At 44.7% G+C, this 144,179-nt stretch overlaps 2 protein-coding genes across 3 annotated transcripts; one reads left to right on the top strand and one right to left on the bottom strand.

The window, feature by feature from the left end:
• Nucleotides 1-22,800: 22,800 nt before the first annotated feature.
• Nucleotides 22,801-23,751, bottom strand: LOC143774951 (olfactory receptor 8H3-like). The gene has a single exon (XM_077262764.1). It carries the CDS (start codon nucleotides 23,749-23,751, stop codon nucleotides 22,801-22,803), a length of 951 nt encoding a protein of 316 aa, XP_077118879.1.
• A 36,690-nt stretch (nucleotides 23,752-60,441) lies between these two features.
• Nucleotides 60,442-140,568, top strand: SORD (sorbitol dehydrogenase). Of its 2 annotated transcripts, none has more exons than XM_077263946.1 (10): nucleotides 60,442-60,557; nucleotides 77,161-77,370; nucleotides 83,513-83,546; nucleotides 93,099-93,263; nucleotides 124,112-124,271; nucleotides 126,367-126,485; nucleotides 127,996-128,061; nucleotides 135,918-136,093; nucleotides 139,404-139,525; nucleotides 139,926-140,568. In XM_077263946.1, exons 2-10 carry the CDS (start codon nucleotides 77,296-77,298, stop codon nucleotides 140,089-140,091), a joined length of 1,083 nt encoding a protein of 360 aa, XP_077120061.1. In that variant the 5' UTR covers nucleotides 60,442-60,557; nucleotides 77,161-77,295; the 3' UTR covers nucleotides 140,092-140,568. The 2 variants fall into 2 exon arrangements, with proteins under 2 accessions (XP_077120061.1, XP_077120062.1); XM_077263947.1 differs by lacking the exon at nucleotides 60,442-60,557 and adding an exon at nucleotides 67,782-67,802.
• Nucleotides 140,569-144,179: the final 3,611 nt, after the last annotated feature.

Genomic DNA, 144,179 nt, shown 5'->3' with positions numbered 1-144,179 from the left:
CAATCATATATGTTCCAACCCAATTGATAGGGATAAACACCTTGGTCACCTCAGAAAGATCTTTTTGAATCAGGCCTACCATCCAAGAACAATTCAAAACCAAATTACAAGAGCAACTAAAATATCAAGGAATCATCTCCTACATTACAAAGCTAAAGAAGAAAATAACCGAGTGCCTCTAGTAGTCACCTACAATCCAAATCTGGAGGTTCTAAGGGGAGTTGCATGGAAATTACAACCTTTACTACAAAAAGATGCTCACTTACAATCCATTTTTCCAGACCCCCCACTACTGTGTTTTAGTCAGCCCCCAAATCTAAGAAGTATCATTGTCAGAAGCTCCCTGTCCTCTCAAACAGCTGCAGGAACCTTTCCCTGCAACTAGAAAAAATGTAAAACCTGTCCATTTATAATGACCACGGACAAGATAAAGATGCCCAATTCACATCAGGACTACAAGATCCCAGGGATTTTCAGCTGCATCACATTTAATGTGGTGTACCTAATTATTTGTACTAAATGTTCAACTGGGGGTCTGTATGTAGGGGAGACAAGGCAAAAACTGAGAACAAGGATGAACTCTCATCACCACACAATAAGAGAAAAAAGAATAGATCTACCTGTCGCAAAACATTTTTGTCTCTCTGATCACAGCATAATGAGATGACTTGTATTAAACGGTAATTTCAAATCTCAGAGATATAGAAAGGTCTGGGAGTATAAGCTGATGATGACCTTTGACACTCTCAGTGCAGGAATGAATGTGTCACATGGATTTATGTCTTTCTACATCAATTAAGGAATTTGCTCCTCAGACCTTGTGGGGGCATCACAACACAGAACCAGACACCAATCAGAGGACAATAAAACATTCACACACCTTATATATGAACTGTTCCAATATTTATGGACACAACTGTTTATCACTCACCCATAATGATAGCTCTGCTTCACCTCACTTATCTTATCCATTGCATTATCTTTCTGCTGTGTTGTGTATAAATATGTGATTCTTCAGAATTTGTATTAGTCTATGCCTGATGAAGAGGCCTGAGTAGTCTCGAAAACTTGCAATTTGTTACCATCTTTTCAGTTAGCCATTAAAAGGTATCAACCACTAAGGACACTCAATTCTAAATATTTTTCTATTTTATCAATGTAATTTCCGATGCTGAGACTGCTGGATCTGTATGTAGATGCTCTGTGTAAACATGTATCTGTATGTAGGTGCTCCATGAATGTATGTGTCTGTATGTAGGTGCTTTGTGCATGCATGTGTCTTTATGTAGGTGCTCAGTGCATGCATGTATCTTTAGGAAGGTGCTTATTTATGCACTCATCTGCATGTAGGCGCTCTGTGTATGCATTTGCTTGTATGTAGGTGCTCCATGTATGCATGTGTCTCTATATAGGTCCTCTGTGTATACATGCGTATGTATGTAGATGCTCTGTGTATATATATGCAGTATAAAAACTCCAAGAATCCAGCACTCAATATGGTGAATTTAATTACAATGTGAATAAAGTATACAAAACATTTCCATTGTTAGTATTACATCAGTTATGCACAAAATGGTACAAATAGTTTCAGAGAGATTCAAACATATAGCATAATGCTATAATGCTTATCTGGCATCACACACAGTCTGGTCATTGCAGCGACATGAATCGCCACCCTGCAGGCTGCCATAAGCTCACTTCATCCTGAGACACAAGCTTATGCTTGAAACAAAAAAAGCCGGATAAGCATTATGCTATATGCTTGAATTGATGCCAGGATTGAGCCAGGTCCTGGGGGATATCAATTTATAATATAAGTACCGTATTTTTCTGATTATAAGACACACTTTTGTTCCCCCAAATTTTTGAGGAAAGTGGGGGGTGCGTCTTATAATCCGAATCTGTGTGATGTGCTGTGCTATAGAGGAGGGGGGTGGCTCTGAAGTGATGTCAGGGGGCTGGAGTGGGCTGGCTGCAGGCTGCTGAGACAGCAGGAGGTCCTGTGCGCCCGCTCATTAGCCTCATGTAATATTCACTGCACCTGCTGTCCATCACCTTGGTGCTGAAGCCACGCCGAGTTGGTTGACAGGGGAGCAGTGCATATTAAATGTGCCTGCACTCCCCCTCCTCCCATCATGAATGTGACCCCCTGCAGGCACACACATAGCCCCCCAGTCATTACATGCCCCCCTGCAGGCACACACATAGCCCCCCAGTCACTACATGCCCCCCTGCTGGCACACACATCATAAAATGAAAAACACTTAACTCACCTTCTGATGATGGCTCCGAGCTCCCAGTTCTCCCGTGGCTTTTCCTGTGTCTGTGCCAACATCCGATCATGTGATCAGCACAGCACAGTGATGTCATCACTGTGTGACCAGGTCACATGATCTGATGCCTGGGAAACTGGAAGTGCAACCGAGGAGCAGGGAGCAGGGAGCCATCATCAGTAGGTGAGTTTGGTGCTTTTTATTTTATCATGTTTGTTCCTGCTGGGAGGCATGTAGTGACTGGGGGGCTAATGTGTGTGCCTGCAGGGGGGCATGTAGTGACTGAGGGGGCTATGTGTGTGCCTGCAGGGGGCATGTAGTGACTGGGGGGCCATGTGCATGCCATATAGAGAGAGGGGGGCCATGTGCGTGCCGGTGGGGGGCATATAGAGAGAGGGGGGCCATGTGTATGCCAGCAGGGGGCTTATCGTGATGGGGGGCCATATCCAGGATGAGATGGGGCAGTGTGCCAGCAGCACAGGGGGACAGAGTGCTAGCAGCACAGGGGGCAGTGTGCCAGCAGCACTGGGGGCAATGTGCCAGAACAGGGGGGCCATGTGCCAAGATGGGGGTTATATAGATACCAGGATGAGAGACATATATATGATTTGTAACACGGACACTGGCATTATAAGACAGACTCTCATTCAACATAAAATTATTTTTTTCTCTTTTTCTTCACCAAATTTGGGGCTGCGTCTCATAATCAGGTGTGTCTTATAAAGCGAAAAATACGGTAAGTACCCTCAATAATAATTTATTTCTTCTGTATATCCACAACATTAGTATTCTATAATGGTGATAAAAACAATCTTGGCAGTAGAAAATAATATATTGTCTACATGGAAGAGGGGACAAATGATATATCAAACATTTATTACCCACTTGACACTTTTATGAAGACAATAACCATAAATACATTGACCATACTGTATTTGAAGCATAGGTTGAAAATTAAACAGATTATGCTTTTTCCATAGCTCTACATGAGGATTATCTTTAATTGTTGTCCACTGTGACTATATACCAGTTGTTTGTCTTACCCAGGACCTAGGTTTTTTAATAGGTTGTTTGTCCTTGTTGTACACATTTAAAATTATTTTATAACATTGTGCATTTATCTAATAAACTTTGATATATTTTTATATTGTAAAGTACTCTAATTATCTTTAGTCTTATACAGCAGTTCTGTGAATGCCTCAGAGGCTTGTTTGAGAACATTAAAGTTCAACCAGCATCATGAAAACCAAGGAACACGCCAAACAGGTCAGGAATGAAGTTGAGTAGAGAAAAGAAGGTTATAAAAACATAGGCCAAGTTCTGGACAGAGCACTGTTGAATCGTTCATTCAAAAATGGAAGGAGTAACTGCAAACCTATCAATACATGTAATATGCAAATTGCCTCTTCAGAGAAAAAGATGACTTGAACTCTATAGCGCCACCTATTGGAAGTAGTGATCCTACAAGTCACAATCAACCCTTTAATGAGTCTTGCAATATGACATGATATCAAGACATGGTCATCCACCTGAACTGACATCCCAAGCAAGGAGTGAACTTATTACAGAAGCAGCTAAGAGGCCCATGATCACTCTGGAGGAGCTGCAGAGATCCACGGCTCAGGTAGAATAATCTGTCTACAAGTCAACTATTAGTCATATGCTCCACAAATCAGCCTTTATGGAACAGTGGCAAGATGAAAGCCATTTTTTACAGCAGTCATAAGAAGTTCCTTTTGCAATAATCAGAAAGCCATGCTGGGGACACAGCTAGTATTTGGAAGAAGGCACTCTGGTCAGATGAGATCAAATTACAATTTTTTAGACTGAACGAAAAATGCTGTGATGCAGAAAACTAACACTGCCCATTACCATGAAAACACCATCCCCACTGTCAAACATGGTGATGGCAGCATCATGCGGTAAGGATGCTATTCATCAACAGTTCAACAGGGACAGGAAAGCAGGTCAGTGTTGATGGGATGATGGATGGTGCTAAATATAGGGCAATCCTGGAGGAAAACCTGTTAGAGGCTGCAAAAGACTTGAGACTGGGGGGTAAGTAAGCATTCCAACAGGACAACAACACTGAACACAATGCCACAGGTGCAATAGAATGGTTTACATCAGTGTTTCCCAAACTCCTGTCCTTGCGGCTACCAACAGATCCTGTTTTCTGGATTTCCTTAGTATTGCACAGGTGAGAGAACCTGTGGCAATTTATGATGTCTTGATAATAATTGAATCATCTATGCAATACAAAGGAAATCCTGAAATCATGATCTGCTGGGTGGGCTATGAAGACTGGAGTTTGTGAAATACTGGTTTAGATCAATGCATATTTATGTGTTTAACTGGCCCAGTAATACAGAGCTAGCTGACACATACCCCAAAACACTTGCTGCAGTAATTAAAGCAAAATGTGATGTAACAAAGGTTTTACTCATTGGCGTGAATACAAATGCATGTCACAATTTTCAGATTTATATTTTTTATATATTTACAAAACCATATATAATTACCTTTACACTTCACATATACCGTATATACTCAAGTATAAGCCGACCCGAGTATAAGCCGACCCCCCTAATTTTGCCACAAAAAACTGGGAAAACTTATTGACTTGAGTATAAGCCTAGGGTGGAAAATGCAGCAGCTACCGATGAATTTCAAAAATAAAAATAGATGCACCATACCGTTCATTATGGCCCCATAGCTGTGCCATATAGTGCTCTGCACCATTCATTATTGCCCCATAGCTGTACAATAGAAAGCTGTGCCATATAGTGCTCTGCACCATTCATTACTGCCCCATAGCTGTGCCATATAGTGCTCTGCACCGTTCATTATTGCCCCATAGCTGTGCCATATAGTGCTCTGCACCATTCATTATTGCCCCATAGCTGTACAATAGAAAGCTGTGCCATATAGTGCTCTGCACCGTTCATTATTGCCCCATAGCTGTGCCATATAGTGCTCTGCACCGTTCATAATTGCCCCATAGCTGTGCCATATAGTGCTCTGCACCGTTCCTTATTGCCCCATAGCTGTGCCATATAGTGCTCTGCACCGCTCCATATTGCCCCATAGCTGTGCCATATAGTGCTCTGCACCGCTCCTTATTGCCCCATAGCTGTGCCATATAGTGCTCTGCACCGCTCCTTATTGCCCCATAGCTGTGCCATAAAGTGCTCTGCACCGCTCCTTATTGCCCCATAGCTGTGCCATATAGTGCTCTGCACCGTTCCTTATTGCCCCATAGCTGTGCCATATAGTGCTCTGCACCGTTCCTTATTGCTCCATAGCTGTGCCATATAGTGCTCTGCACCGCTCCTTATTGCCCCATAGCTGTGCCATATAGTGCTCTGCACCGCTCCTTATTGCCCCATAGCTGTGCCATATAGTGCTCTGCACCGCTCCTTATTGCCCCATAGCTGTGCCATATAGTGCTCTGCACCGCTCCTTATTGCCCCATAGCTGTGCCATATAGTGCTCTGCACCGTTCCTTATTGCCCCATAGCTGTGCCATATAGTGCTCTGCACCGCTCCTTATTGCCCCATAGCTGTACAATAGAAAACTGTGCCATATAGTGCTCTGCACCGTTCATAATTGCCCCATAGGATGTGCCATAGAAAGCTGTGCTGCTGCAATAAAAATAATAAAACACATACTCACCTCTCTTGCTTGCAGCTCCCCAGCGTCCCGTCCCGGCGTCTCTCTGCACTGACTGATCAGGCAGAGGGCGGCACGCACACTATATGCGTCATCGCGCCCTCTGACCTGCACAGTCAGTGCGGAGAGAGAGACGCCGGGAAGACAGAGCGGCGCCCGGCGTTCCACAGGTGAATATGACATACTTACCTGCTCCCGGCGTCCCGCTCCTTCCCCCGGACAGCTGGTCTTCGCCGCAGCCTCTTCTTCTATCAGCGGTCACCGGCACAGCTGATTAGAGAAATGAATAGGCGGCTCCGCCCCTATGGGAGTGGAGTCCATATTCATTTCTCTAATGAGCGGTCCCACGTGACCGCTGAACAGGGGAAGAGCTGCGGCACCCGGAGACCGTGGGACAGGCAGGGGGAGCGCCAGGAGCCCCGGAAGCAGGTAAGTATGCCTCAGTGCCCTCTCCCCCTCACCCGCCGACCGTGACTCGAGTATAAGCCGAGAGGGGCACTTTCAGCCCAAAAATTTGGGCTGAAAATCTCGGCTTATACTCGAGTATATACGGTACTTATTTAGTGTTGGTTTATCACATAAAATCCAAAGTAAATACACTCCCGTTCCAAAGTTTAGGGTCACTTAGAAATTTCCTTATTTTGAAAGAAAAGCAGTTTTTTCCAATGAAGCTAACATTAAATGATTCAGAAATACCCTCTATACATTGTTAATGTGGTAAATGACTGTTCTAGCTGCAAATGTCTGGTTTATAATGCAATGCAATATCTAGGTGGACGTCGGGCTCTTTGCTCAATATCATGAAAATACCTTTTGATGGTTTGTGTAGACACTGCATAATACTTTAGGCTTTGAATGTGATGTACAAATTAATTTACAGCATAGAATAAATCACTGCGTACCATTCTTTGTTTCTGGTGAGACCACTCAGCCAACAGCTTGAAGAGTCCTTCATGAGGGAACATCCAGGGATTATGATGTGGGGTAGCATAACATACGGTAGCTCAGTGCTACATTGATCAATTCGGTAAGAAGACTTGCACTACTGTGCAGTAGCATTAGAAGGATATAGTATAATAATTCAAGTTGATTAGAACCCTTTGGCACTGAAGACCAAAAACTTTAGAGGTTGTTGATCATTAGTGCTTTATTAAGAAACTTTAGAAGTAGTTGAACGTGAGTGCTTTCTTAAACCGACAAGTGAATAACAGATGTGAACTCCAACATTTCGACCATTTTGCGTTTTTCAAGGAAATCTGTGAGTTAGTCTGTAAGTGCCAGTGAAATCGATGTGCATGCCCACGTTATGGGTCATGGCCACGGCCAAATGATTGAAATGCTGGACTTCACGTCTGTTATTCACTTGGTGGTTTTAATAAAGCACTTAAATTCAACTACTTCTAAAGTTTCCTATCTTCCTTGCAGGTGGGTTCTAATTAGTTCAGTGTTACATTGGCTTGGCAGTGAAACAAAACACGTGATACAGCTATTTTTTCACAGTCTACCAAGAGCCATTTTTCAACAGAACAATGCCAAGCTGTATGTGCAGTGCCCCAGAGTCCTGGTCGTTGCAGTACTGTTGCTCTGCCACTAAGGGGAGTGATGGTACGTCTGATTGCACTAAAGGAGTTTACCTGACCAGGTAACACACACCCACAATACACTTCACACTCCGGCCACCAGGGGGGTGGTTCTATCTATTAGACTGTTGTGAATTCCGTTCTTGGGCTCCCTCCTGTGGTTATGAATGGTACTTTTGTGAGTTCTGCCCTTGGGCTCCCTCTGGTGGTTTCGAGTGGAACTGCTGCTCCTTGAGGTTCTGCAGCAGCTGCTTTCACTAATCGGCTCCACTGGCCTTGCTATTTAACTTGGCTCTGGTCTGTAGTCCATGCCAGCTGTCAATGTTCTCTGGGTTGGATTCAGATCTTTACTTAGATTTCTCTGATGGCCTGTCCATTTCAGCATAAGATAAGTTCTTGCTAGTTGCTCAGTTAAGTTATGTTTCTTTTGTCCAGCTTGTCATCATGAAATATTCAGGCTAGCTGGAAGCTCTGGGGAAGCAGATTTGCCCCTCCACACCGTGAGTCGGTGTGGAGATCATTTTTGTAAACTCTGCGTGGATTTTTAGTTTTTAATACTGACCGCACAGTATCCTTTCCTATTTTCTGTCTATCTAGATTAGAATTGTCCTCCTTTGCTAAAATCTGATTTCATTTCTGTGTATGTCATTTCCCTCTCTACTCACAGTCAATACATGTGGGGGGCTATCTTTCCTTTTGGGAATTTCTCTGAGGCAAGATAGTTTTCTGTTTCCATCTTAAGGGGTAGTTAGTTCTTAGGCCGTGACGAGGCGTCTAGGGAGAGTTAGGAACGTCCCACGGCTATTTCAAGTGTTGGTGTTAGGAGTAGGGTTTGCGGTCAGTAAAGTTACCACCTCCTGAGAGTTTGTCCCATGATTCATTTTACCCACCAGGTCATATCAGTGCTTCTCCGTAACCACCAGGTCATAACAGTACAGCTGGCCCACAATGTGTTAAATGCATCTCAAAAGAGGGAAAAGAAAGTTCTGAGCCATTTTTTTTTCCTTTGCAGCTTGTTTTGTCTTTTTTTTCCCCTTAATCTTTGTGTGGTTCCGGATTTTGGTGCTGATATGGAGGTTCAGGGTCTGTTCTCGCGTGTTGATCAGATCGCTGCAAGAGTACAGAGTATCCAAGATTATGTTGTTCAGACTCCGGTTCTAGAGCCTAGAATTCCTATTCCTGATTTGTTTTCTGGGGATAGATCTAAATTTCTGAACTTTAAAAATAACTGCAGATTGTTTTTTGCTTTGAGACCCCGTTCCTCTGGTGACCCCATTCAGCAGGTGAAGATTGTCATTTCTCTGCTGCGTGGAGACCCGCAGGACTGGGCATTCTCCCTAGAGCCAGGGAATCCTGCATTGCTCAATGTAGACGCATTTTTTCAAGCACTTGGACTGCTGTATGACGAACCTAATTCTGTGGATCAGGCAGAAAAAATCTTGCTGGCTCTGTGTCAGGGTCAGGAAGCAGCAGAAGTATACTGCCAGAAATTTAGAAAGTGGTCTTTGCTTACAAAATGGAATGAGGATGCCCTAGCAGCTATTTTCAGAAAGGGTCTTTCTGAAGCCCTTAAAGATGTTATGGTGGGGTTCCCCATACCTGCTGGTTTGAATGAATCAATGTCTCTGGCCATTCAGATTGATCGGCGCCTGCACGAGCGTAAGGTTGTGCACCATATGGCGGTGTCCTCTGGGCTGAGTCCTGAGCCTATGCAATGTGATAGGATTTTGACTAGAGCAGAACGGCAGGAATTCAGACGTCAGAATGGGCTGTGTTTTTACTGTGGTGACTCTACTCATGCTATTTCTGATTGCCCGAAGCGTACTAAGAGGGTCGCTAGGTCTGTTACCATTAGTACTGTACAGCCTAAATTTCTCTTGTCTGTTACCCTGATTTGCTCATTGTCGTCCTTTTCTGTAATGGCATTTGTGGATTCTGGCGCTGCCCTGAACTTAATGGTCTTAGAATTTGCCAAGCGCTGTGGTTTTTCCTTGGAGCCTTTGCAGAGTCCTATTCCCTTGAGGGGGATAGATGCTACACCATTGGCCAAGAATAAACCTCAGTACTGGACACAGTTGACCATGTACATGGCTCCAGCACATCAGGAAAATATTCGTTTTTTGGTGTTGCATAATTTGCATGATGTTGTTGTGCTGGGTTTTCCATGGTTACAGCTACATAATCCGGTGCTGGATCGGAAATCTATGTCTGTGACTAGTTGGGGTTGCCAAGGGATGCATTGTGATATTCCTTTGATGACAATTTCCTCTTCCCCCTCTTCTGAAGTTCCTGAGTTTTTGTCGGATTTCCAGGATATATTTGATGAGCCCAAGTCCAGTTCCCTACCTCTTCATAGGGACTGTGATTGTGCTATTAACTTGATACCTGGCTGTAAGTTCCCTAAGGGTCGACTCTTCAATCTGTCTGTGCCAGAGCATGCCGATATGTGGAGTTATGTAAAGGAGTCCTTAGAGAAGGGGCATATTCACCCGTCTTCATCACCGTTGGGAGCGGGGTTCTTTTTTGTTGCCAAGAAGGATGGCTCCTTGAGGCCCTGTATAGATTATCGCCTTCTCAATAAGATCACGGTCAAATTCCAGTACCCTTTACCTTTGCTTTCTGATTTGTTTGCTCGGATTAAGGGGGCTAGCTGGTTTACCAAGATCGACCTTCGAGGGGCGTATAATCTTGTTCGTATTAAACAGGGCGATGAATGGAAAACAGCATTTAATACGCCCGAAGGCCATTTTGAATATCTTGAGATGCCTTTCGGGCTCTCTAATGCTCCATCTGTGTTTCAGTTCTTTATGCATGATATTTTCCGGGATTATCTGGATAAGTTCATGATTGTATATTTGGATGATATTTTGGTGTTTTCCGATGATTGGGAGTCTCATGTGAAGCAGGTCAGGATGGTATTTCAGATCCTTCGTGCTAATGCATTGTTTGTGAAGGGGTCTAAGTGCCTTTTTAGAGTTCAGAAGGTTTCTTTTTTGGGTTTCATTTTTTCTCCCTCGGCTATTGAAATGGACCCTGTTAAGGTCCAGGCCACTCATGATTGGACTCAACCCACATCTGTGAAGAGCCTTCAGAAATTTTTGGGCTTTGCTAATTTTTATCGACGCTTCATTGCTAATTTTTCTAGTGTGGTTAAACCTCTGACCGATTTAACGAAGAAAGGTGCTGATGTGGTGAATTGGTCCTCTGCGGCTGTGGAGGCCTTTCAGGAGCTTAAACGTCGCTTTACTTCTGCCCCTGTACTCCGTCAGCCAGATGTTTCTCTCCCTTTTCAGGTTGAGGTTGACGCTTCTGAGATTGGCGCAGGGGCCGTTTTGTCTCAGAGAAGTTCTGATGGCTCTTTGATGAAACCGTGTGCTTTCTTCTCCAGAAAGTTTTCGCCTGCTGAGCGTAATTATGATGTCGGCAATCAGGAATTGTTGGCTATGAAGTGGGCATTTGAGGAGTGGCGACATTGGCTTGAGGGAGCTAAGCATCGCGTTGTGGTCTTGACCGACCATAAGAATCTGATTTACCTCGAGTCTGCCAAGCGGTTGAATCCTAGACAAGCTCGATGGTCTCTGTTTTTCTCCCGTTTTGATTTTGTGGTTTCATATCTTCCGGGATCTAAGAATGTGAAGGCTGATACCCTTTCTAGGACTTTTTTGCCTGATTCTCCGGGAGTTCTTGAGCCAGCTGGTATTCTCAAGGAGGGGGTTATTATTTCTGCCATCTCCCCTGATTTGCGGCGGGTGCTTCAGGAGTTTCAGGCTGATAAACCTGACCGCTGCCCAGTGGGGAAACTGTTTGTTCCTGATAGATGGACTAATAAGGTAATTTCTGAGATTCATTGTTCTGTATTGGCTGGTCATCCTGGGATTTTTGGTACCAGAGATTTGGTTGCCAGGTCCTTTTGGTGGCCTTCCTTGTCGCAGGATGTGCGTTCTTTCGTGCAGTCCTGTGGGACCTGTGCCTGGGCCAAGCCCTGCTGTTCCCGTGCTAGTGGGTTGCTTTTGCCTTTGCCGGTCCCTGGGAGGCCTTGGACGCATATTTCCATGGATTTTGTTTCTGATCTTCCTGCTTCTCAGAAGATGTCTGTCATCTGGGTGATTTGTGATCGGTTTTCTAAGATGGTCCATTTGGTACCTTTGCCTAAGTTGCCTTCCTCCTCTGATTTGGTTCCATTGTTCTTTCAGCATGTGGTTCGTTTGCATGGCATTCCGGAGAATATTGTGTCTGACAGAGGTTCCCAGTTCGTTTCTAGGTTTTGGCGGTCCTTTTGTGCTAGAATGGGCATTGATTTGTCTTTTTCGTCAGCATTTCATCCTCAGACAAATGGCCAAACGGAGCGAACCAATCAGACCTTGGAAACCTATTTGAGATGCTTTGTGTCTGCTGATCAGGATGATTGGGTGACCTTCTTGCCGTTGGCCGAGTTTGCCCTTAATAATCGGGCTAGTTCGGCTACCTTGGTTTCGCCTTTTTTTTTGTAACTTTGGTTTTCATCCTCGTTTTTCTTCGGGGCAGGTTGAACCTTCGGACTGTCCTGGTGTGGATTCTGTGGTGGACAGGTTGCAGCGGATTTGGACTCATGTGGTGGACAATTTAACGTTGTCTCAGGAAAAGGCTCAGCGTTTTGCTAACCGTCGTCGGTGCGTTGGTCCCCGGCTTCGTGTTGGGGATTTGGTCTGGTTGTCTTCTCGTCATGTTCCTATGAAGGTTTCTTCCCCTAAGTTCAAGCCTCGCTTTATTGGTCCTTATAAGATTTCTGAAATTATCAATCCTGTGTCTTTTCGTTTGACCCTTCCAGCTTCTTTTTCCATTCATAATGTGTTCCATAGATCTTTGTTGCGGAGATATGTGGTGCCCATGGTCCCCTCCGTTGACCCTCCTGCTCCGGTGTTGGTTGAGGGGGAGTTGGAGTATGTGGTGGGGAAGATTTTGGATTCTCGTCTTTCGAGGCGGAAGCTTCAGTATCTGGTTAAGTGGAAGGGTTATGGCCAGGAGGATAATTCTTGGGTTTTTGCCTCCGATGTCCATGCTGCCGATTTGGTTCGTGCTTTTCATTTGGCTCGTCCTGATCGGCCTGGGGGCTCTGGTGAGGGTTCGGTGACCTTTCCTCAAGGGGGGGGTACTGTTGTGAATTCCGTTCTTGGGCTCCCTCCTGTGGTTATGAATGGTACTTTTGTGAGTTCTGCCCATGGGCTCCCTCTGGTGGTTTCGAGTGGAACTGCTGCTCCTTGAGGTTCTGCAGCAGCTGCTTTCACTAATCGGCTCCACTGGCCTTGATATTTAACTTGGCTCTGGTCTGTAGTCCATGCCAGCTGTCAATGTTCTCTGGGTTGGATTCAGATCTTTACTTGGATTTCTCTGATGGCCTGTCCATTTCAGCATAAGATAAGTTCTTGCTAGTTCTTTGGTTGTCCATTGCTTTGGACCTTACTGCTCAGTTAAGTTATGTTTCTTTTGTCCAGCTTGTCATTATGAAATATTCAGGCTAGCTGGAAGCTCTGGGGAAGCAGATTTGCCCCTCCACACCGTGAGTCGGTGTGGAGATCATTTTTGTAAACTCTGCGTGGATTTTTAGTTTTTAATACTGACCGCACAGTATCCTTTCCTATTTTCTGTCAATACATGTGGGGGGCTATCTTTCCTTTTGGGAATTTCTCTGAGGCAAGATAGCTTTCTGTTTCCATCTTAAGGGGTAGTTAGTTCTTAGGCCGTGACGAGGCGTCTAGGGAGAGTTAGGAACGTCCCACGGCTATTTCTAGTGTTGGTGTTAGGAGTAGGGTTTGCGGTCAGTAAAGTTACCACCTCCTGAGAGCTTGTCCCATGACTCATTTTACCCACCAGGTCATATCAGTTCTTCTCCGTAACCACCAGGTCATAACATTAGACCACTCCTCACACTTGGGTAAAACTGGGGGGTTGGACAGGAAGTGAGGGAGAAAGGAGCTGGGAAGAGCTCGAGAGAGGACCTGTCAGAGGTGGGATCCTGGCAGAGCCCTAGTGAACAGGAAAGAACGTTACGGAGCCGTGCCTGTGCTTACAGCGGCAGTCTCCTAGAAAAGGACAAGAAGAGAGGGGTATTGTGAAGGAGTGAGAAACGGGAATACAGCGCAGAGGTGATAGGACCAGAAGGAGTTGTGCTGTAAGATCGAGGCAACATCCTTCTGAGGCGCAAAGTCGGTGGCCGGAATGCCGAGAAAGTAAGAGACTCTAAGCATTACTTCAAACCATGGCAGGACAGCCAATTATAGGTTGGCTGTCTCACTTGAACACCTAAGCAGACAACAGAGGCAGCTGTGGGAGAGGGGCGACTCTAGGGTCCCGGAAGAACTCCAGGCCTACCCCGTCATACGGGTGCGTCCTAACCATATCATCTGGGGGACGGAGAGAACGAACATCAGAGACAGACACAACAGTTGTGAGGACTATCCCGGGGTGCTCAGCAGGGAAGGACTACAACACACAGGCGCTAAAAGGTAGACACTGAATCCCACCTGCTAAGGGAACTCTGGATGTGCCTTTGGACCGGTCGGTCTCAGCCAGCCCTGTTAACAGTGCTCTGGATTGAGTATCTTGAAACCTTCAGTAAAGAGGTAAAGAGACTGCAACCCTGTGTCCTCATTATTCATCACACCCCGCACCACACATCATCACTCTCAACTTTTACTGGATGCCCCTTAGCAGGGTCCCGGACCAGGTCTAGCCACCGTGATAATCCCAGAACCGAGACAGAGAGGCCCGGTACCGGGTACCCCACGGCCCTGCTCCAACTTGGCGTCACGAACAGGATCTACTTAAGCCTGAAGAATCAGGTCATGTGTGCCTTGGAACTGTGATTTATTGTGCTTGGACTGTGACTTATTGCAAAGACTGTGCATTGCTATTGCTGCCAAGAGTTCCCGCCACAATTCGCCATCGCCGCGCACGGAGGGAGGAGCCTTAGCTTCGTGGATGGAACCGGTCAAAAGGAGCGCGGAACGAGAAAGCGCGGTAAAGCATCAACCCCAGAAGAGGAACCCCGACCTCCAGCAGGTTAGTAGGAAGAAGGGACGGCCATGTCTGAGTCGGGAGGAGCGGAGGCGGCGGTTGCAGCCATGGACACAGAGGCAGCTCCGGTCCCCGCAGCAGATGTAGCCGCGGCCATAATACCACAACCGGTTGCCGCAGATCCCACTGCCTCTATCAGCCAGTTGGAGACTGCTGCCACCACAACGGCCATAATGCCCTTCTCTATGCCGTACCTGCCCGGAGCGGCCTGGCTCCCGCGATACTCCGGGGAGTCGCATACATTAACTGACTTTAAAGGAGTGATCTGCAGCCTGCTCGAGTTCTACCCCTTGACAGAGCCTCAGAAGGTTCATATGATAACAAACCAACTCTTTGGAGCGGCTTTGAGAGAAGTGAAGTGTTGGCCCGCCGCGGATAAGGGAACTGCACAGCAGGTTTTTGCAAAGCTTAAAGCCACCTTCGATACCCGTACTGCTACAGAAATTAAATTGACTTTCTATGGATGCAAACAGAGACCGCAGGATAGCTTACGGGACTATGCCCTTAATCTCCAGGAGGCGCTGTGGGCCATTAAGCAGAGTGACCCCGGCTGCATGCAAGATGAGGATAAACTCCTGAAAGAGCGGTTCATTGAGGGGCTCCTGTGCAGTCACCAAAGGGGCCAATTGCACTTCCTCGCCATGCAAAATCCAGACCTGACTTTTGCGCAATTCAAGGATAAAGCCATCCAGGCGCTGCAGGAGCGACAGTTCAGCCGTGCGGTACCCCCCAGGTGTCAAGCCCTCACGTACCACCAGGAGGTGGCACCAGATGCTCCAGTCACCGCCGAGGCCGATGCCCAGAGCTTAGAGGACGACTCCCCCGCAGGACTCCGCCTCCAGATGCAGGAGCTGACCAAGAGCGTTGCTGCCCTAGCCCGGACTGTGCAGTCCCTACAGGAGGCCCCCAAGGAGAAGATCCAGCTGGCCTCCAGACCAGAGGATGTCCCCTGGATGCGACAGAGGAGGACTCCGCCGACCAGAGGCCGGGACGACGATCGCTTCCATCGGGACGGATGACCTATCTGCAGCCGCTGTCACCAGGTGGGCCACCTTGCAAGGTACTGTCCTTTAAACGAGCAACCCCTGGGGCAAAGGGCCAACCCCCAGGAGTAGGACGATCAGGCCCGCAGCATTGGAGAGCCAAATACGTTGGAGGGCGACCAGTTCTTCCTGTTGTGATCGACGGTATCCCCATGAACGCTCTGCTGGACACCGGTTCTCAGGTGATGACTATGCCTTATGTGCTTTATAAACGGTATTGGGAGGACACCGATATTACTTGTGGCCCCGATGACGATTTCACCATAATAGCCAGTAACGGTCAGCCATTGCCACAAGTGGGGTATAAAGAGGTCACCATCAAGGTGGGGCGGGTGGAATTGAAGGCCCAAGGGATTGTAATTGTTGATATTGACCGCCGTGAATGTAATCCCATGATGACTATCGGTACCAATGTTATAGAAAATTGTCTTGCAGAAGTTATTGTCTTGTTACAACAGGTAGCAGAAACCGCTGACTACAGTGAACAACGCGCCCTGCAAAAAGAAATCAGAGCTCTGATGCAGAGACAGCAGGTAGAGCTGACTGGTGGTGAAATTGGTCGTGTCACTGTGAGTGATTCAAACCCTATCGCGATACCCCCCAGGAGTGAGGTGTTAATATTGTGTCGGGCAGCCATAGGCCTCAGGGGTAAGGACTACCAGGCCCTGGTAGAACCCGTATATTCAGACATTAGGCCTACTCTCCTAACAGCCAGGGGGGTGGTCGACGTCCGCCAGGGGAGGGTGCCAGTACGTGTCCTTAATTGTGGGGAGGAAGAGGTCCATCTCACCAAGTATGCCACGCTTGCCAAACTGTTCGCTGTCAATAATAGTGTGATGCAGACACCTGGACCCTTGGCCCCGTCTAACCTGGCGGAGGACAACGGTTCTGCAGGGCACTCGAAAGATTGATGTCGGGAATTGCATGTGGGCACTGACTCTACCCCATCCCACCAGAAACAGGGGGCCTACAGGGTTGTCCACGAGTACGAGCGGGTATTTAGCAAACACCCCTTCTATTTTGGACAGGTGAAAGGGATCCAACATCATATCCCCACAGGAGATCATCGGCCCATAAAAGAGAGATACCGCCCTGTACCCCCAGCTCATTACCAGTGTGCCAAGGACATTTTGCGAGAAATGAAGGAAGCTGGGGTGGTGAGAGACAGTTGTAGCCCCTGGGCAGCTCCATTAGTCCTTGTTAAAAAGAAAGATGTCACAATGAGGATGTGTGTTGATTACAGGCAGTTGAATCGCATTACACATAAGGATGCATACTCACTGCCCAGGATAGAGGAGTCTCTGGCTGCCTTAAAATCTGCTAACTACTTCTCTACCTTAGATCTCACCAGTGGGTACTGGCAGGTTCCCGTGGCGGAGGCGGACAAAGAGAAGACGCCTTCACGACACCGATGGGTCTCTGCGAATTCAACTACATGACCTTCGGATTGTGCAATGCCCCGGGGACGTTCCAGAGGATGATGGAGTGCTGTCTGGGGCACAAGAACTTTGAAACCGTACTGCTGTATTTGGATGATGTCATTGTCTTCTCTAAGACCTACGAAGACCATCTGAAGCACCTGGCTGAGGTGTTTGTAGCCCTATCCAACTTTGGCTTAAAGGTGAAATCGTCCAAATGCCATCTGCTGAAACCCAAAGTGCAGTACCTGGGCCATGTGGTGAGTGCTGAAGGAGTGGCCCCAGACCCCGACAAGGTCACTGTGATCCAGGACTGGCCGAAGCCCAGCAACCTCCACGAAGTCTGGCAGTTCCTCGGGCTGGTATGCTATTACCGAAGGTTCATTAAGGACTTCACCAAGAAGGCCACGCCCTTGCAAGACCTGTTGGTGGGCCAATCAAAGAAGACCAAGGGGAAGAATGCCCCATTTGATTGGAACGAGGGGCTGGAAGGATCCTTCACTTGCTTGAAGTCGGCACTGATGGGAGAAGAGGTACTGGCCTACCCTGAATACGACCAACCGTTTGTGCTGTATATGGATGCCAGCAATTTAGGATTGGGGGCTGTGCTGTCCCAGGTCCAGAAAGACAAGGAGAGGGTGATCGCTTACGCCAGCAGGAAGCTTCGTCCCACGGAAAGGAACCCTGACAACTACAGTTCCTTTAAGCTGGAGTTCCTTGCCATCGTCTGGGCAGTGACAGAGAGGTTCAAACACTACCTGGCCTCTGCGAAATTCACCGCCTCCATGGATAACAATCCGCTGACGCACTTGGATACAGCCAAACTCGGGGCATTGGAACAGCGGTGGATGGCCCGGCTGTCCAACTATGACTTCACCATCAAGTACCGGGCAGGACGCAAGAATGCGAATGCCGATGCCTTGTCCCGGATGCCCAATTTGCCAGAAACGGGGGAGGACCCGGAGGCACTTGAAGAGGTAGAGCTGCCCGCATTCCATCGCCCCAAAGCCGCTCAGTACTCCCATCATGTAAAGAACAGGCACAAGAACCAACATGATGCCACGCTGAATCTCCTGCCCCATCACGGATGGGCGGAGACCCAGGATGGTGACCCCGCGGTCCGTCGGGTGAAAGAGCTCTTGACGCAGGCAGGGTTGCATCCTGGCCCAGATGATCCACAGGAGACACGACAGCTGTGGAAGGGGAGAAGCAAACTGTTTATTCACGATGGTAAGCTGTGCCGGAGGAGCATCGACCCACGTACTCATGAATTGGTATGGCAGATAGTGGTGCCAAGGTGAGATGCGCCCATGGTTCTGGGAGCCTACCACGATGGAGCCGGACACTTCGGATGGAGGAAGCTGGAGAGGCTACTCCGAGGGAGGTTCTATTGGATTGGCATGAAGAGAGCCATTGAGAAGTGGTGTCGGGAGTGTGGTCCATGTAGCCTACGCAGGAAGGACCGTGACAGCCAACGGGCTCCCTTGCAGCCCATCATCACCAAACGGCCGCTCGAACTGGTCGCGCTGGATCATGTGAACCTGACGCCTAGCCAGCCAGGCTATATCTACGCTCTTACCATCGTAGATCACTACTCCAGATTTTTGGTGGTTGTACCTGTCAAGGATCTAACGGCCAGGACAGCCACCAAGGCCTTCCATCAGTACTTTTGTAGGCCCCATGGGTACCCGGAGAAGGTACTGACCAATCAGGGGCCAACATTCGAAGCAGAGGTGTTCCAAGAGTTCTGCCATCTGTACGGGTGTAAGAAGATCAGAACCACACCGTACCATCCCCAAACCAACGGGATGTGTGAAAAAATGAACCAAGTGGTGATAGACTTACTGAAGACCTTGCCCGTAGAGGAACGGAACCTGTGGCCAACAAAGTTGCCTGACTTGGTGGACATATACAATCACATCCCAGTAAATTCCACCAACTGCACTCCAGCGTACCTGATGCGAGGAAGGTCTAGCCAGTTACCCGTTGATCTGGACATGGGGGTCCTAAACCCCGAAGATACCTCGCCGGATGCAGATTGGGATGCAGAAAGGCAGCGAAGGTACCACAAAGTACAGGAATGCGTGGAAAGAAGTCTCGCCCAGGTTAGACAAAAACAAGAAAGAGACTACAACCAGCACGCTCCTGCGATTCCCTTGTCACACGGTGAGCAAGTACTCAAATGAAAGAGGAGGCTACACAAACTCAACGACCAATGGAAAGCGGAACCGTATACCATCCTGCCATCCGATTTCGACAACACGAAGGTCTGTCTCATCAGCAAAGATGGAGGGGAAACCTCAATGGCAATATCCAGAGATCACCTTAAAGTATGCCCCGATAAGTTGAGAGAGAGGGAAACAGGTCCAGGAACCTCCCCACCTGTAGAAGAGAAGATGATACACACTGTTCTTGGCGATTTTCCCCAGTCCTGGACTCAGATAAATCAGGCCATCGTGGTGCCTGTCCTAACGTTCCGTCAACCGAACCCACCAGAACTAACGGTGGTACCAGATCATCCAGGCCCGCAATCTCAGCAGATCTCGCCTGAAGATGCCATGCCAACCATTGAACCAGCAAGTCCTTCCTCTGCTAGCAGCGAATCTGCCGTACCCACTGTTGGTAGCAGCAGCCCTGAGAGCTCCAGCATGCCAGTGCTACCCAGACTCACTAGAAGCGTAGCTAGAAGACAGTGCACTACACCAGCGGTAGCAAGCATAGTGGGCCCTGTTAGGCCAATAGCAACCCCTGCACTGCGGAGATCGACATGCAGCACCAAGAATCAAACTCCACTCCGCTCCAAACCTTGGAGGTATTAATGAGGGCTGCTATTTAGTTGAAAATGTTTGTGTGCATATCTTTTGTTACAGGTTTAAAAAATGGACAAAGGAGTAATGGACAGTAGTGTTGAGCATTCCGATACCACAAGTATCGGGTATCGGCCGATACTTGCGGTATCGGAATTCCGATACCAAGATCCAATACTTTTGTTGTATCGGGAATCGGTATCGAAACAACATTAATGTGTAAAATAAAGAATTAAAATAAAAAATATTGATATACTCACCTGTCCGGAGGCCCCTGGACATCACCGCTGGTAACCGGCAGCCTTCTTTGCTTAAAATGCGCGCGTTTATGGCCTTCCATGATGTCACGGCTTCTGATTGGTCGCGTGCCGCTCATGTGACCGCCACGCGACCAATCACAAGCCGTGACGTAATTCTCAGGTCCTAAATTCCTAATTCTAGGAATTTAGGACCTGAGAATTACGTCACGGCTTGTGATTGGTCACGTGGCGGTCACATGAGCGGCACGCGACCAATCAGAAGCCGTGACGTCATGGAAGGCCATAAACGCGCGCATTTTAAGCAAAGAAGGCTGCCGGTTACCAGCGGTGATGTCCAGGGGCTTCCGGACAGGTGAGTATATCAATATTTTTTATTTTAATTCTTTATTTTACAAATTAATATGGATCCCAGGGCCTGAAGGAGAGTTTCCTCTCCTTCAGACCCTGGGAACCATCAGGGATACCTTCCAATACTTGAGTCCCCTTGACTTGTATTGGTTAATGGGTATCGGTATCGGATCAGATCCGATACTTTGCCGGTATCGGCCGATACTTTCCGATACCGATACTTTCAAGTATCGGACGGTATCGCTCAACACTAATGGACAGTGAATTGCTCCAAAAACTTCCAAAAGGGGACCCCTTTGTTTACCCGGGGTCCCCGCTGTTTCAACCACTGGACTGGGAGTCATAAACTGTGCATGACCCAAGATTTGCGTAACGTTCAAGTGTCCTCACCTCCCATAAAGGGAAGCATTGTTATATAGTTACTGGTTCATAGCATTTACTTGTTTACAGTGTTTCAAAGTTTTGTGTGTTTCCTGCTAACATGTAATGTTGTTTTTCTTTTCCCAGTCCCGGAGTACTGGATTTAACCGGGGGGGAGTGCAGCGCCCCAGAGTCCTGGTCGTTGCAGTACTGTTGCTCTGCCACTAAGGGGAGTGATGGTACATCTGATTGCACTAAAGGAGTTCACTTGACCAGGTAACACACACCCACAATACACTTCACACTCCGGCCACCAGGGGGGTGGTTCTATCTATTAGACCACTCCTCACACTTGGGTAAAACTGGGGGGTTGGACAGAACGTGAGGGAGAAAGGAGCTGGGAAGAGCTCGAGAGAGGACCTGTCAGAGGTGGGATCCTGGCAGAGCCCTAGTGAACTGGAAAGAACGTTACGGAGCCGTGCCTGTGCTTACAGCGGCAGTCTCCTAGGAAAAGACAAGAAGCGAGGGGTATTGTGAAGGAGTGAGAAACGGGAATACAGCGCAGAGGTGATAGGACCAGAAGGAGTCGTGCTGTAAGATGGAGGCAACATCTTTCTGAGGCGCAAAGTCGGTGGCCGGAACGCCGAGAAAGTAAGAGACTCTAAGCATTACTTCAAACCATGGCAGGACAGCCAATTATAGGTTGGCTGTCTCACTTGAACACCTAAGCAGACAACAGAGGCAGCTGTGGGAGAGAGGCGACTCTAGGGTCCCGGAAGAACTCCAGGCCTACCCCGTCATACGGGTGCGTCCTAACCATATCATCTGGGGGACGGAGAGAACGAACATCAGAGACAGACACAACAGTTGTGAGGACTATCCCGGGGTGCTCAGCAGGGAAGGACTACAACACACAGGCGCTAGAAGGTAGACACTGATTCCCACCTGCTAAGGGAACTCTGGATGTGCCTTTGGACCGGCCGGTCTCAGCCAGCCCTGTTAACAGTGCTCTGGATTGAGTATCTCGAAACCTTCAGTAAAGAGGTAAAGAGACTGCAACCCTGTGTCCTCATTATTCATCACACCCCGCACCACACGTCATCACTCTCAACTTTTACTGGACGCCCCTTAGCAGGGTCACGGACCGGGTCTAGCCACCGTGACAATCCCAGAACCGAGACAGAGAGGCCCGGCACCGGGTACCCCACGGCCCTGCGACGGTGGGGGTGCTCCATATGTTGCTCATGCTACTGTGAGCAGCCTCTGTGTTCTAAGCAGGCTCCAATCAAGTACATCTGGTACATTATTAGTTGGCAATTGTGGTGGAAGATGCCAGAACTTCATGATTTGTGAGCCCAAGTGCATTCAGTGTGACAGAACATACCACAGACAACCATTAATTGAAAGCATATCAAGGCGTGTAAGTGCATGTATTTCTGTGTGTGGAGCTAATATGTGATACTGAATAAATCATTTTTTCACTATTCACATAAAATTTAACGTGTTTATTCACATAAAATGAACATGTCTATCGAACGCATGATTTTCATTCCAGAACTTTTCCTTCTTGATTTTGCAATTTCAATGTTGAGAAATGTATTACTGAATCATATATTTGTAATAAATTGCACTAAAACATGGATTTGTGGCTATCCTAATTTCTTTTTATCAGGGAAAAGTTGAATACTTTAACCATTTTTACCATGTAAGATAGAGAAAAGATAATACCAAGTACTGAATCTGATTTTCTCAACTTATCCATTCACACTTCTATTTCTAATCCATTTTTTATAAAGACATACATGAGAAATCGGTATTAAAACATTTTTTTTTCAGATTTGATTTGCATTTCTTTCAAAACCATCAAAGTTTCTGCCAAACTGAACTTTGGGTTAAAATTATGGGAAAATTTGCATTTGTGTCTCTATATGGATTTTCATTTAGGCATTCAAATATCTTTATTAAGGAAAAGGCCTTTTTAGTAATTATGACCTACAGCAAAATATGCTTTTGAATGATTGTATTATAGCTGATTTAATTTCTTTGTTTCTCAGGCTATAAATCAATGGATTTAACATAGGTAGTACCACCGTGTAAAACACAGTCGCCATATTTACATTATCTCTAAAAGATGGAGATTTTGGACTAAGATACACATACAGAACTGTGCTGTATAATAATGCCACTGCAATTATATGGGAGGCACAAGTAGAATAGGCTTTTTGCCTTCCTTCTGGAGCTCTTAGTTTTAGAATTGTTGTAAAAATGGATCCATATGACCCAAGAATGACCACAATGGAAGGAACAGTGACAAGTGAAGAAAAAATGAATAGAACAAGTTCATTAATTGCCGTGTCTGTACAGGAGATACTTAATAATGGAGGGAAATCACAAACAAAATGATGGAGGACATTAGATGAACAAAAAGAAAGATGGAATGTGCAGCAAGTCTCTATTAGAGAATGAAGAAATCCAGTACCATAAGCTCCAAGCATTAACCCCAGGCAGGTCTTCTGCTGCATTATCAGATTATAGTTTAGTGGGCTACAGATCGCCGCGTAACGGTCATAAGCCATAACAGCAAAAAGGACACATTCAGTACTACCAAGTGCACAGAAAATGAACAGTTGTATGGCACAACCCAGAAAGGAAATATATGTCTTACTGAAGTACAGGCCTACAAGCATCTTTGGAGCAATGTCAGAAGCATACACAAGATCTATCACAGAGAGATTGCTAAAAAAAAAGTACATGGAAGTATGGAACCTAATATTGTTATAGACAACATAAATAAGACCAGTGTTTCCCAAAATGGAAATAATATAAATGTTTAAAAACACAAAAAATAAGCACATATCTGGGTAAGGTCTATCAGAAAAGCCAATAAGAACAAACTCATCTATCAAGGAGCAGTTGTTGTCTTCAGAAATTCCCATTGAGATTTATTTTGAAAGTTTCTGCAAAACACAAATATATGTAATGTGGCATAAATACATTCTTTATATTTAGATTCTCTTTCTCACATTTACAATCCAGGAATTTCAATGTGACTGATAACCTTAGGTATCTTGTGAGAGGAGGAGAAAGTTCTACCCCCCAAAAAAACAAAAATGAATTAGCTGGCAATGGAACTCAAAATTTAAGCTGTAATCTGAAAAACTTTGTCTATCTTAGTTTATCCCTACTTTACATTAATCTTCACAAAACAATACATGCCCATAATTTTAACCCTGGGTCACACGCATCTCTGCCACTCCCGAGTTCATTCCCTACCTATAATATCTAATTATTTAAATTTCTGGGCACTAAATGTAATCAGTAACCTTCATAGAGATGAATGAAAAGAGTACAAAAAATTCAGATGCCAAACAAAAAATGTATTAACCCTAATAGTAATAAAACAAAAAGTACCCAAATTTCACAATTACCCCCAAATAACCTCCAGTTTTGATGACCTAAGTATTACTAAACATTAAAATTAGGAAAAAAACTTAATTTATGTTACCTAGATGCTACTGGAGTCATATTCACTCAGATTCAGATGTAAAAAGTTCAGCAGAAGAAAACATCGGCAGAGATTAAAGTAAGGTTGACAGATCATATTATCATATCAGAGATTATTATTATTACGTGTTCAGAACTGCCTGCTCTCTATGGTGTATTGGCACTTTAAAAGGACTTTGGAAACCCATCAAGTAAATGTCAACCATTTGTTTAACATTCAATTTATCTCTTAATTAGTACAGTGATTCCAAACTTACTTGCTGTTTGCGCTTTTATATCTTCTCAAATCATGGGACTTAATTTAAGCCCAAAAGTCTTTTTTTCTCTACAGCAATAAGCTGCTTCACCTTAAATAAAAAGAACCTTATGAAATTTTCATGATTGCTTTGCTTTAGAATGGCTGAAAAGAATTAACATTTCACTCAACTGTCTCATTGAAACTTGACATCAAAACTCAACCACAACTTCCTTGCAGCTAAAATTTATTTCAACAATCATCCGTTCATTTGTGTTTTTCAACACTTAAAAAAGCCACAAATTTCAATGATTTTTCACTGTTCTTTTGCGACTTTTTATAAAGGTTATATTCTGAAAAAATGTAATCAACTCCAAAAATACCACAAAATTAGTTTCTTCTCACAACAGTAGAACTTTGGGTGAGAAAACTGTTATTCTCTTATTGCCATACATTTTTATAGAAGTGACACTATGCATTCAGTTCAAATATACACCAGAGTAAGCATTTGTGCAGTAGTATGTGTAGACTACAATATCCATCTGCTTTATTATAAATACTGTAACAATGTGAACAACGTGTATAACTTACTGCTACGTGAAAGTCTCATCAATCAAGACAACCTGATGTAAATCATGAAGATCAGCTATTGTTTGTTGATTTATATACTCTTTTGCTTAAAGTGATTTGAGCTTCATATATTCTGCTCTATAGCATTAATTGATCCCCATAGAATCAAAGTATAATGGGAATTAGGCATAAATGAACCTTTAATTATATGATCTTTCTATTTTTACATAGGCTTTATGTATTTTAGAGAAAATATCAAATAGTGCCAGTGAATTTTTAAGAGTGGTGTATTATAAATATACTGCAGATCTTTCTAAACAAGAAGACATGCCACTTTGCTAAGATGATTGACTTTCGCGCCTAGCTCGTAAGATTTCAATCCCAAAGATTCACTATGGACCAATGGTCATGGGGTATTCTAGTTTTTAAAGAGACCAAGAAGACGTATTTACGTAAATAGGACATTTAGAACAGATAGCTATTGGCTAGAGATGAGCTTATTAAGCAAAATTCTAATTCACGTGTTCTCACGGATTTTCCTGGAAAATTCAGTTTGTTCTACGCAAATTTAATGTCCTTTATTATGCTCTGGGGTCTCTCCAGCTGCTCACACTTAAATCCCCACTCATACTGGACCAGATCTTCTGACTCTGATGAGGCCTGAGAAGGTTCATCACAATGTGCACTGTGACCTTGCGTGTAGTGATTGAGCAACGGGCATCAAAAAATCTGAAAAGGACCGGACAGATAACAGTGAGGAGTGTGGTGGTTGGAAAACTGAGTGTGAGATGACTATAAGTATATTTTTAACCTTTTTATCGAACTTTACTGCTCAGAACAAAGGTCAACAGCCACCATTTTGCTGAATCCAAACACAAGAGAATTACAAAAAAATATGCATTTTAGTGAATGCAGATTATTATAAAATTTGAGTAGGATTCAATTTCACTCAAAATCATTTGCTCATTCCTACTGTTGACCAAAAGACATTTTTGGGTATTGTATTCACATCTTTCACAACCCCTTAGCAAAATCTTTTACGTCTTAACTGCGCACTGCATATCATTTAACAGAATCCTTTGACCCTACACATTCCAACTTTAACTTCCAACTTCCAATATATTAACCTTATCAGCCCTTTTCATACCCAACACATGACTGGCTACCCCCAAATAAAGCATAAAGCAATGCGCTCTATTCCTTTGGACCTTGTAGGCCCCCTATGTGCCCTTTCAACTACCACATCAAACAAGGAAAGGAACGGGTCATAAGTCCATGGGTCTGAGGTAGATATAAAATATATATATTGCAAGAAGACTAATGGCCGTGTAGTCAATGGGAGGTATGTGTCGCAGAGGTGGCTGTTCCCTGTGATGCAACCCAGAGTATTTTGCTTTAGTGTACGTGAACACTAAGATGTCATTTGTTGCACTTGGGTCTGAGTTGCGGGTAGCTATGAGAGATGGGTGGGTCTGGCTACCCACATACCTCACTTGTGGGTGTGGTTACAGCCTACATAATGGAGGCTGTTTTTTGGCACATGGTCTGTGTGCAGAGAGGGAGAAACCTTCCTGTGTGTGGGGCTCCATACCGAGCCTGCGTGCTGGACATTGCCCAGCCTGTGTGCCCATAGGCCTGAGGGAGCAGAACCCGGCTAAGGACATGTTGGTATTGTTTTGCCTGCTCTGAAGGATGTTTACCTTTTGTTTTGCTTATGGGGTTATGAAGTAAATAAACCTGCACAGACTTTGTCAAAAAGCACACCTTCTGTTTTCCTCTAGCGCACCTGATGCACCTGATTGAGTACGATCTCTACATTATATATATATATATATATATATATATATATATATATATATATATATATATATATATATATACACACACAGTGGGTGTGGAAAGTATTCCGACCCCTTTAAAATTTTCACTCTTTGTTTCAGTTAAGCCATTTGGTAAATTCAAAAAAAGTTCATTTTTTTCTCATTAATGTACACTCTGCACCCCATCTTGACTGAACAAATCCCAGAAATGTAGAAATTTTTGCAAATTTATTAAAAAAGAAAAACTGAAATATCAATTGGTTATAAGTATTCAGACCCATTGCTCAGTATTAAGTAGAAGCACTCTTTTGAGCTAGTACAGCCATGAATCTTCTTGGGAATGATGCAACCTGAATTTAGGGATCATCTGCCATTTTTCCTTGCAGATCCTCTCAAGTTCCATCAGGTTGGATGGTGAACGTTGGTGGACATTTTCAGGTCTCTCCAGAGATGCTCAATTAGGTTTAGTTCAGGGCTCTGGCTGGGCCAGTCAAGAATGGTCACAGTGTTGATCTAAAGCCACTCCAGCATGTTGCTGCCACCACCATATTTCACTGTTGGTTTTGCATTGGGCAGGTGAAGAGCAGTGTCTGGTTTTCTCATACATACTGTTTAGAATTATCATCAAAAAGATCTATCTTCATCTCATCAGACCAGAGAATCTTATTTCTAATAGTCTGGGAGTCCTTCATGTGTTTTTAGCAAACTCTATGTGGGCTTTCATATGTCTTGCACTGAGGAGAGGCTTCCATCGGGCCACTCTGCCATAAAGGTCCGAGTGGTGGAGGGCTGCAGTGATAGTTTGATAGTTGACTTTGTGGAACTTTCTCCCATCTACCTAATGCATCACTGGAGCTCAGCCACACTGATCTTGGGGTTCTTCTTTACCTCTCTCACCAAGGCTCTTCTCCCATGATTGCTCAGTTTGGCTGGGCAGCTAGGTCTAGAAAGACTTCTGGTGGTCCCAAACTTCTTCCATTTAAGGACTGTGGAGGCCAATGTGCTCTTAGGAACCTTGAGTACTGCAGAAATTCTTTTGTAACCTTGGCCAGATCTGTGCCTTGCCACAATTCTGTCTCTGAGCTCCTTGGCCAGTTCCTTTGACCTCCTGATTTTCATTTGGTCTGACATGCACTGTGAGCTGTGAGGTCTTATATAGACAGGTATGCCCCTTTCCAAATCAAGTCCTATCAGTTTAAATAAACACAGCTGGACTCCAATGAAGGAGCAGAACCATCTCAAGGAGGATCCTGAAAGATGAGAAAAAGAGGATATATAATACTCACCCAGGGGTGTTCCCGCTGTGGTCTGATCCGATGGGTGTCGCGGTCCGGGGCCTCCTAACTTCATATGATGATGTCCTCTTCTTGTCTTCATGCTGCAGCTCTAACAGTGTGGACAGCACCACTATCTCATTACTCAGGAAGCACAGGGCTGCCTGAGCCAGCCATGACTAGTGTTGAGCATTCCGATACCGCAAGTATCGGGTATCGGCCGATACTTGCGGTATCGGAATTCCGATACCGGAATCGGAAGTTCCCAGATTCAAAATGCACAAATTCAGCCAATGAGAATGATTTCAAGTGTGGGCACATCCTGTTCAGCATGGAGGGCATGAAACTACTGGCATGGCTGTGATTGGCTGCTGAAATGATATCATGATGCAGTTTAAAAGTCGCTGGCGCCATTTTGCGATCACTCTGCTGTGAATTCAGTTAGTGACAGGATGCTGTTTGCTGACTGAGGGCCAGTTTAGAGATAGCGATTTGCTTCTTTGTGCTTTCCAAAGGCTAATTTAGCAACCGCTGTGTTCACCTACTACTCACCTTGCTTTTGCCTTGTAGCGCTGTTTTCACAGCGATCTGCAAGGTCTGTGTGTGTGTGTGTGTGAGTGCAGCCCACTCTCTAGTCTGAGTGCAGCCACATAGGCCATCCATTGCTGGTTGTATTCAGTTCAGGGAGGGTGGTTCATTGCCTCATACTGTTCTTTTTTTTTTTTTTTTTCCAAGTAGTGTAGTCTGCTGCTAAGTTTTAACAAAAAATCCTATTAGTGTCTTTCCACCCGTCTCCAGCTAATTTGTGGAAAAACACTACATAGGATAACGTAGAGGAGGGTTTTTGGGCCTTGCAGCGCCGTTTACGGCTGTCTGCACGGTCTCCGTGTGACTGCAGCTCGCCCTGTAGTCTGTGAGCAGCCATAGCCTGGTTGTCTCCAGCTCAGGGTTGTTCACTGCGTCATACCGCAAAATCAATTTTCATTTTGTTTTAAGTAGTGCAGGGCAGGCTGCTGCACATTTTTTCAAAAAATTCCTATTAGTGTCTTTCCACCCGTCTCCAGCTAATTTGTGGAAAAACACTACATAGGATAACGTAGAGGAGGGTTTTTGGGCCTTGCAGCGCCGTTTACGGCTGTCTGCACGGTCTCCGTGTGACTGCAGCACGCCCTGTAGTCTGTGAGCAGCCATAGCCTGGTTGTCTCCAGCTCAGGGTTCTTCACTGCGTCATACCGCAAAATCAATTTTCATTTTGTTTTAAGTAGTGCAGGCTGCTGCACATTTTTTCAAAAAATTCCTATTAGTGTCTTTCCACCCGTCTCCAGCTAACTTGTGGAAAAACACTACATAGGATAACGTAGAGGAGGGTTTTTGGGCCTTGCAGCGCCATTTACGGCTGTCTGCACGGTCTCCATGTGACTGCAGCTCTCTCTGTTGTCAGTTCAGCCCCCAAAAAATAAATAAATAATAAAGTTCACCAAACACACCAGTGACACCACTTTACATTTCTGTAGGCCACATTAGCTCATATTAAAGTCTAGTCCACACTTTAGAAAATTAGTGTTTCTTATACCTGTTAGGAGGAGTTGTTCAGGAATAAGCACACAAAGCCGTTAGTACTTTTCTGCTTATTTTTATCAGTCACCCAAGATGAAGAAGGCAGTGAGTAAGGCACGTGGGCATGGGCGCGGAGCAGGGAGGGGACGCGGGGATTCTGTGCCCGCTGCGGGCACCGGTGACTCATCAGCACCCACTTTCACAAGGGAACAGTCATTCATGCGCAGCTTTGTCGCAGAGCGCCGTACACCGCTGCTGCGTGAAGACCAAATAGAAGCCGTTGTCGGATGGATGGCAGCTAATGCATCAACTTCAATTAGTGCCACATCCTCTCAGACACAGAGCACTGGAGAGCAGCCATCTGTCTCTTCACCACCTGCCAAATTGCCCAGGCAGACAGAGAGCCCAGGACAGGAGCCGTCTCTACTTCTGTTCTCTGAATCTCTTGGCTCGGAAACAGGGGGCCAGCCAAGCAGCATTGGAGAAATGGAAGAAGAGGCAGGGTGCAGTGATGCCCAACAGCTTTTTCTCTCTTCCTCTGAAGAGGCGGGTGGGCCAGTGGCTCCGGTCACCACATCGCAGGCCGCATCCGCTGATGATGACACTCAGGTGCCACTTACTGGTGCGTGCTCTGCTGCTGAGACTACCCAGGAGGAGCAGTTGGGGGCAGAGGGTAGTGTAGATGATGAGGTCCTTGACCCATCTTGGCGTGAGGGACAGGAAGGTGGTGGGAGCAGCTCTGAGGAAGAGATTCCCCGTACGGCCCAAAGAGGGAGAGGGAGGGGGAAGACTGCGGATCCTGCAGCCTCCGCTTTGGCACCCGTTAGGAGCATGTCTCTTCCAAAAGCCAAAAAGGGCGCTCCCAAGACTTGCAGTGCCTGGGCCTTTTTTGACACAGTTGCAGATGACATTTGCTATGTCAAATGCAAGGTGTGTCATCAGAAAGTCAAAAGAGGTCGAAATGTCAGCAGCCTCAATACCTCCAACATGTGGAAACATGTGCGCAACAGGCACGCGGTGTTGTTAGAAAAACACACTGAAGAGCTAGGCCAACCAACAGCGGCAGCTACCACCACTTCAGCTCGTGTTGCCTCTTCCTCCAGCTCACATGCAGCTGGTTCGGCTTCCTCCCAGGATCGCCATGGAAGAACCTCTGGCCCTGTTGTCCAGAGACCCGCTGTAATTCCACCCGCAGCACCACTTTCCCAGTCATCCACACACTCCCAGCCCAGTCTACAGCCATCGGTAGTACAGGCATGGGAGAAAAGGTGGCCTTTCTCGTCAAACCACCCACGAGCACAGGCTCTGACTGCAGGCATTGCCAAACTTCTGTCACTGGAAATGCTGTCATTCAGGCTGGTGGAGACTGACAGCTTCCGTGACTTGATGTCATTGGCAGTCCCACAGTACAATGTGCCCAGCCGCTTTTACTTCAGCAGGCAAGCCGTCCCTGCCCTGCACAAGCATGTGGAGGGACACATAAAACACGCGCTACTGAACGCCGTCAGTAGCAAGGTCCACCTCACCACCGATGCGTGGACCAGTCACCATGGACAGGGGCGATACCTTTCCCTCACTGCCCATTGGGTTAATGTCGTTGAGCCGGATACAGACCGTGCGAGTGGCGCAGGACGTGTCCTGCCCACTCCAAGGATTGCAGGAATCCATTCTGTACGCATTGACTCCTCCTCCTACACCAGTTCCTCAGAATCATCGCTGCAGGAGCCGTCACAGTCCACCTCCACATGGACCCGTGATGAACGTGTACCTGTTACGACCGACATGAGCACAGCCGTGGCCAAACGTCAACAGGCCGTCTTGAAATTAATTTCTTTGGGGAATCGAAGCCACACAGCGCAGGAGCTCTGGAATGCCATCAAGCAGGAGAGCGATGTGTGGTTTGTGCCAGCGAATCTCCAGCCAGGCATGGTAGTGTGTGATAATGGCCGAAATCTGGTGGCAGCTCTGGGCCTCGGCAACCTCACTCACATCCCATGTCTGGCACATGTGCTCAATTTGGTCGTGCAGAGTTTTCTGAGGGACTATCCGGATCTTGATGCACTGCTGCACAAGGTCCGCCTAGAGTGTGCTCACTTGCGGCGTTCCAGCACGGCAAAAGCGCGCATTGCGGCTCTGCAGCGCCGACACCGCCTGCCGGAACATCGCATCATATGTGACCTACCTACCAGGTGGAATTCCACGTTACATATGTTGGAGCGGTTGTGTGAGCAGCAGCAAGCTGTAATGGAGTACCAGCTGCTTCAGGCGCAAAGAAGTCGCACTCAGCGCCGTACAGACTTCACAACCACAGAGTGGGCCACTATGAATGACGTCTGCCAGGTTTTGCGTCCCTTTGGATATTCCACGCGGATGGCGAGTGCAGATGATGCACTAGTCAGCATGACTGTCCCCCTTATCTGCCTGCTTGAAAAATCACTGCAAGCGCTAAGGGATGATGTTGTGGAAGAGGTGGAGGATGAGGATTCAGCATTTCCATCATCTTCTGGACAGTCAGCGCCACGTGGTTCCTCACAAACGCGTAGGCAGGGGACAGTTTGTGAGGAGGATGAGGAGGAGTCAATGGAGGAGGAAGACATCCGTCCAGAGGAGGGAGTTACACAATTGTCCAGTAGTCAGTGTGTACAGCGAGGGTGGGGTGATGACGAGCGGGCAGAGATCACGCCTCCAGCAGGGGACAGCGTTTCTTGGGCAGTTGGCAGTCTGCAGCACATGGTGGATTACATGCTGCAGTGCCTGAGAAACGACCGCCGCATCGCCCACATTCTCAACATGTCTGATTATTGGGTGTTCACCCTCCTCGATCCTCGCTACCGGGACAACATAGAAAGCCTCATCACACCGTTGAACCGGGAGCGAAAAATGCGGGAGTACCAAGACACACTGGTGAATTCCATCATCTTCTCCATTCCAAGTGAGAGAAGTGCTGCTAGTGCATTCCAAAGCAGCTCAGTGCGTCCAGGCAGTGGTGGAGGCTCTGCACAAAGAGGGAGCAGAAGCAGTGCCTCTGCCCAAGGCAAGACCAGTATGGCCCAACTGTGGCACAGTTTTCTGTGCCCGCCACAAAAGTCTACACCATCACAGACGGCTCCAGTCAGCAGGAGGCAACGGTTCCGTCAGATGGTGACAGACTACATGTCTTGCCCTCTTGCTGTACTCCCAGACGGCTCTTCCCCTTTCAAGTTTTGGGTCTCAAATCTGGATACATGGCCAGAGCTAAGCCAGTATGCATTGGAGGTGCTGTCTTGCCCTGCGGGCAGTGTATTATCGGAACGTGTCTTTAGTGCTGCAGGTGGTGTACTAACTGACCGTCGCATGCGACTATCCTCCAATAACGTTGACCGGCTTACTTTCCTGAAAATGAACAAGGCCTGGATCTCGCAGGAATTTGCCACTCCTCTTCCTGATTAAATAATTAGGTGACTGTCTACAGTATCCAGGTCTCCTGTTGTGTTCATCTTTCTACCACCTGAACTTAAATTCCTGGGCTCCAACACCGCCAGTTGAGGCTCAGAAGTGCCGTCTGCACAGTCAAAACATACGACCCAGTGTTATTGGGTTTCAGTAACGTCAGCTGATCCCCAGCTGTCTAGCCGGCAATGTGTCCTGCGACCGCCACGCTGACACAACAACTGAAATGTAAGGGAACCTGTCCCCGCCCAAGGCGTTTGTTACTGAAAGAGCCACCTTGTACAGCAGTAATGCTGCACAAGGAAAAGGTAGCTATTTTTGTTTAGCTCCTTGCACACGCAGTACTTTACACTTATAAAATGTGTCCACTGATACCGTAAAACCGTCCCGGAGGTGGGACTTTCCTTCGTAATATGACGCAGCACAGCCATCATTCCTACCCCCTTGGCGCCGTGCCCCGGCTCCTCAGCGTTGTTTGATTCCGTCCCGGAGCCTGCGCTGTTATGTTATCCCTTGGCCAGGCACACTTAGCGCTGCCCGTCTTCTGACATCATTTGGTGTCAGGATGGCTGCGCCTGTGCGGCCGCGCTGGCCGAGAGCCCGCCTCGCAGTGTCTTCTGATTTCATCCCACTGGGGGCCTGAGATCCATGGACATGCGCAGTGCATATCTGAACCTCCACCTCTCACTCATCTCCCTACGGCTTCTTCAGACTGTGCGGTGTCAGCTGGTCCCTAATAGCATGCCACGGCCGTGACACCGCAGTCTTAAGAAGCCGTAGGGAGGGGAGTGAGAGGCGAGGATATGCACTGCGCATGGCCACGGATCCCAGGCCCGCAGTGGGATTACATTAGACGACACTGCGAGGCGGGCTCTCGGCCAGCGCGGCCGCACAGGCGCAGCCAGCCTGACACCAAATGATGTCAGAAGATGGGCAGCGCTAAGTGTGCCTGGCCAAGGGATAACATAACAGCGCAGGCTCCGGGACGGAATCAAACAACGCTGAGGAGCCGGGGCACGGCGCCAAGGGGGTAGGAATGATGGCTGTGCTGCGTCATATTACGAAGGAAAGTCCCACCTCCGGGACGGTCACACGGTATCAGGGGACACATTTTATAAGTGTTTAGTTCTGTGTTTGCAAGGAGCATCATGAAAAGAGCCACCTTTTCCTTTTGCATCTTTTTTGCTGCACAAGCTGGCTCTTTCAGCTACAAACGCCTTGGGGGGGGGGGGTTAAAGGTTCCCTTTCGACTTTCTCCAATCAGGCTTCGGCCTACATTGTGTTCCTCTGCTTCTCCTCCTGTCCCTGGGCTCCAACACCGCTAGTTGTTGCCTGGTAGTGCTGTACGCACAGTCAACAGTCCCTCCTCTGTTATTGGGGTTCAGTAACGTCAGCTGTTCCCCTGCTGTGTGTGTGGCAATCCCTCCTATCTCCTCCACCTCCTCCTCCTCCACCTGTCCCTGGGCTCCAACACCGCTAGTTGTTGCCTGGTAGTGCTGTACGCGCAGTCCCGACAGTCCCACCTCTGTTATTGGGGTTCAGTAACGTCAGCTGTTCCCCTGCTGTGTGTGTGGCAATCCCTCCTACCTCCTCCACCTCCTCCTCCTCCACCTGTCCCTGGGCTCCAACACCGCTAGTTGTTGCCTGGTAGAGCTGTACGCGCAGTCCCGACAGTCCCTCCTCTGTTATTGGGGTTCAGTAACGTCAGCTGTTCCCCTGCTGTGTGTGTGGCAATCCCTCCTACCTCCTCCACCTCCTCCTCCTCCACCTGTCCCTGGGCTCCAACACCGCTAGTTGTTGCCTGGTAGTGCTGTACGCGCAGTCCCGACAGTCCCTCCTCTGTTATTGGGGTTCAGTAACGTCAGCTGTTCCCCTGCTGTGTGTGTGGCAATCCCTCCTACCTCCTCCACCTCCTCCTCCTCCACCTGTCCCTGGGCTCCAACACCGCTAGTTGTTGCCTGGTAGTGCTGTACGCGCAGTCCTGACAGTCCCTCCTCTGTTATTGGGGTTCAGTAACGTCAGCTGTTCCCCTGCTGTGTGTGTGGCAATCCCTCCTACCTCCTCCACCTCCTCCTCCTCCACCTGTCCCTGGGCTCCAACACCGCTAGTTGTTGCCTGGTAGTGCTGTATGCGCAGTCCCGACAGTCCCTCCTCTGTTATTGGGGTTCAGTAATGTCAGCTGTTCCCCTGCTGTGTGTGTGGCAATCCCTCCTACCTCCTCCACCTCCTCCTCCTCCACCTGTCCCTGGGCTCCAACACCGCTAGTTGTTGCCTGGTAGTGCTGTACGCGCAGTCCCGACAGTCCCTCCTCTGTTATTGGGGTTCAGTAACGTCAGCTGTTCCCCTGCTGTGTGTGTGGCAATCCCTCCTACCTCCTCCACCTCCTCCTCCTCCACCTGTCCCTGGGCTCCAACACCGCTAGTTGTTGCCTGGTAGTGCTGTACGCACAGTCCCGACAGTCCCTCCTCTGTTATTGGGGTTCAGTAATGTCAGCTGTTCCCCTGCTGTGTGTGTGGCAATCCCTCCTACCTCCTCCACCTCCTCCTCCTCCTCCACCTGTCCCTGGGCTCCAACACCGCTAGTTGTTGCCTGGTAGTGCTGTACGCACAGTCCCGACAGTCCCTCCTCTGTTATTGGGGTTCAGTAACGTCAGCTGTTCCCCTGCTGTGTGTGTGGCAATCCCTCCTACCTCCTCCACCTCCTCCTCCTCCACCTGTCCCTGGGCTCCAACACCGCTAGTTGTTGCCTGGTAGTGCTGTACGCGCAGTCCCGACAGTCCCTCCTCTGTTATTGGGGTTCAGTAACGTCAGCTGTTCCCCTGCTGTGTGTGTGGCAATCCCTCCTACCTCCTCCACCTCCTCCTCCTCCACCTGTCCCTGGGCTCCAACACCGCTAGTTGTTGCCTGGTAGTGCTGTACGCGCAGTCCCGACAGTCCCTCCTCTGTTATTGGGGTTCAGTAACGTCAGCTGTTCCCCTGCTGTGTGTGTGGCAATCCCTCCTACCTCCTCCACCTCCTCCTCCTCCACCTGTCCCTGGGCTCCAACACCGCTAGTTGTTGCCTGGTAGTGCTGTACGCGCAGTCCCGACAGTCCCTCCTCTGTTATTGGGGTTCAGTAACGTCAGCTGTTCCCCTGCTGTGTGTGTGGCAATCCCTCCTACCTCCTCCACCTCCTCCTCCTCCACCTGTCCCTGGGCTCCAACACCGCTAGTTGTTGCCTGGTAGTGCTGTATGCGCAGTCCCGACAGTCCCTCCTCTGTTATTGGGGTTCAGTAACGTCAGCTGTTCCCCTGCTGTGTGTGTGGCAATCCCTCCTACCTCCTCCACCTCCTCCTCCTCCACCTGTCCCTGGGCTCCAACACCGCTAGTTGTTGCCTGGTAGTGCTGTACGCGCAGTCCCGACAGTCCCTCCTCTGTTATTGGGGTTCAGTAACGTCAGCTGTTCCCCTGCTGTGTGTGTGGCAATCCCTCCTACCTCCTCCACCTCCTCCTCCTCCACCTGTCCCTGGGCTCCAACACCGCTAGTTGTTGCCTGGTAGTGCTGTACGCACAGTCCCGACAGTCCCTCCTCTGTTATTGGGGTTCAGTAACGTCAGCTGTTCCCCTGCTGTGTGTGTGGCAATCCCTCCTACCTCCTCCACCTCCTCCTCCTCCATCTGTCCCTGGGCTCCAACACCGCTAGTTGTTGCCTGGTAGTGCTGTACGCGCAGTCCCGACAGTCCCTCCTCTGTTATTGGGGTTCAGTAACGTCAGCTGTTCCCCTGCTGTGTGTGTGGCAATCCCTCCTACCTCCTCCACCTCCTCCTCCTCCACCTGTCCCTGGGCTCCAACACCGCTAGTTGCCGTCCAGAAGTGCTGTCCGCACAGAGCCAAACACCTCGCCAATGTGTTAGTGGGGTTCAGTAACGTCAGCTGTTCCCCTGCTGTGTATACGGCAACGTGTACTGCGACCACCACGCAGGCACAACAAGTTAAATTTAAGGGAACCTGTCCCCCCCCCCCAGGCGTTTGTTACTGAAGGAGCCACCTTGTGCAGCAGTAATGATGCAAAGGGAAAAAGTGCCTCTTTTCGTGGTGCTCCTTGCACATGCTGAACCTAACACTTATGAAAAGTGTCCCCTCCTTCCAAGATACCGTCCGGTAGGTGGAACTTTCCTTTGTGATGTGACGCAGCACAGCCGTCATTCTTACCCCCTTGGCGCCGTGCGCCGCCTCCTCAGCGTTGTTTGAATCAGTCCCGGAGCCTGCGCTGTTAGGTTAGCCCTTGGCCATGCACACATTTTGCGCTGCCCGTCTTCTGACATCATTTGGTGTCAGGCTGGCTGCGCCTGTGCGGCCGCGCTGGCCGAGATCCCGCCTCGTACTGTCTTCTGATTTCATCCCACTGGGGGCCTGAGATCCATGGACATGCGCAGTGCATATCTGAACCTCCACCTCTCACTCATCTCCCTACGGCTTCTTCAAACTGTGCGGTGTCAGCTGGTCCCTAATAGCATGCCACGGCCGTGACACCGCACAGTCTGAAGAAGCCGTAGGGAGGGGAGTGAGAGGCGAGGATATGCACTGCGCATGGCCACGGATCTCAGGCCCCCAGTGGGATTAAATCAGAAGACAGTACGAGGCGGGATCTCGGCCAGCGCGGCCGCACAGGCGCACCCAGCCTGACACCAAATGATGTCAGAAGACGGGCAGCGCAAAATGTGTGCATGGCCAAGGGCTAACCTAACAGCGCAGGCTCCGGGACTGATTCAAACAACGCTGAGGAGGCGGCGCACGGCGCCAAGGGGGTAAGAATGACGGCTGTGCTGCGTCACATCACAAAGGAAAGTTCCACCTACCGGACGGTATCACGGTAGGAGGGGACACTTTTCATAAGTGTTAGGTTCAGCATGTGCAAGGACCATAATTAAAAGAGCTAAGTTTACCTTTTCCAGCATTAGTGCTGTACACGATGGCTCTTTCAGCTACAAACGCCTGGGGGGGGGTTAAAGTTTCCCTTTCAACTTGATCCAGTGAAGGCTTCGGCCTACACTCTGCTCCCTCTCCTCCTCCTGCTGACCCTGGGCTCCAACACCGCCAGTTGGGGCCCAGATGTGCTAGCTGCACAGAGAAAAACATCAGCCAATGTGTCAGTGGGGTTCAGCACCGCCAGCTGTTCCCCTGCTGTGCAGCCAGCAACATGTCCTGCAACAGCCACGCAGACACAAGAACTGGAATTGAAGGAAACCTGTCCCCCCTCCCCCAGGTGTTTCTACGTTTTACAGGCACCTTGTACGACCTTAATGCTGCATGTGTGCAAGGTGGCTCAGAAACTTATTCTCCTTGCCCATGTTGAACTGAACACGTCTAAAATGAGTCCACTGAGACCATTAAAACGTCCCTCAGGTGTGATTTTCCTTTGCATTGACACGCAACAAGCTCCTTGGTAGCGCTGCCCGTCTTCTGGCCTCATTGTTTGGCTGGCTGCGCCTCTGCCGCCGCCTTGCCCCACACAACGCCCCTCGGTGTCTTATTTATTGGGACTGCGAGGGTGTGATTGATGGGCTTGATCGGTGCATTTCTTCGCCTGTCCCTCATCTCCTTCCGCCTTCTTCGGACTGTGCGGCTTCATGGCCGTGGCATGCGATAAGGGATCAGCTGACGCCGCATAGTCTGAAGCAGGTGTAAGAACCCAAGCGAGAGGCGAACATATGTACTGCACCAGGCCATGAATCCCAGCCCCGCAGTGTTTTAACAATGTTAAGACACTGCGGGGCTGGGATTCATGGTCATCGCAAACCGCAACGGCCGACATTACATGATGTCAGAGGATGGGCAGTGCTAACAGCGCAAGGCCAAGGGATAACACGACAGCGCAGACTCCTGTGCAGCAAATAAAGATACTCAGGAGGCCGCGCCAAGCACCAAGGTGGCATTTTTGCCAGCTGTACTGCGTCTCTTTACGAAGGGAACTCACGCCTCAAAATCAGTTTGACTGTGTAAGGGCCTAAATGTTATACGTGTTCCTTTCAGCGTGTGCAAGGAGCAAAATTAATAGAGCAACCTTTGACTTGTGCAGCATTACTGCTGCATAAGCTGTGGCTCTTCTACTTTGTAACACCTGAGGGGGGGTTAAAGGTTACCTTTGAAATTGGTTCAATTAGGCTTCGACCTACACTCTGCTCCCCCTGCAGAGCCCGGGCTCCAACACCGCCAGTTGGGGCCCGGTACTGCTAGCTGCACAGAGAAAAACACCAGCCAATGTGTCAGTGGGGTTCAGCACCGCCAGCTGTTCCCCTGCTGTGCAGCCGGCAACGTGTCCTGCAACAGCCACGCAGGCACAACAGACCCAAAGCTGCCGCCAGTGCAGGCTTCGGCCTACACTCTGCTCCATCTCCTCCTCCTGCTGACCCTGGGCTCTAACACCGCCAGTTGGGGCCCGGTACTGCTAGCTGCACAGAGAAAAACACCAGCCAATGTGTCAGTGGGGTCCAGCACCGCCAGCTGTTCCCCTGCTGTGTAGCCGGCAACGTGTCCTGCAAAAGCCACGCAGACACAAGAACTGAAATTGAAGGGAACCTGTCCCCCCTCCCCCAGGCGTTTGTACGTTTTACAGCCACCTCGTACAGCGGTAATGCTGCATGTGTGCAAGGTGGCTCATAAACGTATTCTCCTCGCACATGTGGAACTGAAAACACGTCTAAAATGTGTCCTCTGTGTGACCATTTAACCGTCCCGGTGGTGTGACTTTCCTTTGTAATGACACGCTGCAACCCCCTTGGTAGCGCTGCCCGTCTTCTGGCATCATTGTTTGGCTGCCTGCGCCTCTGCGGCCGCCCTGACCCACACAACGCCCCTCGGTGTCTTATTTATTGGGACTGCAAGGGTGTGATTGATGGGCATGAGCAGTGCATATCTTCGCCTGTTGTAACTCATCTCCTTCCGCCTTCTTCAGACTGTGCGGCTTCATGGCCGTGGCATGCGATAAGGGATCAGCTGACGCCGCACAGTCTGAAGCGGGTGTAAGGACCCGAGTGTGAGAGGCGAACATATGTGCTGCGCCAGGCCATGAATCCCAGACCCGCAGTGTTTTAACAATGTTAAGACACTGCGGGGCTGGGATTCATGGTCATCGCGAACCGCACCGGCCGACATTACATGATGTCAGAAGATGGGCAGCGCTAACAGCGCTAGGCCAGGGGATAACAAGACAGCGCAGACTCCTGTACAGCAAATAACAACGCTCAGGAGGCTGCACCCAGCACCAAGGTGGGATTCTTGACATCTGTGCTGCGTCTCATTACGAAGGGAACTCGCGCCTCCAACACAGTTTGACTGTATAAAGGGCTAAATGTTATACGTGTTTCATTCAGCGTGTGCAAGGAGAAAAATTAAAAGAGCAACCTTTGACTTGTGCGGCACTACTGCTGCATAAGCTGTGGCTCTTCTAGTTTGTAACCCCTGAGGGGGGGTTAAAGGTTTACTTTAAAATTGGTTCAATTAGGCTTCGGCCTACACTCTGCTCCCCCTGCAGAGCCCGGGCTCCAACACCGCCAGTTGGGGCCCGGTACTGCTAGCTGCACAGAGAAAAACACCAGCCAAAGTGTCAGTGGGGTTCAGCACCACCAGCTGTTCCCCTGCTGTGTAGCTGGCAACGTGTCCTGCGACCGCCACGCAGGCACAACAGACCCAAAGCTGCCGCCAGTGCAGGCTTCGGCCTACACTCCCCTCCCCCTGCTCCTCCTCCTGCTGACCCTGGGCTCTAACACCGCCAGTTGGGGCCCAGTACTGCTAGCTGCACAGAGAAAAACACCAGCCAATGTGTCAGTGGGGTCCAGCACCGCCAGCTGTTCCCCTGCTGTGTAGCCGGCAACGTGTCCTGCAAAAGCCACGCAGACACAAGAACTGAAATTGAAGGGAACCTGTCCCCCCTCCCCCAGGCGTTTGTACGTTTTACAGCCACCTCGTACAGCGGTAATGCTGCATGTGTGCAAGGTGGCTCATAAACGTATTCTCCTCGCACATGTGGAACTGAAAACACGTCTAAAATGTGTCCTCTGTGTGACCATTTAACCGTCCCGGTGGTGTGACTTTCCTTTGTAATGACACGCTGCAACCCCCTTGGTAGCGCTGCCCGTCTTCTGGCATCATTGTTTGGCTGCCTGCGCCTCTGCGGCCGCCCTGACCCACACAACGCCCCTCGGTGTCTTATTTATTGGGTCTGCGAGGGTGTGATTGATGGGCATGAGCAGTGCATATCTTCACCTGTTGTCACTCATCTCCTTCCGCCTTCTTCAGACTGTGCGGCTTCATGGCCGTGGCATGCGATAAGGGATCAGCTGACGCCGCACAGTCTGAAGCGGGTGTAAGGACCCGAGTGTGAGAGGCGAACACATGTGCTGCGCCAGGCCATGAATCCCAGACCCGCAGTGTTTTAACAATGTTAAGACACTGCGGGGCTGGGATTCATGGTCATCGCGAACCGCACCGGCCGACATTACATGATGTCAGAAGATGGGCAGCGCTAACAGCGCTAGGCCAGGGGATAACACGACAGCGCAGACTCCTGTACAGCAAATAACAACGCTCAGGAGGCTGCACCCAGCACCAAGGTGGGATTCTTGACATCTGTGCTGCGTCTCATTACGAAGGGAACTCGCGCCTCCAACACAGTTTGACTGTATAAAGGGCTAAATGTTATACGTGTTTCATTCGGCGTGTGCAAGGAGAAAAATTAAAAGAGCAACCTTTGACTTGTGCGGCACTACTGCTGCATAAGCTTTGGCTCTTCTAGTTTGTAACCCCTGAGGGGGGGTTAAAGGTTACCTTTGAAATCGGTTCAATTAGGCTTCGGCCTACACTCTGCTCCACCGGCAGAGCCCGGGCTCCAACAACGCTAGTTGCTGTCCGGAAGTGCTGGCTGCACAGAGCCAAACACCTCGCCAATGTGTCAGTGGGGTTCAGCACCGCCAGCTGTTCCCCTGCTGTGTAGCCGGCATCGTGTCCTGCGACCGCCACGCAGGCACAACAGACCCAAAGCTGCCGCCAGTGCAGGCTTCGGCCTACACTCCCCTCCCCCTGCTCCTCCTTCTGCTGACCCTGGGCTCTAACACCGCCAGTTGGGGCTCTAGGAAGACAAGCTTGAATAGGTCCCCATCCTGGTTCCAGTACCATCAGCTGGTTCCGGGCAGAGCCTTTGGCTTAGGTGCCTCCCTCTGGGTATCCGAGTTCCACCAACGTCAGGTGGTCCTTGGTAGTGCTTTCAGGCACGGGTACCTCCTGCTTAGTTACCGGGTTCCAGTAACGTCAGCTGGTCCTCGGTAGTTCCATTGGATCTTGGACCTTCGGCTACCCATCCGGGTTCCAGTACCGTCAGCTGGTTCTCGGCAGTGTCTTTTGCTCTTGTACCTTCTGCTCCCCATCCTGGTTCCAGTACCGTCAGCTGGTTCCGGGCAGAGCCTTCGGCTTAGGTGCCTCCCTCTGGGTATCCGAGTTCCACCAACGTCAGGTGGTCCTTGGTAGTGCTTTCAGGCACGGGTACCTCCTGCTTAGTAACCGGGTTCCAGTAACGTCAGCTGGTCCACGGTAGTTCCATTGGCTCTTGGACCTTCGGGTAGCCATCCGAGTTCCAGATCCATCAGCTGTTTCTCGGCATTTTCTCAGCCTTCTTGTACCTTCTGCTACATTTCCAAGTTCAAGACCCTAAAGACGATGACCCGGAAGACCACCCCTAAGATGATGACGACACCAGAGACGACAACCACCGAGATGACGACGACCCTGGAGACGATGACCCTGAAGACGACCCCGATGACGACGACCCCGATGACGACGACCCCGGAGACGACGACCCTGGAGACGACGACGACATGGGAGACCGAGAAGCAGAAGAACAAGAGGCTGCAGAACAAAGAGCAGAAGAACATTAAGCATAAGACTAAATATCAGAGCAAAAGATATTATCTAAATTATAAGCAGAAGAAGACTAAGCAGTGTATGGGGGTGAGTCCGTTCCTCCTCGTGGTGCCCCTGGATAAAGCCTGATGCTGCAGGCCAAACTGAACGCGGACAAATGTAACTCTTTTGTGACAGGCAGAACGGAAGGTGTAATCTTCAAACTTTTATAGATAACAACTACGGGAATGCCTGTCACAAATAAGAATATGATGAAGAAGTTGAATATGAAAAAGATAATAGTTAAATAAAAAGAATATGAACAATGTAAAAAAAAAAATTAGAGGTAGAAGAAGATGAATAAGGTGAAGATAGTTGATGTCAAAGAAGCTGATGATGAGGATAATGAAGAAGAAAGTGTGGGAGAAGTAAAAAAGAAGGTGAAGGACGTGGAAGTAGTGAAACATCAATATCTGACAAAATTAAAAAAAAAAATAGTCAAAATCTTTCTAACGCCGACCGTCATAAAAAAAAACAAAAAAACCTGCTATTCTATTTGTTTGGGCTAAACCTCTGTGCCTTTAATGTCTCCGCCACCTCCCCCAATACATCCTACATTATTCTTAGGGTACCGTCACACAGTACCATTTTAATCGCTACGACGGCACGATCCGTGACGTCGCAGCGATCGTATGAATATCGCTCCAGCGTCGTAGACTGCGGTCACATGTTGCAATCACGGCGCTGGAGCGATGCCGAAGTCCCCGGGTAACCAGGGTAAACATCGGGTAACTAAGTGCAGGGCCGCGCTTAGTAACCCGATGTTTACCCTGGTTACCAGCGTTAACGTAAAAAAAACAAACAGTACATACTTACATTCCGGTGTCTGTCCCCGGCGTTCTGCTTCTCTCCACTGTGTAAGCGCCATAGCCGGAAAGCAGAGCGGTGACGTCAGACGTCACCACTGTGCTCGCTTTCCGGCCGGCTGGCGCTCACACAGTGGAGAGAAGCTGAGACGCCGGAGGACTGACACCGGAATGTGAGTATGTACTGTTTGGTTTTTTTACGTTTACGCTTGTAACCAGGGTAAACATCGGGTTACTAAGCGCGGCCCTGCGCTTAGTTACCCGATGTTTACCCTGGTTACAAGCGAACACATCGCTGGATCGCTGTCACACACAACGATCCAGCGATGTCAGCGGGTGATCAAGCGATGAAAGAAAGTTCCAAACGATCTGCTACGACGTACGATTCTCAGCAGGATCCCTGATCGCTGCTGCGTGTCAGACACAGCGATATCGTAACGATATCGCTAGAACGTCACGAATCGTACCGTCGTAGCGATCAAAATGGTACTGTGTGACGGTACCCTTAGTTGTTTTCCTTCATGTAGAATGAACCTACAAGGAAAGAAAGGGTTTATTTTAATTCCGATATTTTCGTCCCATTGACTTGCATTGGGATCGGGTATCGGTATCGGATTAGATCCGATACTTTGACGGTATCGGCCGATACTTTCCGATACCGATACTTTCCGATATCGGAAGGTATCGCTCAACACTAGCCATGACATCAGGGGTGCCTCCCAGGTTACCCTAGTGACCCGCCGTAGACTAGCACAGAGGGAGCCGACCATAAGGTAAGGAAGTTGTGCCCAACAAGGGAGCAGGGACAGGTGAGAAACATTTTTATTGAATATAGAAATAAAGCTTGGAAGTTTCCATCCTTGTGTTGGATCATACTTGACTTTTTCTGTGATGATTGCATCCACCAGTGAGCAATCCATGTTATGAGGCAATTTATAAGCCATGTGGATGATGTTAGGTGGTGTTTACTCTTTACACAAAGGGAGAAACTATTAAGCTCTGCCTAATAAATACAACTCAAGAAGGAAGATATTTTTAGCCAAGACTACATGCAAATTTATAAAAGCATTACCACACCCATTAGTTATACTGAGCTACAGACTGTATAGTCCAGAGCTGCAATCACAGTTTTGCTGATCTCTATTCTATTCTTGTCATCAGACACACCTAAAAATTTAAAAAATATCATCTAATGATTTCCTGCATTGAAGCAAGATACAAAGTTGACAAGTTAACGATCGTCTTTATTTTCCATTTCCTTGTATATGTAATTTGCATAATTTTTAAGATCATTATTTAAATGTATTTAGTTTAAGAACACTGAGGTATATGGAAAAGTGCTTGCATTAATTATTTATGTAGGACTTTTTAAATACTAAGTGCCAAATATGAATATGTTGATAATAATCACTAGTGGCAAATAAGGTCATTTTGCATGCCAAAGAGTCTGAGAAGTGAAGTAAAAGGTGCTTCCCCATGTGCTTCCTCATATAAATCAATGTAAGTTCAACTGCTGAGACCCTAGAGAGACGCCCTAATAGTCAAGTTGATAAACCATTCAAAATTGAAAAAGCCCTTCAAGCATATCAATTAATGATATTAATTTTGATCATTCTCATCTTTAGGCTACGCTCACAGTATTTGGTCAGCATTTTACATCAGTATTTGTAAGCTAAAATCAGGAGTGGAACAATCAAAGGAAAAGAATAATAGAAACCCGTCACCACTTCTGTATTTACGCCCACTCCTGGTTTTGGCTTACAAATACTGATGTAAAATACGGACCAAATACTGATAGGTGAACGTGGCTTTTGCCTGCAACACAGATCACAAGGCCAATAATAATTTTGTACAGCTGCTAAAATTGCAGCATAATGCAGGTGAATGAAATTTTATTGCAACTCCTAGAGCACAGTGACAAGAGAGTTGCAGCAAGATTAATTTTTTGCAACTCGGGGGTTGCAGTGCATACCCATTCACTTGCATTATGCTGCAATGTATTGGCTGGACAGTGAACTCAGATAGCACCTATGTATCAGCCAAAGATGCTGTATAGCACCAACCTTACTTACCTTAAACAAATAAACTGTACAATTTTACCTACACCCCCAACCTTTTCCCCAAAATTTGGTTAGGGTCAAGGCTCACAGTTGGAAGGAGGAATAATATTATTACTTTCTAAGAACTGGACCAAGAATAAAATATTATATAGACACTTGTGATGACTAATGACACAGAAAAGTATATACATAAATGTCCCCAGTTGGGTAGCAGTGTTATATACAATTGCCAGGAGAGCCCAGACTGGCATCCCTATATGACACATTACAAACTGGTAAAGATTTTAGTTTGAAGCACAGCCTTAAATTCAGGGACCTACTATATAGGTTTTTATGTCAATGGGTACAGATATTTCAGTGGCACTATGTATAGAATTATCAATATGAAGTGAGAAGTTCACTGCCATAACATATCAACTATATTGGAGTCCCAACCTGTGATCACACCATGTATCAGTCTGTCCTGAGGTCTTTCTAAGGTGCGCTAGAGTCTCTGCTCAGGCCCATACGTGGTGTGATTATACTGAAATTAAATTGATTTGCTTTGAAGATGCTGAGAACTTTGTCCTTTCATATTGGTAATATATTGTTTTTCTACCTCCATAACTAGGCTGCGAGTGTGTGGCTATTGAGAAACAATTTCTTGGTTTTCTTTGTGTACCAGTACTCACACAAAGATATTTCATCAGACGGCTTGACTCGACTGCTGAGGCAGGTATGAAAACTCCAGAAGAAGGTTTATTTTCAAGCTGAATTTGTTTAGTTGTGCACAATTTCAGTAGGTAAAAAAGACTATTCTGGACTGGAGATGCAAAGACATGAGCTTTTTAGGATGGCTGATGTTCACAGAATGAGGAAGAAGACGTGAGGGGTTACTGACATCAGAGCTAGGGAGTAGAGTTGAGCGAATATGTTCGGATTCGGTCTCCAAATATGAATTTGCCATATTCGTGCCATATAGTTACCCTATTTGTGCTGAATTTATGTTGGCTGATCGGTTCCAAACATATTCATTAATTTCTACTCCCATTGACTCCAATGGTATTCTGCTGTGTTCAGTGAATATTGCAAAAACAATATTAGCCGCCAAACGTAATCGGAACCAAATTTTGAAAAATTTGCTCAACTCTACTAGGGAGGCAGACAGGGAGAGAGGGAGGTCAAACTTCTGAAAGGCAAGCCTTATTACATAGCTACACAATAGCAACAATAAAATACTATACTGTATTATTGCCAAGTCGTAGGACATGATAACTGTCTAGATGTGAACCTGGACAGGTTAAACCCACATCGGGACACAGTGGGCATCTCCTCTGCTACTTTTGTAAACATTTTACTAATATATTTAGCATAGAATATTTGTCACTATAGAGTTACTTATTTCAGGCGGCACATTGTATGTCTGTACTACATTTTCGGAGCACAGCGTGTGCTTTTTAATGCAACTGTGTGTGGAAGGTTTAGGATTATTCTTTTCAGCTATTTTGAGATCTAACTGGAAGAAGTTGTCAGACCCGCCTAAGCCAACTGTGTAAATAAAGGAAATAGAAATACTGAAATCATTGGAAGGAAACAATCACTTGTCAGTCATGGTAAGTAAATGTTTATTTTGTCTATGACTGCATCTCGTCAGTGTCATACTCACTTGTAAGGCCTGCAGCGAGATAATGGATGCTACCATTGCTGCTTGTGAAATTAAAAGCAGCCAGCATTCTTTACCATTACTAATGTAATAACATACTGAGATATGTAGTTTCCGCATTACAAACTTATCTGACAGGAGTTAATCTACTTGGCAGTAGGATCACTTGATTAAAAGGAAGGAATAAAAGTCATGTTTCCTGGGCATCACATCCATTATGTAGAAAGACTTAAAAACTGTCTGATCAGACTTTCAGCAGTTTTTGGTAAACTGGTCAGTTTTTATAACCAGTGCCATCAGTTTTTCTCATATTTTTAAAAATAAAAAAAATCTGACAAAGATTTCTCAAACCTCTCCTAGCAAATATTCAATGGAAATCCAAAAGAACAAGGATGCAACTAGGTATCCGAGTCCTTTCTGAGTTTTTCACAGAGCCATAGACAAGAATGGGTAAGTTTGATCCATGACTTGGATCAAAAATGGACATTTGCTTTTATTTTTATGGTCACTAAGTCCACAAAAAACATGGATGTGTGAATGGCTGATAAACTATAATGAGTATGTATTCTTTCCCTGAAAAGCAGAGAAAGAAAAAGTATGTGAAACATGTACATCTCAATGAATCCCAGGGACAAGACTCATTTTTTAGGTAAATATCTAATAAAATCCACTTGAAAAAGCTCTGATAATGCTCAAAAAATAAACATTTATTTCTATGTAAAAACAACTTGCTGTTCATATGTTCAGACCCAAAAATAATAAAAAAAATAAAAAAAAGCAGAAAAAAAAAAAGCAAGCGCTCAGTAAGTCTAGGTTCACACTAGCATTTCTGTGTGAAGCGTATCATCTGCATGCACAAACGCATGCCAAAATGCACACAAATGCATGTTTACACAGCATTTTTTATCTGCATGATCTTACGCATGACGGAAAAAAAAGTTGCATACGTTTGTGTTGTTTATGCACATGCGTATGGTATTTCCCAATGGGTGTGGCTTATGGGATTTCTGTATATAGACACTGCACAGATGAAATCCTCTTCTTTTGATGCTGTATCCTGCTGCAAGATGGATCTTAGCATGGAAAGCTTCAATCTGAATCTGGATTTATCATTGAAATTGGCTTTTGCTTTTGCTAGTGAGGAAGAAAGGAGAAGAGAAAGAAGGAGAAGCCATCTTCGTCACTATTGGCAACACCCCTTTGTTGAAGTCTGAGAGAGCAGTGGAGCCTACCACTCACTGTACACCGAGCTTCGTGAAAACCCGCAAAAGTTTTTGAATGCATGAGGATGTCATGTGCGAGGATCCATCACCAGGAAGGACAAGCAACTACGTAGAGCAGTTCCTGCTGAGGAACGTCTGTTGGTGACCCTAAGGTACGTAATTTTGAAAAAGAAAAACCTGTCATTAATATTCTTGTACAAAAGCCATGTACTGATTTTTTTCCCATTTTCTTTTCCACAGATTCCTGGCTACCGGAGAGACCTTAAGATCTTTACATTTTCAATTTTGGATTGGACTGTCCACCCTTTCTGGGATTGTTGGAGACACCTGCTGTGCACTGCGTGACGCTCTGCGTGCAGAATTCCTCCCACAAATGAACTCTGGCTGAAAAATGCAGAAAAATTCAAGGAAATTTGTAATTTTCCAAACTGTGGGGGGATATGGACGGCAAACACATTCGGATTCTAAAACCTGCTGGAAGTGGATCCGAGTACTTCAATTATAAAAAATACTTTTCCACTGTTCTCATGGCGATTGTGGATGCTGAATGTCGATTTGTCGCCATTGACGTTGGCTCATTTGGATGAGGAAATTACTCACAGACTTTCAAAAACTCTGACATGGGACGTTTCTATGCTAATAATTTTCCATCGCCTTCGCCAACACTGAAGGTCCACCAATGCTGTTTGCTGAGGTTGGGGATGAGGCATTTCAAATGCATGCCAACCTCATAAAACCATACTCAATTTGGGACTTGAATTACACCAAAAGGAATTTCAACTACAGACTGACAAGGGCAAGAAGGACTTTGGAGTGTGCCTTTGGTTTGCTGGCATCTAAATGGCGCATTTTGGGAACACCAATCAATCTTAAATTAGAGACAACTGATGATGTTCTGAAAGCATGTGTTGTTCTGCATAATTACATCCTGGCAAAAGAGCAACCCCACTTTGAACTTGAGGAACCTGTTAATATCACATTGCCGGATTATCATGCTCGCCCTCTGAGGACTACAGTGGAAGTTGCCCAAATGAAGGATAAATTGGCTGCCTACTTTGTCTCTGATATTGGACGTGTATCATGGCAAGATGAAATGGTTTAAGCAGTAAATGTCAAATGTACCTGTAATGTTACGTACCTGTACTTTTTTCTGACTGTAGTATTGACACCTTGAATGTAACTGTAATAATAAACACCTTAACTGTAAAACCCGTTAATACTTCACTCAACAATATACACGTTTAAAAAAAGAGCTAAAGAAAACACAGTGAGACAGTTATTGTGAGTCAAAATAATTTTTATTAACAAAAATAAAAACAATTTTAAATTAAAAGAAAAAAGAAAATGTGATTTACTTTTTGGTTTTGTGGGAGGGAGTTACATGTTGGACCTGGGGGGTAAGCGACCGGTCACCACACAGAGACTACTGAGCACTCAACGCAATGGCACCTTTCCATGCCTAAATTGTGCATCATGTTCGAATGTGATTAAGTCCAGCACCATAACTCACCCTAGAACTGGCAAAACTTATCCAGTACGCGGCTTCCATACCTGTGATTCAAATTTTGTCGTATACTTAATCAAATGTCCGTGTGGTCTCCTCTATATAGGGGAGACTACCCAACACATAAAAGACAGAATCTCCAGTCACAAATCCACCATCAGGTGTGGCAAGAACTGGTTGCCTCTACCGGATCATTTCACCAAATTTAAACACACTGTGGCACAGCTTAAATTTCAGGTAATTGAAAAAGTCCCCCGCCCTAGGAGAGGGGGTGACCATGTGAAATTGCTCAGAGCACGTGAAACTTTCTGGATCTATAAGCTGGATACCCTGGCCCCCAAAGGATTGAACAGGGAAATTGATTGGTTAATATGAGCCCTTGTTAACAACTTAATAACTACATTTTCTTTTCACAGATTCGCTAAAACATGAGCCCGGGTTATTAACCTAACTACTTTATTCTCTTTCTACAGACCCGTTAAAATATTTCCCCGTAGGACTCAGTATTCTTAGGTGGGTGAGTTGCCCCAGGTCCCCTGATCTGCTCTGCCCCAGGTTTTACTTTTACTTTTTTGGTTCTCTTTTTCTTATTTTCCTATTTTTACATTTATATATTATATTTTATTCAATCCCCCTGGTATCCTGTGAATGTAATTTAATGTACACCATACAACACTTTGACATCAGTGCTCACACCGACTTTTGCGACCCCTGTCCGGTCCCCAGATCACCAGATACCTTACACAGCGCTCTTATCACAGCGCTTGGTTACAAGGTTGCTACAACTAGCCCCTGACATGCGCACTCTGCCCTGGTCCCAGGTTTCCGCCCTGATCTTAGCCACTGACAAGCGCTGAGTTACAAGATTTCCACAATATGCTCCAGACATGCGCATTCAAGCTACACACAGTGGCGCTACGTCACTTCCGGTTTGCGCCGTCCACTTCCGGTACGGCGCTATTAAACCAGCACACATGGTCCCTACAACTCACCTGACACACGCTGACACTGAGCACAGCGCGGGAGCGCCGCTCTCCATCCTGATTCTCAAGGTAAACGCCAGTACTGTGGGTTTCCTCTTCTATTTCTCACAATGGGCATCCATATGAATATGTATTATTTACTTCCCAATAGGTCCATACCCTTTACAAGGGGAACCTCTGTTTACATACCTGTCCATTAGCATACCAGTGTATTACTGAAAGGTAAACATACAACATTATGGGCACTGCTATGATTTTCACTGGCTAACCCTTGTTCACTATTCTCTGTAGAATCTGCTGCACCATTGGGACTTATCCCTCCTCACACACTATCCTCTAGTGGAATAAGGTAAACCCTCTGTGCCATGATCTCTGACAGTAATGTCTCTTCTGTATTATGCTATACTAATGTGACCGATGTCCATGTGTGTTGCCTATTATGTACCTGGATTTATCCTCCTCCCTACCATCTCGACCTATCATGTTATGCTCTGTAATGCCATGTTTTACCAGTACAATGTTATGACTCCACATATACATTGTGTTGCTGTGTTATGTTGCTATGTTTGATCTTACTCACTCTACCGTCCCTACTTACAGGATACATGAGATTCTCTTCACCCTACTCAGATTCTCAATCCTTGATTCCTCACCTTCCTGGACTCCCTCCAATGTCCCGATCGGTGGACCTATTCAGTGTTTTGCTACTCTGCTACTCTCCTATCTTTTACCTAGGATTTTTTTTTTGTTTCCTTATAATCTACCATTGAATGTATGCTATTTATTTAATTTTTGTTTGTTTATGTATTTTCTTCACAGCGATAACGTGATAAAGGCTCAGGTTGAGCCGAAACGTTGTTAATCGCATATGCTGTAATATTCTGTTACGCTCCCATCAGGTTGAATAAACTGTTAAAAAAAATTTTCACATATCCAAAGAGAGTGCGGTGAATTTGATTTATTGGACCTGGGGGGTGTCGGACTGTGATGGCAGGCTTGGAGTTGTTGGGGAAGTAGGAGAAGTGTAAGTGGCAGACAATTGGAGGATTGGGTCAGAAACATTGGTAGAGGACACATTGGGTGAAGAGGACACATTAGGAGTGGAAAACAAGTTGGAAGGGATTGATGCATTGGATGGGAAAGAACCAAGGGAAGGTGTGGACAGACTTGAAAAAAAAAGACACATTCGGAGGTGAGGGTGGCGGGGGTGGTTAATGTTTTTTAGCAGCTTTTCATTTTCTGGACTTTGTTTGCTGCTACCTCGGCCTTTTGCTTCCTGTTTCTACGTGGTGGGAGTAGAAGTCTGGGCTGCTGCACTCGGCTACATGGTTGAAGTGGAAGGCTGGGCTGCTGCACTCAGCTGCGTGTTTGAAGGGGAAGGTGGGCTGCTGCACTTGGCTGCATGGTGTAGCTGGGTACTTTTGGAACAGTCCTAATGTCCAGCGGTGGTTGTGGTGGTGCATAGGTTGGGAAAGGTGCTGGCGGATTCTGCCACTGATGCTGTCCTGGATCTTGTTGCCCTATAGGGAATGAAGTTTGTGCCTGCTGCTGATATCAGCACTGCTGCACGGCCTCGGTGTAAGCAACCTGACAGGCCTTCATCACATAGAGCTGGAGATCAGGACTAAGGTTTTCTGTCACTCCCCATTCTATCGTGGAAAAATAATGTTGTGCCGGTCTATTAAGGTTGGCTTCCAGGCGGTCAAGGAGTCTGTGGACATACTGGAAAAGTGTGTTCACATGACTGAACCCACTGTCCAGCCATTCTACAACCACCTTCATCCCAACCTGGAAGACCGAGCTTAAGTGAATAAACTTGGGCATGACTGACCTCTCCCAGGCCCTCTGCCACTGGCGAGCACACGCAAGTAAAGTAGTGGCAGAGGGCTGGGAGAGGGGAAACAAGATGGACTGGCTTCCTGTTCCCCAGCCTGTGAAGCCTGCCTGGTTGCTCCATCACTGGTGGATGATTGGGATTGGGCCTGTTTGTTGGCTGGTCAATGAGGAGCAGCTCCAACAGAGGATGATCCAGGTTCTGTGGTGCTACACCAGCTTCTGTGTGGAAAATAAATGAAAAACATTAGTAAAAGTGCGGTGGTGGTCCTGCGGTGTGTGGTGGTCCTGTGGTGGTGGTACAGCGGAGAGCGGTGGGCCTGCAGAGGCCGCATGTGGCAGACCCCATTCTTCTTCTGGGGTCTGGCGTCTGGCTTCTCACTCGGCGCAGATGGAGGAAAGCCGAGATCTCCATCAGCTTACTGAGCTCTCAATCTGCGCCTGCGCTACAGCCAGCAGCAGGGTCCAGGCAATGTTCCACTGCAGATGGAGCCCTAAAGCTGAGGAAGCAGAAAAAAGCGATTCTGCTCCTCCTCTGCAGGGAAGAATAGTGATTGGTGGAGGGAACTGTTTCTGAGCTGCCTCCACCAATCACATATCTGTCCCTGCACAATATTTAATGTTGCAACTACGGTACTCACAAGTCTGAGATCTTTTTAGGAAAGGTGAGCAAACAATCTCCATCATCCTTTAGAATATACTGTATCAATTGGTATATTCTGAAGGATGATGGGGTTCTAGCCATATTTAGTGTAAATATACACTGTAATATAGCAGCCAAAGTGTTTATTGAAAATATGACTACCACCTCCCTTATCTTTCAGAATACATCCATGTATACAGTAAGTGGGTGTATTCCTGAGGATGAAGGGTTTGGTAGTCACAATATACGATACTGCAGGCACTTTACTGTAATTCACAGATCCCCCATAACGGAGTGCCATCCACAGATAATATTTTTGTATTTTATTAAAGGTTTTTGAACACTATTTGGCTCAAAATATTTGTTTTCTTTTTTTACTCTCTAAAATCTAGGTGTGTCTTATAATCAGGTGCGTCTTATAAAGAAAAAATACAGTAATGGTGAAATAAATAGAATAGATATATGTCCTGTAGATATGTAATTTCACAAGCCCCTACATATACTAAACTTGAACCCTTTAATGCCTTTCATGTGGCATTAGCTTTTAGCCGTGTTTAACTTAATAAATAAAATCACTTGGTTTCCCTCTATTTTAGGTAAACAGCAACAGCAAAGCAGACAGCTGTGGGCTGATATTATCAGGCTGGAAGGTCCATGGTTTTTGGTCCCTTCCCAGCTTAAAAATACCAGCTCTCAGCCACCCCAGAAGTGGCACATCACTGCACTTCCCAATTTTCCCGGTATGGTGGCAATCGGGGTAATCGAGCAGTGGTATCACCAACTGGCACCAATCGTAGATTCAGGTGTTTGGCCCTCCAAGTCGGGTGCTTAAATAACACCATCATGCTGGTGGTTGTTAAGCTTTTAGTGGTAAGGCCCCTGATGGTCTTGGCATGGCACAGGTTGCAAACTAAGATTTAATTTGTCTCAGAACTCGAAAAAATCCAAGTCTGGGGAACAACTATGTCTTGATCCAGACGGGGTTTTGAGTCTTGTCTTGCCTTTTCTTGGTCTGATCATGTCAGGAGTTAACTTTTCTCAGCCTCAGTCTGGTCTCAGGGTAGCCATTTATCTCCGCTGCATCCTGCAGGTGGTGTCAGTTATAGCTTCTGCCTATGGCGTGAGTAGCTGACTCTGGGTATATCTTGATTTGTCCTGCTGCGATTCCTGACTGTCTGTTCATTCCCCTTCCCTTGTTCCTACTTAGTGTTTCCCTTCATGTTTGGGCTCTCTGGTACTTGAATCAGCTTTGTCTCTGACCTAGCTCTGTCTTTTGCTCCTGGTACTTCTGCTTCCATCTGGTATTGACCCTCTGGAGCCTCTCTGACTCTGAGTTGATTCTGAGTTTCCCCTTTTTACTACGTTACTCTTTTGACATGGCTTGTTAAACTACCCTGTTGCTACCTGATGGTGGCCTCGCTGCAGCACTGCAGGTCTGCTATGGCAAGTGTTGCAGTCTTCCCTCCACTCTACTGCCATCTAGTAGAGCATGCATCTACCTGCATAGCTGCGGCATGACAAACTGGTTCTTTGATGGAGAAATTCATGAGTGTAGGTGCACTGCAGAACAGTTTTCCGCCCTCTTTGTCATTCCACAGCCCCTTCCTGCCTGTTTTACTACCGCCGATACTTCCCCCTCAGTGTTGCTTGCCATGCTCTGCATGCCAGCTTCCCAGGTTGGGTCGGTAACTTCTTCATTCACCACCTCATCTTCCACGGCCACACCCCGGTTCTTTTGACTTGGTGATTCAACAACAACTTGACTTAACTGTAAAGGTACCGTCACACTAAACGATATCGCTAGCGATCCGTGACGTTGCAGCGTCCTCGCTAAGCGATATCGTTTAGTTTGACACGCAGCAGCGATCAGGATCCTGCTGTGATGTCGCTGGTCGCTGAATAAAGTCCAGAACTTTATTTGGTCGTCCGATCGCCGTGTATCGTTGTGTTTGACACCAAAAGCAACGATACCAGCGATGTTTTACACTGGTAACCAGGGTAAACATCGGGTTACCAAGCGCAGGGCCGCACTTAGTAACCCGATGTTTACCCTGGTTACCAGCGTAAAAGTAAAAAAAACAAACAGTACATACTCACCCAGCGTCATACCTCCCCCAGCGTCTGCTTCCTGACACTGACTGAGCACCGGCCCTAAAGTGAAAGTGAAAGCCGCTGTGCTGTTAGGGCCGGAGCTCAGTCTGTCAGGAAGCAGACGCTGGGGGACGCTGGGTGAGTATGTACTGTTTGTTTTTTTTACTTTTACGCTGGTAACCAGGGTAAACATCGGGTTACTAAGCGCGGCCCTGCGCTTAGCAACCCGATGTTTACCCTGGTTACCCGGGGACCTCGGCATCGTTGGTCGCTGGAGAGCGGTCTGTGTGACAGCTCTCCAGCGATCAAACAGCGACGCTGCAGCGATCGGCATCGTTGTCGCTATCGCTGCAGCGTCGCTTAATGTGACGGTACCTTAACTGTGTCTCATCATCAGCTACCTCCTTAGACAAAGTCCCCACCATCATCTTCTTGTGACGGTAGCTGCTCTAAGTTTTGTGCGTCACTGCACAGCATCTCCTCCTTTCTCTCTTGGAACATGAAGGGTGAGAGGCTACAATCAAGAAATGATGGATAACAACTTATATGACTGATCACCATGATAACTCATAATATGACAGAAATCTGTACCATAGGTGAAAAAGGACCAACAAGACCTATCATCACGATAAGCACTGAACACAAAAAGAGGAAAGCGATGAAAAATGGTCACACACAATAAATAGAAATACTATAAACTTTATTGATAAAGTACAACAATATTAAGAACAGGTGAAAGGAGGGAAGGTAGTAACAGCACAGAAATCACTGTTAAAGAGTTAGCAGGAAAGGCGCCACCAGAAATAACAGTCCTACAGGCTTATATATTATCAGAGTAGAAAAAATAGGCAAAAATAGGAAAATCAAATAGCAAAAAACTAAATAAACCACAAAGTAATAACTAGATCCTACTGCGGGCAGGAAAACCGAGCCAATAGCCAGTACACATATAAGATAGGTGAATACCAGAGCCAGGGGGCCCCCTGATGAAGGTGTGATCGCCGAAACGCGCGTTGGGGTGGAAGCGCGCCTCCAGCACTACAGTCCTCCATGCGGTGGGTACCTTGCTTTAATAATATTATTATGTTTGTTTGATAGGTTATGGTACCTTAATTAGGATAGCAACATAGTGGCTCTGGTATTCACCTATCTTATATGTGTACTGGCTATTGGCTCGGTTTTCCTGCCCGCAGTAGGATCTAGTTATTACTTTGTGGTTTATTTAGTTTTTTGCTATTTGATTTTCCTATTTTTGCCTATTTTTTCTACTCTGATAATATATAAGCCTGTAGGACTGTTATTTCTGGTGGCGCCTTTCCTGCTAACTCTTTAACAGTGATTTCTGTGCTGTTACTACCTTCCCTCCTTTCACCTGTTCTTAATATTGTTGTACTTTATCAATAAAGTTTATAGTATTTCTATTTATTGTGTGTGACCATTTTTCATCGCTTTCCTCTTTTTGTGTTCAATCAAGAAATGATGTTGTAAAGAGCTCCTCAGAGTGTTCTAGTGTGTTATCACTGGTCTACTGGGACTCATGGTCTACTGGGACTCAACTTGGTGGGAGTAAGGAGAATTATGGTGAGGATTAAGTGATCCAGACTGTTTAAGTGATTAAGTGACAAGTTTCCTTAATTAATTGAAACTCCATTTTTTAATGAACCAAAATATCTGGCAAACTGTAGCAGGCCAAGCAAGTTTAACTGTATGGATGACTAATTGAATTCAGAAAAAAAATGTGATTTTTTATTTCTAGTTTTATATACCACCGTAATAAAACAGTCACAGATAAATCCACCAAATGCCTTCTCCATTAATAACCAACAACAACCTCTAGCCATGCAACAACAGCTATGTTTAACAATGAGTGCTAAACAGAGCCTAGTTTATATAAGAGATGGAAATGGCTAACAGTGCACAGCTGAGAGCTTTAAACTTCCAGGAGATCTTAACTGAGCAGAATAACCCGTGCACTGCTAAAATAAACTTACACCATTTAATATCAAGGTGAAGTGCTTCTAATCTGTGCTGAAGTAGGAGAAATCAGAAGCTGCAGTCTTCTGGCTCCTCTTAAACTGTATGGATGACAATATAATCAACTTTTTCATCCCCCCCAAAAAAAAGAATGTGGTCACGTACAGCAGCTGTAAATTTAGCAATGGACTTCAAAGCCCTAAGCCCTGCCTAGAGGCTGCACTCTGCCACTTTCCCTTCTAAGAACTGTTCTAAGTCTAAATGCAGAATGTATCTGATACAAACAGCAAAGCACAGGATTAGCCCTTAGGTATGTGCACACGTTCTGGATTTTTCACGTTTTTTTCGCGTTTTCAGTGTTTTTCCACAGCAAAAACGCATAAAAAACGCATACATTAAGCATCCCATCATTTTGAATGCATTCTGCAATTTTTGTGCACATGCTGCTTATTTTTCTGTGATAAAAACACCTTGCAGAAAAATACGCAGCATGTTCATTAATTTTGCGAAAAATCCGCACAAAAACCGCAACAAAACCGCGAGTAAAATGCGAGAAAAATGCGTGCGGATTTTATGCAGAAAATCTCCGGTTTTGATCAGGAAATTTCTGCATAAAATCCTGACGTGTGCACATACCCTTAGAAGGACTGTAAGGCCGGAGTCACACTACCATATAACATGGCCTAGTGCTATGCGATAAAACATTGTACAGCATTCGGCCCAGTGTTATTCTATGGAACGGCTCAGATCTGCGGTTATTTTCTCATTCCGATTCAGCATGAGAGAACAATCGCAGCATGCTGTGATTGGCAGCGAGATTCTGCTCACTCGCACCCATAGAAGTCTATGGGTGCGAGTGAAACATCACACAGCACTTGGATATAACCCAAGAGCAGTGTGATATACGGTGACAGTAGAGGAGATGGAGAAATTACTTTCTCCGTCTCCTCCGCAACTGTTCTCCAATCTTGTCATGTGAGAGGATCAGAGCACAGTAGCATGACACTCGGCTGTTGCCCGCACGCTTATTCACTGTGTAACAGGCACCAAACATGCGGGGAGGGAATTTGAGTATCAAATGTGAGCACCAGCCAATGCTTGTTGAGTGCCAAGCCTATCCAAGCACCCAGATACTTGAGTGATATCCGAGTATCACAGATCACGTTCGCTCATCCCTTCTCAATACTCCCTCACTTGTGAATGCAGCATAAAGCCAGCGCCTGCCTAATATGGCGCTGGCTCAGCCACTGATCCCGCTCTATACTCTTAATAAGGTACTGTATGCTTAGATAACCCCTTCAACTTTTTCATGTACATCTTATGCTGTGTCCCTGCCTTTGATGCAGGTTCACACGCCAAACCCACATCTTTATTCAGGCATCATGTGTTTTTAAGAGCGGAGCTCTGCCATGGCTGTTGTCCTGTTTAATACTGCTGTTGACTGACATCGGCATTTAATAAGAGTTGGCAGGGGTGGTGTAGTTCTACACTCACATTAGCCCATGAAGTGTTTGCTGTGCACCGATGCGTTGCCATGACGAGGGTCTGCTAAAAACCTCCGTGCTTGTATGACGATTCTCCTATGAAAGCCAGGCTGAAGTTACCTTTCATAGGAAATCGTGATTTTAGCGATACAAAGGAGTGTTGATATGCTGTCTTGTATAACACAAGCGATCAGATGATCGCAGCATCGAATTCCCTAAGGTGACGATTAAATACAGTAAAAAGCGTTAAAAAAAAAGGTTTTAAAAAATAAGAAAAAAATAAACAAATCACAAATCATTCCACTTTTGCCACATTAAAAATATAAAAACCAGAAAAAATTAAAAGAACATAAATTTGGTATCGCCGCGTTCGTAAAAGTCTGCTCTATCAAAACATAAAGTAAATTAATCCGATCAGTAAACAGCGTAAAGTAATGAGAAAAAAAAATCAAAACACCAGAATAAATACGTCATCACAAAGCACAATATCCCAAAAATTGAAAGCATTGTGGGTTTTGGAACAAGCACTTTTTTTCTTTTTTACAAATGTTTGATCTTCTTTTTACCAATCAAATAATAATAAAAAAAACTATACATGTTTGTGTGATTGTACTGACCTGGAGAATCATATTGCCAGGTTAGTTTTACTGTATATGAACATGATACCTAAAACCCGCTCAAAAAATGATGACATTTTACTTATTTTTCAATTTCAATGCACTTGGAATATTTTTCCCACTTTTCAGTGCATTACATGATAAAATAAATGATATCATTCAATTTGTCACACAAAAAACAAGCCCTCATATGGTTATGTGGACAGAAACATAAAAAAGTTATGGCTCTTGATAAAGGGGAGAAACAAACAAACAAACAAAAAATCTCCTGAGTGTGAAGGGATTATTGAAGTATGTGCGAAGTTGCACTGTAAGTACAGATTCTCGCTATGTAGTCATAAATGTTGGAAGATATTTGCATATCAAATGTGACATCTTCCAGTGTCGGACATTACAGCCTTATTTCCTCATGTCTGATGTCTGACTTGTAGTTATGTGCAGACAATGGTGATGTAACTGCAGTGACAAAGCTGCTGAGTAAAGTTCATTGAAAAAAAAAGGCTGTGGGAGAAAGCAGACCATGGTAGAAGGAAGTGAGTGAGCTGCTGGCTGACACATGAGGTGTGTAACGTGGGTTGTTGCTGTGCTGGGACTGCAGCTGCTCTCCCTTATGTGGGCGATAGAAATATGCTTCTATGTATGGGGCGGCTGCACTATAATCCTGAGGGCTCTGCCCAACTTACACCTAAAATGTATTCATAGAATGGCAAACATCTTCTATGAGGCTGATCAGTAAAATGTAGCTCTACTATTTAGGTTACTGTCTGCTGCATACAAAGCGCTGCCGGCTTTTGAACTCAGGTGATTCCACATGTGTTAATTGAATCATGCATAATCACCGCATCCTATACATTGGACTGGTGATATTTATCTTGCAGAGACTGAGTGTCTCCACAAGATAAATAGATATGCTGCGGTCTAAAAAGACGCGCCGCATGTCCGTCTCCACAGGTAAGCCGCGGGCATCGGTGCACGCATAGTGGGCATGGGAGTTCTTGAAATCCCATCCACTATCCTGTAATATCTCGCCACTGTGTGTTGGACGCTGTTTATGTACACTGTGTCCAATGCTCAGCATTTACTGACCGTGGGAACATACCCTAAGAGTAGGGGGTCTCTAATCTGTAAGTCACCAGTTGTTGCAGAGCTACAACTCCCAGCATGCCCTGACAGTCACAGACTGCAAGCTGTAGTTTTGCAAAGGCAGGAGAGGCGCAGAAATATAACCATGGCTTTAGAGCATGTTCACATGCACCAGAAAATCCACTCTATGCCAGGCACAGGCATTGGTTGGTATCTTCAAGGGAAGAGGATAGTTCTGTCAATTCCTGGCATAACTGATAGAGCGTAACAAATTTAGTATGTGGACTCGCCTGTTCGACTAAGCTCTCTGCAGTGTTTCAGAAGAGTGCCGTGAGTGTCATCTAAAAGGAAATAAAATGCAAATTGTGGTATAAATATCACATGCACCAGAATTTGTGCCTGAAAACTGTTCTAGGGACAGTTATAAAGTCCACTGATCGGGTGACTTTCACGTCTCTTTATTTTACTTTAGTATTAGGTTAGAGCTTCAATTCAGGTTTTTTTTCTGATGATTTGTTAGGGATTATGTATGAGAGTGTAATGCGTGTAGTCACACACTCACTGGTCGGCTTCTTCATCCATTTTCAGCTCTGGCCCAAATAACGTTTTTTTGCAAGCCGACCAAATCACAGTCGAAGTCACTTTTCTGAATAGAAATCTATGAGACTCAGATCAAGGCTACAGAATCTCGTATTCAATTCCCATAGACTTGTATTGAGAAGACATTATAACATGACCTCTGCTTCATACAGTCACCATTGTGTGATTTCGCAGGTCCCTACTGTAGTCACATGGTGCTGGAGTAGGGCTGAAAATGACTACCAATGTATGTTACTCCATGCATTACATTCACATACATGAGCCCTAAATGGATAAAAAAACAAACAAACATTGGAGTGACACTTAAGGCCCCGTCTCACATAGCGAGATCGCTAGCGAGATCGCTGCTGAGTCACAAGTTTTGTGACGCAACAGCGACCTCAGTAGCGATCTCGCTATGTGTGACACGTACCAGCGATCAGGCCCCTGCTGCGAGATCTCTGGTCGTGTCGGAATGGCCTGGACCGTTTTTTGGTCGTTGAGGTCCCGCTGACATCGCTGAATCGGTGTGTGTGACACCGATCCAGCGATGTCTTCACTGGTAACCCGTGTAAACATCGGGTTACTAAGCGCAGGGCCGCGCTTAGTAACCCGATGTTTACACTGGTTACCAGCGTAAATGTAAAAAAAAACAAACAGTACATACTCACCATCTGATGTCCGTCAGGTCCCTTGCCGTCTGCTTCCTGCTCTGACTGACTGCCGCCGTACAGTGAGAGCACAGCACAGCAGTGACGTCACCGCTGCGCTCTGCTCTCACTGTACGGCGGCACTCAGTCAGAGCAGGAAGTAGATGGCAAGGGACCTGACGGACACCGAAAGGCGAGTATGTACTGTTTGTTTTTTTTGGTAACCAGGGTAAACATCGGGTTACTAAGCGCGGCCCTGCGCTTAGTAACCCGATGTTTACCCTGGTTACCCGGGTGCTGCATTGGGACTTCGGCATCGTTGAAGACAGTTTCAACGATGCCGAAGTCGTTCCCCTGATCGTTGGTCGCTGGAGAGAGCTGTCTGTGTGACAGCTCCCCAGCGACCACACAGCGACTTACCAACGATCACGGCCAGGTCGTATCGCTGGTCGTGATCGTTGGTAAATCGCTATGTGAGACGGGGCCTTAATAATAATTAATAAATAACATTTCCCATATGTCTACTTTACATCTGCATCATTTTTCAAACATCAGTTTATTTTGTTCAGATGTTAAAGGGGTTAAAAGTTTAGCAGCAATTTCTTCTTTTTTCAAACAATTTACAAAACCTGTTTCTTTAGGGTCCTACTCAGATTTAAATGGACTTTGAGAGGTCTACATGTTGGAAACTCCCCAAAAGTGATAGCATTTTAAAAACTTCACCCCTTAAATATGGTACTTCCAAACTGTTGCCAGGAATTATTTTTTAAGTCTTCAAGTGCTTCAAAGGAATTACCATATTTTGTGGATTATAAAATGCATCGGATTATAAGATCTGCAATTTTGAGGAGAAAAATAGGAAAAAAAAAAACTTTTTTTAATAAAATGGTGGTGCTTCTTATATTCCATGCGTCTTATTGCTTACCGGGGGTGGTGGCTGCAGTGGAGCAGGGTCCCAGGGTCACAGCTGGAGGAGGCAGGAGTGAAGTGTTGCTGCAGGCCACAGGCAGGGATGAGGGGATGTTCGGATGTGCGGTGCGGTGCGGCGCACCGCTGCGGGTGTTCGGTGCTGCGGGTGACAGCAAGATCTCAGGAAATGAGATCTCAGCGCTGAAATCTCATCTCCTGAGATCTTGGTGCCGAGATCTCCATCTGTGCATGTGCCACCCCCGGCTGGCAGCCATTTTCCCGGAGTCCATTCTACCGCATAGGAAACCATGTCACTGCGGGGGCTCTGGGCTTTCACAAGATGTCGGCAGAGCTACCGTAGCACCGTACACCTGCAGCAGCAAGCCGCACCGCACATCCGAACACCCCCTTATCCCAGCCTGCGGCCGGTAAGGTATAGCCACATTATAAGACACACCCCATTTTCCCCCAAAATTTTGGGGAAAAAAGTTCATCTTATAATTCAAAAAAATATCAAAATACAAAGTGGAATTGCTTTAGCCCCAATTTTCTCACTATTGCAAGAGGTAGCACCAAAAAGTGAACCTAATAATTTGTTACTCACTTTCTTTTGAGACCAGCGATGTTCCACATTTAGTCAAAAAGTTCTGTTTTTGGCAGGGCTCAGAATGGAATGAGCAATATTTGAATTTTGGAACACAAATTTGGCCAAAAGAGATTGTGGGCACCATGTCGCAATTGCAGGACCCCTATTGTGCCTAAACAGCAGAAACTCCCCAAAAGTGACTCCATTTTGGAAACGACACCCCTCAATGATTTTATTGTTGGGTATAATGAGGATTAGAGCAGAATTTGATAACATTAGGTAGTCATATTTGAAATGTTAATTTTTTCACAGAAATGTTGTTTTAGCCCCAAATTCTCACTTTTGCAAGAGGTAACACGAAAATCTGGACCCCACAGTTTGTTGCCCAATTGCTTTCGAGCACGGTGATAGCCCACATGTAGTCAAAAAGGTCTGTTTAGATAAACGACAGAGCTCGGAGCGGAAGAAGCAATATTTGAATTTTGGAACACAAATTTGCTAAAAGAGATTGCAGGCACCTTGTCGCATCTGCAGGGCCTCTATGGTACCTGAACAGCAGAAACTCCCCACAACTGTCCCCATTTTGGTAGTTAGACCCATCAAGGAATTTATCCAGGGCGGGTGTTGAGCTTGTTGAACCCATTAGGGCATCACAGAACTTTTTAAAATGTGGATATGAAAATTAATTTTTTTTTTCTAAATTGTTGTTAAGCCCAAAATTTGTAATTTTCACAATGGATAATAGGAAGAAACAGACCCCATAGTTTATTATGCAATTTCTCCTGAACATGATGATACCCCATATGTGGTTGAAAACAGCTGTTTAGGCACATCGCAGGACTTGGAAAGGAAAGAGAGCTATTTGATTTTTGGAATACGGTAGATTGAATGCCCTGTTACATTTGCAGAGACCCTGACATGCCAAAACAGCAGAATCCCCCCACAAGTGACCCCATTTGAAAACTAGACCCCTCAAGCAATTCACAAGTGATTTATGAAACCTTATAACATTTTAGATGTGAAAACAAAAAAATAATTTTTTTCCACTAAAATACTGTTTTAGCAACAAATTTTAAATGTTCACAAGGGGTAATAGGAGAAAATGGACTTAATAATTTGTTATGCAATTTTTACCAAATATGGAAGTTCCCCACATGTGGTTGCACTGTACTGTTTGAGCACACGGCAGGGATCGAATGGGAAGGAGCGCTATTTGGCTTTTGGAACGCAGATTCTGTTTGATTAAATTGAAGGCTCAATTAGCTGAGTCACTGAAGTACCAGATCAGCAGAAACCCCCAAGGTGATCCCATATTGGAAACTTCACTGCTTAACAATTTCATCTTGGGGTGTAGTGAGTATTTTGAATGCATTGGTGCCTCACATAATTTTATAACATAGTACGTGCAAATACAAGTGCTTCTCACTAAATTAGAATATCATAAAAAAGTTAATTTATTTTGGTTCTTCAGTACAAAAAGTGAAACTTATAGATTATATAGAGTCATTACAAACAGAGTGATCCATTTCAAGTGCTTATTTCTGTTAATATTGATGATTATGGCTTCCAGCCAATGAAAACCCAAAAGTCATTATCTCAGTAAATTATTATACTTTATAGAACCAGCTTGAAAAATGATTTTAAAATCCGAAATGTTGGCCTACTGAAATGTATGTTCAGTAAATGCACTCAATACTTGGTCGGGGCTCCTTTTGCATCAATTACTGCATCAGTGCGACGTGGCATGGAGGCGATCAGGCTGTGGCATTGCTGAGGTGTTATGGAAGCCCAGGTTGCTTTGATAGCAGCCTCCAGCTCGTCTGCATTGTTGGGTTTGGTGTCTCTCATCTTCCTCGTGACAATACCCCATAATTATCATAGAAGTGAAATAAATTAACTTTTTGGTGATATTCTAATTTAGTGAGAACACTTGTATAATATTTTAGTGGGAAAAATGAAATGTTTGTATTTGCTGCAAATTTGTCAGTTAAACAAGGGTTAATAGGTGAAGCTGGTCCCCACAATTTATTGTGCAATTTCTCCCAAACATGGTTACATAGTTACATAGTTATTAGGGTCGAAGGAAGACTTTAAGTCCATCTAGTTCAACCCATAAGTGGTCAGAAATGACTGTGTGGCCACACATCATGGCTGAGGCAGAAGGAGCGCTATTTGGCTTTTGGAGCACATATTTTGCTAGAATAGTTTGCGGGCAACATTTTCGAAGTCCACAAGGTGCCAGAATAGCAGAAAAACACCAAAATTGGCCCCATTGTAGAAATAGCACCTTTCAATTGATTCATCTACGGCTGTAGCAACTATTTTGTGACATCCATTTTGTGCTTTATTATGGAGAATTGCAAATATACCAGTTTAGTGCCCAAACATTGTGCCCCTATATATTGCAGTGTCCCCATACTACAGTAAGCCAAACATGTGTCCACTTACTGCGATTTAGGCAGAGCAGGTGTCAGAAAGAGAGGGGCATTTAGATTTGGGAGCGCACATTTCACTGATATGTTTTTTGAGGGTATGTTGCAAAGTTGTCATTTTTCCAGTGTCTTTTCGACCAGTAAAGTGGGAACCTTTATATTACTAGAGACAGATGGCAGAGCTGAATGGGGGCTATATTCGTGCAGGATAAATTAGGGGTTTTATTGGTAACATTTTGGAGAACAAAATGCGATTCGACCGAAACCCCCAATAAAACTACCCACTATAATGATGCAGATGGAAAAACTTTGGATCCCATTTGGTGTCAGCTGCAGTGGTCTCTGTCTTTTTAGGCGTTCACAGATCTGTGGTTGTCCACAGATCTGTGGTTGTCCACAGATCTGTGGTTGTCCACAGATCTGTGGTTGTCCACAGATCTGTGGTTGTCCACAGATCTGTGGTTGTCCACACTTGTGAGCTAAAATGTTGCCAACATTGATGGAACACTGTCGGGACAGAGACTAGACCGAGTCCAAAGTGACTCCATATGCCTCATAAATGAGTGGTTACATCAGGGTTTTAGTCTGCATCGTGGTTTTGGTTCTTTATACAGAAATCCTAAAGTAAGGGATCAGCGGAGAGTGCAGCATAAATGTGAGCCAAGCCTTGTTCTGATTTTTTTGGGGGGATGGAATCACTGTATAGCCAGCAGTACAAGAATAGTTCTTTTTTATTTTTGCACGGTTCACTGTGCGATAAACAGTGGAGAAAATACTTACTGTTTTTTTCAAGTTTTCCCATTTACAAGGAATGGAGAGGTCTATAATTTTTATCGTATATACACTTCAACTGAGAGAGATTGAATAGGAAAAAAGACTGAAAAAAAAGGAACTTAAAGGGCACCTGTCACCCCGTTTTTTCGGTATGAGATAAAAATACTGTTAAATAGGGCCTGAGCTGTGCATTGCAATAGTGTAGTTTGTGGACCCCAATTCCCCACCTATGCTGCCGAAATACGTTACCAAAGTAGTCGTTTTCGCCTGTCAATCAGGCTGGTCTGGTCAAAAGGGCGTGGTGTCTTCCCCCAGATTTTGCGTAGTTTTCCGTTGGTGGTGTAGTGGTGTGCGCATGCCCAAGGTCCAGAATCCTCTGCCAGGGGATTGAAAAGAGCGCGCTGTTCGTTATTTCATTGGTGATCGGTGGGCGCGGCCATCTTCCTTTGGCCGTGCGTGCACAGAAGCAGCGCTCTGGTGGCCGCGGCTTCAGGAAAATGGCCGCCGCGATATCCATCTGCGCACGCGCGGCATCCCGCGGCCATTTTCCTGAAGCCGCGGCCAGCAGAGCGCCGCTTCTGCGCACGCGCGGCCAAAGGAAGATGGCCGCGCCCACCGATCACCAATGAAATAACGAACAGCGCGCTCTTTTCAATCCCCTGGCAGAGGATTCTGGACCTTGGGCATGCGCACACCACTACACCACCAACGGAAAACTACGCAAAATCTGGGGGAAGACACCACGCCCTTTTGACCAGACCAGCCTGATTGACAGGCGAAAACGACTACTTTGGTAACGTATTTCGGCAGCATAGGTGGGGAATCGGGGTCCACAAAATACACTATTGTAATGCACAGCTCAGGCCCTATTTAACAGTATTTTTATCTCATACCGAAAAAACGGGGTGACAGGTTCCCTTTAATATTTGGTACCAAAACCTTTGTTTGCAATTACAGGGGTCAGACCTTTCCTGTAGTTCTTGTCCAAGTGTGCACACACTGCAGCAGGGATTTTGGTCCACTACTCCAAACCAATCTTCTCCAGATTTCAGGTTTGGGGCTGGGCAACATTGAGTTTTAGCTCCCTCCAATGATTTTCTATTGTGTTCAGGTCTGGAGACTGGCTAGGCCACTCCAGCATTTTGAACTGCTTCTTACACAGTCACTCCTTAGGAGCCCTGGCTGTGTGTTTCGGGTCATTGTCATGCTGGAAGCTCCAGCCATGACTCATCTACAATGCTCTTACTGAGGGAAGGAGGTTGTAGGCTAAAATTTCACGATACATGACCCCATCCATCCTCCTTTCAATATGTTGCAGTCATCCTGCCCCATTGCAGAAAAGCACCCCCTAAGTATGATGTTTCCCCACCATGCTTGTGTGGAGCAGTGTTCTTGGGGTTGTACTCATTCTTCTTCTTCCTCCTCCAGACATGGCGAGTGTAGTTGATACCAAAAAGTTCAGTTTTGGTCTCTTCTCATCTCATGACTTTCTCCCATGCCTCCTCAGGATCATCCAGATGGTCATTGGTGAACTTCAAATGGGTCTGGACATATGCTGGCATGAGCAGGGGGACTTTGTGTTCCCTGCAGGATTTTAATCCATGGAGGTGTGTTACTAATGGTAATGTTTTTAGACTGTGCTCCCAGCTTGCTTCAGGTCATTGACCAGGTCATCCTGTGTAGTTCTTGGCTGATTCCTGACCTTTCTCAGAATCAACCTTACCCACGAGGCGAGATCTTGCATGGAGCCCCATACCAAGGAAGGCTGACAGTCAGCTTGTGTTTCTTCCATTTTCTAATAATTGTGCCAACAGTTGTTGCCTTCTCACCAAGGTGCTTGCCTATTTTTCTGTAGCCCATCCCAGTTTATGCAGGTCTACAATTTTGTATGATTGATTGAGTGTGTGGACAGGTGTCTTTTATGCAGGTAACGAGTTCAAACAGGTGCATTTACTACAGGTAATGAGAGAAGAGTAGGAGGGATTCTTAAGCCCCGAGGGTGGTTTGCACGTTAATGACCGGGCCAATTTTTACAATTCTGACCACTGTCCCTTTATGAGGTTATAACTCTGGAACGCTTCAATAGATCTTAGCGATTCTGACATTTTTTTCTTGTGACATATTGTACTTCATGATAGTCATAAAATTTCTTCAATATAACTTGCGTTTATTTGTGAAAAAAATGGAAATTTGGCAAAAATTTTGAAAATTTCGCAATTTTCCAACTTTGAATTTTTATGCCCTTAAATCACAGAGATATGTCACGCAAAATACTTAATAAGTAACATTTCCCACATGTCTACTTTACATCAGCACAATTTTGGAACCAAATTTTTTTTTTGTTAGGGAGTTATAAGGGTTAGAATTTGACCAGAAATTTCTCATTTTTACAACACCATTTTTTTTTTAGGGACCACATCTCATTTGAAGTCATTTTGAGGGGTCTATATGATAGAAAATACCCAAGTGTGACACCATTCTAAAAACTGCACCCCTCAAGGTGCTCAAAACCACGTTCAAGAAGTTTATTAACCCTTCAGGTGTTTCACAGGAATTTTTGGAATGTTTAAATAAAAATGAACATTTAACTTTTTTTCACACAAAATTTATTTCAGCTCCAATTTGTTTTATTTTACCAAGGGTAACAGGAGTAAATGGACCACAAAAGTTGTTGTACAATTTGTCCTGAGTACCCTGATACACCATATGTGGGGGTAAACCACTGTTTGGGCGCATGGCAGAGCTCGGAAGGAAAGGAGCGCCATTTTACTTTTCAATGCAAAATTGACTGGAATTGAGATGGGACGCCATGTTGCGTTTGGAGAGCCCCTGATGTGCGTAAACATTGAAACCCCCCACAAGTGACACCATTTTGGAAAGTAGACCCCCTAAGGAACTTATCTAGATGTGTGGTTAGCACTTTGACCCATTAAGTGATTCACAGAAGTTTATAATGCAGAGCCGTAAAAATAAAAAATCATATTTTTTCACAAAAATGATCTTTTCGCCCCCAATTTTTTATTTCCCAAGGGTAAGAGAAGAAACTGGACCCTAAAAGTTGTTGAGCAATTTATCCTGAGTACGCTGATACCCCATATGTGGGGGTAAACGACTGGGTGCATGGCAAAGCTCGGAAGGGAAGGAGCGCCGATTGACTTTTCAATGTACAGTAAAATTGACTGGAATTGAGATGGGACACCATGTCGCGTTTGGAGAGCCCCGATGTGCCTAAACATTAAAACCCCCCACAAGTGACACCATTTTGGAAAGTAGACCCCCTAAGGAACTTATCTAGATGTGTTTTGAGAGCTTCTAACCCCCAAGTGTTTCACTACAGTTTATAACGCAGAGCCGTGAAAATATATATATTTTTTTTTCACAAAAATGATTTTTTAGCCCCCAGTTTTGTATTTTTACAAGGATAACAGGATAATTTGGAACCCATAAGTTGTTGTCCAATTTGTCCCGAGTATGCTGATACCCCATATGTGGGGGGAACCACTGTTTGGGCGCGTGGCAGAGCTCGGAAGGGAAGGAGTGCCATTTGGAATGCAGACTTAGATGGATTGGCCTGCAGGCGTCACGTTGCATTTGCAGAGCCCCTGATGTACCCAAACAGTAGAAACCCCCAACAAGTGACCCCATGTTGGAAACTAGACCTCCCAAGGAACTTATCTAGATGTGTTGTGAGAGCTTTGAACCCCCAAGTGTTTCACTACAGTTTACAATGCAGAGCCGTGAAAATAAAAAATCTTTTTTTTCCCACAAAAATGATTTTTAGCCCCCCAAATTTTTATTTTCCCAAGGATAACAAGAGAACTTGGAACCCAAAAGTTGTTGTCCAATTTGTCCCGAGTATGCTGATACCCCATATGCTGGGGTAAACCCCTGTTTGGGTGCACGGGAGAGCTCAGAAGGGAAGCATTTTGATCGGATGCCATGTCGCGTTTGGAGAGCCCCTGATGTGCCTGCAGCAGTGGAAACTCCCCAATTCTACCTGAAACCCTAATCCAAACACACCCCTAACCATAATCCCAACGGTAACTCTAACCACACCCCTAACCCTGACACACCCCTTTAATCCAAACCCTAATCCCAACCATAAATGTAATCCAAACCCTAACTTTAGCCCCAACCCTAACCCTAACTTTAGCTCCAACCCTAGCCCCAACCCTAACCCTAGCCCTAAACCTAGCCCTAACCCTAGCCCTAATGGGAAAATGGAAATAAATACATTTTTTTAATTTTTCGCTAACTAAGGGGTTGATGAAGGGGGGGTTGGATTTACTTTTATAGCGGGTTTTTTAGCGGATTTTTGATTGGCAGCCGTCACACACTGAAAGACGCTTTTTATTGCAAAAAATATTTTTTGTGTTACCACATTTTGAGAGCTATAATTTTTCCATATTTTGATCCACAGAGTCATGTGAGGTCTTGTTTTTTGCGGGACGAGTTGACGTTTTTATTTGTAACATTTTCAGGCACGTGACATTTTTTGATCGCTTTTTATTCCGATTTTTGTGAGGCAGAATGACCAAAAACCAGCTATTCATTAATTTCTTTTAGGGGAGGCATTTATACCGTTCCGCGTTTGGTAAAATGGATAAAGCAATTTTATTCTTCGGGTCATTACGATTACAGTGATACCTCATTTATATAATTTTTTTATGTTTTGGTGCTTTTATACGATAAAAACTATTTTATAGAAAAAATAATTATTTTTGCATCGCTTTATTCTGAGGATTATAACTTTTTTATTTTTTCTTTGATGATGCTGTATGGCAGCTCATTTTTTGCGGGACAAGATGACGTTTTCAGTGGTACGATGGATATTTATATCTGTCTTTTTGATTGTGTGCTATTCCACTTTTTATTTGGCGGTATGATAATAAAGCGTTGTTTTTTGCCTCTTTTTTTTTTTTTACGGTGTTCACTGAAGGGGTTAACTAGTGGGACAGTTTTATAGGTCGGGTGGCTACGGACACGGTGATACTAAATATGTGTACTTTTATTGTCTTTTTTTTATTTAGATAAAGAAATGTATTTATAGGAACAATATTTTTTTTTTGCATTTTTTTGGGAATTTTTTTTTTTTTTTTTTTTTTTTACACATGTGAAAATTTTTTTTTTACACTATAACATTGCCCCAATGTTATAACATGATGTTATAGTGTAAGATCGCCAATCTGACACTTTGCTGTGCACTGTGTCAGATCGGCGATCTGACGTGCACTGCTCCTGGAGGCTTCCCGGCGCCTGCTCTGAGCAGGCGCAGTGAAGCCACCTCCCTGCAGGACCCGGATGCCGCGGCCATCTTGGATCCAGGCCTGCTGCAGGAAGGAGGAGGTAAGAGACCCTCAGAGCAACACGATTACATCGCGTTGCTCCGGGGGTCTCAGGGAAGCCCGCAGGGAGCCCCCTCCCTGCGCTATGCTTCCCTATACCGCCGGAACGCTGCGATCATGTTTGATCGCAGTGTGCCGGGGGTTAATGTGCCGTGGGCGGTCCGTGTCCGCTCCTGGGACATAGTGGCGGATGTCAGCTGCGATAGTCAGCTGACACCCGGACGCGATCGGCCGCGCTCCCCCCGTAAGCGAGGCTGATCACTATGACGTACTATCCCGTCATTGGGAATTAAGGCCCACCCCACCTCGACGGGATAGTACGTCATATGGGATTAAGGGGTTAAAGAAAAACTAACAACTTACAGAATTCATCCTGGTTGGTAGGTAATCAAATACTTATTTCATGCAATAAAATGTAATAGTTTAATTATGTAAAAATCATACAATGTGATGTTCTGCTTTTTATTTTTTAGATTTTGTCTTTAACAGTTGAAGTGCACCTATGATAACAATTACAGACCACTCCATTGTTTGTAGGTTGGAAAACATGCAAAATCGGCAGTGTGTCGAATACTCATTTTTTGCACTGTTGTTACATATTTACATAGGTTGATAAAATAGATAGGTCCATCAAGTTCAACTTTTCTCCACCATTATGCATTATTTCACTGAATTAACTATAACCCCTAATGTTGTGTATTGAGGAAATCATCCAGCCATTATTAAAAACTGTTATAGTGTCTGCCATTACCATTTCTTGCTATAGGGCATTCCACATTCTGACTGCTCTAACTGGAAAGAACCCTTTCCTATTTAGCTGCCTGGATCGCCTATCATCCACCCACAATGAGTGCCCCCCTTGTCCTAAGTATTGTCTTTGGAAGGAGTAAGTCATGTGCCAGTCCTTTGTACTTACCACACATATAAGTGACTAGCTGTACTACCCGGCTTCGCCCGGGGTAATAACTGCTGCTAGCAAAATAGAATGTGTTAACAAAAATTTATTCTGCACAAAAAAACCCACAAAACAAATAGATAGAAATGTAATTATTAAAAGGCAAAAACTAAGCTAATAGAAGCATTTTACAACATATATTTCAACACCAGAGATATTCCACACAGATTTAACTAAATTGGCCAAGTAATGTGAAGTAATCTTCTACTACTTATTCGAGAGCCTTTTGATAAATGACATTCTTAGTTTTTCCTTCAGGTACAAACAGATTTTTGGCTGTTCCAACTCTTGAACAGGCCACATAAAGTTGACCATGAGAAAAGCATGGAGATTGTAAATCTAAGCTAGCTGAAGAGCCCGGCGTTGCCTCGGCATAGTAAATATCTGTGGTTAGTTATAGCACCTCACTTCTCTTATTTTCCCATCACGCCTCTCATTTTCCCCATCACATCTTTCATTTTCCCCCTCACATCTCTCATTTTCTCCCTCACACCTCTCATTTTCCCCCTCACTCCTCTTATTTTCCCCCTCACTCTTCTCATTCCCACCTAACACTTGTCATTTCGACCTCACATCTGTCATTTTCCGATCACTCCACTATTTTCCCTCACTCCTCTCATTTTGCACTCACACCTTTTCATTTTCACCTCACACCTCTCATTTTCACCTTAGTATATACATGTTTGTCATCTCCCTTATATATAGTATACACCTGTATGTCATCTCCTGTATATAGTATATACCTGTATGTCATCTCCCCTGTATATAGTATATACCTGCTGTGTGTCATCTCCCCTGTATAGAGTATATACCTGTATGTCATCTCCTCCTATATATAGTATATACCTGTATGTAATCTCCTCCTGTATATAGTATATACCTGTGTGTCATCTCACCTATATATAGTATATATCTGTGTGTTATCTCCTCCTGTATATAGTATATACCTGTATGTCATCTCCTCCTATACATAGCATATACCTGTATGTCATCTCCTCCTGTATATACTATATACCTGTAGGTAATCTGCTCCTGTATATAGTATATACCTGTGTGTCATCTCCTTCTGTATATAGTATATACCTGTATGCCATCTCCTGCTGTATGTAGTATGTACCTGTATGTCATCTCCTCCTCTATATAGTATATACCTGTGTGTCATCTCTCCTGTATATAGTATATATCTGTGTGTCATCTCCTCCTGCATATAGTATATACCTGTGTGTCATCTCCCCTGTAAATAGTATATACCTGTGTCATCTCCTCCTGTATATAGTATATATCTGTATGTCATCTCCTCCTGTATTAGACCTCGTTCACACGTAATTTGGTCAGTATTTTTACCTCAGTATTTGTAAGCTAAATTGGCAGCCTGATAAATCCCCAGCCAACAGTAAGCCCACCCCCTGGCAGTATATATTAGCTCACACATACACATAATAGACTGGTCATGTGACTGACAGCTGCCGGATTCCTATATGGTACATTTGTTGCTCTTGTAGTTTGTCAGCTTATTAATCAGATTTTTATTTTTGAAGGATAACACCAGACTTGTGTTTGTTTTAGGGCGAGTTTCGTGTGTCAAGTTGTGTGTGTTGAGTTTTGTGTGGCGACATGCGTGTAGCAACTTTTTGTGTGTCGAGTTGCATGTGACAGGTTAGTGTAGCAAGTTGTGTGCAGCAAGTTTTGCGCATGGCGAGTTTTGCGCGTGGCGAGTTTTATGTGTGGTGCCTTTTGAGTATGTGCAAGTTTTGTGTGAGGCAACTTTTGCATGTGTTGCAACTTTTGTGCATGTGGCAATTTTTCCGCGTGTGCAAGTTTTGCGTGTGGCGAGTTTTCCATGAGGTGAGTTTTGCACGTGTGGCGAGTTTTGCATGTGGAGAGTTTTGCGCGTGGCGAGTTTTGAGCGGTGACTTTTGTGTTTCAACTTTTATGTGGCAAGGTTGGTGTATGTGTGGTGAAATGTGCGCTGAGGGTGGTATATGTGTTCGAGCACGTGGTAGTGTGTGGCGCATTTTGTGTGTGTGTTCATATCCCCGTGGTGGTGTGGTGATTATCCCATGTCGGGGCCCCACCTTAGCAACTGTACAGTATATACTCTTTGGCGCCATCGCTCTCATTCTTTAATTCCCTTTTGTTCACATCTGGCAGCTGTTAATTTGCCTCCAACACTTTTCCTTTCATTTTTTCCCCATTATGTAGATAGGGGCAAAATTGTTTGGTGAATTGGAAAGCGCGGGGTTAAAATTTCACCTCACAACGTAGCCTATGACGCTCTCGGGGTCCAGACGTGTGACTGTGCAAAATTTTGTGGCTGTAGCTGGGACGGTTCAGATGCCAATCCCGGACATACATACACACATACATACACACATTCAGCTTTATATATTAGATTAGTTACTTTATTCTTGGTGTCGGTGCAACTACAGGGATATCAGACAGATATTGTTTTTTCTTTTTGTTTTGCTACCATCACAGAGAAAAAATGCTATTTTATAATTCAGATTTTTCAGACACAGAATGAACAAAAAACAGCAATTCAGTAATTGTTTTTATCTACTTTTTTATGCACTGTGCACTGTGTAGTAAAAGTGATAAGACTGATTTGTTTGTTGTATCAGTGTGATTACAGTGATACCAGAGTTACATAGTTCTTTTAAAACTTTGCTGCTTTCACAGATTAAAAACAATATTTTACAAAAATGAATTAGGGCTTGTTTGTTGTGGGACGATTTTGCATTTATATTTATACCATTTTTTTTTTCAATATGACAATGATCGCTTTTTATTCAATTTTTGGTGTGTCAATATGATGAAAAAGGGACATTTTTATTTTGATTTTTATTTATTAATTTTTAGGCATTTGCCGTGCTAAGTAAATAACTTGCCAGTTTTATAGATCATGTTGTTCCAGATGCGGCAATTCCAATTATGTACTTAGTATTTCTCCATTTTTCCATTATTCGAGTCTGCAGAAATCAGACTGCACTCGGATGTCATCTGGGTGCAGTCTTTTGATTTCCATGCAACTATAGACTCGAACGAGAGAGTGCGATCTGATTTGCGAAGTGTGGTGCGATTTGTTTTTTTTCTCATGCCTCATCGGCATTATAACAAAATTCTGATCAGCACTGCCCCATAGAATAACATTGGTTCCGATAAAACATCACATAGCACTAGATATATACCCTTGTGTGAGCGAGTCCTATGGGTATGTTACCATGGGGCATTTCTGTTGCAGATCTCTTCTTATTCTTTAGTATTCTCATGGATCCACTTTAGGCCGGTGTCACACTTGCGATTGTTATGCGAGAAACTCGTTCATCAATTTCCGGCACTCGGGACCGGAGTATGCGGCTGCATGTATTTCTATGCAGCTGAACGCTCCGGTCCGAACCACCGGCCACAGTGCTGGGTATTGATGCAGGAGATTCCTGTGAGTTTCTCGCATTGCACTCGCAAGTGTGACCCCCGGCGTGACCCCCGGCCTTAGGCTTCGGGTCATAAAACTTCCTTACAAGGCTGGCTTTGTTCTTCTAAGTCTAAGTAAAATTTATCGCATCACACTAATAACTACACTAATAAACTATATTGCACTAGTTGTTACAGTATCGGACATAAACTGATAGCATCAGAGCAAACCACCTAAAATATTACAGCTGAATGTTGGCGGTTATTGAAAGGCATTTTATCTAATGTGGACTCCTTACTGGGGGTGTTGCAGTCATTTTACTTTAAATGTTCACCAGCGTTCTGGCAGAGAGAGCAATTTCTCTATAAATATTAATACAAAGGTTTTATAGGTGATAATTTTCTCCTACTAAGCAGAAACTTACATTCCTCTCTTTTAGCACCAGGGTCAAAAGCTAAAATCTGACAAACAGGAGGCTCAGATCAAACTTTAACCGACTCTTTGATGTTGAGCTGAAACAGGCGCTGCTGATAAAGCAAGGACACATTGTCTGGGAGACCATCAGGAGAGGACTATGGCTGCAGCAAAGCGGGGCCAAGCTGTAGAGAACCTGTCTGTCGTGGTCCATGGAGTTGGAGATCTACGGCTGGTAAGGTGTTAGTTGCCTCCATAAGAAGTCAGTAAGATTTATAGTTGTATTTATGATATTTAAATATGTTCCATCTTCAGTATTTGCATGCACTGCTACTATGGTATAAGGAATATGTTGTTGTATTTTTGTCACTTTTCGGTGATAAGAGACTGTGAGCTGCAGGGAGACCAAAGCAGATGATGACTCAACTCTGGAGTAGCATCTGCAAAAAGATCGTAACCAAGACATGGCTGGAACAAGACACCCAAGTCTCACCAAGGAGGATTGTCCACTATTATTGATGAGCTATTCTCAAAATAGATGGGGGTCTGACCCACGGCCTTCCCACTAATCAGCTGTCATCATTTCCGTTGGCAACCGGATGTAAACAGTGTATGGAGTGAAGCAGCACAGATCTGCACACTGTGGTAGCCAATGCTTGGAGCTGTGGATCAGCTTCTATAGATGAGAATAAGAGCTGATCTGCAGCAGCCACCACACAGTGTGCAGAGTGCTGCTGTTCTGTTCTATGCACTACTCTCATCTGCCACCACCAGAGCTGGTAACAGATGATTGATGGGGCTGAGATCTGTTAGACCCCCCACAATCTTATATTGATCAACATCAGAGGATAGATCTTCAATATAAAAGTAGTTGGCAATTTAAATGCGTGTATATGCATAACATTTTCCCAAATAAAAAAAATCTGTTGTGTATTACAAAAGCAGTATTGTGGCTGTATGTGTGTTACATAGTCCGGATCACTAGCTGTAGAGAAAATCTGCAGCATAAAATGTTTGACACCGCTCATTTAAAAAGAATGACACCCAAGATTGGGCATCGAGTGTCACCTTTTGCAGTCACGCTGTCTGTTATTGCAGCCCAGCTGATTTAAAGGGATTTCCCCTTTTGGAAAACTATAGACTATGAAAGTGATAAAACAAATTTAGTTTTATTGACCCTTGTGGGATCCAGCACCACCTCTCCTCCACTACCCTGGTCTTTGTTGTTTGTCTGCCCTGATGTCATCAATAGTGAGCTCAGCAGTTCATGCAATCCACACAGGCAAAGCTGCTGAGCTCCGTAATTGCCTGCATTTAACATGTATGAAGGTCTCCAGAAACAGGGCAAGACTGCATCTATTTCTGGACAATGTATTTGGCCCGACTCATTGTAAGATTTTGCACCTTTTATTTATTTTCACCTGTCTTTCATTAACACCTAATTCTTCTTTTAAAGCATTACTCCAGTATTTTTTTTTCTTTTAACACTGGAGTGGAGTCACTAATCTATATTCCCTGCCCCTAGTATTCTATTTACCAGCCGCTTCTTTATCCATTATCACCACTGCTCCAGTCGGTCTTCTGCAGGTTAGATCTGACGGATCTCTCCCATGTTTGCTGTGGGTCATTGTCTTGTTGGAAGGTGAACCTCCATCCTAGTCTCAAAGCACTGATAGATTGAAACAGGTTATGCTCAAGAATATCCCTGTATTTCGCACCATCCATCTTCCCCTCAAATTGGTCCATTCTCCCTGTCCTGGCTACCAAAAAGCATCCCCACAGCATTATGCTGCCACCACCATGTTTCACTGTGGGGATGGTGTTCTTGGGGTGATACGTTGTGTTGGTTTTGCGCCAGATGTGCGTTTACCTTGGTGGCCGAAAAGTTCAATTTTGGTCTTATCTGACCACAGCACCTTCCTCCATACATTTTTTTTATTCTCCCACATGTCTTTTGGCAAACTCAAAATGAGCCTTACAATTTTTGTGTGTATATAAAGTCTTTTTTTCTTCTCACTTTTTTATAAATGCCACCTCTATGGATTGTACGGCTTATTGTGATTGTATGGACAGATACTCTAATCTCTGCTTGGGAACTCTGCAGCTCCTTCAGTGTTACCTTTTGTCTCTGTGCTGCCCCTCTGCTTAAAGCCCTCTTTGTCTGGGCTGAGAATTTTGGTGGGCGGCCCTCTCTTGGCAGGTTTGTTGTGGTACCATGTTTTTTTCCATTTGAAGATAATGAATTTGATGGTGCTCCCGGCGATCATCAAAGATTGAGATTTTTTTTTTAACCCGACCCTGACTTGTACTTCTCAACATCTCTGTCCCTGACTTGTTTGGAGATCTCCTTGGTCTTCATGGTGTTGTTTAGTTATTGGTGCCTCTTGCTTAATGGTGTTGCAGCTTCTGTTGCCTTTTAGAAAATGTGTGCACATACTAACAGACCATGTGGACTTTCTTTCACTAAGCATGTGACTTATGAAGGTAATTGATTGCACCAGACATTTGTAGGCACTTCATAGCAAAAGATGTGAATACATATGCACATGCCAAGTTTTAGTTATTTGATCCCACAAATGTATTTTCTGCCTACAGTACAGACCAAAAGTTTGGACACACCTTCTCATTTAAATATTTTTCTTCATTTTCATGACTATGAAAATTGCACATTCACACTGAAAGCATCAAAACTATGAATTAACACATGTGGAATTATATACTTAACAAAAACGTGAGAAACAACTGAAATTATGTCTTATATTCTAGGTTCTTCAAAGTAGCCACCTTTTGCTTTGATGACTGCTTTGCACACTCTTGGCATTTAGTTTTCGACATGGCAGCTGAATGATTTACAGCTATTAGCCAGGCTGAGTACATATGGGGGTTGCCTGGTTGCTAGGGAATCCCCACATGTAATCAAGCTGGCTAATAGCTGTAAATCATGCTGCTGAGGTGATGAAAACGAAATCTCTGAGCAGTCATAAATACTTGGAGGTCACCCGAGCGTGCACTGGAAAACCTGAGCAACGAGTACTCGCTCATCACTAGTTGCAGGGCAATTTTCCAACTTTTAACATTCACAAGTCAATCCTGAGCAATAAGATAAAATGAATCACGTTACATTCTGATACTCATGTTTTCTGAAGGTAAACACTTTGCACATAACGGAAATGGAATATGACGCTGCTTTATGAGCAACAGGAAATAAATAGAATATATTAACTACATGGAGATTTGCACCAAAGCTGAGTTTTGGGAAGTAATGGCTCCTTAGTCACCCACCCGATTGCTTATATCAATGCTTCTGCCTTATGGACTTTCCCAATGTTGATCATGGCAGCAGAAAATAGGGCAGGGAGTGACTGCTGATTTGCTGCTTTAGTGTATTTCTATTATGCTCCATGTCCCCTGATGAACCCCCAGGATTCCAACGGGGGGGGGGGGGGGGGAAACGCGTCGGGCAGTATAGGGAAGATATCCCGGCAGGAGACCAGCGGAGCTGTATGATTGTATGACCACCCACAACGCCTCTGGGATGCAGATGAGTAGAAGCGTGTACTATAGTATTGAACTATGGGGTGTTGTCTGTTTGGTTGTTTAACCTGCTCTGGTGGTCCCCTGTTTGTTGTGGGGATGTCTCTGTGTTTATTTGGGCCGCAGTCCTATTGAGGACACTGTATATCTGGGAGTCATCTGACCACTTGAAAATTTTGGATACACATGACTATACGTTTACTTAAATAGGAATGTGGGATGGAGTGGCCCGCTGATATATTTTTTTGATAAACGAGACACTGATATTTTCACCCAATAGTTGTGATTTTTCTATTACTCCCTATTAGGGACCTTTTTGTCTGGTACTAAATAACAATTTAGTTTTTTCTGCTGAGTTCATTTTTTTGCTTTTTTCTATTCTAATTTTTGCATTTTTTTGATTTTTTTATATTTGTTTCATTTTTTCCTGGGTATTGGTAATTAGTAGGTCTCCTTTAGGGAATATAGGGTGTATTTAGGGCTATTAGGGCCAGTCGTTGAGGAGCGGGGGCACCTACCACAGAAACTTAGGGTGTCAACCTCCGCTGTCAGGTAGGGACCAGTAATAGGACACCTGACAGCGTAAACTAGTTTATATTTTGATCTTTGAGCTGTTTGTATTTTTCTTAATATCATTGTCTCTTATACTGGAGCAAACTGTTTTAGCTTTGATAATTATTAAAAGTTATATTTTAGGGATCCTTGTTGTTTTTGGTTTTTGGGTGTATTTCTATTAGGCCAGGTTCACATTGCGTTAAAGCAGCCCATTCAACACATGCGTTAAACGGGCTGCGTTAACGCAATGCCGACATGTCATATCGCTAGCGCAGATAAAGCTAGCAGATGCTCTATCTGCGCTAGCGGTGATGGACTCGCATCCCAGGGTCTGTCACTTAATGACGGCACAATGCTAGCGCATTGCTGGCGCCCCCGGAAGAAGCTGGCTGCGAAACGTGCGTTGGGGTGAGGTGGGAAGCTGTGTCTGCTGGAAGGTAGCTATTATCATTTTTTTGGTCGTATATATATATATATATATATATATATATATATATATATATATATATATATATATATATATATATATTTATTTGGTATATCTTATGCATGCTGAGGTAGCTTGTGCTGTACCAGACAGTGTTATAAGAATGGTTACCACTTGCAGCATATCTTACTGTTGATAGACACTTGTATATTACATAATACTATTCAGCTTCCCATCCTTTGTTAGGGCGCCTGTGCACTATATTGCACTATTTGTCATTTTAATTACTTCTTAATAAAGTTTTGTTGATTTTACTTCTTTCTGGATCTCTTTGTTTCTGTTGTCCTTAAGGGTAAGACCGAATATGGTAACAATGTATTATAAAGTGCCAGCTATATGGTTTGGACATTGGTGAAAACTTTTAAAACGTAATGTGAACCCAGCCTTACTAATTCATAGGACCCAAAAGTAGAAAAATGTGTTGTATCAGTTTATAGCAGTCGTTGGTTTTAGAAAAGGGAATAATTTTTTTTAACTCCTTTTAATCAAAAAATTATAGCTCCGATGCTGAGATATTGTCTAAAGCATTTACACATGAAAGAGGATGTCTGGGACACAGTTTTCATCTTTTCTCAGCCCTCTCTCCCTATAGGTTATATATTAGTAGTTAGTCACTGATTATTGACATTTCTTTGTAATAATTGACTTTGGTCAAATGTTAACTACGATAGTAAATAAATTCAAGAGAATTTTAGTCACTATATTTTGGGTACTTTAATGATTTCTGTAGAATTTCTGGTGTCAGAAATATGTGCATTTTGAGTCAAGTATTTCCTCCTAGGTAAGAGTCTAAAATTCAGATCAGTTTTCAGCTTATTTTTTGAGTAAAATATGGCAGGAGCACTTATGGCATATGTATATGTTTGGTTGTCATTTTTAGTTTCTGTCTAGTTTGTGGAAATGTTTTGATTTTTTTAAAAACCCCGGTGGAACATACTGTATATTGAAAGAGCCATTGTTTCTCAGATAAAAACCTGTCAGGCAAGTTACGCCGGGTGAGAACAGATGGACTTTGTAGTTTCAAGGGAACTTGTCATCTCCAGAAGCGCAGATTACCTGCAGACATAGAGGTGATCTGCAGATGAATAGCATTTAAATCCTGTGTAGCTGCTTACTAGAAGAACGGCTATAGGGAGAAAATGAAGATATGTTCTCCCTGCAGCCGCTGGCTTCCAGCCATCAGGGTGGTTCAGGGAGCTGTTATAGTCACCACTCTTTACACACTAAGCGCGCTGAATTCCTCCTTGGTACATTGATTGATTGACAGCCTGCTTGGCACACACTCTGCACGCATGCTGCAGAGCAGGCTGACAATATAAAATGCAGAAGAGTTATTACAGAGCGCTCACAGTATAGTGAAGAGGATACAATAAATTAACAAAATATTTATCCTCGCATCCACCATCGCTCCAGAGCTTCTGGTGGTCTTCCCACTCTTTAGTACCTGTCCTCCTATTCCATGATGATTGCTGTGATTTGCTATGGTGGAACAATCAGCATGTGACTGCTGAGGCCAGTGATCGGCTGTAGTGACCATCTGAGGGTAGTTGGTATATAATCACTGTAGGGCAGCCAACAAAGACTAGCAGGGCCACCAATTCTGGCTAGGGAAGGAGCAGCTGATGATTCAGCAGGTGAGTGTAAATTACTTTGTTACATTCACACGTTTCCAACTTTCTGGTCAATTTTCAAAAATTGCAGATTATCAATTCAAAGCTGCCTGTAACAATAAGATTATATAAAGTCACCATTGTAACATCTAAATTTGATTTTCTTTCTTTTAATAACTTTTGGATACTAGGAAAATCGTCCAGTTCCTGAACCAGGCCCAAATGGTGAGTGTCTAATCCTATGAACTTAATAGTATGGTGGTAGATAATTCTTACGATGGCTGTATAATTGATGCTCACACAACATAATAACAGGGTGATTGATGTTCCATTGAAGGGGTTGTCCAAGATCAGAAAAACATGGCTGCTTTTTTGAGAAACTTTGTCCTGAAAGTTCTCCTTAGCACTGTGGATTAGAACTAGATCATATTTCATAGCCCAAATATCCTTGATCCAGGTACAAAGACCAGACCTAGATGGTGGCCCATTTTAATTCCAGAGTAGAAATATAAAAAAAAATGTGGGCCGGCAGTATCTGGAGAAGCAGCCTGGTGTCGAATTTGCCGGGGGTTTTAGGAGGAATATTCATTAAAGACGTTCCTGATCTTACCATCCATTACTTTTCATATGAGTAAATTGAAAAAAGGTCAAAAATACTTTTTTTCCCAGAAATTAAAGTAAAAAAAAGAAGGTAGCCAAACCCTGTTAAGATTTGCATGCATTCATTTGTCAGTGGCCACCCCTCTTTCTCCACTTCTGATAGACATTTCCTTTATCAGCTGATGTCTTTCCCAAGAGATTTCAATCAGGAATATAGGGGGAATTGGGTTAAATTGCCACCAGTAGAAGAACCAGGCATATCAAATTATTATGCCTAATCCTTTTGTCTCCTCAGAAAATAAGTTGCTGTCAGAGGTTTCTGCCAGCAGCTTAATCCACTGTCCCTACTGAAAAGAAAGAAAGTGATATCAGAAAATGATCTATTGTTTAAATAAGTTTTTTGTGTTAAATGTATTTTTCTTAAATATTTGGCAATATTTTTCCCATAAAGCAATTTGCACATTTACACTATAAGAAATAGACTCTATATTTTATGTAGAGGCATCTAATGAGTGTGTGCAAAGATTATTGTGATGGATGAGGAAGCAGGGGAGCTGTGAAATTATTTGTTATGGGTGAATTCTTTGGTATCGTATATACCCGAGTATAAGCCGACCCGAGTATAAGCCGACCCGAGTATAAGCCGACCCCCCTAATTTTACCACAAAAAACTGAGAAAACTTAATGACTCGAGTATAAGCCTAGGGTGTGAAATGAAGCAGCTACCGGTAAATGTCAAAAGTAAAAATAGATACCAATAAAAGTAAAATTAATTGAGACATGAGTAGGTTAAGTGTTTTTGAATATCCATATTGAATCAGGAGCCCCATATGTTCGGAGTCGAGTTCCCGCCGCTGCACAGGGGGAATCTCGAACCATGTCTGCTGCGGTCTCCCATTCTTCTCCAGCCGCAGTGGAGTCTGCTCAGCGGAGACCTCGGTCCCAGTGTCTTGCTCAGTCTCACTCTGTGCATAGGGTTACTGCTGCTTTTCCAGCTTCTGCCATTGAAGCCAGTGCTGGGCAGCGGCGAGCAGACGCTTTTGGGACTAAGTTCTGCTTTTCCCCTTCTGAGCATGCCCAGGGCAAGATCTCCCATTGGAGATCGAGGGTCACATGCTCAGATACTGCAGCAGATCCCATTGGTCCTCCATGAAGGTCCTGAAGGTACTCAACTTCTGTGGCAGCCTCCCATTGGTCCTTATGGGAAGGTCCTGTACATGCTGCAGCTATAAAATGTTCGCATGACCGCATGGCCATGCGCTAGTGTAAACTTGTAAATGTGTGTGTGTTGATGTGTGAAAGTCGTTCATTAATTATCCCCTCCCTTGTGTATGACTGCTCACGTAAGGTGGATGATTGCTATCTAGCGCCCAACTTAGCCATCAGCACGTAACACACAAAACAGCGTCTAATTGCTGTGACCGCCAGTGCAGCGCCGTGCGCTTTCACAGCGCTTTCCTGACCCAAGCCTGGGTGGTTAGTGGCGTCCGCCAGTGCGGCACCGCACACACTCTCGTGCATCTTTATTATTATTTCTTTCACTCTGACACCCCGGTTGCGGTGTCGAGCGCAAGAGGTCTATGTGAACTCAAATCCTATGTCTTGGGATTGAGTTCTGAGACTCCTTGCTTGCGCTCTTGGTGCGGTACCGTGGCCCTGTGACACAACAGGGTTCGCTTCCTTCACACAGGGTGAAATTAACCCGTGTGTGTGTATCCACATTGTACCGCCATATAGTCTGTCATTACTTGGCAGCAGGTTCCATCTCTGCACGGTGGACCCCGGGCTGCGAACGCACCTTACTCTATCTTTCTTATTATTTGGTGTGTTCCGCTTGCCCTAACATTACACTAGTGCCAGGGTCTGGCTAGTAATGATGGACAAACAGCAATCCTTGCGGTACATCCAGCAGCTGGAGGGTAGGTTGGCAGCTCTCGAGCGCACAACCTCAGCTGTGGATGTAACCGCAGTTGCTGTTCAGGCTGCTAGCGTGGCTGCAGCCACCTTGTCCACTGCCACCCCTGTACCGACTTTATCTCGCCTCCCGCTACCAGAAAAATTTTCTGGTGATAGTAAGTCTTGTAGGGGTTTCGTGAGTCAGTGCTCTATACATCTCGAGCTTCTGGCCTCTCGTTTCCCTACAGAGCGGGCAAAGGTGGGGTTTATTGTGTCTCTCCTGTCGGACAGGGCGTTGGAGTGGGCTACGCCGCTGTGGGAGCATGGCGATCATGTGGTGCAGAGTGCATCGTTGTTCCTGAGCACTCTGAAACAGGTCTTTTTAGGACCTCGTGTCACCCATGATACGGCGCTCCAACTGTTGGCATTGACTCAGGGCTCGTCCTTGGTCAGCCATTTTGCCGTCCACTTCTGCACCCTAGCATCTGAGCTGGAGTGGTCGGATAAAGCACTTATTCCGATATTTTGGAGGGGGCTGGCTGACCACGTGAAGGACGCCCTGGCCACTAGGGAGATTCCCGCCACACTGGAGGAGGTAATAGCAGTGTCCACTCGTATTGACCTCCGTTTTCACGAGCGGAGGTTAGAGCGAGCCCAGTGTAGGCAGAGGTTTCGGCTGGCTCCCACCTTTGCCAAACCTTTGGAATCTCCAGTCCAGGCTCCTGAGTCACATGAGGCCATGGAAGTATCACGAGCGGGATTTAAGTCCCAGTCCGCTCGTGCACTCCAGGTTTGTCATGTTTGCCAGCAGTCAGGACATCTTGCCACCAGATGTCCCCAGAGGTCGAGGAAACATCAGCGTCTAGTGGTAGTAGGTGGAGGTACACTAGACACGGCGATGTTTACCTCCAAATTGTCCTTTAAGGGGACAATTACAATAGGCTCATTCACTCACTTGGTAGAGCTCTGCATGGATTCTGGGGCGGAGGGCAATTTTATGTCTTCTGCCTTTGCCCAATGTCACGCAATACCCCTGGTAATGCTAGCTCAACCAGTAACTGTACGAGTGGTGAATGGGTCAACACTGCCCTCACAGATAACACACCAGACCATCCCTTTCACTCTGTCCTTGTCGCCATCTCATCAGGAGATTATATCTCTGCTCGTCATTCCTGAGGGAACTGATGAGATCCTGTTAGGGATGCCTTGGCTACGGTATCACTCTCCTCATATTGAGTGGTCCACAGGCAGAATTTTAGGATGGGGTGAATCTTGTGGAGGTAGATGTCAGAGGGAGAGCGTTCAGGTTGCTACTACTGAGGTACCCGCAGATTTATCCTCTCTTCCCAAGCAATATTGGTCTTATGCGGACGTGTTCTCCAAAAGGGCTGCGGAGACCCTTCTGCCTCACCGCCCCTATGACTGTCCTATTGACCTCTTGCCTGGTGCTGAGCCTCCCCGGGGTCGAGTCTATCCTTTGTCTCTCCCAGAGACGGAGGCAATGTCACAGTATATCTGAGAGAATCTGGCAAGAGGATTCATTAGGAAGTCAGTGTCACCTGCAGGGGCTGGGTTCTTCTTTGTACAGAAGAAGAGTGGAGAACTGCGTCCATGCATAGACTACAGAGGTCTTAACGCCATCACCGTTAAAAATAAGTACCCACTACCCCTGATATCTGAGCTTTTTGATAAGCTACGGGGAGCAAGGGTATTTACTAAATTAGATCTGCGGGGTGCTTACAACCTGATTCGCATCCGTGAGGGGGACGAATGTAAGACTGCTTTTAACACCAGGGATGGGCACTATGAATATCTGGTGATGCCCTTCGGGCTCTGTAATGCCCCAGCTGTTTTCCAAGACTTTGCAAATGACATCTTCCGGGATATGCTTTCCACCTCGGACGTAGGTTATCTGGATGATATTCTCATCTACTCTCCAGATATAGACTCCCACCGGAGAGATGTTTGCAAGGTCTTCGACCTCCTACGGGCTAACTCCCTCTATGCCAAGTTGGAGAAGGGTGTGTTTGAGCAGGAGTCCTTGCCTTTCCTTGGCTATATCATCTCTGCCCAGGGATTGGCTATGGATCCTGTCAAGCTACAGGCTGTGATGGACTGGCAGGAACCCTATTCTTTTAAAGTGGTGCAGCGCTTTATGGGGTTCATTAATTACTATCGCCAGTTCATTCCCCACTTCTCAACTTTGGTAGCTCCCTTGGTTGCCCTCACCAAGAAGGGAGCAAATCCCAAGTTGTGGTCAGAAGAGGTCTCCAAGGCCTTTCTCTTGATTAAGTCACACTTCACTAGCGCTCCCATACTACATCGCCCCGATGTAGATAAGCCATTTATTATGGAGGTGGATGCCTCATCCGTTGGTGCTGGAGCAGTCCTCTTCCAAAAGGATGCTCAAGGTCGGAAGCATCCTTGCTTCTTCTCTAAGACGTTTTCACCAGCAGAGAGGAATTATTCCATCGGGGACAGGGAGTTGCTAGCCATGAATTTGGCTTTCTCAGAGTGGAGACACCTCTTGGAGGGAGCTCGCTTTCCCTTCCAAGTGTTCACAGACCACAAGAACTTGGTGCACTTACAGACAGCCCAGCGGCTGAATTCTCACCAGGCTAGATGGTCCCTGTTCTTCTCCCGGTTCCATTTTACTCTCCATTTTCTCTCCGGGGAGAAGAACATTCGTGCTGACGCTCTCTCTCGCTGCTCTGTAGTGTCATCTGAGGAGGAGGAGCCTCGGCTTATTGTCCCTTCTGAGAGCCTGAGAACTGTGGCTCCGGTTTTGCTAGAGTCTGTGCCCCCAGCCAAGTCTTTCATTCCATCTAATTTGCGACCGGAGGTTCTCTCTTGGGCTCACTCGTCCAGGGTGGGTGGACATTTTGGGACCAAGAGGACATCTAAGCTTTTGGCGAGGACATACTGGTGGCCGCATATGGCCCATGACATCAGGGACTATATTCGGGCGTGTGTCTCCTGCGCCAAGAATCTGTCTCCTCGGCAACGGCCTGCTGGGCAACTTTACCCCCTGCCGGTGGCAGACAGGCCCTGGGAGATGGTCAGGATGGACTTCGTGGTGGGTTTACCCAAGTCTCGTAACTGCACCGTTATCTGGGTTGTCACTCATCATTTCTCTAAGATGGTGCACTTGGTGCCGCTTCCACGGTTACCTTCTGCACGGGCCTTGGCGGCATTGTTCATTAAACATATTTTCCGTTTACATGGCATGCCTGATAAAATTGTCAGTGACCGGGGTCCCCAGTTTGCGTCTCGGTTTTGGAGAGAGCTCTGTCGTTTACTCAGCATAGAACTAAATCTCTGCTCTGCTTATCATCCCGAGACGAATGGGTTGGTAGAGAGGGCCAACCAGACTCTGGTGACATATTTGCGACATTTTGTCTCTGCTAGGCAGGATGACTGGGCATCTTTGCTACCTTGGGCAGAATTTGCTCTGAACAACGCCGTAGCCGATTCCACTGGGCAGACTCCTTTTCTTCTTAATTACGGCCAGCATCCACGTGTCCCTGTGCCCATGCCCGTGTCATACACTGATTCCAGGGTGGCAGACTGGGCAGTGGATGCACGTGACATTTGGGACCGCACACAGGATGCCATTCGGGCTTCCAAGGAGAGAATGAGGGTTTCTGCCGATGCTCACCGGTGCCCCGCTCCGACCTTCGCTCCTGGCGACTTAGTGTGGCTCTCCGCCCGTAACATCAGGCTGTGAGTTGAGTCCACTAAGTTTGCGCCTCGCTACATTGGTCCTTTCAAGGTTCTGGAACAGGTTAACCCTGTAGTCTACCATTTGGCTATTCCTCCGCGCCTTGGTATCACTGACACCTTCCACGTTTCCCTCTTAAAGCCCGTCTATATGTCCCGGTTTTCTGAGTCATCTGCCGGGACATCGGGTTCATCCACGGATGAGTACGAGGTGAATGCTATCGTGGGGTGCAAGGTAGTACGTGGCAAAATATACTATCTGGTGGACTGGAAGGGCCACGGCCCTGAGGACAGAACCTGGGAACCTGTAGAGCACATTCAGGCTCCGCTGCTCATTGCAGCCTTTGAGCGTAGCGAGACCCAGGGATGGGGGGGCCCTAGGAGGGGGGTAATGTTAGGAGTCAAGTTCCCGCCGCTGCACAGGGGGAATCTCGAACCCTGTCTGCTGCGGTCTCCCATTCTTCTCCAGCTGCAGTGGAGTCTGCTCAGCGGAGACCTCGGTCCCAGCGTCTTGCTCAGTCTCACTCTGTGCATAGGGTTACTGCTGCTTTTCCAGCTTCTGCCATTAAAGCCAGTGCTGGGCAGCGGCAAGCAGACGCTTTTGGGACTAAGTTCTGCTTTTCCCCTTCTGAGCATGCCCAGGGCAAGATCTCCCATTGGAGATCGTGGGTCACATGCTCAGATACTGCAGCAGATCCCATTGGTCCTCCAGGAAGGTCCTGAAGGTGCTCAACTCTGTGGCAGCCTCCCATTGGTCCTTCTGGGAAGGTCCTGTACATGCTGCAGCTATAAAATGTTCACATGACCGCACGGCCATGCGCTAGTGTAAACGTGTGTGTGTTGATGTGTGAAAGTCGTTCATTAATTATCCCCTCCCTTGTGTATGACTGCTCGCGTAAGGTGGATGATTGCTATCTAGCGCCCGACTTAGACATCAGCACGTAACACACAAAACAGCATCTAATTGCTGTGACCGCCAGTGCGGCGCCGTGCACTTTCACAGCGCTTTCCTGACCCAAGCCTGGGTGGTTAGTGGCGTCCGCCAGTGCGGCACCGCATGCACTCTCGTGCATCTTTATTATTATTTCTTTCACTCTGACACCCCAGTTGTGGTGTCGAGCGCAATAGGTCTATATGAACTCAAATCCTGTGTCTTGGGATTGAGTTCTGAGACTCCTTGCTTGCGCTCTTGGTGCGGTACCGCGGCCCTGTGACACAACAGGGTTCGCTTCCTTCACACAGGGTGAAGTTAACCCGTGTGTGTATCCACATTGTACCACCATATAGTCTGTCATTACTTGGCAGCAGGTTCCATCTCTGCACGGTGGATCCCGGGCTGCGAACGCACCTTACTCTATCTTTCTTATTATTTGGTGCGTTCCGCTAGCCCTAACACCATATAATGCTCCATAAAGTTTATGATGGCCCCATAAAATGCTCCATATTAAAATATGCCCCATATAATGCTGCATAAAGGTTAATAATGGCCCCATAAGATGCTCCATAGACACATTTGCCCAATATAATGCTGCACAAATATTGATTATGGCCCCATAAGATGCTCCATAAAGACACTTGCCCCATATAGTGCTACACAAACATTATGGCCCCATAAGATGCCCCATATAGACAATTGCTCCCTATAGTGCTGCACAAATGTTGATTATGGCCCCATACAGACACTTGCCCCATATAATGCTCCACAAACAATAATTATGGCCCCATACGATGCTCCATAAAGATATTTGCCCCATATAGTGCTGCACAAATGTTGATTATGGCCCCATAAGATGCGCCATATAGACATTTGCCCCATATAATGCTGCACAAACATTATGGCCCCATATAGACACTTGCCCCATATAGTGCTCCATACAGACATTTGCTGTTGCTGCGAATAAGAAAAAAAATCACATACTCACCTCTCCGTCGCTCAGGCCCCCGGCACTTTCAATATTCACTTGACTTCGTTCTGGCGCCGCTCCATCTTCAGGCAGAGGGCGCGCACTATCCATGTCACCGCGCCCTCTGACCTGAGCATCACTACAGAAGACACTGAAGACGGAGCAGGGCCGGAACGAGGAGCAGGTGAATATCGCGCTGCGCAGCGCAGCGCTCCCCTCCCCGTTATACTCACCTGCTCCTGGCGCGGTGTCCCTGCTTCCCCGGCGCTGACAGCTTCTTCCTGTACTGAGTGGTCACCGTTACCGCTCATTACAGTAATGAATATGCGGCTCCACCCCTATGGGAGGTGGAGCTGCATATTCATTACTGTAATGAGAGGTACCATGTGACCGCTCAGTACAGGAAGAAGCTGCCGGGGAAAAGACGTGCAGGGACTGCACCAGGAGCAGTTGAGTATAATTAGACAGCCACCGCTCCCCCTCCCCTGCCGACCCCTGAGTATGACTCGAGTATAAGCCGAGAGGGGGACTTTAAGCCCTAAAAAATGGGCTGAAAACCTCGGCTTATACTCGAGTATATACGAGTATATATGGTATCAGCTTTGTATAGAGATTTTACCAGTTATTGTAATCCAGTCTCTCATGATAAGGAAACTGTAGTAGCTTTTTGTGAAAGAATAATAAGTATGGCCTCAATTTATCATTTGTGGGGTTTTTTAAAGTCATATTCCTTTTGTGTGTCTTATGGTATTATTTGCCGATTTTGGTGCCAAATTCATCAAAATGGTGCATGGGATCCATGAATTTGGCATAAAGTAAAAAACTGGCTTGCTTCCTCTCTTAAACCATTTTTTTGACTTTTGGCGTCTAAAGATGCACGTTGATGCCTCAAGTCACAAAAACTGAGTCAAAATTTTGGTGTACTCATAAATGCCTCGGGAGAGGGGGCTAGATTGAAGTTCTGCCAAATTTTGTGACTTTTTAAGAAGTCACAATTGATAAATCAAGCGAGAACATATGGAATTGCTAGGCTCTACCTACAAAGCAGAAATGAAAACAAAAAAAAAGACGCAAATAGAATAATGAACTGAGTGGAAACAAAAAAGGGCACAACATTGCACAAAAAAAGGGAAAACTGGGACATTATTTTCATTAAATGTGTGTGTATGTGGTGTTTAGTGTCGATATATTATACTCGCCTACCACTGCTCTCCTTTGACCACCGCCATTCTGACCCTCTTCTCTGTGACATCACCGCTGCGATCTCTCCGAATCGTACTGTGCTCTGTGTAACATGGAAGTATCTTTTATCATGTAAGTCTATGGAGCATCAGAACGAGACTCTATAGACTTACACTGTAATAGAGACTTCCGGCTCACGCATAGAGTTACCCAGATGTTCTGATGAGCCGTGACTTCACTGAGAAGAGGAGCAGAACGGAGCTGGATACCGGAGAGAGCGACGGTTGGTGACCATATTAATACACTCACTACATTACATGCATATACACACATTTAATGAATGAAAATATTCATGGGAGGGCTTCTCTGTCACACACACCTATTATAAAAATGTCATTTTCTGATTATATATTCCCTTTAAAAACAGACATTTCCCGATGCAAAATAATTTTTTTTTAATCCCATTTATTTGTAGATGTCTTACTGCAGATGCATTCAGTTGGAATATGTGGATCAGATGTACATTACTGGCAGCATGGTCGCATTGGTGATTTTATAGTGAAAAAACCTATGGTTCTTGGACACGAAGCCTCTGGGACAGTGGTAAAAGTGGGAGCCTCAGTGACCCAACTAAAACCAGGTACAGAACAGTGATGATTACCCACTTAAATGAGTATTATTCATTTTTTATATGCATTTTTCAAAACATTTGCAGCATAGATTAGTTACTGAAAGTTTCCTGCATTCCTATACATCATTGATGTATTATTTGTGACATGTTCCCACAGAATTGGACAGTGCGCACTCCCTAGAAATATGCTAAGTGTACATTCCTCTACTTGTCCAGCATGTACTTCTGGAATACTTCCTGGTGCAGAGATGTGCACGTAGCCTTAGTCATTTATAGGGAAATGGCACTGAAAGACATATTCCCATATGTGTTAACAACTGCATTGTTTCACTGCAGAGCTGCTATTATGAAAATGATGGAATGCTGCCACGTACAGGATGCTTGTCTCGCTTTTTTTTTACTTTGAGGCAGATGCACAAGTGATAGAATGGAAGAATAACAGCAGTAAAACAGTTTCTTTCTTTCTAAAAACTGACACATAAGGAAACTAGATGGACTCCATAATCATCAATGGGGTCCCTCTGCTACCGTTTAGGCCAATTATGTAACAGATTTGTTTTTGACATTAATTCCATTTGCATGTTCCTATAAAGAGGATGGACAAAGTGACAAAATGCAAGTGTGAATTTCGCCTTACAGATATCCAATACAGTGGAGAAAATTAGTATTTGATACACTGCAGATTTGCAAGTTTTCCCACCTACAAAGAATGGAGAGGTCTGTAATTTTTATCGTAGGTACACTTCAACCGTGAGACAGAATTGTAACCCCTTCGCGACATGCGCCGTACTAGTACTGCGCTGCCGGCACTGCATTAGTGGCAGCCGCAGTACTAGTACGGCGCATCGATCACCGCGGTCTCGCGCTGAGCGCCGCGGTGATCGGGTGCGGGTGTCAGCTGTATATGACAGCTGACACCCCGCAGCAATGCCCACGATCGGCGCTGTCGCCGATCGCGGGCATTTAACCCCTCTGATGCCGCTGTCAATAGTGACAGCGGCATAGAGGGGGATCGCGCAGGGACGGGGGCTCCCTGCGCTCTCCCACCGGAGCAGCGCGATGAGATCGCGCTGCTCCGGTGACCTGGAAGGAGTCCCCGGATCCAAGATGGCCGCGGGACTCCTTCCGGGTCATGAGGTGACCCTGCTTGCCGGCGTCTGCTGAGAATCCTCATAGCAGGCGCCGGCAAGCCTGTGGAACGTGCCTGTCACATCGGTGATCAGACAGAGTGCTGTGCACACTGTCTGATCACCAATCTGTGATGTCCCCCCCTGGGACAAAGTAAAAAAGTAAAAAAAAAATTTTTCCACATATGTAAAAAAAAAATAAAAAAAAAATTCCTAAATAAAGAAAAAAATATATATATATTCCCATAAATACATTTCTTTATCTAAATAAAAAAAAAAATCACACAATAAAAGTACACATATTTGGTATCGCCGCGTCCGTAACGACCCCACCTATAAAACTATATCACTAGTTAACCCCTTCAGTGAACACCGTAAAAAAAAAAAAAAAAAAACGAGGCAAAAAACAACGCTTTATTCTCATACCGCCAAACAAAAAGTGGAATAACACGCGATCAAAAAGACGGATATAAATAACCATGGTATCGCTGAAAACATCATCTTGTCCCGCAAAAAAAACCCACCATACAGCATCATCAGCAGAAAAATAAAAAAGTTATAGCTCTCAGAATAAAGCGATGCAAAAACAATTATTTTTTTATATAAAATAGTTTTTATTGTGTAAAAGCGCCAAAACATAAAAAAATTACATAAATGAGTTATCGCTGTAATCGTATTGACCCGAAGAATAAAGCTGCTTTATCCTTTTTACCAAACGCGGAACGGTATAAACGCCCCCCCTAAAAGAATTTCAGGAATTGCTGGTTTTTGTTCATTCCGCCTCCCAAAAATCGGAATAAAAAGCGATCAAAAAATGTCATGTACCCGAAAATGGTACCAATAAAAACGTCAACTCGTCCTGCAAAAAACAAGATTTCACATGACTCTGTGGACCAAAATATGGAAAAATTATAGCTCTCAAAATGTGGTGATGCAAAAACTATTTTTTGCAATAAAAAGCGTCTTTTAGTGTGTGAAGGCTGCCAACCATAAAAATCCGCCCAAAAAACGCTATATAAGTAAATCAAATCCCCCTTCATCACCCCTTTAGTTAGGGAAAAATAATAAAATTTAAAAAAATATATTTATTTCCATTTTCCCGTTAGGCTACTTTCACACTAGCGTCGGTACGGGGCCGTCGCGCTGCGTCGGCCCGACATACCGACGCATACTGTGCAAGCGCCGCACAACGGGGGCAGCGGATGCTGTTTTTCCATGCATCCGCTGCCCCATTGTGAGGTGCAGGGAGGTGTGGGTGGAGTTCCATCCGCGCATGCGCGGTCGGAAATGGTGGACCGTCGGCACAAAAAAAGTTACATGTAACGTTTTTTGCTGCCGGCGGTCCGTCACAACACGACGCAACCGTCGCACGACACTTGCGACGTGTGTCAATACGTCGCTAATGTTAGTCTATGGGGAAAAAACGCATCCTGCAGATGACTTTGCAGGATGCGTTTTTTCGCCAAAATGACGCATTGCGACGTATGCAAAAAAACGCTAGTGTGAAAGTAGCGCTAGGGTTAGGACTAGGGTTAGGGCTAGGGTTAGGGTTAGGGTTTCAGTTAGAATTGGAGAGTTTTCACTGTTTAGGCACATCAGGGGCTCTCCAAACGCGACATGGCATCCGATCTCAATGCGTTTGCGTAAAAAACGCATGCGTTTTTATAGGAAAAAAACAGAACACACACTGAAAAGTCACCCACCACCATCAAGGTGATAAAGGGATCCAAACTCTAACCCTATCCCTACCCCTAAACTCACCCCTAACCATTTAATGAACATTTTCTGACAGTCATAGTGCCACGTATTTCAGTGCCACGTATTTCAGTGCCACGATATTTCAGTGCCACGTCTTTCAGTGCCACGATATGTCAGTGCCACGTATTTCAGTGCCACGTATTTCAGTGCCACGTATTTCAGTGCCACGTCTTTCAGTGCCACGATATTTCAGTGCCACGTATTTCAGTGCCACGTATTTCAGTGCCACGTCTTTCAGTGCCACGATATTTCAGTGCCACGTCTTTCAGTGCCACGTCTTTGAAATATCGTGGCACTTAAATATGTGGCACTGAAATACGTGGCACTGAAATATTGTGGCATTTACGTGACATACGTGGCACTTAAATACGTGGCACTTAAATACGTGACACTTAAATACGTGGCCACTGAAATATCGTGGCATTTACGTGAAATACGTGGCACTTATATACGTGGCACTTATATACGTGGCCATTGAAATATCGTGGCACTTATATACGTATATACGTATATAAACGTATTTCAGTGCCACGTCTTTCAGTGCCACGATATTTCAGTGCCACGTCTTTCAGTGCCACGTCTTTGAAATATCGTGGCACTTAAATACGTGGCACTGAAATACGTGGCACTGAAATATTGTGGCATTTACGTGACATACGTGGCACTTAAATACGTGGCACTTAAATACGTGGCACTTAAATACGTGGCCACTGAAATATCGTGGCATTTACGTGAAATACGTGGCACTTATATACGTGGCACTTATATACGTGTCCACTGAAATATTGTGGCACTTATATACGTATAAACGTATTTCAGTGCCACGTCTTTCAGTACCATGATATTTCAGTGCCACGTCTTTGAAATATCGTGGCACTTAAATACGTGGCACTGAAATACGTGGCACTGAAATATTGTGGCATTTACGTGACATACGTGGCACTTAAATACGTGGCACTTAAATACGTGGCACTTAAATACGTGGCCACTGAAATATCGTGGCATTTACGTGAAATACGTGGCACTTATATACGTGGCACTTATATACGTGGCACTTATATACGTGGCCACTGAAATATCGTGGCACTTATATACGTATATACGTATATAAACGTATTTCAGTGCCACGTATTTCAGTGCCACGTATTTCAGGTTAGGGTTAGGGGTAGGGTTAGGGGTAGGGTTTTTTGTTTTTTTCTTGTTTTCTTGTGTTTTTCTATAAAAACGCATGCGTCTAAAAACGCATGCGTTTTACCGCGTTTACATGCGTTTATATGCAGATAAAAACGAAAGTGTGAAACCAGCCTTACCCTTGGGAAAATAAAAACATGGGGGCTAAAATATAATTTTCGTGGAAAAAAATATATTTTTTATTTTCGCGGCTCTGCGTTATAAACTGTAGTGAAGCACTTGGGGGTTCAAAGTTCTCACAACACATCTAGATAAGTTCCGTGGGGGGTCTAGTTTCCAATATGGGGTCACTTGTGGGGGGTTTCTACTGTTTAGGTACATCAGGGGCTCTGCAAATGCAACATGACACCTGCAGACCAATCCATCTAAGTCTGCATTTCAAACGGCGCTCCTTCCCTTCCGAGCTCTGCCGTGCGCACAAACAGTGGTTCCCCCCCATATATGGGGTATCAGTGTACTCAGGACAAATTGGACAACAACTTTTGTTGTCCAATTTCTCCTGTTACCCTTGAGAAAATAAAAACGTGGGGGCTAAAATATAATTTTCGTGGAAAAAAAAATATTTTTTATTTTCACGGCTCTGCGTGATAAACTGTAGTGAAACACTTGTTGGTTAAAAGTTCTCACAACACATCTAGATAAGTTCCGTGGGGGGTCTAGTTTCCAATATGGGGTCACTTGTGGGGGTTTTCTACTGTTTAGGTGCATCAGGGGCTCTGCAAATGCAACATGACACCTGCAGACCAATCCATCTAAGTCTGCATTTCAAACGGCGCTCCTTCCCTTCCGAGCTCTGCCGTGTGCCCAAACAGTGATTCCCCTCAATGTATGGGGTATCAGCGTACTCAGGACAAATTGGACAATAACTTTTGTGGTCCAATTTCTCCTGTTACCCTTGGGGAAAAAAAATTGCGGGCTAAAACATCATTTTGTGGAAAGAAAAAATGATTTTTTAATTTTCACAGTGCTACATTCTAAACTTTAGTGAAACAACTGGGGGTTAAAAGTGCTCACGACACATCTAGATAAGTTCCTTAGGGGGTCTTCTTTCCAAAATGGTGTCACTTGTGGGGGTTTCCACTGTTTAGGCACGTCAGGGGCTCTCCAAACACGACATGGGTTCCGATCTCAATTCCAGCCAATTTTGCATTGAAAAGTCAAATGGCGCTCCTTCCCTTCCGAGCTCTGCCATGCGCCCAAACAGTGGTTTATCCCCATATATGAAGTATCAGCGTACTCAGGACAAATTGCACAACAAATTTTGGGGTCCAATTTATCCTGCTACCCTTGGGAAAATAAAAAATTTGGGGCAAAAATATCATTTTTTGTGAAAATTAATATTAATTTTTTTTTACGGCTCTACATTATAAACTTCTGTGAAGCACTTGGAGGTTCAAAGTGCTCACCACACATCTAGATAAGTTCCTTAGGTGGTCTTCTTTCCAAAATGGTGTCACTTGTGGGGGTTTCCACTGTTTAGGCACGTCAGGGGCTCTCCAAACACGACATGGGTTCCGATCTCAATTCCAGCCAATTTTGCATTGAAAAGTCAAATGGCGCTCCTTCCCTTCCGAGCTCTGCCATGCGCCCAAACAGTGGTTTATCCCCATATATGAAGTATCAGCGTACTCAGGACAAATTGCACAACACCTTTTGGGGTCCAATTTATCCTGCTACCCTTGGGAAAATAAAAAATTTGGGGCAAAAAGATCATTTTTTGTGAAAATTAATATTCATTTTTTTTACGGCTCTACATTATAAACTTCTGTGAAGCACTTGGAGGTTCAAAGTGCTCACCACACATCTAGATAAGTTCCTTAGGTGGTCTTCTTTCCAAAATGGTGTCACTTGTGGGGGTTTCCACTGTTTAGGCACGTCAGAGGCTCTCCAAACACGACATGGGTTCCGATCTCAATTCCGGCCAATTTTGCATTGAAAAGTCAAATGGCGCTCCTTCCCTTCCGAGCTCTGCCATGTGCCCAATCAATGGTTTACCCCAACATGTGGGGTATTGGCGTACTCAGGACAAATTGTACAACAACTTTTTTGGTCCAATTTCTCCTGTTACCCTTGGTAAAGTAAAACAAATTGGATCTGAAGTAAAAATTTTGTGAAAAAAAGTTGAATGTTCAATTTTTTTTAAACATTCCAAAAATTCCTGTGAAGCACCTGAAGGGTTAATAAACTTTTTGAATGTGGTTTTGAGTACCTTGAGGGGTGCAGTTTTTAGAATGGTGTCACTTTTGGGCATTTTCTGTCATATAGACCCCTCAAAGTCACTTCAAGTGTGAGGTGGTCCATAAAAAAAATGGTTTTGCAAATTTTGTTGCAAAAATGAGAAATCGCTGGTCAACTTTTAACCCTTATAACTCCCTAACAAAAAAAAATTATGTTTCCAAAATTGTGCTGATGTAAAGCAGACATGTGGAAAATGTTTTTTATTAACTATATTATGTGATATAACTCTCTAATTTAAGGGCATAAAAAAGAAAAATGTGAAAATTGCTAAATTTTCATAATTTTCGACAAATTTCTGTTTTTTTCACAAATAAATGCAAGTCATATCGAAGAAGTTTTACCACTATCATAAAGTACAATATGTCACGAGAAAACAACCTCAGAATCACCAGGATCCGTTGAAGCGTTTCAGAGTTATGACCTCATAAAGTGACAGTGGTCAGAATTGTAAAAATTGGCCGTGTCACTTAGGTGAAAACAGGCTTTGGTGTGAAGGGGTTAAAAAAAATCCAGAAAATCACGTTGTATGATTTTCACATAATGAGTTAGCATTATCGCATAAAATAATTATTTGATACAATAGAAAAGCGGAACTTAATTATTTGGTACAGAAACCTTTGTTTACTCGGACTCCCATGACAGCACGACGAGAGAGGGGATCCGCCCATTAGGAACAGGAAACCTACAGATACAAAAGGGCGGCACCTCTCCCCTGCATCAGTTGGTTTCCTGTTCCTAAAGGGACGGGTGCCTACAGATTAACTAAAGGAGCCCAGGCCGGCCGGACTGAATCTGGTAGCGGGGGGGTCTCCTACCTCGGCCGGTGCGGAGAACCCTGGAGACGCCACGGTGGTCCTGGCTGGACTGCACGCGGTGGCGTTCGCAGCAGGGAGCGGAGTCCGGAGGATTTCCTGCCTCCATCAGCGTCGGCGCCGGTAAGTATATCCATTGGTGGTGCAGCGGTGCGGTGAATGTGGAGTGCCGGCGTCAGGGCTGTCTGGGTGAACTCCCGGAGCGCTGCGGTCCGTTCCCGGCGTCCTGCACCGCTCTCAGCGTGTGCTGGAGCGTTTCCGGGTGCAGTGACGTGAGGGGGCGGAGAGCAGCCGCTTCCGGGTCGCCGGGTGTCTGCGCATGCGCAGTCGATCCAAGATGGCGGCGCCCATAGCATCCTGATGCCGGTTTTCTCCCACATGGTTCCTGCCTCCCTGCGGTATCCTGAGCCAATGGGGCAGCGTCTGACCTATCTGCTGACCGGATCCAAGGGGGATTTAAGCAGGTGACAACTACAGAGCCCTGCTTTTGGTCGCAAATCATCATGGAGAGTGGTGGTGAGCAGCAGCAGCAGCAGCAGCAGCAGCTGGATGAGGTGCGTCAGAAGCCCAAAGACAGAAGCGACCAGTCCAGTCGAAGAAGCTCGTCCGCAAAAGGATCCAGAGCTTCGGCTAGGAAAGAACCCCCTCGTATTCCGGTATTTACTTTGGCGCACGGGTAAGTGATCTACGTGAAAGTTCACTCTGTGACGCAGGCCCCCTATACTTTATCATTCTAGGGGAAGAAAAGCACGGACAAGTCAAGGCATAAGGAATGTGCCCTCTGTGGGGTCCCCTTACCTGATTCTTGCCCCAAAAAATTATGTGCCCCCTGTATACAACAGACGGTGAGGTCTACAGGAGTGGTTGGGTGGAAGTGACATTAGGTCAGATAGTATTTATCACCTATATTGTCCTCAAAAAAAATCAGTTACAATTGTGTTGGGGATTAATATAGACCAGTGTTGTACATGAAATCCCCTTTAAAACTTAGCTTTTAATAATATAAGAATAAAACCCTGACCCAAAACAAACCTTGGTTAAATAACCAATATTAAAATACCACCATTAGGTAACCTGTTGAGGTGCTACAATAAAGCCTACTACTCACCACTGCCTTGCTGTGGAGGTTGGCACCCTAAGAGTCGATTGTTTGGCGCCCCCACTCTACGTAGGCTCTCCCTGACTTCCCTAATAAATCCCTATCACTGTAGGTGGGAAAACAAAATAGTGGAGAAAAGTGGTGAAATAAAAGTGGAACCAAGCAACCCCAACAAAAATTAACAAGCACCTCCACTTATGATATAAATAATAATGATAATGCAGCACATCGCTTGATAGCGAACTCCGTCACAACAACCATTTGGGTCCAACAATAACCATATAAGTCACCTATTTGTCCCAGCTTGTAATAATAGCGTACATAGACACAATAGAGACCGGAATAACGGACCAAAAAAAACGGTGAAAAAAAAATTAATTATAAAAAAGACAGAAGGTCACTTAGCGTGTGCTGGCGTCACCCCCATAAATAATAATGATAATGCAGCACATCGCTTGATAGCGAACTCCGTCACAACAACCATTTGGGTCCAACAATAACCATATAAGTCACCTATTTGTCCCAGCTTGTAATAATAGCGTACATAGACACAATAGAGACCGGAATAACGGACCAAAAAAAACGGTGAAAAAAAAATTAATTATAAAAAAGACAGAAGGTCACTTAGCGTGTGCTGGCGTCACCCCGACGCGTTTCCCCGTTTGCACGGTTCATCAGGAGGAAATATATGGTGACCGATGTTGCCTCATGCCATGGAGATGAATAGCATAAGCCGGCGGTGGTAATCAGCGGGTATAAATAACTAACCTCAAATCCGCGCGCCTGAATAGGCCCCGCCCCCATCAAAATACAGCGGGATAACATCCGGGTCATGACAGCGTTACATATCCAGATTTAATATCAAAAATAGATACCGAAGGCATTAATAGCATTCTCAAGGGATTATTATATTAGAGATACATATGAAGTACAGATTTTCAAGATGTACGGGCTGATGATAACCTACCCGACATTACAGCTTCCGGGTCCTAATGAAAATGCGGCATATGCAGCTACCACTCATCTGGCTTCTGCGCACTGATCACTCCCCTATGACCTGGAACGCACAGATAACATCTGCGCTCCAGGGGGGGATTACGTAGTGATAAAGGGGAGGAGTCGGAAAGGAAGGGAGTATCCCATTGCCGATGGAACGATAACTTAAACATTCTTATGTTATACAAGATGGACAAAGCCGCCTATAAATAGAGGACATACAGAAATAATCCCTCACAACTACTGATGTAGTGAAGTATAAGAGTAAATGATATTATTAATAGGCAAGATACACATGGCAATAGCCAAAAAATGAACTGGTAATGCAAATGTATTAGCTGTAACTATATCAAACGGATAAATGGGATGATCAAATACCCAAAAACAAATTGGGTGACCATAAATACTAGTATGTAGAAACATATAAATAATTAATTAATTCCCCACAATCGGAAGCATGCATACGCATGACAAGATAGGCGATTCATACGGAAAATATACCAACTTCAATTACAGTTTTGTGCGTGACAAGCAGTCAAAAGAGGTTAGAAATAATAATCAAATAAAGCAGGTAAATGACACAGACTCGTTTAACCCCTTAGGAGACATTGATTGCATCCTATATATCCACTCAGTCTCCCTCCTCAGTAAAATTTTATCCAAATCACCTCCCCTAATCTGAGGCTTCACCAGCTCAATCATATTAAAAGAGATTTGATGAATGTTACCACCATGGAAGTCATTCATATGGCGAGCCACTGGGGTATCACGTTTATGCCTGATATCCCCCAGGTGCTCGCCAACCCTGACTCTAAGTTCCCTCCGAGTCTTCCCTATGTAGTCTAGGGGACATATACAGGTAGCTTTGTAAATTACACCAGTAGACTTGCAGTTACCGAAGTCCCTCAGGGAAAAAATCTTACCATTCGAAGCACTCCGGAAAACCTTCCCTTGAGACATGACCTCACACTTTGTACAGTTACCACACCTAAAGAAACCTAAAGGTTTTCTGTCTAGCCATGTCCCCGGTTTCGGTGGTCTCTGGTATAGGCTGTGCACCAGGCGATCCCCTATTGATCTCCCCTTTCTATACGTTACACTCGGTTTCAGTGGTAGATATTTCTTTAAGGCTGGATCCGCCAGTAGGATCCCCCAGTGTTTTTTGAGAACCTGGTAGACCCTCTCTGACTGCCCATCAAAGGTTCCAATGAGCCTAACTGTCTCCTCCTTCAGTCGACCGTCAGAATCTTTAGGTCTCAACAGGGACTGCCTTTCCATCCTCAAGGTCTCATTAAATGGGCCATCCAATACCTCACGGGGATAATCTCTTGCCCTGAACCGTTGGTATAAATCTTTTGCCTGCTTCTTATATGTTACCTCATCAGTGCAGTTTCTTCTGATTCGCATGAATTGCCCCTTCGGTATCCCCCTCTTGAGGGGAACCGGATGGTGGCTAGTCCATCTCAACAAACTGTTTGTGGACGTCGGTTTTCGGTAAGTGCAGGTGCTGATGCTACCATCTAGTTCCTTTGAAATAGTCAAATCAAGGAAATTAATACTCCTGTCATGGTGTTCATGGGTAAAATGGAGACCAATGTTGTTCACATTTATTGTCTCCACAAATCTCTGGAGTTCAACCTCTGGGCCAGACCACAGTACAAGGATATCATCTATGTATCTGGCCCAGAGGCTGATGTAGGGGCTCCACCACAGTTCTCCCTCTCCGAAGACGATGGTTTCCTCCCACCAGCCCAGGAAGATATTAGCATACGAGGGGGCACAAGGGCTCCCCATCGCAGTACCCCTGAGCTGGTGGAAGTACTTACCATCGAAGAGGAAGTAATTTCGGGTAAGACAGAATTGGAGGAGTTCCTCTATGAATAAATTATGCTCGCGGCATTCAATCGCTCTCGTTTGAAGATAATGAGTTATAGCCTCCATCCCAAAGGCATGGGGGATGCTGCTATAGAGAGCCTCCACATCTATTGATACAAGCAGAGTACCAGATTCCACCGTGATACCTTCAAGTTGACTCAATAGGTGTGATGTGTCACGGACATAGGACGGTAATGACGTAACAAAGGGTCTTAAGATCTTATCTAAATAGATACCACTATTCTGTGTAACTGAATCGATACCGGATACAATAGGGCGCCCTTTTAGTGGGGACAACCCCTTATGCACCTTCGGTAAGGCATAAAAAGTGGGCTTAACTGGGTTATTTGGTGTCAAGAATTTCCATTCATTTAGGGATATTAAATTACCTTCTTTAGCTCTATCCAGAATATCCATTAATTCATGGCTATAACTTATGGTAGGGTCATGATCCAGGACCTCATAGGTATCTACATCATTTAATAACTGATGACACATTTTCAAATAAATAGATTGATCCATAAGCACCAGGTTACCACCCTTGTCAGACGCCTTAATAACAACGTCTCTGTTCTTTTCCAAATTCTCCAGAGCTTTGCTCTCTTCCTCCGAAAGATTTGAACACCCATGTTGGTTGATGCGTGGTATTTTACATAAATCATTTTCAACAAGTTGGATAAAGATGTCTACACTTGTAGTGTCATTCAAGGGTGGCATCCTGGTGCTTTTATTTTTGAGGTCTGTAAATGGACCCTTCCCTCTTTCCTGTTCATTCTCTCTCAATAGGTCAGTTAGTGTCCGTACACCCTCCATATCCTCCTCTGATAGTCCTAATTTCTTGCATTGTTCAGAGTCATATTTCTGGAAAAACAGTTTCCATTTCAAGTTTCTACCAAATAAGTTAATATCCTTTACCCATTGGAAACAATTGAATGCCCCAGTTGGTACAAAATTTAAGCCCTTTTGTAGGACAGAATACTCATCCCTAGACAGAATATAAGAGGATAGATTTATAATCTGTCCCTGACTCACAGATGTCTTTTCCGTAGGTCGTACCCTGCTGTCAGCAGGCCTCGATCCAAAAAAGATTGTGAGGATGAGGATGATGGTAGCCCAGTCATATTTAAATCGGACTGGCTCCCTCTTCCAGTGCCCCTCTGTCTGTGATGATTTTTTGATGCCCGCCATTTACCTTTCGTATACCTCCCTCTCCCACGAAAGCCTGAGAAACCCTCTGTGCGTTCCGTATCCGAGGTGTCAATATCTGATGACGATACCTCAATGTTCACCCTTGGCTGATAGTCGTATGCCCGGTTTTCTTTGAATTCAGTAAAGTCCCGCAAAAACTGATTATGCTTACGGTCTTTAAGATTTATTTGAAATTTCTCTACAGATGTTTGTAGTGTATTTTCACGTTTTATAAATTCCGGGTCTGATTTAAATTTTTGTACCTTCTCAATAAGATTATTGAGTTTCTTTGTGGAGTCCTCGAAGAGCCTCTGTTCCTCTTTTAATAGAAGTTGCATAAAGCGGATAGAGGACTCGACGGATTCTTTTGTCCACGCTGTCAGCAGTAGGGGATTAGCTGTACGAGGAGAGGGCTGTATATTAATACGTAGTCCCTTCGGGACGATCTGGTTTTTTATGTAATTTTCCAAACCTTTTACCTCCCACCACGATTTTATATTCTCCTTGTATCCCCAATATAATTCTTTAAAGAGTGTTTTTAATGAGGGGTTCTCCGGGCTTTCGGAGGGTAAAGTATTGGTGGAAAAAACCTGATTGGCGTCCTGTACCCACAAATCAGTGTTGATTGGTACCGAAAGAAAACTCGCCATATCCTTAGAACTATATCAAAAAAAATCAGTTACAATTGTGTTGGGGATTAATATAGACCAGTGTTGTACATGAAATCCCCTTTAAAACTTAGCTTTTAATAATATAAGAATAAAACCCTGACCCAAAACAAACCTTGGTTAAATAACCAATATTAAAATACCACCATTAGGTAACCTGTTGAGGTGCTACAATAAAGCCTACTACTCACCACTGCCTTGCTGTGGAGGTTGGCACCCTAAGAGTCGATTGTTTGGCGCCCCCACTCTACGTAGGCTCTCCCTGACTTCCCTAATAAATCCCTATCACTGTAGGTGGGAAAACAAAATAGTGGAGAAAAGTGGTGAAATAAAAGTGGAACCAAGCAACCCCAACAAAAATTAACAAGCACCTCCACTTATGATATAAATAATAATGATAATGCAGCACATCGCTTGATAGCGAACTCCGTCACAACAACCATTTGGGTCCAACAATAACCATATAAGTCACCTATTTGTCCCAGCTTGTAATAATAGCGTACATAGACACAATAGAGACCGGAATAACGGACCAAAAAAAAACGGTGAAAAAAAAATTAATTATAAAAAAGACAGAAGGTCACTTAGCGTGTGCTGGCGTCACCCCCATAAATAATAATGATAATGCAGCACATCGCTTGATAGCGAACTCCGTCACAACAACCATTTGGGTCCAACAATAACCATATAAGTCACCTATTTGTCCCAGCTTGTAATAATAGCGTACATAGACACAATAGAGACCGGAATAACGGACCAAAAAAAACGGTGAAAAAAAAAATTAATTATAAAAAAGACAGAAGGTCACTTAGCGTGTGCTGGCGTCACCCCGACGCGTTTCCCCGTTTGCACGGTTCATCAGGAGGAAATATATGGTGACCGATGTTGCCTCATGCCATGGAGATGAATAGCATAAGCCGGCGGTGGTAATCAGCGGGTATAAATAACTAACCTCAAATCCGCGCGCCTGAATAGGCCCCGCCCCCATCAAAATACAGCGGGATAACATCCGGGTCATGACAGCGTTACATATCCAGATTTAATATCAAAAATAGATACCGAAGGCATTAATAGCATTCTCAAGGGATTATTATATTAGAGATACATATGAAGTACAGATTTTCAAGATGTACGGGCTGATGATAACCTACCCGACATTACAGCTTCCGGGTCCTAATGAAAATGCGGCATATGCAGCTACCACTCATCTGGCTTCTGCGCACTGATCACTCCCCTATGACCTGGAACGCACAGATAACATCTGCGCTCCAGGGGGGGATTACGTAGTGATAAAGGGGAGGAGTCGGAAAGGAAGGGAGTATCCCATTGCCGATGGAACGATAACTTAAACATTCTTATGTTATACAAGATGGACAAAGCCGCCTATAAATAGAGGACATACAGAAATAATCCCTCACAACTACTGATGTAGTGAAGTATAAGAGTAAATGATATTATTAATAGGCAAGATACACATGGCAATAGCCAAAAAATGAACTGGTAATGCAAATGTATTAGCTGTAACTATATCAAACGGATAAATGGGATGATCAAATACCCAAAAACAAATTGGGTGACCATAAATACTAGTATGTAGAAACATATAAATAATTAATTAATTCCCCACAATCGGAAGCATGCATACGCATGACAAGATAGGCGATTCATACGGAAAATATACCAACTTCAATTACAGTTTTGTGCGTGACAAGCAGTCAAAAGAGGTTAGAAATAATAATCAAATAAAGCAGGTAAATGACACAGACTCGTTTAACCCCTTAGGAGACATTGATTGCATCCTATATATCCACTCAGTCTCCCTCCTCAGTAAAATTTTATCCAAATCACCTCCCCTAATCTGAGGCTTCACCAGCTCAATCATATTAAAAGAGATTTGATGAATGTTACCACCATGGAAGTCATTCATATGGCGAGCCACTGGGGTATCACGTTTATGCCTGATATCCCCCAGGTGCTCGCCAACCCTGACTCTAAGTTCCCTCCGAGTCTTCCCTATGTAGTCTAGGGGACATATACAGGTAGCTTTGTAAATTACACCAGTAGACTTGCAGTTACCGAAGTCCCTCAGGGAAAAAATCTTACCATTCGAAGCACTCCGGAAAACCTTCCCTTGAGACATGACCTCACACTTTGTACAGTTACCACACCTAAAGAAACCTAAAGGTTTTCTGTCTAGCCATGTCCCCGGTTTCGGTGGTCTCTGGTATAGGCTGTGCACCAGGCGATCCCCTATTGATCTCCCCTTTCTATACGTTACACTCGGTTTCAGTGGTAGATATTTCTTTAAGGCTGGATCCGCCAGTAGGATCCCCCAGTGTTTTTTGAGAACCTGGTAGACCCTCTCTGACTGCCCATCAAAGGTTCCAATGAGCCTAACTGTCTCCTCCTTCAGTCGACCGTCAGAATCTTTAGGTCTCAACAGGGACTGCCTTTCCATCCTCAAGGTCTCATTAAATGGGCCATCCAATACCTCACGGGGATAATCTCTTGCCCTGAACCGTTGGTATAAATCTTTTGCCTGCTTCTTATATGTTACCTCATCAGTGCAGTTTCTTCTGATTCGCATGAATTGCCCCTTCGGTATCCCCCTCTTGAGGGGAACCGGATGGTGGCTAGTCCATCTCAACAAACTGTTTGTGGACGTCGGTTTTCGGTAAGTGCAGGTGCTGATGCTACCATCTAGTTCCTTTGAAATAGTCAAATCAAGGAAATTAATACTCCTGTCATGGTGTTCATGGGTAAAATGGAGACCAATGTTGTTCACATTTATTGTCTCCACAAATCTCTGGAGTTCAACCTCTGGGCCAGACCACAGTACAAGGATATCATCTATGTATCTGGCCCAGAGGCTGATGTAGGGGCTCCACCACAGTTCTCCCTCTCCGAAGACGATGGTTTCCTCCCACCAGCCCAGGAAGATATTAGCATACGAGGGGGCACAAGGGCTCCCCATCGCAGTACCCCTGAGCTGGTGGAAGTACTTACTTGTCCTCCCCTAGGTGGCGGAAGAATCTGTGAGTGCGGCTAACCTGAAAGAAATGATCCGTTTGGAAGTAAGGCAATCCTTACGGTCCCTGTCCCAAGCGGGAGGTTCCAAACATAGGACCCCTCTGGACTCTAATTCTTCGGAGGAAGAAAGAGAAGAGGGTGCCTATCACTCAAGTCCTTCCTCCTCTTCATCAGATGAGGAGTCTGGACGATTCTGTCTACCCCTGGATAGAATTGACAAAGTCGTCAAGTCTGTTAGAGGCACAATGGGGATAGAAGAGCCCAAACCGCAGCCCTCAAAGCAGGATATGATGTTCAGCGGATTGGATCGTAAGAAACATAGATCTTTCCCGGTGAACGAAAAAATCCAAGACCTGATTCTCCGAGAATGGAAGAAACCCGAGAAAAAGGGTTCCTTACCGCCAGCGTTGAAACGCAGGTACCCTTTCGACGATCCGGTTGTGGAAACATGGGATAAAGCCCCTAAGCTGGATGCGGCGGTGGCAAAAGCGTCGAAGAAGGCCTCATTGCCATTTGAGGATATGGGGACCCTCAAAGACCCCCTTGACAGAAAGGCAGATGCTTTTCTTAAAGGAACCTGGGAGACGGCGGCAGGATCTCTAAGACCAGCAGTTGCCGTGACTTGTACAGCCAGGTCTTTAATGGTCTGGCTGGATCAGTTAGAGTCCCAGCTCAAGGACGGCGCTTCCAGAGATTCCATTCTGAAGGCTTTACCAACAATGCAGTATGCTGCGGCCTTTCTGTCAGACGCATCTGTGGACTCAGTCAGGATGGCGGCTAGAGCGGCAGGACTCTCCAACGCGGCTCGTAGAGCTTTATGGTTGAAGTGCTGGTCTGGCGACATTCAATCCAGAACTAAACTCTGCGCCATTCCGTGTAAAGGAGAATATCTCTTTGGACCAACTCTGGATGAGTTGCTGGAGAAAGCGGGGGATGATAAGAAGAAATTTCCCAATCCATCTTCAGCATCCTACCGCAGACCCTTCATTAAAAGGAGATTTGGTCGCGGGAAAAAACGCGGATCCTCACCCTCTAGAGAGAGTTTTAGATGGGAGGACAGACGCGGAAGAGGTACGGGCTATATGTTTCACCGTTCCTCGAAAGAACAGAAAAAAACGGACCAATGACTAGCGGTCCCCGTGGGGGGTAGACTGTCAGCTTTCTCATCAGCTTGGTTTGACATTACAAACAGTAAATGGGTCCGAGGCATCATAGCGAAAGGTCTAAGACTTGACTTTGATCACTGGCCTCGAGATAAATTTAATTTAACCCCTTTACGTTCCTCCCCCCTTGAGCAAGCAGCCTTGGAAGCAGAGGTCACAAACTTATGCTTCAAGAATGTTTTGGTTGAAATTCCAGTATCAGAAAGAGGGAGAGGATTTTACTCTCCTCTCTTTCTGATCAAGAAGCCAGACGGATCATTTAGAACGATCATAAATCTTAAAGGCCTTAATAATTTTCTGACCAATGAATCGTTCAAGATGGAATCAATTGGTTCAGCAATAAAAATGTTGTTTAAACACTGCTTCATGGTAGTTGTAGATCTAAAGGACGCGTACTATCATGTCCCAATACATGAAGACTTCCAGAGATTCCTGAGGGTAGCTGTGTCAATGGGCGGACAAATTCGTCATTTCCAGTTTAGAGCTCTTCCCTTTGGCTTATCAGCGGCTCCTAGGGTGTTTACCAAGATAGTGGCCGAAGTCATGGCACACTTACGAGAGTCTGACATCTTAATTGTCCCCTATTTGGATGATTTCCTTATAGTTGGGAATTCAGCAGACCATTGCCTCTCTCAGCTACAGACAACCACAACCAAACTTGAGCATCTGGGGTGGATTGTGAATTATGAAAAATCCCGATTACAGCCCCAGAAAATACAGAGATTCTTAGGACTGTTGTTAAATTCAGAGACCCAACAGTGTTGTCTTCCGCCCGACAAGTTATTACACATCCAACAACAGGTGTCTAGAGCAACTGATAATCCATCCATGACACTTAGACAGGCTATGTCACTGTTAGGATCTCTAACCTCGTGCATTCCTGCTGTCCGGTGGGCCCAATTTCACACCAGACCCTTACAATCCGAGGTACTGGTTAATGACAGAATCTTGCAAGGCTCCTTGCAGAGTCAGATTACTTTGGGTCCAGAAGCACTGACATCTCTTAGATGGTGTCTAGTCACTGACAATTTATCGGCAGGAGTTCCCTGGGTGACACAGGCGACACGTATTGTAACGACAGACGCTAGCCCTTCAGGTTGGGGAGCACACACGGACGACATGATAGTTCAGGGTCTATGGGACCCCTTAACATCAGCCTCCTCCAACCAAAAAGAATTAATGGCGGTTGAACTGTCAGTTAAAAAATTACTCTCATATCTGCAGGGTCACCACGTCAAGATCCTCTCGGACAACCAGGTGGCGGTCGCGTACATAAATCACCAGGGTGGAACTCATTCTGAATCATTGATGAGGGTGACAGATCGTCTATTCCAGACTGCGGAAGACCATTTTCTATCTTTAACCGCACTGCACATAAGAGGAAAAGAAAATGTAAAAGCGGACTTTCTAAGCCGCAACACCCTGAGACAAGGGGAGTGGTCTCTAAACAGTCTTGTGTTCGACCAGATTGTCCACAAATGGGGACATCCAGAGGTGGATTTATTTGCCACCAGGGACAATCGAAAGACAGTAAAATTCTGTTCCCTAAATCCCAGGGAGAATCCTCTAGCGGTAGACGCCTTTCTGATCAGTTGGAACTTTCGGCTGGCTTATGCGTTCCCCCAGCTGGCCTTGATACCTCTGGTAATCAGGAAGATAAGAGAGGATCGGGCAAGAGTTATTTTGATTGCCCCATTTTGGCCCAGAAGGGCCTGGTTCACCTGGCTCAGGATCATCTCAGTGGAGGACCTCTGGGTGCTTCCGGACATCCCAGATTTGCTCCACCAGGGTCCGATCAGCCATCCTCAAGTAAAGAATCTCCATTTAACGGCATGGAGTTTGAGAGGGCGTTACTGAGGGACAAAGGGTTCTCCCCAAATTTGATTGAAACCCTTATGAAAAGTAGAAAGCAGATTACAACAACAATCTATGCTAGAACCTGGCGGAAATTCCTAGCCTCTTCTGACTTTAATTTAGAAGAGGGAATTCCTATAAAACAGATCTTAGAATTCCTGCAAAGGGGCTTAGAGCTAGATCTATCCACTAGTACCCTAAAGGTACAAGTCTCGGCCCTAGGGGCCTTGTTTTCCTGTAACATCGCCAATAATTATTGGATCTCAAGGTTCATAAAAGCTTCTAGCAGGGCTAGACCCATACATAAGGATAGATCTATGCCGTGGGATCTTAATCTAGTCCTGTCAGCATTGACTAGAGAGCCGTTTGAACCATTACAATCAGCTTCAATCAAGGCCCTATCCCTTAAAACAGCATTTCTGGTAGCGATAACATCTGCCCGTAGGGTAGGGGACATACAAGCTCTCTCCAGAATTTCCCCTTACACAGAGTTTCTGCCAGATAGGGTAGTCCTCAGACCGGACCCAGCCTATTTACCAAAAGTGTCATCACGGTTTCACAGGTCACAGGAGATAGTTTTACCATCTTTCCTTCCCAATCCCTCCAACCCTAAAGAAGAGCTACTCCATACACTAGACGTTAGGAGATGCCTGTTAGAATACATCTCTGTTACTGATACATGGAAGAAAGATAATGCGTTATTTTTATCTTTCCAAAACCCTAGAAAGGGACTCAGGGTATCAAAGTACACACTAGCGAAGTGGATTAGGGAGGCTATCTCTTTGGCTTATACTGCAGGTGGGGGTCCGACTCCGCAGAATCTGAGGGCGCATTCCACCAGAGCCATGGCTACATCCTGGGCGGAAAAATCTGGAGTATCAATCGACCAGATATGTAAGGCGGCCACATGGTCATCCCCGTCCACCTTCTTTAAACACTATAGGTTGGATTTAGGGGCCTCCTCTGATCTCACCTTCGGGTTAAGGGTGCTGCAAGCTATAGTCCCTCCCTAAGGTAGTGTTACATCTCTGTAAATCTCTCGTCGTGCTGTCATGGGAGTCCGAGTAAAGCATTAAGCTACTTACAGTAGCGGCATTTCTCGGAGGCCCATGACAGCACCCTTAGTTCCCTCCCTATTCACGTGGGGGTTGCACCTCCTATAATGTATATATCTCACGTATAATACCCAGTTCCAATATATGGGTTATAATATTGTATATAAACTGTATATAATGTATATTTTTGTGTGCCACTAACCGCGGTAGTCCTCTCAAGGCTCTGAAATACAACTGATGCAGGGGAGAGATGCCGCCCTTTTGTATCTGTAGGTTTCCTGTTCCTAATGGGCGGATCCCCTCTCTCGTCGTGCTGTCATGGGCCTCCGAGAAATACCGCTACCGTAAGTAGCTTAATGCTTTTTTGCAATTAGAGAGGTCAGACGTTTCCTTTAGTTCTTGACCAAGTTTGCACACACTTCAGCAGGGATTTTGGCCCACTCCTCCATACAGATTGTCTCCAGATCTATCAGATTTGGGGCTGTCACTAGGTAACATTGAGTTCCAGGTCCTTCTGTTGGGATAAGTTTTGGACACTGGCTAGGCCACTCCAGGACCTTAAAATGCTTCTTACAGAGCCACTCCTTAGTTGCCTTGTATGTGTGTTTCATTTCATTGTCATGCTGGAAGACCCAACCACGACTCATCTTCAATGCTCTTACTGCAGGAAGAAGGTTACTGGCCAAAATCTTGCTATACATGACCCATCCATTCTCCCTTTAATACAGTGCAGTCCCCCCGCCATGCTTCACTTTTTGGGGCAGTGTTCTTGGGGTTGTACTCATTCTTCTTCTTCCAAACACGGCGAGTGGAGTTGATACCAAAAACTATTTTGACTACATGACCTTCTCCCTTACCTCCTCTGGATCATCCAGATGGTCTTTGGCAAACTTCAAATGGGCTTGGACATGTGCTGGCATGAGCAGGGGAACCTAGCTTGCCATCAAGGATTTTAATCCATGACGGCGTAGTGTAAATGGTAATGTTTGAGACTATGGTCCCAGCTTTCTTCAGGTCATTGCCCAGGTCCTCCCATGTAGTTCTGGGCTCATTCTTGACCTTTTTCAGAATAATCCTTGCCACATGAGGTGAGATCTTGCATGGAACCCCAGACCGAGGAAGACTGACAGTCATCTTGTGTTTCTTAGTTTTCTTTTTTTTAATCAAATCATTTTTATTGAAAAACTCCAAATACAAATTTTCCATCTTTCAAATAACATAAATGACATAATAATTCTATAGCATAATACATAAACAAAGTTGCTCAGCTTCAATTCCCTAAACCACCCAAATCCCATCATTCCAGAGAGGACCATTTTCATTTTCAGAGCAGTGCTAGAATAACAGAGTATAAAAGTCACATAAGGGGGGAGAAGAAGGAAAAAACAGGACTAAAAATGTTTATGATAGACTCCTCTTTCCAACCAGATTATATTATTTATCATTCATAGTAGTTCTCCCATAGATGGAGGTTTTGTGTCTAAAAAATGAAATGCAAGAAGTTTGTGACAGAATTGTAGGAAATCGGCCAAATGATATGACATTTATATATACACTAGATGGTGGCCCGATTCTAACGCATCGGGTATTCTAGAATATGTATGCGTAGTGAATAGCACAGCCCATGTAGTACATTGCGCAGCCCACGCAGTACATTGCGCAGCCCACGCAGTACATTGCGCAGCCCACGCAGTACATTGCGCAGCCCACGCAGTACATTGCGCAGCCAACGCAGTACATTGCGCAGCCAACGCAGTACATTGCGCAGCCAACGCAGTACATTGCGCAGCCCTCGTAGTACATTGCGCAGCCCACGTAGTACATTGCGCAGCCCACGTTGTACATTGCGCAGCCCACGTAGTACATTGCACAGCCCACGTAGTACATTGCACAGCCCACGTAGTACATTGCGCAGCCCACGTAGTACATTGCGCAGCTCACATAGTACATTGCGCAGCTCACGTTGTACATTGCGCAGCTCACGTTGTACATTGCGCAGCCCACGTTGTACATTGCGCAGCCCACGTTGTACATTGCACAGCCACGTAGTATATTGCCCAGCCACATAGTATATTGCCCAGCCCACGTAGTATATAGCAATGTGGGCATCATATCCCTGTTAAAAAAAAAGAAATACAATAAACAAGAATAGTTATATACTCACCTTCCGCTGGCCCCGGATCCAAGCGAAGCGGTTACCGACGCTGCTCGTGCGCTCTGTTCTCAAGAGTGCATTGCGGTCTCGCGAGATGATGACGTAGCGGTCTCGTGAGACCGCTACGTCATCATCTCGCGAGATCGCAGCATGGATCGGTTACCGGAGCGTCGCGAGTGGGAAAGGCCTGTTGTCGATCCGACGGACGGTGAGTATATAATGATTTTTTATTATTTTTAACATTAGATCGTTTTACTGTTCATGCTGCACAGGCAGCATGAATAGTAAAAAGTTGGTCACACAAGGTTAATAGCAGCGGTAACGGTGTGCATTACACTGCGGCATAACGCTGTCCGTTACCGCTGCCATTAACCCTGTGTGAGGGCAGACTGGAGGGGAGTACGGAGCGGGCGCTGACTGCGGGGAGGAAGGAGCGGCCATTTTTCCGCTAGACTGTGCCCGTCGCTGATTGGTCGCGGCTGTTTTGCCACGACCAATCAGCGACTTGGATTCCATGACAGACAGAGGCCGCGACCAATGAATATCCGTGACAGACAGACAGAAGGACAGACAGACAGACGGAAGTGACCTTTAGACAATTATATAGTAGAAAAGGGAATAGAAACCAGAACTAACAACCAGATAGTAAGATCACATGACTAAAACAATCAATCATTTATGATATGGGCTTGTATGTCAAGTAAAGGACCTGGAGATTTGCAATTATTACCTCTACAGTTTATTCTCTGGTTTTCACAGGAATCTGAAACACTTTCATTCCATAATAAAAACGGTTGGATGATTAAGGAATTTTTCAAAATAATAATGCATATTTCTACAAAGAAAAAAGTATTAGCACTTTTTCTTCAGGAAAGGCATATCAGCTCAAACATATGACCTGCAAACAGTTTAATGTCAACTTGATTTGACATTTTTAGTGTAAATACAGTGGGTACGGAAAGTATTCAGACCCCTTTAAATTTTTCACTCTTTGTTTCATTGCAGCCATTTGGTAAATTAAAAAAAGAGCATTTTTTTTCTCATTAATGTACACTGCACCGCTTCTTGACTGAAAAAAAAACAGACATGTAGAAATTTTTTGCAAATTTATTAAAAAAGAAAAACTGAAATATCACATGGTCATAAGTATTCAGACCCTTTGTTCAGTATTGAGTAGAAGCACGCTTTTGAGCTAGTACAGCCATGAGTCTTCTTGGGGATGATGCAATAACTTTTTCTTACCTGGATTTGGGGTTCCTCTGCCATTCTTCCTTGCAGGTCCTCTCCAGTTCCGTCAGGTTGGATGGTGAATGTTGGTGGACAGCTATTTTCAGGACTCTCCAGAGATGCTCAATTGGGTTTAGGTCAGGGCTCTGGCTGGGCCAGTCAAGAATGTTCACAGAGTTGTTCTGAAGCCACTCCTTTGTTATTTTAGCTGTGTGCTTAGGGTCATTGTCTTGTTGGAAGGTGAACCTTTGGCCAAGTCTTAGGTCCAGAGAACTCTGGAAGAGGTTTTCGTCCAGGATATCTCTGTACTTGGCCGCATTCATGTTTCCTTCAATGGCAACCAGTCATCCTGTCCCTGCAGCTGAAAAACACCCCCATAGCATGATGCTGCCACCACCATGTTTCACTGTTGGGATTGTATTGGGTAGGTGCTGAGCAGTGCCAGGTTTTCTCCACACATAACGCTTAGAATTATCACCAAAAAGGTTTATCTTCATCTCATCAGACCAGAGAATCTTATTTCTCATAGTCTGGGAGTCCTTCATTTGTTTTTTAGCAAACTCTATGCGGACTTTCATATGTCTTGCACTGAGGAGAGGTGGAGGGCTGCAGTGATAGTTGACTTTGTGGAACTTTCTCCCATCTTCCTACTGCATCTCTGGAGCTCAGCCAGAATGATAATTGGGTTTCTTCTTTACCTCTCTCACTAAGGCTCTTCTCCCATGATTGCTCAGTTTGGCTGGACGGCCAGGTCTAGGAAGACTTCTGGTGGTCCCAAAATTCTTCCATTTAAGGATAATGGAGGCCACTGTGCTCTTAGGAACCTTGAGTAAAGAAATTCTGTTGTAACCTTGGCCAGATCTGTGCCTTGCCACAATTTTGTCTCTGAGCTTCTTGGCCAGTTCCTTTGACCTCATGATTCTCATTTGGTCTGACACGCACTGTGAGCTGTAAGGTCTTATATAGACAGGTGTGTGCCTTTCCAAATCAAGTAATATCAGTTTAATTAAACACAGCTGGACTCCAATGAAGGAGTAGTACCATCTCAAGGAGGATCACAAGGAAATGGACAGCATGTGACTTAAATATTAGGGTCTGAGCAAAGGGTCTGAATACTTATCATGTGATATTTCAGTTTTTATTTGTTAATAAATATGCAAAAAATTCTACATTTCTGTTATTTATTTGTCAATCTAAATTTATGAATGACCATTTTTATACACGCAAGTAAAATAATATATATAAAATATAATGTGCCTGGTCAGGAATGAAATGACTCAGTCTTGAACTAGTTTAAGAAAATAACATTTAGCATACCGGTCCTATAAAATAATGTTAGGCAATCAGAACAATTACTTATTTTAGAGTTTACATATTACATAACCCTGAAATTGCTACAACTTGAACAATGGTCATACATTTAGAGTGAGAAATAAAAGCATCAGATGCACCTAATTAAGCACTCCCTTCACCTTTTTCTGCCTAAATCAGTTAATGTGTGTATGGTGTATTGTTAGTGTGTTAACATACTCACCTATCACCGTCTTCTCTGGGATCCAACACCACTCTCCTCTTCTCAGTGACATCACCGCTCTTCAGAAGCTCCTGGTCACATTTTGCTCTGCGTGACCCACAAGTGACTCGTACAATGTAAGCCTATGGAGTGTCAAAATGAGTCAGTATAGACACTGATATTTTTTCTTCACCAATAAAATAATAAAAAATCTTAACAAGTTTGGTATCACTGTAATCATATTGACCTGAATAATCATGATGCCAGGTCATTTTAACCACAAAATGTACAGTGGAGAAAATAAGTATCTGATACACGGACAATTTTGCAAGTTTTCCTATCTACAAAGAATGGATAGGTCTGTAATTTTTGATTGTAGGTACACTTCAACTGTGAGTGGCAGAATCTAAAAAAAAAATCCAGAAAATTATATGCAAAATTCTTAGATTTTTAAATAACTAACTTGCATTTTATTGCATGAAATAAGTATCTGAACACCTACCAACCAGCCAGAATTATTACTCTCACAGACCTGTTAGGTTTTCTTTAAGAATAAAATTTTTGCTACCCAGCATCCATATGACATGCGTATACAATGCATATGCAGCGCGCTAACATACCGTATATACACGTGTATAAGCCGAGTTTTAAAGGACTTTTTTTGTGCTGAAAATTCCCCCTCTGCTTATACACGAGTCATTGTCCCAATTTATGGCAGGGGAGGGGGAGCAGCGGGTCACAGGAGGCAGGAGCCAGCGGCTGTGGTTAAAGCCTGTGCCCACTGCTAAAGAGAAATAAATATTCACTGCACTGGCATTGAATAGTTATTTCTCTTATAGCACGGGCACAATTGCAGTCGCAAGCTTTCAACAGCTGCTGGGCTCTCACGGGTGCCCGCTCATTAAGGTAATAAATATTCACCTCTCTCCACTCCCATAGGCTGCATAGAGGTGAATATTCATTACCTTAATGAGAGGGGACATGTGATCACCCAGCCGCAGGAGCTGCTGGAAGCCAGAACGAGATGCGAGGGCGCACTGGGAAGGTAAGTAGGATTTTTTTTGTTTTGTTTTTTAATGCTTTTCTCATGGGGGCCATACGTACAAGAATGGAGATGAGGAACCATGCATACAAGGATGAGAATAAGGAGCCACGCATACAAGAATGGGAATAAGGAACCACGCATACAAGAATGGGAATAAAGGGCCATGCATTCAAGGATGGGAATAAGGAGCCACACATACAAGAATTGAAATAAAGAGCCACGCATAAAAGTATGGGGATAAGGAGCCACACATACAAGGATGGGGATAAGGAGCCACGCATACAAGGATGGGAATAAGGAGCCACACATACAAGGATGGGGATAAGGAGCCATGCATACAAGGATGGGGATAAGGAGCCATGCATACAAGGATGGGGATGAGGAGTCATGCATACAAGGATAGGGATAAGGAGCCATGCATACTAGGATGGGGTTAAGGAGCCATGCATACAAGGATGGGGATAAGGAGCTATGCATACAAGGATGGGGATAAGGAGCCATGCATACAAGGATGGGGATAAGAAGCCACGCATACAAGGATGGGAATAAGGAGCCATGCATACAAGGATGGGAATAAGGAGCCACGCATACAAGGATGGGGATAAGGAGCCACGCATACAAGGATGGGAATAAGGAGCCATGCATACAAGGATAGGGATAAAGAGCCATGCATACAAGGATGGGGATAAGGAGCCATGCATACAAGGATGGGAATAAGGAGCCATGCATACAAGGATTGGGATAAGGAGCCATGCATACAAGATGGGAATAAGGAGCAATGCATACAAGGATGGGGATAAGGAGCCATGCATACAAGATGGGAATAAGGAGCCATGCATACAAGATGGGGATAAGGAGCCATGCATACAAGATGGGAATAAGGAGCCATGCATACAAGATGGGAATAAGGAGCCATGCATACAAGATGGGAATAAGGAGCAATGCATACAAGGATGGGGATAAGGAGCCATGCATACAAGATGGGAATAATGAGCCATGCATACAAGGATTTGGATAAGGAGCCATGCATACAAGATGGGAATAAGGAGCCATGCATACAAGGATGGGGATAAGGAGCCATGCGTACAAGATGGGAATAAGGAGCCATGCATACAAGGATGAGGATAAGGAGCCATGCAGACAAGGATGGGGATAAGGAGCCATGCATACAAGGATAAGGATAAGGAGCCACGCATACAAAGATGGGAATAAGGAGCCATGCATACAAGATGGGAATAAGGAGCCATGCAGACAAGGATGGGGATAAGGAGCCATGCATACAAGGATAGGGATAAGGAGCCATGCATACAAGGATGGGGATAAGGAGCCATGCATACAAGATGGGAATAAGGAGCCATGCATACAATATGGGAATAAGGAGCAATGCATACAAGGATGGGAATAAGGAGCAATGCATACAAGGATGGGAATAAGGAGCCATGCATAAAAGGATGGGGATAAGGAGCCTTGCATACAAGGATGGGGATAAGGAGCCATGCAGGCAAGGATGAGGATACGGAGCCATGCAGATAAGGACGGGGATCAAGAGTAATGCATACCAGAATAGGGATAAGGGGACAGTGTATACCCAGCTTATACTCGAGTTAATATGTTTTCCCAGTTTTTTGAGGCAAAATTAGGTGCCTCGGCTTATACTCGGGTTGACTTATACACGAGTATATATGGTAATCTTTTACGTACTGTAATCCTCTGTCATTTAAATTTGGTTGTCTAACTAATAAAACAATCTTATATACAGATAGATAGATATTGTGTAAACATTATTTCACAAGCACCCTACATATAATAAACCTGCACACTTATTGCCTTTCATGTGTCACTAAAGGATGTTTAGCCTTATTTAACCTATTAAATAAATAATTAAAAAAATTATGTTGGGTCCCCCCTATTTTTTATAACTAGCCAAAGTTAAGCAGCCAGCTGTGGGCTTATATTATCAGGCTGGGAAGGACCCTGATTAGGCCCTTCCCAACCTAAAATACAAGCCCATAGCCACCCCAGAAACTTTTTTTCTGTGGGTGTGTCTTATACTTTTTAAATACTGGGTTTGTAATGGGGGTGTCTGATAGACATCTCTCCATTACTAACCCCAGGGGTTGATGGCAGCTGTGATTTTTGACAGGTCATAGCTGTCATCAACCACAAGTACCATTACCGCAATTGCCACAGCACCAGGGCAATGGGGAAGAGCCAGACAAATATCCAAAATTGGTGCATTTCTGGAGCAGCTGCAGGCTTGTATTTTATAGCTGGGAATGGACCAACAACGAAGGACCTTCCCAGCCTGATAATATAAGCTTTACCTTCCCTGGTTTCAAAAATGAAGGGGGGGTCCACGTCATTTTTAAAAATTATTTATTTAACAGGTTAAATATGTCAAACCACCCTCAGTACCACATAAAAGGCACTAAAGGGTGCTAGTTTATTAGATGTAGGGGCCTTGTGACATTATATATCTACAGTACATCTATCCTTTCTATTCTATATATATATATATACATATATATATATATATATATATATATATATATATATATATATATATATATATACACTCACCGGCCACTTTATTAGGTACACCATGCTAGTAACGGGTTGGACCCCCTTTTGCCTTCAGAACTGCCTCAATTCTTCGTGGCATAGATTCAACAAGGTGCTGGAAGCATTCCTCAGAGATTTTGGTCCATATTGACATGATGGCATCACACAGTTGCCGCAGATTTGTCGGCTGCACATCCCAAAGATGCTCCATACAAGGCAGGATGGATCCATGCTTTCATGTTGTTTACGCCAAATTCTGACCCTACCATCCGAATGTCGCAGCAGAAATCGAGACTCATCAGACCAAGCAACGTTTTTCCAATCTTCTACTGTCCAATTTCGATGAGCTTGTACAAATTGTAGCCTCAGTTTCCTGTTCTTAGCTGAAAGGAGTGGTACCCGGTGTGGTCTTCTGCTGCTGTAGCCCATCTGCCTCAAAGTTCGACGCACTGTGCGTTCAGAGATGCTCTTAGGCCTACCTTGGTTGTAACGGGTGGCGATTTGAGTCACTGTTGCCTTTCTATCAGCTCGAACCAGTCTGCCCATTCTCCTCTGACCTCTGGCATCAACAAGGCATTTCCGCCCACAGAACTGCCGCTCACTGGATTTTTTTTCTTTTTCGGACCATTCTCTGTAAACCCTAGAGATGGTTGTGCGTGAAAATCCCAGTAGATCAGCAGTTTCTGAAATACTCAGACCAGCCCTTCTGGCACCAACAACCACGCCACGTTCAAAGGCACTCAAATCACCTTTCTTCCCCATACTGATGCTCGGTTTGAACTGCAGGAGATTGTCTTGACCATGTCTACATGCCTAAATGCACTGAGTTGCCGCCATGTGATTGGCTGATTAGAAATTAAGTGTTAACAAGAAGTTGGACAGGTGTACCTAATAAAGTGGCCAGTGAGTGTGTGTGTATATATATATATATATATATTCTATCTACTCTGTTCTGAAGGTTCTGGCTGTGAATATACTGTACGTGGCTGATGAAATACTGGATTTCCTTAAAAATGTGTGTAAAATAGTTTTCTCTCACCCATTGACTTGCATTGGCAAGTGTGATCTTATTCTCACATCCACTTGCAGCATGCTGTGATTTTTCCTCCGTCTGATTAGAGCTGAAGGAAACCTCACAGATGAACACTCATTTACTAACATTGGTCAAAGTGCAATGCGATTTTTTTCTCACATTGCACTTGTCCGATTTATACCCTCTTGTAAGCGAACTTTAAGGCAACTTTTATGCTTAATTAGAGATGTTTACCCCTTTCTGAGACCCTCAGGAAAGTTTTAACTATAATAAATATTTTTTTCCTATTTTCTGTTGTGTAAAACTGGGTAAGAAAAATACAGTAACCATGTTAAATGCAATCAATCAGCAGATTTTTTGCTATGTATTCTGAGGGCAGCATAAGGTAAGGGTTAAAACACAGAATTCAATTATGTGTAACTTTTCAGACTGTGTGCTGTTGTTTACTTACAGTGAAGGTTTTATCACTAGGACATTATCACTGACAGGTCTGATGTGCACATGACTGCTCATCTGACTCCGCCCCCTGCTGTGATAAGCAGCTTTCTGTCAATAGGCTATGTACATACAAAGCCTAGGGTGGGTGGGGTTAGCTTTTTCAGCTCTGCTGCACTGCTAAATCTAGAATCTCGGATTGTGTCATAACGGCTGCACCCAGGAAACTAAGTGATATATTGTTGGATTCAGCTTCTCTTTGCATACATCATGGTGTTCTCAGAGGAGGTAGCAAAAACTTGCTGACAGATTCCCTTTAAATGGACTTGTCACTTTCTCACTGTGGGTTTAAGTCTGTCAGGTGGTGCCGAACTTGATGAATATTGATGCTTATATGCATTTTTACACTGGGAATGTCTATTTTAGAGAAGATGGATTTTTATTATCTAGTGAATCTTTTCCCATATATCTTAAAGTTTTGCTGCTGTATTATCTGTTGCTCATAAGTAGGATAGTGAATACAAAATAACAGGTTTCCTTTCAGTTGCTGAATATACTAAATAGTCATTTCTAAGTTACAATATTAAATTACAACAATTCTGGTTCCAATTATTTCTCCCAATTTGCAAGACTCTCAAATAAAAAAAATTCTGCCTAGCCATGTGATGGCCGAGGGTCAGGAGTTATATTGCCTGATTTTTCTAATTCAGAATTCTAGTAAAGTTGGATGACAAACCCTCTAAGAGCTAACTGTTCCATTATATGTGATTTTGATTTGATTGGGATTATCTACACAATATATATTGAAGATGTTGCATGTGTGGACATTGCAGGTGATCGAGTGGCTATTGAACCAGGCGTTCCAAGAGAAAATGATGAGTTCTGCAAAAATGGGCGCTATAACCTTTCTCCCACCATCTTTTTCTGTGCAACACCACCCGATGATGGGAACTTATGCAGATACTATACGCACAATGCCAGCTTCTGCTATAAGTAAGGACGCTATCAATTTGGGAAATGTTATAATTTATTTTTCATGTCATTCAACAATTATCTGGCCTTTTCCTGCTTTTCAAAATGATTGTGAAAAATGTGATGTTTTTTTCATGGCATGTTTTTACAAATATTTCAAGTGGTTTGTTTAAAAAAAAAAAAAAAAAAAAAGACACTGAGATTCATAGGAAAGGTAATAGAGAAAAATATCATATAAAATACATTTTCGTAAAAAAAAAAACCCCACTAATCCCAAAAATTCTACAAACACACCAAAAACTAAAGAGCTGGATAGATAGACTTTACAATATCTTACTAAAGAATGCGCCAAATAATATTGAGCAATAAAGGAAGGAAAATGTGCAAAGCCAGAGTTTTAATGGTTGTCCACAGTTTCTTCATTTGAACAATGGGCTCAATGAATGTTTTCAAAATGATAAAAATCACATACTCATCAACTGATCTTCCAACACTCCTCTGTGCTGCTGCTGGGGTTCTCACCAGTGCTCAGGGATCATTACTGATATACATTTATATATTTTTAGACCACTGTGGGTTACTTAAAAAGGGATGGACTCCTCCATTTGGGGGATCTTCTGACATATAGAAATTTGACAGAATAAACTGTTTATGCTTGCTTGATACAGCACCTACGTTTTCTGGCCCCTGGGTCTCCGTGGCACATATTCTGTTATAACTATATATATTTATTTTGTTTGTTTTATGGTCTGAAGAAACACTGCATCTTGTTATCAGAGTAGATTGTTAGGTCACCTCTGGTGGTTGGCTGAACAGGAAGTATGATCCATTCCTTGGGAGTGGCCATTCTCCAAGGCAGTGTCCTCCAACTCTGGTCCCCAAGAGCCACCAACAGGTCATTTTTTTAGGATTTCCTTAGTATTGGCCAGATGATAATTCCATCAACTGAACAATAGTAATAAAATACTGAAAATGTGATCTGTTGGTGGCTTATGAGGCCTGGAGTTTGGGAACACTGCTCTCTAAGGCATATATAAGCAAATCTTAGCCAGGTATAGGAACCAGCTTATTAGTTTGAGTTCTTAAAGGGAACCTGTCACCCCCAAAATCGAAGGTGAGCTAAGCCCCCAATGTATCCTGAAAGATGAGAAAAAGAGGTTAGATTATACTCACCCACGGGCGGTCCCGCTGCGGTCCAGTCCGATGGGTGTTGCAGTCCGGTCCGGGGCCTCCCATCTTCTTACAATGATGTCCTCTTCTTGTCTTTACGGTGTGGCTCCGGCGCAGGCGTACTTTGTCTGCCCTGTTGAGGGTAGCGCAAAGTACTGCAGTGCGCAAGTGCCGGGAAAGGTCAGAGAGGCCCGGCGCCTGCGCACTGCAGTACTTTGCTCTGCTCTCAACAGGGCAGACAAAGTATGCCTGCACCGGACCGCAGCGTGAAGACAAGAAGAGGATGTCCTCCTATGAAGATGGGAGGCCCCGGACCGGACTGCGATGCCCGTCGAATCGGACCACCCACCCAGGTGAGTATAATCTAACCTCTTTTTCTCATCTTTCTGGACACATCAGGGGCTTATCTACAGCATTACAGAATGCTGTAGATAAGCCCCTGATGCCGGTGGGCTTAGCTTACCTTCGATTTTGGTGGTGACAGGTTCCCTTTAATGTGGTGTTGTTGGGCCTGGTCTATAATGTAATCAGGGATATGCAGACCTAGTCTTATTCACGTCTTTAGATTTTCCCGTCCAGTAGAAAGAATAGAGCTGTCTGTGGTAGTTACAACATTGGTCATTCTCGTTTCCAGTAGTGCATTTTTTCCTGTCTGTTCCCACCACAGTTACATAAACTATGTACCTTTGTTTCCCTGGTACAGTCATGTTGTGGTTCTGGTTCACCATCACCACCCAATGGATTTGTACCCTAAACTTTCATCCAATTATCCTCCCCCCACTTTGTTAGTAGACCCAGAAGCCACTCAATGCCCAAATTTCTCAGTAGCCACATCTGCCGCCACATTTCCAACTTATCTGCCATCCTCAAGTCACAGCCATAATCCCCACAGTCTCTCTGTATAGTCACAGTCACATTGTATTTTATTTTTCATTGCTTGTTCCAGGCTCGCAGACAATGTAACATTTGAAGAAGGTGCTCTAATAGAACCTCTTTCTGTTGGGATTCATGCCTGTAGACGAGCTGGAGTTACACTTGGAAGCAAAGTGTTCATCTGTGGTTCAGGTACAACTAAGAACTTAGTATTTTATTATGTCCAACTTGCAACAATGTTTTTTGTTCCCGTATATCTAAAATGAAAAATACAACTTTGCTCCCTATACCTACAGTGGATCATATACCAAAGATGTGCAACTTAAAGCCAAGTAACCAAAATTATGATAAAAAATGTATCTTTTTTGAGTCATTACAAATTGGGACATGCAGTTAGATAAAAAGTATAACAGGGCAACAATTCCAGCATAGGCTGTAGTTAGTATACAATACATGCAAAAGAAATAGTGTGCAAAAGTATAGAGATTGTTGACGCACTCGCAGCAAAGGAGGGGAAGATATGATGACAGTATCTGAGTGGTAATATTACAGTAATCAAAGTAGAAGCCCCTCACAATACAAGTATCAATTCAATTCATATTGCCTATAGTAACATGATTGGATGATAGTAGAAAACATTAAGTGGATATACAGAAAGCTTTTTACCAGGGCTGGGAGAAGTATACCTGGCCCTCTTCGTGTGTTTCGGCGCCTGCCTTCTTTAGGGGGGAGTGTGACTGCATGTTGTTGCATATATTTTATATTAACTGCATGCTGTGATGGGTTTATTGCCCTGTTGTATTTTTGGTCTAGCTGTACGTCTCAATTTTTAACATGGTTCAATAAAGATATTTTATCAGAATTTTGGTTACTTGGCTTTAAATTGCTCCTCTTTGGTATATGATTCATTGATTGTTTTGGTGTAATGCCATAATATTAGTCCATTTTTTACGTACAAATACACTCAATATCATGATTTCTAATGTACTTATTCAAATTGTCCTCCTTGGCTCATAACCTACAGCTCCAGTGGAGGCTTTTGTGTGTCCAGTCTCCATGGGTTGTCTGATTCTGCAGTCAGTCTTTCTTTTATCTATCCCTACTTCTGTGAAGAGAGAATAGACTATGGTCTTGATTCATTAAGACTGGTGTTTTATACTGCATTCTTAATGACAGACGTGCAGGCAGAACATGTGTCTAATTCATTAAGAGGGTCATGACGCTTAATGAATTTGGCACATCTTATCAGTGGTGTGCACCTCAACTGAAATGTTACTTCAGTCAAGTACTGAAATTCTGGCTTCAGGAACGCGACCACCGCTAATGAATTTCCCACTTCCTGTCCTGCCCCTGCTCCTTCTTGGCTCTACTCCTTTGATGTTTTACGACAGGATTCTGATGTAAACGCCATGATAAATTTGGATCTAACACTGCAGAATCAGGCTGCACAGTGCTTTTTTTGTAGTCTGTAGCCATGAAGACACATAAATCTACATAAGTGCTGTAGAAAAGATATTGATTGAAGATTTTCATGAATGGCAAGTTTGTCATTTTTTCATTTTAATACACTGTAACTATAAAAAAAGAGGCATACATAGGCTCTGGTTCATTCAGACTAGCTATTTGTAATTTCTGTAGGTCCATGTTTTGGTTGCCTTTCGGTATGATATAATCGATTAATATGTAATTTATTAAATCTTAGGACCTATTGGCCTGGTTTCTCTAATTGTTGCAAAGATGATGGGAGCTTCACAAGTAGTTATAAGTGGTAAGGAAAGTAAATTGTTGTTTTTATATTTCTATTTATATCACTTTATCCTAAATGAAATTAGTATAACATTGATACAAAATGGTTAATAGAGACATTAAATACTAATATGTGTTATGTAGCATTTGTATTATTTGCTTCTCCAGAAACTATCACATAGGTAAAATTCCATATATGCCATAAATTTTTAATAGCTGGATCCCACCAACGGGACCTGGATCTTGAGAACGAGTCCCGTCGTACTGTTTCTGGTGGAAAGGTGGTCGGAATTTCCATAACCATTAATGAGAATTCCGATTATATCTCCACAGACAGTGGAATTCATCACACACTGTATATATACAGTGTATATATATATATATATATATATATATATATATATATATATGGATCGCCCCCCCAAGGGCCGTGGGATACTCGGTACCAGGTCCTTCGGTTCACAGGGGGATGTCACGGTGGCTGACCCGGTCCGTGGCCCTGGGACATCCGTATAAAAGGGAAAGGTCTTCAAAAGGATAAAGTTTATGTTCGTGATGCCACCTGTGGTATTCGGTCAGGGTGACCGACGCTGCTTTAAGGGGTCCGCTGGGGTGATGTTATGGCAGCTAGATGGTATGCCTTCCCTCAGGTAAAGTATGACCCCAGGGCTTCCAAGTATGTAGATGGTGGTATGGTGAATGGCGCAGTGAAGAACGAGGACACAAGGTTGCAGTCTCTTTACCTTTACTGCAGACTTCAGCATCCACAGTCTAGGGCACCAGATCACAGGGCAGTCAGAGTCCGGCCGGTTTGGAGGCAAGTCCAGAATTCCCTTGTCCAGGTGGAACTCAGTAGCCTTCCCTTATCCTGCAGTGGTGTAGTCCATTACTGCCTATGGCTTCACATAAGGGTCTCACAGATGCGATGTTTCGCTCTCTCTGTCCCCCATATAGGATAGGAAAAAACCCGTATGACTGGTGACTTGAGCCTGTTTATAGGGTCTCTTAGATTACCCAGCTCTATAGGTGTCACCGTGCCTCCTGGGTGTAGGTGCGGACAAGTAACCTGCAATTAGCTGTCCTGCCGGTCTCTGAAATAAGGTGTAGAGTTCCTTACTCCCTCGGTGTTCCGGCTACTGGGATTTTGCACCTCAGAAGGAGGCAGCCTGAGCGGGGTTTGTCCCCTTCTGGTATCCTCTCCTTTTGCTTCGACTTCCTTCACGCTCGCTGCAATACAATTCTGCCTTTCAATGTCACTTTCTAGGAACTACAGCTTTGAGGGCACGCACAGCTCCTTTAACCTTCTGTCCTCCTCAGACTACTGTCTGTAACTGAACTCCTACAGAACTCCTGTCTGGAGCTCTGTCATGAACTAACTCCTGTCTGGAACTGACTAACTTTCCCTCCAGACTGCCAGATATATATATAGATATATATACACTCACCGGCCACTTTATTAGGTACACCATGCTAGTAACGGGTTGGACCCCTTTTGCCTTCAGAACTGCTCAATTCTTCGTGGCATAGATTCAACAAGGTGCTGGAAGCATTCCTCAGAGATTTTGGTCCATATTGACATGATGGCATCACACAGTTGCCGCAGATTTGTCGGCTGCACATCCCAAAGATGCTCCATACAAGGCAGGATGGATCCATGCTTTCATGTTGTTTACGCCAAATTCTGACCCTACCATCCGAATGTCGCAGCAGAAATCGAGACTCATCAGACCAAGCAACGTTTTTCCAATCTTCTACTGTCCAATTTCGATGAGCTTGTGCAAATTGTAGCCTCAGTTTCCTGTTCTTAGCTGAAAGGAGTGGTACCCAGTGTGGTCTTCTGCTGCTGTAGCCCATCTGCCTCAAAGTTCGATGCACTGTGCGTTCAGAGATGCTCTTAGGCCTACCTTGGTTGTAACGGGTGGCGATTTGAGTCACTGTTGCCTTTCTATCAGCTCGAACCAGTCTGCCCATTCTCCTCTGACCTCTGGCATCAACAAGTCATTTCCGCCCACAGAACTGCCGCTCACTGGATTTTTTTTCTTTTTCGGGCCATTCTCTGTAAACCCTAGAGATGGTTGTGCGTGAAAATCCCAGTAGATCAGCAGTTTCTGAAATACTCAGACCAGCCCTTCTGGCACCAACAACCATGCCACGTTCAAAGGCACTCAAATCACCTTTCTTCCCCATACTGATGCTCGGTTTGAACTGCAGGAGATTGTCTTGACCATGTCTACATGCCTAAATGCACTGAGTTGCCGCCATGTGATTGACTGATCAGAAATTAAGTGTTAACAAGAAGTTGGACAGGTGTACCTAATAAAGTGGCCAGTGAGTGTATATATATATATATATATATATATATATATATATATATATATAAAGAGAGAGAGAGGGAGTGTCTTAATAAATAAGAGCAGAAGGTCCCCCTGGTGGCCTGGAGTGTGAATGTGCATTGCATGTTTGTGATACCTGGATGCAGTTATCCTTTCTTGCCTCCGAGCGCAGTATCACTCTCCCCGAGAGGAAAGGATTCTGGGGCGCCGCACTCCCCCCCCCATGTTAAATCCAGTACTCCTGGACTGGGAAAAGAAAAACATTATGGGAGGTGAGGACACTTGAATGTTGCATAAACTATTTACATTATGAGCATATTTTGATAAGAGTAGAAAACAATATAACAATTAACTAACTATGAAATGCGATGACCCTTACGGGTATACTATCTGTTAAGGCTTCATAGTGCAAATCAACATTTTATTACTCTTTCTCTTCTTCAAGTACAAAACTTTCTATCAACCCCCACGGGTTTATTATATTCTCTTCGTTTTATCAAAAGTGCATCAGGATGTCAGCTACATAGAACACGACTCTGTCTAAAGTGAAATCTTAACTTTCATCTCTATTGACTATATTAAATCTTTAATATATTAACCTGCTATCTTGTAACACACAAGTCTATCTATCATAGTGCAACTGGCAAACATTCCCTTTAAGGGTTCCAGCAATATTCAAGTCTTTTTAATGAGGTAGTGCAAATGTATCAATCGCGTTAATATACAAGTCAATCAAACTTTAGAACAGCAGCAATGATGCGAGGGACCCGTCATTAACCCCCAATGTTGTTCTTGGGCGAGCTACAGGGCATGTATCCAGACCCGGAATCCTACCGCGCCAGACTGGTTTTTCTTCAGGTCTCTGGAAAACAAAGCAGTTCTCACAAGAGTGTTAGAAGCAGTCTCTGGTCTTTAAAAGCTTCTTCTGTAAAACCAGTAGGAAGCACCTTTAAGAAGGTGCAAACTATTTACGGGAAAAGTTTTTGATCATGCACAGTCCATGATTCACGGTTCTTTAAGGCAACTTGTGCAAACACAGGATCCTCTTAAAAACTGAGGACCCCTTTAAATGGAAACCCTGGTCGGGTTCAATAAACTTTAGCAGCAAAGAGTTTTTAACAGTGAACTATATACAGTCATTTTTTATGCTTCCTGTGGTCTACTGGGGTAGCACGGGTAAAGGCAGTCCCTTAAGATACGGGCAGCTACCAGGTGCTACATACGGTGCGCCTGCACTCTTTACGGGGGTTTGAGTGCCTACTGATCTCCTCTCCACAATAGCTTGGGTGCAGGTGATGGTTGGCCTAGTGGCTACTGCAGTCTCCGTAGTGGTGATGGTACACACCATAGTCTTAGTGGTGGTGCAGGCAGGGGTGACAGTGGGAGTAGTGGTAGTTGTGGCCGCTTTGGCACAAGTGGGGGGGTTTACAGCGCGAGGCGGCATGGCTGGTGTCTTGGAGCTGGGCGGCTTGGACATGGAGTCTTTGCACTTGTGGACGTTTAATGCGTACCACCCCTTTTCGCCGAAGTGCCTGGTGGACATGACACAGTCTCCTGGGTACAGATCCCTATCCGGGTGTCCTTCCCAGAGATGGGATTCTATGTCCCTCCGGTTAACAAATACTTCTGCGTATAACCCCTGCTCCTTTATGAAGCCCCAGCCTCCTTTCAGTTTTAAGGTTACCACGGTGCCCTGCTTAAGCGGGGCCTGGTTTACATGGTGATCCTTGAGGGCCTGGGCCTTGGTTTGCAGATCCCGTTTTGTCAAAGGCTCTGTGCCGGGCCTGTTGTTCCTCCTCCCTTTCTTCCCATCTGTGGGCGAGTTGCTGTTGATATTCGTCCCAGCTCAGGACCTCTAGGGTTTCTCCCTCCTGTTTGGTCATTCCGGAGAACCCCATGAGGTTTGATCCAGGATTCACCCAGCGGTAGATTGTTTTCTCCCCATACACCTCCCCAGGTAGGCTGGTGGGTTGGATCGGGGCCTTCAGGAACTGTTCCATCCGGGTGGCCTGGTCCAACTCCCTAGGACCTGGAGTCGGGTGGACCAATAACAGGGTGGTTCAACTACGGGGCCCACTAGGAGGTCTTTGGCTACCGGGGCAGGGTTGTCGTTCCTACCTCCCACAGCATCTCTGGTGCCGGGCTCCTCCTCCGGTGTCAAGGGTAGCTGGAAGGGACACGGCCCCTGCACATCTTCCGCGGGTGCTGGCTTGCAGATGGTCCCGGCGTCTAAATGCATCTGCAGGAGCTGGTCAATCAGAGCTTCCACTCCGGTCTGCAGGAGCGCAGGGTCGACTGGTGACAGCTCGCTGCGGCTTCTTTCCAGGTTGCTGGGGGAGTCCTTCGCTTCCACCCCATTCTCTGGTTCTGGGCTGCTGGCCATGGCGTCTTCCACTTGGCTCACTGCGTCCAGGTCTCTTTCCCGCTCTCTCCTTTGGGGGGGCGGTTCCTTCTTCTTGGTCTCCTCCCACCATTTAGGATCAAAAGGCAGATCTCTGTTGCTGACGGACACGTCCTCAGGGTACAGAGATACTTGGACTGGGCACTTCTCAGTTAGTTCCCGCCCACGATGGCAAACCCTTCTTCTCCGGCGCTCCTCGTGGCGCTGTAATTGCAGTGGTTTTGGCAGCAATTTTGGCGGTCTTTTTGCAATGCACAGTCTCTCAATAAAGTATGGTTCAGACACAGTTCTGGCACAGTCTCTAGGTGCATATGACCCGATTCACGGGGTTTAGTAGATCCTGTTCGTGACACCAAGTTGGATCGCCCCCCCAAGGGCCGTGGGGTACTCGGTACCGGGTCCTTCGGTTCACAAAGGGATGTCACAGTGGCTGACCCGGTCCGTGGCCCTGGGACATCCGTATAAAAGGGAAAGGTCTTTAAAGGGATAAAGTTTATGTTCGTGACGCCACCTGTGGTATTCGGTCAGGTTGACCAACGCTGCTTTAAGGGGTCTGCTGGGGTGATGTTATGGCAGCTAGATGGTATGCCTTCCCACAGGTGAAGTATGTCCCCAGGGCTTCCAAGTATGTAGATGGTGGTATGGTGAATGGCACAGTGAAGAACGAGGACACAAGGTTGCAGTCTCTTTATCTTTACTGCAAACTTCAGCATCCACAGTCCAGGGCACCAGATCACAGGGCAGGCAGAGTCCGGCCGGTTTGGAGGCAAGTCCAGAGTTCCCATGTCCAGGTGGAAATCAGTAACCTTCCCTTGTGATGCGGTGGTGTAGTCCCTTACTGCCTATGGCTTCACATAAGGGTCTCACAGATGCAATGTTTCGCTCTCTCTGTCCCCCGTATAGGATAGGACAAAACCCGTATGACTGGTGACTTGAGCATGTTTGTAGGGTCTCTTAGATTACCCAGCTCTATAGGTGTCTCCGTACCTCCTGGGTGTAGGTGCGGACAGGTAACCTGCAATTAGCTGTCCTGCCGGTCTCTGAAATAAGGTGTAGAGTTCCTTAGGCTACTTTCACACTAGTGTCGTGCACTGCACATCGCTATGCATCGTTTTGCAGAAAAAATGCATCCTGCAAAAGTGCTTGCAGGATGCGTTTTTCTCCATAGACTTTTATTAGCTACACAGTGCGACGCATTGCCACACGTCGCAACCGTCGTGCGATGGTTGCGTCGTGTTGCGTCGGACCGTCACCACCAAAAAACGTTGCTTGTAACGTTTTTTGGTGCGTCATCTGCAGCATTTCCGACCACGCATGCGTGGCCGGAACTCCGCCCCCACCTCTCCGCACCTCACAATGGGGCAGCGGATGCGTTGGAAAACTGCATCCGCTGCCCCCGTTGTGCGGTGCATTCACAGCTAGCGTCGGTGCGCCGCAACGCAATGCACGACGCTAGTGTGAAAGTAGCTTTACTCCCTCGGTGTTCCGGCTACCGGGATTTTGCGCCTCAGAAGAAGGCAGCCTGAGTGGGGCTGGTCCCCTTCTGGTATCCTCTCCTTTGCTTCGACTTCCTTCATGCTCGCTGCAATACAATTCTGCCTTTCAATTTCTCTTTCTGGGAGCTGCAGCTCTGAGGGCATGCACAGCTCCTTTAACCTTCTGTCCTCAGACTACTGTCTGTAACTGAACTCCTAAATATAAGAAAACTGACTGAACAACAATATAATCTGAACTGGTGCATAACCCAAAAAAGTCATATAGCAAATAGATCAATGGCTGCACTCAAAATTTACTGTGCTAAGACAAGGAAATGTGCAATATATGAAATGTGAATAGCATAATGGCTAGGGAAATTTATGAAAACACACATGAGATTCTTAGCACAATATTTGGCCAAACGTTGTGAGCCCATCCACCAAACGTCAAGGTAATCTCAGATCGGATGGGTAACTGAGCTGACTGCCTAGCCATAGGTAAGTGTTCACACTAGGCAGTCAGCTCAGTTACCCATCCGATCTGAGATTACCTTGACGTTTGGTGGATGGGCTCACAACGTTTGGCCAAATATTGTGCTAAGAATCTCATGTGTTTTTTCATAAATTTCCCTAGCCATTATGCTATTCACATTTCATATATTGCACATTTCCTTGTCTTAGCACAGTAAATTTTGAGTGTAACTGAACTCCTGTCTTGAGCTCTGTCATGAGCTAACTCCTATCTGGAACTGACTAACTTTCCCTTCAGACTACCAGTTATATGGAGTGCCCTAATAAATAGGAGCAGGAGCTCCCCCTGGTGGCCTGGAGTGTGTGTGTGTTGCATGTTTGTGATATCTGGATGCAGTTATCCTTTCTTGCCTCCAAACGCAGTATCACTCTCCCCGAGAGGAAAGCAATACCACTGCGACGACCAGGACCCTGGGGCACCGCATATATACATACCTATACTATGTGTTTATTTTATCTATTCTATTTTAACCTGTCAGTGTGATTTTATATTACACCGCACTGAATTGCTGGCCTTTCTAAAGGACACCAGTTGCGTATTTCTCGCAAGTCACACTGGTGGTCCATGTGGTGTGCAAATTTTTTTCGCACCCATAGACTTGCATTGGCGTTTTTCGGGCGTACTATGGTGACAATCGTGACATGCTGCGATTTCATACGCACGTATAATATGGCTGAGAAAATTACGCAGGATGCGAGCTGCCCCATAGATTAACATTAGTCCTAGTGCTATGCGATTTTTTTTTTATCGGTATCCGTATTATGCTCTAGTGTGATGCATAAATGGCATCATCTATCAATAGGAAACGTATAACTAGTGGAGGAAGGCTGAACCTGATGAACCTGTCTTTTTCCAATCTATGTAATTATGTAATGTGTGTTTTTGGCACAATCACATTTCAGAAGGAGGATTATTAAAAAAAAAGTTTAGATCTGCTTTTATGGAAAATCGTTGTCCCCATAGAAATCAGTGGGATTAACCCTGTTAATATGTTCATTGTGTATATCCTGTAATGATCAGATCCTGTCTTTTTTTTCTTATGTTTCAGTGTGGTTTATGTTCATAGCGCTTTAACTTTGCCTCTGACATGGCCATATTGGTACCTTCCAATATATGACTAAGGAATAATTTTTTCAGATTTATCTTCTTCAAGACTAGAAAAAGCAAAAGAAGTCGGAGCAGATTTTATTTTGCAAGTTGCCAAAGAAACCCCTCAGCAAACTGCTCAGAAAGTTGAAGAATTACTAGGATGCATGCCCGAGATCACCATTGAGTGCACTGGAGCTGAAGCTTGTATTCAGACAGGAATCTATGTAAGTATAGACCAGCTCATTCATTCACATGAGACGTATCGCCTCCCTAACTGTGGAATTCGCTTACGGCTTTGAAGAATGTCACTATTTCATGTACTGCAGATATGACCTCATCCTGAATGCAATTCTGTACTAATACTGTAATAGTAATCGAAACATGTTTGTACCTGTGTCCAGGCAACATAGACAAACCAACGTCAGAAGACGTGAGAAGCATTTGCTTTTATTATTACAATTTTAATTTTCTTTTTAATTTTGGCTGTAAATCATTTATTTTCAGATGATAAAAAAAGTTTGTCATGAAATTAATATGACTTCCAAAGAAATCTTGAGTATCATAAAGAATGAGTGTGCTGTACCTTTGGCATCTTTGAAGTGTAACAAATGACTGTTCAACACTTATTACTTGATTGTCCCACAAACAAAGTTGACATTTAACTAAAACTTGAAATAATAATAAGCACCCAATTAGCTGTGCAATTTTTTATTACTGTGCTGAGATCATTTTAGAAATGTGCCCCTATGTATTGTCTTATTTGCTGTGTCCGACCATGTTGTTCACGGTCGGTATACAGCATAGCAAAGCTCCTGGCCACCTGAGTAAGCATAAGAGTATACAGACTACACAACAGGGGCTCACAGCTGCTTCTTCCTGTGAGGTAACACATTTTCCTGCCTGTTTTATCACAGGAGCAAGTACTTCTGCTGCGAAACCAGTCCAGTGAGCTCATCATAGGAGACTGCTGAACTCATATGTCATTTGAATTGACGGTATATAGCTGGGGTATATTTCTAAGATTATCTCAGGAAGGGAACATTTGTTTGACAAACCCTTTAATTACCAGATAATTTAGCATAAAAGCCTGATTTTCAAATTTAGGACATTTTTTGCTGACACTTTGCTCTTCAAAGTCCTTCAGACTACTATTTAAATGGGGTCTTTTTATTTTTTAAAATGTTTTATTGTTTTTTATTTAATTTTTCATGTAACTATTTACGTTAACCTCTTCAAAACCTTTGACGTACCCAAACGCCACGGTCAGGTAGGGGTTACCGACCTATGACGTATGGGTACACCATGGTAATCGTGATGCCGTGACTGCCACTGGGAGCTTGGCTTTTGAGATAGCCGAGACCCGGTGGTCACTGCCAGGAGCATTGCCTGCACCAGCCCGGCTATTTACCCCCCAAATATTGCTATCGATATACATTGCAGCATTTTGGGAGATAATTGTCTATGAGGCTTCTTTTAGAGCAATACTGACAGGTATAATGCATTGCAATGCATTATATCAGTGATCAGACTAATAAAAAATAAAAAAATACAAATATTTTCATGAAATATCACAAAATAAAAAAATGAAAATAATATACCAATAAATTAGTATAAAAAGATATATAATATAAATAAATATTATCAGTATTAACAATAAATGGATATGACAGCTATAAAACTGTCATACTAGTTAACCCCTTCAGTGAACACTACAAAAAAATTTAAAAGTGGCAAAAAAAGCTATGCTTTTTCATCATACTGCTGAACAAAAAGTTGAATAAAACGTGATTAATAAGTCAAATGAAAAGAAAAATGGTATAGTTGAAAACGTCATCTTTTCCCACAAAAAATTAGCCACCATACATCTCTATCAGCGGAAAAATCTAAAAGTTACAACTCTCAGAATACAGCAATGCAAAACCAGTTCTTTTCTCTAAAAATAGTTTTTTATTGTGTAAAAGCGGCAAAAAAAAAAAAAAAATGACAAATGGAGTCTCATTGTAATCGTATTGTACTGAAGAATAAAGTTGCTTTATTACTTTTACCCAACTGTGAATACCATAAAAAAACACGAAAACCTATTTCCGAATTGCTGTTTTTTGTTCGTTCTGCCTCCCAAAAATTGGAATAGAAAACGATCAAAAACTGTCATGTGTCCCAAAATGGTACCAATAAAAATGTCAACTCATCGTGCAAAAAACAAGCCCAATATGTGCAGATGGGAGTGATGCAGACAGTTATGGCTCCTACTTACATTGGGTGCAAAAAGTGTGATCGGCAAAAATTCCAGTGTAAAAGTCTGATGTCTCCTGTAGACACGTGTTTTAGCCCAATCCATCTGTAGACACAAGCATCACACTTACAACATAGTAACTAAACAAACCCTGTCATGCAACTAAATATAGAACTGGAACTTAAAAATCTCCTGCGTTACTGGAGAGAAAGTAATTAGCATGATAGTTCACTTATCAACTCAATTTCCCACCCATGTGTTCAATACGTCGGCCCATGTCACACGGCCAGGAACATTCATATTTATCAGCCCTCAGCTATCTACAAGTACACCGGTCCAACCCTATCTCATCTGTTCCCTGGGCAACATTATACTTACATTATGGGCAGTGGTTAAAACTAACAGGAATCTTTGCTGTCATCAGCCTGCAAACAAATAGAACGTGGGTTCACCTTTGACAGATACAGCTTCACCTTTGACTAAGCAAACGTGAAGTTATGCACAAGAATAAAAGTGCTGGCAGTGGTCTAGATAAATATGTAGAAAATTGCTGTGAGCATATTGGCACAAGCTAGGCCTTCTTTGTTAGATGGATTAATAAAGATTATTATTATTATTATTACTAGGGATTCCAGATCCTTTGCATGTGATACTGCTCAAATCTTTATTTTTGGTTTTATTATGATGTTTCTGTTTATGCTTTATAAAGACACTAAAATGACAAGATTACACCATAAGCTGCAGAATGCTACTGGGATTTCATCAAAATTATGGCAGAAATGTGCATAAATTGCTTGACAGGTTCCCTTTAATGTTGCAAAATGTCAGATATTACAGGGGTTGTCTGGTCTTTCAACAAAAGTCTGGAGTCACTCTGTGTGACTTCAAAATGTTGAATCTTGACAGCATGTGGTGCGCTATCAGGATTCACCGGAATTGCTGGTGATAGCAGACGTTCACATGACCGCACATATTTGCTCAGCTTCTCTCAATTCACGTGTATTGAGAAAAGCCAGATATGTCTATTCCGAATGTATACTGAAGTATGCAAAGCGAAAATGTGATCGTCCGCTCTCACCAGGTGAATCTTGACAGTGTGCGAACCACACGCTATCTCGATTTAGAAGTCTGCAGTCACATAGAGTGTTCAGACATTTCTCAAAACACTGAACAACGCCTTTTGGATTGGTGAGAGGTTCTGAATTCTGGAAGTGTTGAGTGCCCTCTTAATTTCAGTAGTGATTGTGGTGATTTCTTTATTTTCTGTTTAATTTATTCTTTTTTTATATACTTGTTCACAGGCAACACGTTCTGGCGGTACTTTAATACTTGTTGGTTTGGGTCCAGCGATGGTCAATGTACCTATTGTGAATGCTGCTGTGCGAGAGGTTGATATCAGGGGCATTTTCAGATACTGCAATACGTAAGTTCTAGTACTAATATATATATATATATTAGATGGTGGCCCGATTCTAGAATATGTGTGTAGTTTATTTATGAAGATGTAAGAATAATGCAATGAATACACAGGATTTTCTGGGTAAAATATATACATTATCATTAAATTTTATTGCTTATAGAACTTAATACAACTGAACGAAAGCGGTGTTTAAATCCCGCTGATTGATTGCTGCTGGCCACGACCAATCAGCGAAGCATGGTTCAAATCCTGCGCCAATTCGCAGCTGGACTGCGCCTGTCCGCGACGCGGGATTTCCGTTACAGACAAACAGACAGAATTAGACGATTATATAGTAGATACAGTATATACTACAGATGTGCTTTAGTATCCTGATGAGAATGTACAATCTCTATTCTTGCAGATGGCCAATGGCTATTTCAATGCTGGCATCTAAAAGAGTGAACGTGGCTCCTTTGGTTACACATCGTTTTCCCTTAGAAAAAGCACTGGAAGCCTTTGAAACCACAATGAGAGGAGAAGGAGTGAAAGTTATGTTGAAATGTGACCAGAATGACCAGAACCCATAAAACAAGTAGCGTCACCTGTAATATTCCTTTGAGATACATTTGAGGGCATGTGCTAGTAAAATAAAAAATGAACTGTGCCTTGCATCGTGTTTCAAGAAATACTTCAGTCATAAATTTGTCCTGAATAAAAATGTATAGTTCCGAAAATTCTTGTTTCTTTGGTATCCCAAATTATTAGAAACTGGTGTTTGACTTTATATTTCTGACCAAAAATGTAATTCCACAAAATAAATGTAATAAATTCTCAAAATGTATTTAGCCATTTATTTAAGTATGGTGCCTTTCTAGATTACACTACAGGATGAGCGTTAGTCTACATTCCCAGAATTAGTTTTTCGTGAGTTTTTTGCTCTTGGATATTTTTTGCACATAATAAATATATCAGGTTTCCTGCATGTGTTTTTATTCAGTTTTTGATACTGCAGATTGATTTCTCTTTTTATGGTGTGACATGTTTTAAATAAAGCTACCTTGTTTTTTATATTTCCGGGTATTTGTCCAAATTGTATTGATAAAATTAAGAGCAGATTACATGCATTTTTTCCCTACGGATTTTTCACCTTTTATGCAGTTCCTTAGATTAAATCTGCACATAATACTCTGTGTACCCGCAAGAGAGAAAATGTACAAGTTGGGAATTTTAACCCCTTAATGGCTAAAGGTATTTTTGATTTTGCATTTTCATTGTTTGCTCCCCTTCTTCCCAGAGCCATAACTTTTTTATTTTTTTGCTCAATATGGCCATGTGAGGACTTGTTTTTTGGCAGGACGAGTTGTAATTTTGAACAACACCATTGGATTTGCCATGTTATGTACTGCAAAATGGGAAAAAATTCCAAGTTTGGTGAAATTGCAAAAAAGTGCAATTCAACAATTGATTTTTGTTTCGCTTTCTTTACTAGGTTCACTAAATGCTAAAACTGACCTTCTATTGGGATTTTCCAGGTCGTTACGAGTTCATAGACACCAAACACGTCTAGGTTCATTTTCATTTAAGTGGTGAAAAAACTTCCAAAGTTTGTTAAAAAAAATTGGGCCATTTTCCAATACCTGTAACATCTTCATTTTTCATGATCTCGGGTTGGGTGAGGGATTAGTTTTTGCATGTCGAGCTGACGTTTTTAAAGATACCATTTTGGTGCAGATACAATCTTTCTATCGCCCATTATTGTATTTTAATGCAATGTTGCGACGACCAAAAAAATTAATTCTGGCATTTTTACTTTTTTTCTTGTTATGCCCTTTAGCAATCGGGTTAATTATTTTTTTATTTTGATAGATCAGACGATTCTGAATGCAGAAATACCAAATATGTGTATGTTTGATTTTTTTTTATTATTGTTTTATTTTGAATGGGGCACTCATAGCAATCCGGCAGTGACAGCCATAGAGGTCTGCTGGAGGACTCTGGTTGTCATGCCAACCCATCGGTGAACCACAGAGATGTGACACGGGCGCCAATGGGCGGGATTTCCGGTGCGCTTGCCAGAAGCGCGTGTTAAATGCCGCTGTCAGAGTTTGACAGTGGCATTTAATGGGTTAACAGTTGCGGGCAGGGACGGCTCCAGGTTTTTTGTGCTATATGCTACGTGGCTGTGCTATATACTACGTGGCTGTGCTATATACTATGTGGGCTGTTATATGCTACGTGGCTGTGCTATATACTGCGTGGCTTTGCTATATGCTAAGTGGACTGTGTTATATGCTACGTGGCTGTGCTATATGCTACTCATTTTGCACTTTTACAAATGTTCTACGTTAATATTTTCTAATGTTTACTTTAAAAAGTTTTCCATTTAAAAATTGTCATATTAACAATAATAAATAATAATCTTTATTTTTATATAGCACTAGCATATTCCACAGCACTTTACAGATTGCACACATTATCATCGCTGTCCCCGTTGGGGCTCACAATCTAGGTTCCTTAACAGTATTTCTTTGGAATGTGGGAGGAAACCGGAGAACCCGGAGGAAACCCACGCAAACACGGAGAGAACATACAAACTCTTTGCAGATGCTGTCCTTGGTGGGGTTTGAACCCAGGACTCCAGCGCTGCAAGGCTGCTGTGCTAACCACTGTGGTATGCAGTTTTTTCAATGCAGCAAGTTCAGCTAACAATAAAATGCCTACTGGTAACTGAGGAAGAGGGAGTAGGTCACACAAATTGGCATATAACGGGTTGACTTAAATAAAGCCCCTCTGCTGTATGGTATTATAGAATTTACAATAGCTATCACTCATGTAAGAAGTGAAATCTGGCATTGTACTATACCTATATTTCTCAGCTGAATCTGTGCATCATGAATCGTGGTATGTGTTAAAGGGGGGGGCCACTGAGACTCTTTCGCCCGGGGCCCTCAAAAACCGGGAGCCGGCCCTGCAAATAACACTTCCCACGTAGTATATAACACAGCCCACGTAGCATATCGCACAGCCATGTAGTATATAGCACAGCCACGTAGTATATAGCACAGCCATGTAGTATATAACACAGCCCGCATAGCATATAGCACAGCCATGTAGTATATAGCACAGCCCTCATCTCCCCCTTCCCCCTGAAAATGTCCCCACAGTCCAGTACTCGCTGTTATAGTAAAAAAAACACACTCCTCACCTCTCTTCATGCCCGCGCCGCGCTGCTCCCTGCTCCTGTCTCAGCGGCTGCACTGCCTGGCACACAGTGAGTGCGCGATGATGTCATTGTGCACCTGCAGTGTCAGAGGCAGAGTGGGGAATGATGGGAGAGGGAGCATCAGCTGACGTTATATCCTCCATCATTGCTTTGAACCGTACTGGCAGACCCCGGTATAGTTCAATGTGGCGGCAGGGAGATGGCGTTGGCGGCAGGCTGGCCCCCTTGCCTCACAGGGGCCCCATAGCAGCTTTGTGATGTGCTGCTAGCTGAGGGCCCCTGGGGGAGCGGGGGCCCTAGGCAGCTGCTCAGCCTGCATTGGCCCGGAGCCTTAGTATACCGTACCATGAATGGGCCCCCCATCTCCCTAGGGCCTTGGCACTTGCCCGGGTGTGCCGGGTGCTGACGCTGGCCCTGGTTGCAGGCACATGTCAATTGTTCAAAACAGCTGACATGTGCCGGAAAAGATGTGGGCTCACCGCCGGTGCCAACATCAAAGGGAGGGTGTCCGACAAGAGCGTATTGTTACGCCCAATGTCGGAAAGGGGTTAAACACACACTTAGGTCAGTTTACACAGCGGAAAAAAAATCACAGTGGCCATGAGATTTCTATGAATCCTATCTACTTTGCTGAAACTGTAAGATGCTGCAGCTTTTTACACAGTGGAAATATGCATCATCAGAAACTCATTGTGTGAACTTGACTTTTGTCTTTAGTTTATATCTCGCCAGAACTGCATCTGAATGGATTGTTTTACTCTCTGTTCTTGGTTTCTGCATTGTAAAACCACACTGATATAGGTAATTTAAAAAATACTCTAAAAACCAAGGGGAATTTAAAGGAAACTTTGTGATCCTTACTGGGTATAGAGTCTGTTGTTAGGACTGCATACCATAGAGTAGATCTTCGGAAGCGTCAGAACTAATGATGAGCAAACGTGCTTGGATAAGGTGCTATTGGAGCATGCTCGTGTGTTATCCGAGGTTCTTGGGTGTGCTCGAATAATATATTTGAGTCCCTGTGGCTGCATGTGGAGCGCCAGCTAGGGCCTAGGGTATACTCAGTACCGGGTCCAGTGGTCGTTAAAGGGGTAATCATGGTGGCGGTGACCCAGTCCATGGCCCTGGGCATCCAAGTTAAAGGGAAGGTCTTTAAAGGGGTTGTTTTGAATAAAGAATGTTCGTGACACCACCTGTGATATCAGGTCAGGGATGACTGACACTGCTTAAAGGGGTCCACTGGGGATGATGTTATTACAGCAATGCTAGTGTGGCTTCCCACAGGTGAAGCTTAGTCCCCAGGGCTCCTGGTGTAGTAGGCAAAGATGGTAGATGGTGTGATACCAGAAAGAATTAGAGGACATAAGGTTGCAGTCTCTTTACCTTTTGCTGGTAGTATGCAGCCACAGCCCAGTATACCGGTAACAGATGATGGTGAGGTCCGGCCAGCCT

The sequence above is a fragment of the Ranitomeya variabilis genome, chromosome 5, assembly GCF_051348905.1.
Source record: "Ranitomeya variabilis isolate aRanVar5 chromosome 5, aRanVar5.hap1, whole genome shotgun sequence".
Taxonomy (NCBI): domain Eukaryota; kingdom Metazoa; phylum Chordata; class Amphibia; order Anura; family Dendrobatidae; genus Ranitomeya; species Ranitomeya variabilis.
Note: the sequence above shows the minus strand (reverse complement) of the source record. Positions and strands in the feature narration are given on the sequence as shown.

Coding starts and splice junctions, on each gene's coding strand:
- LOC143774951 (XM_077262764.1), bottom strand. CDS start 23,751: ATGGGAATTTCTGAAGACAACAACTGCTCCTTGATAGATGAGTTTGTT.
- SORD (XM_077263946.1), top strand. CDS start 77,296: ATGGCTGCAGCAAAGCGGGGCCAAGCTGTAGAGAACCTGTCTGTCGTG. Junction 128,062..135,917: donor TTCACAAGTAGTTATAAGTG/GTAAGGAAAGTA, acceptor TAATTTTTTCAG/ATTTATCTTCTTCAAGACTA. Junction 139,526..139,925: donor ATTTTCAGATACTGCAATAC/GTAAGTTCTAGT, acceptor CTATTCTTGCAG/ATGGCCAATGGCTATTTCAA.